Source organism: Microchirus variegatus, assembly GCF_963457635.1.
Source record: "Microchirus variegatus genome assembly, chromosome: 15".
NCBI classification, from domain to species: Eukaryota; Metazoa; Chordata; class Actinopteri; order Pleuronectiformes; family Soleidae; genus Microchirus; species Microchirus variegatus.
The window spans coordinates 14,796,678-14,926,555 of NC_139816.1; the positions used below are offsets into that span (position 1 = coordinate 14,796,678).

A 129,878-nucleotide genomic window follows, 5' to 3' on the forward strand; every position below is an offset into this window, starting at 1 on the left:
TGAGCCTTTAAGCAAACACATAAAATGTCCATAACTTCTCTGGTGGAGCTGCTAAATGACCAACAGATGACATTTATATTGCAGCTTCTACAGTATGTGGAAGACTTGCAGACGGACAGGTGAAGATTCTGACCTCATCAACTTTAAATAGCACGAGCGGGAAGCCTCTTTAATCAGCTGCCATTACTGCATGATGGGAAATGGTGTTCAAAACATGTAATTAAAGTGCTCCGCTGTCGTCGAAAATAGTCTTCACGAGTCCATGTGTGTGTGTGTTGAAAGTATTACTCAAGTTGCACACATCTTGCTTCAATTAAAGCTGCGGTCACTTTGCGCAACCCTATGGAACTCTGGGTAAACGGGAGCTCCGCGATGTGAATGCCATCGTTCACACTGACGCTCACTCACACACACTTAAAGGTGCACTATGTAATAAATCTCAAACAACTGGCCATAAAATCCTCCTAATATGTCACAGAGACTCAGGAATAATGTTCATATAACAAACTGAACTCACCAACAACAACAGTACAGACAAAATATTTGCATAAAAAAAAAATATTTTGCAGACTGCAAATCATGTTTATGTTTTGAAATCATTGTTTTGGCATGTGGCGCCACCTACCGCCGTCTACCAATCATTGCAGTCAGTAGAGTCTCAGCTGCCGAGCGACCACGGGTTGCCAGTTATGTCAGAAAACGAAACGTAAAAGACCTCTGTATTTTGAATTTGAATGTAGTAACCGTTTTTGGCCACATTCTTACATATGGCACCTTTAACACTGCGTGTTATAGTACGTGCGGTTCTCGTGGCTCATCAAACATACAAATGCATATTTTTATTCTTGCGGCCTGCATGTGTGTGTGGTCTCAACTCTTATATAATAATAAAAATAATATATTCTTCAAATGGGGGGGGGATCACACAGGCTTCGTATTCTTCTGCTGAAAGTGAGCCTTTGTTATGAGTAGTGTTCAGTGATACCACTTTCCCCTGATCACGCCGTCCTAATAATACCGCTTTTATAATTCACCGTAACCACTCAGTGGCCAACACATAAATACGTTTACCGCAGAGTTTGAACTGTGTGTAAAGGCCACTGTGAGAACAATGCAAGTTCATAATTGGGACTGTAAAACTTTCCATAGAAACCCCGACATTGAATATCGCTCTGTTATTCTTGGTGGCTCGTCCCTCCTACTTCGGGAACACTGCAGAAGAACTGCATCGAATCGTGTACGTGTCTGACCCTGTGGTGACAGAGCGACGACTGCCTACACAAACACGCAACGCACCAAAGAGTCCACCTGGCAAACACAACTGTGGTCCCACAGTTTATGGAACGAGCCACAATCGTGCACAACCGATGTGCGCGCCGAGCGGCTATATCGTCTTTGTAACAATTTTGGGATTATACTCATAGAGCAAAATATGAAATACTGTTATTACTTTTGTTTTTATACATATTTTGTTTCAGTTATTGAAAAAAAAAAAAGATTATCTGATCATTATGGGATCAGACTTTTTACCCCCACAGTATCAAGTACCATGCTGTAATTTTGAGATCCATCCATCCAGGGTTTTCCCGGGGGGGCCAACAATCAACTCTGACACCTACGTTCAATTTAGAGCGTCCAATTTGTCTAATCTCCAAATCTACATGTTTGGGAGGAAACCAGAGATTGTGAAAAGAAATAAGAAGGAATGGGATCTCTTTAAAAACATTTAACTTAATTTAAATCTTTTTTTAAACGATGCTATCTCTGTGTCTTATTAAGAATTGATTTTCATTGTTATAGTTTATAAAGTACAATTCCTGAAGTTAGAATGGCTCATTTCCACTTTCTTTGCATCAGATACAGGATTAAAATCAAAACCAATATGAATCTGAGATATTCTTTTATCTCTTTTTAGCATTTATCTGCTAAATAGGACATTTGCGCTGATGTATTTGTGTTTAGGGAAGCATTTATGTCATATTTAGGCCTTACAAATCATATAATTTCTTTGGAGATTTCCAATCTCATGATTTTGGCCAGCTCATCCTTGTGTTTTTTTTTAACATACCTGAGGTAAGAGTTGGTTCATCCAGCTGACTATGGAGGCTCTCGGGTGAACAGTCAAGTTCTGAATCCCCAGAAGAAAGCTTGTTTCCACTACCGTCCTCCCAGCAAAGCCCCTGGCCTTGCCCTGGTCCGGAGTCATCACACGGCTTGTCCAGGTAGAGATCTCCAACTGACGAGGAGGTCATCAAGGGACTGACAGAGGACATCACAGACGTTGAACTCGTCTCTGTTGAGTTTGTGCTTGTCAGTATGTATAATTCCTCCTGTTTTACACGTGACCTGTCAGTCTCGTGAGGTTTGAACTCTTGTGGCGCCAGAGCCTGGGACAGAGGCAGGCAGAGCTCGGGATGCGGACTGGATGTGGAGGAGGTGTGGACGAGCGGAGGAGAAAGGGAGACAAACGATGCGGCGACTGTTTCGCTCTTGCTCAAATCTACCTTCTGTTGAGTTCCATCACACTTTTTCCCACCGTCACTCTCACTCTTCTCTCCGTCTCCATCCAGCCCTCGACATGAGCAGTTTGCAAGAGTCCCAGGACTGACCGCCTGGCTGCAGTCCTCATTCTCCCCGACCTCCAGAGGCTCACGAATGGAAATCACACACACGCAGGAACCCACAAAAAGAGGAGACACGCTCACAACCTCCTCCTCCTCTTCTTCTGACACCTCTTCTGGTTCTCCAGAGCCTTCACTCTGATCCTCTGTCACCGTCTCCCTCACAGTCGCTTCCTTCTCCGTCAGATCGGCTGTAAACGGCAGCGTGACCTTGACTTCAGGCACAGGCGTGAGGAACGTGCACGGTGTGTCGTCTGTTGGGTTGTGAGGTGCTTGGCAGATGAGCTTGGTCGTCTCACACGGAGCACACTTGGGGCCTCCGCTATGGTAAAGAGGGGCCAAGGTCTCCTAGAAAGAAAAAAAGAAGAATTGTAGAGAATTTTCCTAAATCCTATGGTCACAAGGAAGTAGGACTAATAGGACTAAGTATTTTGTTTGTTTTTATAGTTCCATAGATAGAACCTGTGTCCAAATGCCAGAGGTGGAAAGTAACGAAATACATTAACTTAAGTTACTGTATTGAATACTTTTTTTTGTGTATTTTGTATTTTTTAAAGTACAATTTAAAATCAGGATCAGAACATAGAGGGCGTGCGCCAAAAGTGAGGTAATATCCTGTGTCGCGACGGGTGCGTGAGCTCCAAAATAGTTTTGGATTTCTGACCCCTTGTCATATTTCTACTACACTCACACCCCGTGTAAAGTAACTAAGTAACTTTTACTTAAAGTACATTTCAAATTTTTTACTTCTACTTGAGTACATTTTCAGATGACTACTTTTACTTCTACTTGAGTAATATTTCATCAAAGTATTGGTACTTTTACTTGAGTACAATATTTCAATACTTTTTCCACCTCTGCCAAATGCACATGAGAGGGTTGATGGGAATGTTTTTTTGACATATGATATTTCTTCCACTGGTATCAACATTTTCCAAGGTCCTAAAACTATTGTCAAAGTGACTGTAAAAAAAATAACATGGTGATTTAATCGAAGCGTTACCTGCTGTATTCTTGTCCGCTTCAGATTCTGAACACAGGATCGCAGATTCACTGAAGCAAGGAAGCAACACGTTGCACATCAGTACCGGAAGAGCAAGAATGAAACATCAAGTGTGTTGGATGAACTTTGAGAGCGACACACAGGGCTGTAAACTCACCAGAGAGTAATTTCAGCTTGTCCTTGTAGCAGAAGAGCAGCAGGATGAGGAGACACAGGACAGTGATGACCGACAGGACCGAAACTATGACCCACGAGGACGCTGCGCAATGCGAGAAAGAAAAAAAAAACTTCAGAACTCTCGTTCGTACGTGAAATCTGACCAGTGGAATGACGCCGTCGTGACAAGTCAGTTTGTGGAGTAGCCGGACTGGTTTATTTGATTGCTTTGATTGATTTTTGCAGATGTGAAACCTTGAAAAACCGTGGCACATGTTTCACGTTACTTACCAGACACATGTGGTCCACACACTGCATCAGCATGAGCGCTGCCTGGATGAGTCTCAGTCCTGCCCTCAGCCTTACAACTGGAAGAAAAAGAAATCGGATTAAATAGGAAAACCTACATGGAAATGTGTTATCGATTGAGCCTTTTTATACAGTGTATCACCAAGCTTCCAACGTCTCACTCAAGATAGATTTGTCTCTGTCTGTCTGTCTATCATCATCACCATCATCATCATTGTCAACAGATCTGGACAGCGGTGGAAGCTGGTGTGTGTGGCTTGTGGTCTGCGTGTTTGTGTGTACTCATTTTTGTTACTTATTTAGGGAACCTTTCTGTTACGAAACACTGACTTTTTCAGGTCCAGGGAGCCTCGCGGGGACCGAAACCTGGTCCTAATAAGGCAGGACCCCCACACTCTGAGGCTCCGGTGACACATTTTGAATGTAATATACATGTCAAGTATTCCAAAAGGACAGGAAATCAAAACAGCACTTCTGGTGGTTTTTTTTTTTATCATTAATCCACTGCAGCAAATGTAAGAATACAGTACTGTCTCTGATTTGTTTCATTGTTGTGGTTGTCCTCACTAAAAATGCTGCACAAAAATGTGTGTGTGTGTGTGTGTGTCCGCACTTACCTCGTCCACGGTCTGCACTGTTCGCCGATGTTGTCGGCAGAGAAAAAGCCTTTCTTACATGCAACACAGATCTTCCTTCCATTGGTGAACTCTGAAACAAACACGGTTGTTACAGTACGTCTTTGTACGTTATGTCACTGCACTGTGACATAACCTCTCTTTAAGTTACTGGACATGACTTCACTGGACGCGTGTCTCACCAGGATCGACCTCGAGTCCATACCCAGCACTGCAGGTGGGAATCCTCTCACAGAACTCACAGTTGATGGGGTGGCATTGCCGGTGAGGGGGGCAGCGACACGGTTCCTCCGCAAAGTGATTCTCAGGCGACTCCATAAATCCCTTAACTAGGAGTGGAAGAGTATTTTAGAGCAAAGTTTCGGTCCTAGATCAACTGAATCTGCATTTCTGATGCTGCTTATGTTTAGTTTGGAACTGTCGTTTTGAGATAAACAACTCCGAAAGAAATTACAGATAATTCGTTTTTTTTTTTTATTCCAGTTTTAGTTTCCTTCACAGAGATGTTATTCTTTTCCTTGGCCAATATAAAACAAATATACAGTATATATATAAAGAAATCTAATGGGTCTAATTGAAGCCATTTACTTTTCACGTGTTCAGCCCATGTGACACTTTCCTGGATAATTATTTATTAACATCCTGGATCAACATTCATGGACTGGAACATTCTCTGTGGCGATCGGAGAACTCAACTCTCACATTTCACTGCAACAATAAATACTTAAGGCCGCTTTCATATTTTTTTTTGGTTTTTTTTAAACCCACAAAGAAGAAGAAGAAGAAGTCAGTACTGACTCTGGTCGCAGAACTTCTGCCGAAGACAGCGATCCTCTTCAGTCCAGCCGGGTTGGTATTCGCCACGATTACATTTAATACATTTCGTCTGGTGGAAATCAGTGCAGTGGGTGAGCACATGTAAGCCTGAGAGGAAAAAGGAGAGAATGAAAGGTTAAGGAGGGAAAATACAGACAATTTTATCAACTAGAGAAACTTATAAAGTCATAAAAATGTATTAAACTGCAGCTGTTTTTTCTCTTTTTGACTAAAGTAGTCCATCAGCTGGCTATAATTTCATTAAATGGCTGGATACAACTCATTTATTTGCTTATTTTCATGGGTTTTAAGGTTCAGGTTAGTATTTGAGTGAAGTTTAGGTCAGGGTCGGTGTGGTAAATGTAGTTTTCTTACCTGGGCCACACTTCTTGCAGCACCTGGAGTCTTTAATGTAATGATTGTCATCACACTTGACGGGTTTGGAGATCACATCCGTCCATTCCACATCTGTATTCCTGATCCTCTGATGGTCGCGGGGAGAACGGGAGCCAGGCTTCGAGATCACATCCTTAAAAAAAACCATATAAATATTAAACAGCTTTTCTTGTTGTTTTGTAAGTTTAGCTTTTTAATACGACAGTAAAAAAAAAAAAGTAACCCAGTTTGAGTTTACTGAAGCATTATTTTCCCTTGATAAATGCCACGCTTCACTGATTCTCCTTCTCGACTCTTTATTCACATGAGATATTTTGAGATGTCAGTGAGTAATGAGAGGAAGAGGACGATGGTTAGAACATTTCCAAGACACGGCCAGGAATTCTTTCCACAATGTCAGAAGCACTTGACCGCAGCACCGTTCAGCCTCCAAACCAACAAACTTGAAACCCTATGACACCCAGATTCACAAAGAGAACCAAACACAATCACCTCTAATTGGACTTTGAATTAATAAACAATGGACTGCAGATGCTTTCCTGTTCCACATTAGTGAGATATTAAAATGTAATTAATATAACTATCAGCTTAGTCAACTGGGCCGTTACATAAATAAAAATAAAGAGAATGAAATGTGGGATTTAAACAGGATCTAGTGGGTGTGACACTTCAGAAAATTCACTATATATTCGCCATAAATGATGCTATAAAGTCTTTTTTTTCGCTGTGATTCATCATTGAAATCCACAGCATTAGCACGGAGCTCTTGCTGCAGTAAAACATCTGGGAACTCTAGTAAAAAAAAAAGTCCACAAAGGTAAAACCAAGCAGTCTCTTGCTCTCTCACACACACACACACAGTGTACCCACCCACCAGCCGCCCTCACCACACTGCTGAATTAGAGAATCTGGCTGTTGTGACAGAAACTATGCCAAAGCCACAGTGTCTATATAAAATGTAGAAAAACACAACCTATAGACCAGACTGTGCTCTGACCTCAGATCTACCCCTTTCTTTTTCACATTCAGCACTTCTCGACGTTTATTTTTCCCATGAAATTATACACCTTTCCCTTCTCTTTTACTCTCTCCAACAGTAATTTGTACACTGTAGAAAAGTTGGTGCTGCAGCAACGTTCAGCAGAAACAACTGCCCGTCTGTCATCATAACAACTGTAACTTTCTTTCCTAGGAGGCATCTGTGTGTCTGTAACTTAGTTTCATAAAGATGCATGTAGAAACGCCCTGTCCTTCTCGCTTTTGCCCACCTCCAGGGTACAAAACTCTCGCACGGACGTCATTCTGCTCAGCCTCGGGCACAAACAGCACAACATACAACACAAGCAAGCGTTTAATTACCTCCCACTCAGTGTCTCACACATCAGCCAGTCTTTGTTTTCTAATCTTACCAGAGGAATAATGAAGCTCATGGCTCCGACCACAGCTCTAATGAGAACCATGTGCTGCAGTAAACAGACGTGACAGAGGTAGGGAAAGGTTCCCATGTGAATGTTCACGTCTCGCAGTGGATGAGATGGATTAAGATGGATTAAGATTAGATCGATCGATGGGGACGCATCTCACAGAGGCATCGTTGGTCGGTCAACAGAACCGAGCCAGAGCACACACAAGAAACCCTCAAAAAGAACACCGCGAGCTGTGTTTTTGCTCCGGGCCACATCTAAACATTATGGTCTCAGTTAACATGAGGCAAGATGTTTTCACACACTAAATACACAGTGTATGGAAGAAGAAAGGAGCTGATCCACCCTATATGATTATAGGTTATCATAATGCTAAAGATAGAACGTTCCACCTCAAAGCTGACACTGTATGTGCAGGGATATACAGTTAGGTTTGAATGTCAGTGAACCAAAAATTAGGGGCAGGGGGGGAAAGGTTATATTTGCTTTGAATGGAAAAATACACGAGCATTGCTAAGTGCTGCACTGCCCCCGTGGTGAGGATTTACTTATTACCCTTTCCTATCTTTCTTTTTATCTTCTTTAAAAAGCCTTCACCATGCGTGTGATCCTATCAAACAGAGTGCATTCCTTCTGCCGTCAGCGCACAGAAGAATTTGCATAACTGCCACAGCAGCCACTGGCAACGAGCCTAAAGAAGCACACAGTGCGACTTTTTAGGCCTCTCAGCGTTTCAGGCAGTCATCATAAGGTGCTGTAAAAAAAAAAAGAAAAAAAGAAAAAAAAAGCATATTGCACAAGAGCCTGAATCTTTGTGTGGTGTTGACACGTCTTTGTAAGCCATAAAATACATCCCTTTGAAGTTCCACCTGCTCAAATACAATTATATTTTGATCTCAAATCTTATGGACTAGATATGCATTGCACAATTTTGCACAATTACAACTGAATTAATAGTAATGAAATTAATCCTCAGGCGTTCCTGGGCAAACTCAACCTGCGGTAATTGATAAGAGGGAATTCGACAGCGCTTAACCCAAGTGAGTCAAAGCAAAGTTCTCTCCTCTCTTCAAACAAAGGTCTATTGTTTTTACAAGGACAAACACTTAATAAATCACTTGAACTCCAGCTCCAATCAAGTTCGGAGCTGCAGGCCTGAGGCGATGTAGTGTTACCGCTCAGGCCACAGTAGACATAACACGACCACTGATGGAAGTTTGAAGGTAAATATTGAAAACGGGAAAGAGGTAGAGAGGGATTGTTGATGGGTGGATGACAGAAGAATGAGCGGATGATGGCGAGTCTCAGGTACAGGAGCCACTTGGGTATAGAATGTCTTATTATCAGATATTGACTTTTAAGCTCTGGCATCTTGAAATAATCCAGTATTGCTCAATCAGACAGTTTGAAATGAATTTGATCTGGTTTGGATGAAACCAAAGAAATGAAGGGGAATTCATTGGGGATATGGTGAGTCAGTAATGGCAAGACCATGGTGAGAACAAACCAAAGCCAAGGGTTTGCAGTGTCACCTTATAAACGAACACGGAATCATCCTGTGCTTCGTTCTGCACACTGACTCATTTTTCCGTGCATAATGTCTCTGTGTTTGCTCACTCTCCTTACCACTGCTTTTAAGTGAAAAACATGCTTTTTTCCCCCCGTGCCTATACCTCTCTGCATCACACACACACACTGGTGAAACAGAGGGAGAAAAACTGGGAAGAAGGAGGATCTGTTCCAGTCAAAGTCGTAAGCCTGGCTGACAGTAAAACACAAACACACACACATTTTTTTGTACAGCTATCACAGTGAGTACACTCATCTCATGCAACCTTAAACAGCACAACTAAATACAACACTCTAATCCTTAGACTAAACCTAATTCTAACCCTAAAACCAGGTCTTAATCCATAAAAAGGCAACGGAATGTCCTCACAATGATATTTTAGTCCACTAAAGATATAAACATTCCATCTATTTGGACAGTTAAACCTCCTATGATGTTCTGCCTCATTGAAGACTACTGTGTGAATGCCAGACGAGGTCCTAAAGAGGCAACCAATGCAAGTACACAAACATTAACACACACACACACACACAGATCTGGTGCCCAGCAGTCCCACCACTCCAACCACATCTTGTAAACTTCTCCACCTGGACGAAGTTAGCCGGTTGGACAAAACAACAACATGGATATCATCTTGTCAGTGGACATTCACTGTTTTTTTTTTTGTGCGTGTGTGTGTAGAAATTGTGGCATTGGATCAGCTCAGACACTGAGCAGTCTTGTTGTTATTTCAATTATCCATGCCTTTGAGCAATACGGCACTGGCACACTCCTGCCCTAGATCACTGCCAAAAGCAGCACAGTGAAATGACTTGCAGGCACAAAGTTACAGTTCTATCTTTTGGGAAATAAAGTCAGTGGCTTTCATCTCTGGGTCCCTTATTGGTGCGAGCTCCTCATGAGCCATTTGGCACGAGCGCAGGTCCCCCCCCCCCCCTCTGTGCCGGGACTGTGTTTGGTGGTGAGGGGAGAAGAGCGTCCTGATGCCAGCGGCGTTTTTGCGGTGAGTGCAGGAGACGTGGACGCGACCCAAACCCAACAGTTTCCAGTCAATGTCCCGGCATAAAAATGCAACCATCCTCCACACTTCCCTTCATTCCACCTCAGAGCAGATGATACAAATCATCTCATGTTTTTTTGCTTTACATTGTTCATGTCCATCTACTCGAGGAAAACACACCATCATGTAAAGTAAAACTCACATTATTTGCTTTGCCATTACATTCTAAAAACAAACAAAAACAACCTATTGGAAGTGCAGTTATGGTGCATAAATATGTATTTGTTCTTTTTTGTGTTAAAATAACATTTTCTTTTTGATTTTAGGGAAAGAAAAATAAGTTTCAGTCGCAAAAAGTGTGCGTTTTACCTGTGCGTAAAAGGTGACCAGCGCACACGTTATCCAGCCTCGGAATATCCAGCTTGTAGAAAAGTTCAGTCTCATTTCTGCTGGATGGTGGTGATGATGACCAGCTCCTGCTGAGGAAAACTTGACAAACTTTCTCAGGCAAGAAAATAACTGAAAGCTAAGATCAGGAGAAGAAGAAGAAAAAAAAAAAACAGTTTTGTGGCGCACTTAATCACTTCTCCTTGCGCGTAAAGTCGTAGCGGAGCCTCCAGAGCGTCTCATGGGGCATTCTTGCGCCCTCATTCCCGGTTAGTTCAGCAACAGTTCCCACCTCTGCTCTGCTCTCATCTTCCCTCTGCTTTCACCCACGCTTTGTGAGGGAGGCTGGATGCATGCAGCAGCTTGTAAAAGTAGAGTGAGAGGCCGAGGGAGGGTGGGAACTCCTCCCACCACCTTGTCATACTTTATGTCAAGAAAAAAAAAATCAACAGTTCACCCCTCTCAACACTTCAGGATAAGCACTGAAGTCTATTTGTGAATGAATGAATGAATGAATGAATGAATGAATGAGTGAGTGTGACAGTTTTAGTTTGTCAGATGGCTTTAGGATGTTGTTGTGACATAATCTGCATTTTTCACTTGTCCTGTTGCAACTGTTTGGTGTGTTTATGTCGTTATTTGTTATTTGACTTATCAGAAGCATATTGGGGCCGTTATGTGCAACTGCGACACTAAATATTCTTTTCAGCGTAGCCAATGTGCAGATTCTGTTTTAAATGTTTGTCATGTGATAACGAGAGGATTGCTTTACTTTACAAACGGTGCCATGACCTCACACCACCAGATAATTCATAATGTGACCTTACTCACTGGAGGCAAAGCATGTGGTCACTTTATGAAACATTTCACTTCCTACATGAGCCATTCATCCTGGAACTATGTGGGACTGGTCTGAGTGCAGTTCCTGGAGCTCGACTCCAGAGGAAAAGAGTAACTGCAAATATAAAATACTGCAGGTCTTTCATGCAGGTAGAGAGAGGGGGGAAAAACAACAGCTTATTTCCCTGTAAATTTGCATCGCACACTGAACCCAGCCCACTTTGGCGAGGGAAGAAAGGGGAGGTTTGAGAAAATGGAGAATTTGTTCTTTTCAAGGTGACAGTTATGCAAATATTGAATTGCATGTTTAGGCCCAGCATAAAAGATGGTGTGGGTTGGCACAGGAAAGGAAAAGTGATCATGGAAAAAAAAAGAATGAAGCAATACTCACTTATTGTAGCAAAGGAGGGGGGGGGGCACACCAAGAATGGGGGTGAGGCTTCTGTGGAGAGACCAAAACCTGGTCCTAATGAGGGATAACCTCATTTGTGAGGAACTGGTTAAGGTAAATATTTGAATTGTGGGTTAGGTTAAGGTTAACTGGTAATTAAGTTAGAGATAATGACTTGTTTAGGGTGTTCAGTTCAATGGAAGTTACTGCAGGGTACTAAAAAGAACAGCTGTGCAAACGTGTGTGTGTGTGTTTGAGCGACAAAGGTGCGAGTGAAGGGTTTTTGTACGTTTTACTTTGGCATGAGAGGGTTTATTTTTGTTGATGTATTGTGAGAGAAAACTTGTTGTGTACTTTTGAGTGTTACAAGTGTTTATGTTGTAAAATAAATCAATGGTGGAAAGCGCACGCACACACACACACACAAAAACAATTATGAAAAACATGCTAAAAAGCAGCCGATCCTTGCATTATTAAAACAAACGATGAAATTGTACAATAAAAATCTTAACAACAGAAAGTGGGGGGGGAAAATTAAAGCTTTGACCTGAGCCTGTCAAGGTAATGGGTTCTGTCCTCCCTCTCTTCCCTTTTTTTTTCTTTTTTCTTATAGAAACATGCTGATGGAAGCCATTCTGTGGTGAGGCCCCTGTAGCTGTTGCACAGTAGCAATTAAGAGCCAGATGTGACTGTTTTAGCAATGAGAAACCTCAGCTTAACTCTGAACGCACCCAACTACATTCACACCGAGGTTGTTCCTGAGAACTAAATCAAACCAGCAGCGCAGGGAAGCTCCCGTTTTAGCCCAACAAAGTCACTTTGCAGCTGATTACTGATGCATAAAGATATAGATCCAGTACGGGTAGATGGCATGCTGGTTTACAAGCATCAAGTGACCGGGGTCAGACTTCAGACTGAGCAGCCATGTATGTTTGTGGGTTGTGTTGCTAAGCATCAATTACAACAATCCCAATATCATGGTCTATTCCAGAGAGCTCATGTACGCACAAATTCACGCACACGTGCACGATAAGCCGCTGAATGGTTCACATTAATGTAACGGACTCATTACTTGTTCCACAGAAGAAAGCAGCCACAGTCTGTTTTTGGTATTAAGAATTTGGAGGAAGCTTCAAGGGTTAGACAGGGTCTCCCTTCAGAACACACTGAAAAGCGCACAGGGCAGATAAACATGCACATGGTCCCCAGCTCCACAGAGAGCAAGCAGTGGAATAAAAAACATTAAAGGCCAGCCACTGTGTTCCGGTGGTTTAGCAGACTGGAACTGCAGTGCTTCTGCTTGCTTTGGAAACAGATGTGATGTGTGAATCACACCAAGTCACCGATGTGAGTAAGAACTGCCAACTGATGCCATTTAAAACACACACAAACAAAATGTCAGGAAAATCTTTTTTTGTTTTTTTTGACAAACACTGTTCGTGTAGATTCTCATTCAGCCGCGTCAAAGTTTTTAAAAAAAAGGTGAGATTTGTGCGTGAGTGCTACAAGAAGTCCAGTTGCCACTGATTATACTATTTGGAAAACATAATGCTGTTCATCCCACACCCAGATTTGCAGTTGAATCCTCAGGGTTTGAGTCACAAAAAAATTAATGTCGAGTCTGATTTGGGTTCTAAGTTGGGCTCCAGTGTTCCACTCTGGCTCCATTACGGAGTTCACATTCAAACAGAAAACCTCCACAAAGCAGAAACGACACAAGTTGGCACAAACAACCTTTTGGCCCGTCTTTATCAACTAAAAAGGCTCGAGTCCTTGTCTCCAACTGTAGAGTCAGTGCTCAAGTCTAAGTCCAGGACTCGAGGACACTACAACAAAGCTCACTCCCACGCTGAAAAACAAAGCAAGTGGGCCTTATGGTGCACACATGGGCGCTATGACGAACAGAAAACGTCAAAACTAACCCTAAAATCAATAAACAAGGACAAAATTATGAATGATTTGTTTCCCCTGAATAGTTATTATTTACAAATTACACTTCAATCTAGTCTGAAAAAGAATGGGGAAAGAGTGAAAATTGGTTGCATATAAAAATGGGTTACATTAGAATCAAAGATCTGTTGGAACAATAGAAAATGTAACATGATGTCACACTCAAAAAAAACGGTACCATGACACGTATGAGTAATCTGCTGCAGCACACACACACACATACACATATCTATACAGACACACCCACACACAACAGAGACAACACACACTTCCAGCTCCACCCCTGACACGGATCACTTATTTGTCCACCTGGCGAGTTATCAGCCATGATGGTTGAATATTAGCCTAAATATGCAAATACTGTTCCATTACCAGTGGGCGTTAACCAACTCATGTAATGTTCAACCATGGAGCGCAAATCTGCATGACCTATTAGATTTCTTTTTTAAGTGTATTCCACTAAATTTCATCAGGATGGTGATAAATGCAAACACATATCGTGTTTTTCGACTGATGTCAGTTGTCACAATTTTAAAGATTCAGACCAGAAGTTGACCAAGTCATATTTTATGAAAGGCCAGATAGCAGACACTAAGATAGTGTAATCTCCACAGTAGATCGGGGCTTTTATTTCCGTAACTATAAGGCTGAACCTGTTGGGAATGTCCCATAAAATGGACTTTGGTTGGTCGTAATGAGCGGACAATAGACCACATCAAAGGTTGAGGGGAAGAGGAGTCTGCCAAATCGCTTCATTTTTTACTGCCACAAAACACCTGCCGACACTTTGACGGCACGAGTCGCAACCACAGCTCCGCTGCAGACGTTCAATGAAGCCGCCACGAGTGCATTTAAATTCAACTCATCTCTCGTCTTTTATTACAACCATGACACCAATTTCGAATATACACAAGAGTACCGTCCTCCTCAGTTCAGTGTATGACAGTTATTTACTGTTTCTCTTTGAGCATATCCAACAAAAAAAGAAAAATAGAACCAAAGACCCACTTTAGAAAAAAAAACCAAAAGACTGCAACACAGAGAGACATGAAGCTACGGACAGAGAGAGGGAATCATGATCAGTGTTCTCGTCATCCATTAACAGTAGTGATGTTGTTCATTATGCATAAGCCTCTCAATTAAAACAATATCTACATGTGTATATATATATATATATATGTATATACATGTGTATATATATATATATATATGTATATATATATATATATATATATATATATATGTATATATATATATATATAATAAAGAACAAAATACTCAAGTGAAGTGCAAATTTCTTTGGAAGTTGGAATAAAGTATGGATTCTCCTTCATTAAGATATAAATAAGTTATAAAATAGAAACTTTTAAACAAAAACAAAAAGAGACAAAGACGAAGAAATAAGAATAAAGGCAAGACGTTTTTTGTGTTTTTTTTTTTTTTTGAAACTTCAAGTAGACGTTACTTCTGAGCCGTACAGAGGCATCCATAGCAGACCGAGAGCCATTCCGTGGTTCCATCCTTCAGTACGATTTTGAACTCAACCTGTCGTACGACCCTTCGCTCCAAACTGACAGTTAATATTCTAAATGACATCCAGCAGAGGAACTCTTCTCTGACGAGGAAGTGCTGGACTGAAAAACGTGATTTAATCCGGTGATGCATTTATGTCCAAAGAGGTCAGAGAAACAAGTCCCTTTAAAAAAAAAAATAATAATAATAATTTTAAGTTGGATGTCAAATTCAGTTTCTCCCTCTTGCTCGCATTATCCTGAAATGTCAATGTCAACAACACTGATTCGAAAAAATCTTCGACAGCACCTCCGCCATGATAAGGAATGAAGACATGATGAATGGGGGGGGAAACCTCAGCCTTTCACTGCAAAAACACTGCTCTTTACCTTTAAATCGCAGGTCATCCTACCGCGCCGAACACAAGTTTCTGCAAACCTTCGTTTCTTGAAAGAGAACAAGCAAGATACTCGACCGTTAAGTTCTTTTAGCTGAACCAGCGCTTTGTTCAGTGAAATGTTCCCGTAGACAGCAGGGCTTCGTCGGTTTAGTGTGCTGGTCGATCGCTGAGCCTTTCGCGATCACTTTTTTCTCTGGAAGACATTGGCCAGCATGGCGCCCGAGGTGGTCAGCTGACCCATCTTACTTAGGAACTTGGTCTTGGCGTCCTCACCCACCAAACTGGAGGCAATAGACATGGACCTTTGGAGGGAAAACACATTATAAACGTTGAATTGGTGATGGAAAAAGTGAGGGTAATCTCTGCTTTATCAGTGCCGACTGAAAGACAAACAGAATCACAATAGTGTAGAGGGGGGGAAAAAAAGACACATATGCACTATCTGTTGATGAGCTTAGATAATCCTTTACTCCGTTGGAGAGTAAAAGCCGTTTGCCAATTCAACTTTTACAATCTAACGGCTCGGCAAGTTCCTCTTTTCAATTCAACGGGATTCAGAGCTGTTACAGCAGAGCAGTTACAGCGTTCTGTTAAACAGTTTTAAAAAAACAGCCTTGTGTTTTGTGGTGTAGAGGCAAACTAGTCCTTTAAGTCAAGCACAACATTCTCATTGTGTTGATGTGTTGTTCTGTGTAGGTAGAAAAACTCCACTCTGAATAGTTTTCAATAGAAGAATGAACCTGTCCGTTCACAGGAACGTGAACACAGGACATGGATCCACTGTATGTTTGCATGGGAAACGCCATTATTTTGTTGTAACCAAACAATCTAATCCTAGTTTAAAAGTGCATACAAGTGTTTAAAAACTAAATATTTCAATGATCTAATATCAAGATGTAAAACGATGCAATTAGCAAATCACAACCGCAAATAGTGCCAGAAGTGCTTCACCAAAACTACTTCTAATAGACAGTTTTTGATCTTATTATTAGTCGGATCTTTAATTTATTTAACACATTCACAGGTTTTGTACCATTTGCAGCTGTTTTATGTTTGATACCAATGTCGCAGTAGTTTTAATGGGCTATGGTGATATTTCATCATATTTTAATCTGTTTACATAGTGAATGTTGACATGAAACTTGATATAGATTAGAATAAAATCAGAATCGTAAGAGAACAACAACATTTACGTATTTTCCACCAAATTGTTAAGCCATACCCAGGACTACTGTATCAGCGAAATAGCAACATACAAATTATATTATATACACTACTGTTTAATAGTTTGGGGTCACTTAGAAATGTCCTTATTTTTGAAGGAAAAGCTCTTTTCTAATGAAATATAACAGGTAAAACATCTTCAATGAAAACAAAGTGATCATCGCAGGAATCCAAAAAGGATTTCAAGACACCAAAAATTGAACATATGTACTTAAACACATGCAGACGTACTGTTCTGTGAACTCATTTCTGACATCCATAGACACTCCCCCGCCTTTTTTTTTTTAATGTGCCCTTAACACATGTTAACAAGATGGCTGAAGTCCCAGCTCTTACAGCTTCACCAAATCAGCTCTTCACATCTTCTCTCCTCTCGGTCTGTTAAGATTCCCACATAATGAATGTGGTTCCAACACTAATATGCTCTCCTCTCCTCTCCCCTGAGGAATGAGCCCACAATAGGGGCCCAGTTCCAACACTGTGTAGTGATCGCTCTCTTTTCACAGTTGGACTCTTCTTCTCAACTACCACATGAAAGCCATCACTTATTAATGTCACAGTTCGTCTTATACAATTAAGAAAAAAACATAACAATAGTTTGCAAATGATTCCAGACATGACATGTGTGAATGGAACCGTTTGTTCTCACCCCTGTGCGTCCGCCATGCCCCTGTTTTCCACCTTGATTTCACACTCTTTGACCATAGAGCTCAGAATCACCTGTGGAGAACATGACAGACAGATGAAGCTTGAATGCTAATTTTACAAGACACAAAAAAAACTTTTAAAAAATAATAATAAAAAGTTCCAGATTGGAAAATAATTCCAGTCTCAGAATGTAGCGTGTAGACCTAACAGACAGTCAGCTGATTGCGAGTCACCATGGGAAAATGCTCACATGAAATGGACCGCGTGGAATTCAGAGACGCAAATAAATATGGAGGTAGGTGTGTGTGTGTGTGTATGAGTGTGTCAGACAGTCTTGACCATTAGGGAGTGAGAAAGACGTGAAGCTGTGCTGGTAATTAACATGTAAACGCATGTCTGTGTGTCAGCTGACCTCGTGCTCGGGAGAGAGTTGCTCCATGTCAGTGTGGAGACATCTGAGGCCAGGGAGGAAGTGGTTGCTCATCACCTCCTCAGAAATGACTGTATGGGATGTTAAGGGGCTACTTGACCCAAAGAACCTCACAAGACAACAGAAAGGTGTAACGCCATCATCGTCATTCAGGTCAAAGGAGGCTAAATGTGGATTCCTATTTTAAAGCTCCCATAGAGTGGTCCTATCACACATGCGAGTTACATTGACTTGTTTTTATAGTCAAAAACCTCCTAGTTGCTGGAAATGAGCCGATAGAAATATATCCTCACTGAAGCTCTCTGAAATCACACCTCCAGAAGACAGACTGTGTTGTGATTGGCCAGCCAATGAGAGCTTTCCCAACTGTCTTGTGATTGGCCAATACCTGGAAGTGACGTAATTAATTTAGCACATCAGCTCTCAGAAGCTCAGCTCCCCCCTCTGGAACGGTGGATGCACTGCTACTCATTATCAAAACATTGTTTTAACAATGTTTAAAAATGGCTTCGTCACAACTCCCCGCCACAGTCCCTTTTATGACTTTGACCTGGAGTCAGACCCAGAGTCAGAAGACACTGTCGCTCGTGAAACACCTCCACAACGGACGTTATTCTTCTTCTGCGGTTCAATGCATTCAACCGGATGTGCCCGGAATAGTGCCCGGACCAGGAGGATCCGCTGTTCAGGAGAAATGCCGTTTGTGTAACCAGACTGGGTTTTTTCAGAGATCTCGCTTAGCCCAAGATTACAATACAACACAGCGTTCTCAGCAGTGGCTGAACTGTTTGTTTTCTGGCTTCATAATCGAGGTAATGACGCAGATACACACCAACAAAAACAGCGTTAATTGGAACTTCCGTTCTAGGTCCTTTAAATACATCTGGGAAATAAGAATGCATGGAGGATGAAAAACGATTGTTTTGTTTTTTTCATTATTTTGACAAGCGTTTCTGATTTTTATGCTTCTTAAACGTAAACATCTTCCTGTTTCGTTGCTCCTTATAACAAAGAAATCATTAAAAGAAAAACATTTTGGTTGGTGGACATAACACGATCATTGAGAACATCTTCATTTCGATGTGTGAAAAATATTATTCAACATTTTATTACACGACTAATGGACAGGATTATTGACAGATTAATCCATTATGAAAAAGGCCAATCCCAGCTGACATAGGGTAAACACTCACACCCAGACCTACACTCAATTCAGAATGTCCAATTTGACTAAACCCCACAGTTTTTGGACTGTGAGAGGAACCCAGAGAAAACCCACGCACACACAGGGAGAACGACTCCATGCAGAAAAGCCTCGTGAACCCGGGTCTTCTTGCTACAATAACGGAAAATAACGAGTCACAAAAATATTGTGATGTTTCATTGTGTGCCATTATATCAACTATAATCATTGAAGCACTGTTGTGATATGGAAATATACTTGACAGTGATTTTCTATCAACAACTCATGGCGTATTTAAGCCTCCGATCATTTGCTGGCAGCAGACATTTGACTCACTAGTGAAAGAAAACTGTATATTGTTGATGCATTTAACATATTTTTGAGATCAGTGTATTTCTTATAATAGACTATTTTTGGTGAAAAAAAAAAAGATCTACAATATATTCCAGTATATGATATCGTAATCCCTGTATTATATCGCCAGATTCTTCCCAGAACACAGGATTTTATCTGAATTGAGTGGAAGAAAAATACTGATATTTTCAGTAAATTTTCTAGATTTGTTTTTTTTTTTTTTTAATTTGTTAAGACTTTCAGTATAAACTTAGAAGCAGCCGTTTTCATGGGCAAGCAGTTACAAGTTTGGACATTGCTTCTGGAAGATGGGTGGAGCTTACTTGAGAGAAATTCCAAAAATTATTGAACAACAATGATCCGTCAGTACAACTTAACTTATTTTAAAACATTTGTCCTTTGACGTCTACATTACTCTGACGTTAAAGTTGACAATCACTCATTTTAAGCACAGTGGCTCCCTTGCCTTTCACGCTACTGCATGAGCTCAGTAGCCGATCACAGCCAGTGGAGCTTTAAGGGGACGGGCACCGGCTTGAATCTATATTTTTAGCGATGGGAATGTACAATTTCAGAGCTTGTCACACTGATTACAAGAAAAAAAAAGAGAAGAGACATGCAGAGGGAGGAACAACCTCTGAGGTTACGGCTTTACCTACTGGACACGACTGCACTGTGAAATAACAGCCTGACAAAAACCCACAGGAATGAACCCCAGACCAGCTGCCTTCTGAACATGTGTGTGTGTGTTGGAAGTGGGTGGGGTGGGGTTGACAGCAGAGACAAGTGGAGAGAGAGAGAGGGAGAGAGAGGGAGAGAGAGAGAGAGAGAGAGAGAGAGAGAGAGAGAGAGAGAGAGAGAGAGAGAGAGAGAGAGAGAGAGAGGGGAAAAGTGTGAGAAAAATAGAAATAGTAAAAGTGGAAAGAATCACAGAGTGACAAAATAGAAGGACGACAGAGCCAGGGGTAGTGCAAAACCTGAGTCCTTTCCCGGGAACACGTTACTAACGAATGAAGCTCATGTTGAGTCCTTTTCCTCCTCTCACGCTCCTTCTCCCTCTCTCATCCTTTCCTTTGCTAAAGCAACCCTATAATTACCCTCTACCCCGAAAAAGGAGGGAGCTTATTTTCCCTTTCTCCTTCTGCCAAATGACAGGCAAACTCTGCCAACGCGCACACACACACACACACACACACACACACACACACACACTAAACCACACACTCGAACACCAGGGGCTACGCTGATGTGCACCATCACTCAGTTACAGAGACACGCTCCAAAAAAGCGCACAACCAGAGCCGCTGCCGCTTCAGCAGTTACTGTAACAACCTTCCAATTGACTCACTGTTACGACAGTTAATGCGGAGCCTCGGCCAACGATAACACGGACTTCTGGTAAATTCTAAATTCATACAGTCCCATAGTGATTAAAGTGTGAGTGAGCTGACCTGTCACAAGGTTCTCTTTCTGTGTCACAGTAAACTATATAAAAGAGCTCTAAATAAAGTCCCTCTCATTAAAAAAGTAGATCCGTTATAACTGATATATATATATATATATATGCTCATTCATACTCCTTGTGGAAGGATACAGCAGCAGGAGAGCGCACTGTAGGCCTCAAACAGCTGTGTGGCAATGTCGATTCTCTTGATCTCCACTTGCTGGCTGTTGTTGGCTAGTGCCAGTTTGTGAAGATGTGGCAGAACAACTAGAGGGAAAAGACAAAAGGCAGCCACATGAGAAGCGTATTAGAAAAACAAAACTGAGCATAGTATTGACATGATTTTATCTTACAGTCATCTCTAAAGCGTGGCTCAGCGTTGGGCCCGACTCTTCCAAACGTCCTGATGATTTCCATATGCAGGGAGTGCTGATCCTGGTACTGCGGGTCCTCGAGGAACGATGCCAGCTGCATCTTTACACGCTCCAACAGCTGTACGTACAAACAAGACATTTCAAATATTTGTAAAGTGCTAGATTTAATGTCTTCATTTCTTTGTTTGACATTGAATGTTTCCTACCTCTTTTTGTGTGACAGTCTCCATGATGGTACCAAAGGCAGGAATAGTGGATATCCTCACTGAGCTAAATAAAAAAAAAAATAAAAAAAAATCAGCAGTAGAGCGAGACGTTTGTTTCAACACTCATAGTCAGATGGAACCTGTCTTTCGGGTTTCTAATCAGACTTGGTCAAATATTGTCTGCAAAGATTAACTCTTCGATGTTTGGATCGCCAGATTGCTGGGATTTAACCACGTTTAAACATGTCAGATTGCCTGAGGTTATGTCACCGATCAGCTTTCCCCTCCAGATTTATTTAAAGAATACTCAAACAATGCATTTATGTGACACACTTTCCATTACACTGTCACATCTAGCTCCCGTTCAGCCGTCGCACTAAAAACTGCAAAGAAGTAGTATGTGCTTGTAACGTGATTATGACATGGACTAACCACAATGATGACAAAGTGGTGACTAATGCTGTGCTGCCATCTAGTATTATAAGACTTGAGGCGGTATTTAAAATGCTTGACATTGTTATCAATATTTTACTGATGGCTGCAAATTGAAAGACTATATGTGCCCAGTTTCTGTTTAGATTTGTTATTGATAATTCTCAATTCAGTTCACTTGGTTGGTGCATTCTGACCCACTAAAGACATCGATTCTGTTTTTCACAAGTGTTAAATTGTTACATGAAAATAGTAAGGTTAGGTTTGCAGGTAATGTTTAACCCAGGTATAAAATGAAGATGTTTAACGTAGGTCAGGTGTAAATACTTTAAATTGTTTAAATATGTTGCCCAAATCATTATCAAGCCCTCATCTAAATATAAATGAATGAATCTCAGTTTGTATTGAGAGATTCTTCCATTTATTGAATTTTGATTTGCTTTTTTTTCTTAAAATACAAAATATGCCATACTGCACAATAAATAAAAAAACCCCCAATAATAAATGGTTAAAAGACTTGCAATAAGCAGGGTTAATGAGGGTGATGGTTTATAATCATTCAGCTGTCAGTAGGAGCAGGAACAGATTAAAGAGAAATCATCTTCCCTGTGATAAACTGGCCACCTGTCCAGGGTTTACTCCCCACAACCCTCATGTGGAGGATAAAGCGGTAGACAATGACTGACTGTATGAATGAATGAATGAGTAAGTCATCTTGAGAGTACTGGAGTAAAAATTCACTTCTCATTATGTCTCTATGCATTATAGAGTTTTTCTTTCATTGTCTGCTGATCGTGGACACATCAAAATGTCATTAAAATGCCATAAATCTAACAATCTAACAGTAATGTGTCCATCAACATGTGAAATTAAATTCAAGGCATAAAATGATGAGATGAAAAGGGCTGCATTCCAACAGTGTAACCACTGACGTCATAATTGTGTCAAATTTTAATCTAATGCACCAAAACGTGTTTCCCAGAAGATTAAACAAGGGGAGAGTAACAGTTTATCAGCCACTCACTGGGGCTACAGAGCAGTGTGTACTGATGACAGGATATGGGAAGAGAAACAACTGTCTCCAGGCTTTTACTTCCTCTTCCAGTGGATTAGGCGTTAGTTACAGAAGCTGCCACATGAGTTAAATTCAGCCTGAAGGCTTTTAGTGGCAATTGGTCACAAGGGTTTTTATTTTTCATTTTTTGTGCCCATTCAAGCTCAGCAAGACCAATTCTTGTTTCCCTGTGCTTCACACTGTAAGATTGCAGCCCTCGGAACGACAATGTGAAAGAGAGAGGTTTTTTTCTTGTGTGGATTGACTCACAATTCAGGGCCACTGCACAGAGTTATAAGGGCCGGAGCCGCCCGGCGATCTACTAATGCTTCACTCATGCCTCGGAGAACCAACTGCAAACCCACCACACAGCAGGATGAGAGAGAGGGAGAGAGGCCGGGTGGGAGGAAACAGAGGCAGAAAAAGGAGGAAGGGTAATACAGAGGGAGGTAGGAGAGAGAGGTAAAGGTCGAAAGGGAGGACAGAGAATAGATGGAGAGACAAACAGAGTGATAGGAGAATATAACCAACCACTAGCTGATGGGTTGGTCAGGAGGAGGGGCCCTGCCTCAAAGGGGTGGGGAGGAGGAGGAGGATGTGGATGGGTTACAGAGGAGCATGCTGGACTTGTGCTGTTGCTGCGTGCTGGCAACATGATGAGGCAACAAGAGCTGGCATGGATTAGTGTTGCGGATTGATGCTGACGTGCAGTGTTAGTGTTAACAGTGGTTGTGCTGATGAGCCTGAACCCAATTCGGAGCAATTCTATAGAAACAATTAAAATCTGCGCCAGAGGAGAAACAAATATTCAGGTCGTTGATAGTAGAAAGTAGATCAATTGTAAACATCGCATATTTTATGATCGTTTCATATGGAATTTGCTCCTTGAAGGTAGAGACTTGCTCCAGCGTGATAGTTCTCAGGCGGCAAAGAGAAGGGGGGAGAGAGAGACGCGGCGCGGTTGATTGTTGTCGTTGATGTTGCACTTACATTTCAGGGTCGGAGGACAGTGTGATGAGAGCCGGCACCACTCTCTGAGCGACCAGCGTCTCATTCACCCCCTTCACCAGCAGCTGATCGGATTTGGACAGAGCCAGCCGTGATGTCACAGAAGTGGGCGGGGCATTGGGACAAGAGCGAGCAACACCGCCAATAGATAGATAGAGAGAGAGAGAAGAAAGGGAGAGAGAGAAAAAAAGAAAAAGCAAAACAGAAAGGGGAGGAGAAAGAAATAAACAAAACACAAAAAGATAGAAAGTGATATACAATGACAAGAACCATAGACGCAAGGCACGGAACGGCACTGCATGTACCAAGCAAGTGTGTGTGTACACACTCTCATTCACACACACACCAACACATGTGAGAATGCAGACTGCACAAATACTTTTACAGTACAGTGAGAATAAAGCTGTTGGCTCTTTCCACAGACTCCAGGTCAGATTATAATTTCATACATTTTAATTCATCTAATCTGGGGTCTGTGCTAGAGCTTCACCTTCCAACCCACAGTTTTGACAATGGTGTACAACTTTTCACTATGGAATGGTGACAGTGAGATGAGTTGGGAGGGGGGCAAGTACTTCACAAAAACAAGGGAGGGGGGATATGAATCCAGCCTACCACTCCTCCTTCCCCTCATTTATATCAATGAATGCCCCGTTCTACAGTAATGCCTGGAGCCTAATCCCAACATTTGACCTTTAAATGTGCACAGATCTCAAAGATACAGGGAGACGTACAGTAATGCACTCTGGCTGTTTCCAGAGGCTGAGGCCAGCACTTTTTGCTTTGGGAACGTGGCTCCAAAATGGCTACAATCAGTGGAATTGAAGTGTACGGAAGAAAACAACTGAAACAGTATTCTCCCTTTAAAAATAATAGTCGTGTTATATTTCCAACAGACCTGAAATACCCCAATAAAGTAGAACATATTCCCATGAAAACATTTCGGAATAAATCACATTTTCCGACAACACTGAGAAGGAACAGGCCTTGAACTCTTTTGAAACTGCTGACTGTTACCCTTTCCCTGACACGCAGCAGATATTTACGCAGTCACTTCTGAGACCAGTGCACAGTGAAAGGTGTAATGTGAAGGGTCTGGGCATTCAGTTGAAACCAGGTTGCTGATAAAGGTACAGAAGTCTTTTCCTCACACCAGCAAAACAACAGCAATAGCAAGCAGCACTAGCGTGTGTATAGCACACAGTTAAACATGGAAACAATAGATAGGAATTTAATTGTAGAACAATGCAAAAAGACAATTTTAGCTCACAACATATCATATATAATTTAGTGTGCCTTATTATTCTGTTGCAAACCTTAAAAAACACATTTTATTAATAACTGCACAGCCATAATATTCTCATTTTAACTTTAGCAGAGTAGCACCACATGGTAGCATAATCAGTTATTCTTGATATAAAGAGCTAATGTGTAATTTCTCATGTTATATGTTAAAATAAAATCTAGTCAAACAACTATTTATGTGGGATTGATTCAATGCATCATCTGTATGTATGTGCGTGTGTACCTCAAACATCCGCGCTGCTGTACACCGGACCAGTGCCGAGGTATGGACCACCCCATACCACAGAACAGTCAGCAGCAATTCGTGGTACACTGGGTTGGCACTGAAACAGAGCAAAACATTGTGACCTTTCATTAGACTGTACAGGCGAGCATTTGCCTCAAAACGTGGGGTACAGTGAGCCAAATTCAGTTAAGGTTATGTGTGCAAGTGTGTGTCTAACCCAAGCTCTACAAAGGAGGCCTTCAGGCTGTCGAGGGGAGCATGGGACAGCGACAGGGTTGTCATAACATCCTCTAGGAAACCCACCAACAACTTACGATCTTCCTCCTTTAATGAAATGAGGGCAAGTTTATGCAGTTTACAAACGCACTCACACTGGCATTTCAACATACACAAGTTTTCCCATGGACCAGTTATCTTCTTTTTTTTTTTTTCTCGCTTCCACTTTCAACTTGAATCAAATGGGGGCAGAAAACAACACTCCCACCCACACTCCACTTTGTTTTGCAAGTGCTAAATCTAAATTCAAAAACAAAAGCATGTGGTAAGCTGATGTGTTTTGGAGCGGATTTTCCCTCGTGACAAAGAACAATAACTCTAAAGTGTAATGTGGTAAACACTGGTCCAAATAACGGTCCAAAATCAGCACAAGTAATTCAACGAAATACTGTAAGCAGAGGAAATCAGTCAAATGATCTATGGACACTTTATTTTTATCTTGCAAGTAAGACACAAAAAACCTTACCTGGTTATAGCATGTCAATACTCCAGTGGCATAAATGGGGACTGTGGCTTTGGTGAGGATACCATTCCCCACCGAGGCATCTTATAGAGAAAGAATTCAAAAACAGCATCAAATACTTTGTCATGTTTCAATATTCTTTAATCAGTAAATGAATTATCTGTTTCTGCCTGATTAATCAGGAAAACTGAAGGATCATGGCATGATGAGGTCAGTTCTACAGCACACATTAAAATTTTGCTGTTTATACCGCAAACTACAACTGCAAAATAAGGTCATAACGTCCTAAACACAGACTGGGCCTCAACACAAAACACATTTCACCAGCGGCCACAACACCAATCCGAAATCACGAGGCTGCAAGACAAGACCAAGCACCTCTACCGACAACAGAAATATATCCACAATTTCACACACAAAAAAAAAAGAGGGGAACACCCATAACTGACTCCAAATAGCCTGTTTACATCGACAGAGTCCGATGTCCACCAGCCAACATTCTGTCGACGGCAGCCGAGTAAATCTCACAGAACATGCACATGAGTGTGTATGTGACTGAGCTGTTCTTACCGACATTTTCTTCAGATAGCCGGAGAATCTCCTGGAACTGTGGTTTAACCTAAAAGGAAGTCATTATGGAGATATAATTGATGAACTCATTCTCTTGTCATTACTCAATTTGTAAAAGAAACACAAAATAATCGTTAGTTGCAGCTCTAGTATTAATAATAATAAAATAAACAATAAACACTTGATAGTGCACAGATTTTTGTTTGGAATCTTCTTAAGGTCAGAAAATGGCACAGTGGGCATCACTGACTGTGGACAGATGAATACACAGTCTATCCTGTGAGTCACGACAGGAAATGTACCCACCAGACACTTATTCATAAATTCTCAAAGGGTAAACACACGTTAAGATACAAAGAAAATCCACACATTTCCACTTACATGTGTGATGTTAAAATGAGGCACAATGAGGTGTTTTTTTAAAACCAAATATCAGAATGCATGATGAGTCACTGAATTTTTTTCCAGTGAGCAAAAACAGCTCTTAAATTTGACAGAGGCTTAAGAAATAATGCTTTTTGGAAAATGAAAATTTGTGGGCACTCTGTTTGAATGTTCAAAATGAATATATTTTAGCTAAAGGAATACAATGCCATCACCTAAGAGCTGTGGTAGCCTCAGCATATTTCAATTTGAGAATTTACATGGCTTTACCTTAGTGTTGGTAAAGATCTTGCCGAAGGTGCGACACAACCTCCAGAAGAAGCGAGAGAATTCGTGAACGCAGGTCGACGATGTGACGTTGATCCGACCCACAATATCTATGAGTGTTGGAAGGCTGGAGACAGAGCACACGGACTAAAATCAGTATGTTTATTTATAGGAGTTTGATTTTAACATGCTGTGCAAACATTTGTCTTAATAGACTTTATTTATGAATCGTACAGCTGATTGACCACCCATAACAGGCTCTCCCAGCCAGTGGTGCCTTCATGTTCCAGCTGATGATCATAGAGTAGCAGGAGCGCACTCAGGATTTCTCTGCTGCCGATGATGGTGGCTACATCCTGCAGGGGAGAAGCTGGTCTGGGAAACCTTGTGACTGAAAGAAACAGGATTACAAAGAAAACTCAGGTGAAGAAAAGTAGGAAAATGTAGGAATAAGTAAAACTCTTCTATTTGACTGAACATGATTTTTGTGTGCATTTGTTCTACCCTCTATTGCAGGAATGTCTCCATGGGCTTTGGCTCTGCTGGTGAACGGTGCATTCTGCAGCACCACGGCAAACAGAGGAGGGATGAGAGACTGCAGGGCCGAAAGGAACACGTGCAATTTGTGTTCATCTAGACTGTGTTCTCCTTGCTAGAGAAAGAGGGAGGGAAGTCGTAACAAGAAGGGGCAGAAAGGATTAGAGTAAAGGTGGGCAGTGCAGTTCACTGTATCAAAAAAGAAACATTTTGTAGCCTGGATGTAACGAAGAGTATGTCAGCACACAGAAACTTACCTTAAGTAGTTTCTCTATACGTGCCAAAAGAGAAGGTATGAGTGAAGTTTGCAGGGTGCCAAGCTCCGTGGTCCATGCAGCAAAGGCAGGAATAAAGACCTGATGGACTGCACTGACCACACGCTCTGATGGATCCGCAAGGGACATCAGCATCAGCTCAAATCCCTGCAGGGAACACACATGTACACAAAAGTCAGGCATGGATATTCACACCAGGAACTGTATCCCTCAAGGTCATTTTACTTTCAACAACAAGAAGAACTATTACACAAATGACAGTTACCTGGGAGTACTTGTCAGGGTCATCTATATAACCCATAATAATACCCAGGCTCTTGACCACAGCTTCTCTGACCATATCCGCCTTATCTTCAGTAAGCATTTGCTGCAACATGGACAACACTAGGGAGCTACGGATCTCTTTCTGTAGAGACAGAAGTAAGGAGCATATACTGTCAATCATTCTCTTTACTTCGTTTATATACAGTGTATTCCAGTGTTAAGCTATCAACATATTCTTACAGGCAGGTATGGTGCTAAGGCTCCACAGGACTCCGCCACCAACAATCTCCTCTCTGGATATTTGTGGTTAATCTGCAGTGAGAGAGCAAAATGTAGAGGAATGAGTGTCCAAAGCAATCGTTTAAAAGAAGTTGAAAGGAGGACAGGAGCAGACAGGAGAGCAGCCACTGTGGAATGGAAACAACTCAAGTATCATCAACATGCTGACCCTCTGGAAACCGCTATTTATCTTTCGAGGCAAATTCTCAGCCTCCAAACTGCTGGCAGCTGTTGTTGTCATGGTAGCAGATTTTGTTAATCATAAATATCTACATGAGGTGACACAGGTGGCAATGAAAACAAAACTGATATCACATTTAATTCAGGGACACTATGGAGTTTCACAAAAAGTCCGATTTAGTTTTTCATAATACACTGTATGAACAACGTGTTGTTTTAACTAGAGATTTGTACAGATTTTGTGCTCTATAAAGATGAAAAAAAGCATAAACAAACACTGATACAACACGTGTGATGAGTGAAATGAGTGAAAATGTCTCATGCTCACTGAACCACTCTTTCAAAATTTAAGCCCAATGAATCATGGCATTGTCATCTTGTTATTCAGTATATTTAGGAAGGTCAGCTGACCTCAAACTTTTGGGCAAATAACATTGCTGAAAGTGGACCTGACCAAAGTGAAGCAACCCCAAATCATAACACAACCAACAGTTTTGGCGGAATGTGAACCTTTTTTCTCTGGTCAGTCAGTGTGTCCTGCTTCAAAGTGATCAGTGATGTTTGCATGAGGTCGATGAAATACTTGTTGCCTCTCTGTGTTTGGTAAACTTCTTGGACAGGTGTGAAAATTACAGCGTATGCGATAACTGCGTGTGTCTCAACGATACCTGTTCCCAGCACTGAGGAAGGAGTTCGGCCTCGACACGGGTTGGACCTACGTGCCGCGCGAATGCGACACATCCCGTCAAGATCATTTGTCTTCATAGAGACACAAACAAGACATACATATGATATCAAACTATTGAATAAACCCTTTGTTTATTGTGCAATAATGAAGTAAAAAGTCAATCAGCATGAGTAAAAATATCTGCATATTATCCCGTCTCGACAAACCTTTGCTCGTCATCTGGTCTCTTGATTAAGTTAAAGAGGATGTGAAGGAGTTGGTCTCTTTCCTTAGGTTCTGGGTGAAGGCAGGCGGTACATAAGATGAGTGGAATCAACTCCTGAATGAGAGAAAGACAGAGGGGGGAAAAAAGAGAGGGAGCGGTGGCACCAGATTAGAGTCTTTCGTAAAAGCAGAGCAAGGTTAAAACACAGAGAGGGAAGGATGCTTGGCTGCAGACAAACAGGCCTGGATATCTATGGAGCAGGGGGGAAACCAGAAGGGCAAAAAGGTGTTAAACTAGGAGAGTCACAGTAAAAAGGAAACACACACAGGGTGACACCAACAGGAGTCTGCCCACGCCAGTGAAAACATACTTACCTTTCAAAACTATCTTGGTGTTTAGACCTTTTGGCTTCACACCAATATATACAAATACACACACAAACTGGAGAAATGTAAATAGTGCATGCACATACCCATAATGCAGCTGCAAAGAGACAGACACACACACACACACACATACATATCTAATCCGCGTTTCCTGCTATAACTCTATTCCATAGTTCAGACCAAGTTCATGAGCCTTCCAGTCAGGGAGGAAGGCTCAGCTGCCCTCGATACAAGGCCTCTACAGCCAAAGTGTGGTCAGTGCTACATTCTTGCCACACACACACCCAAATTAAAGAGTGCACATGGAGTAAAAAATATGTTGTGTTTTTTTTTTTCAAAGTTTTAATTTTTCTACTTCCAAGAAGATGTTATAGTTCCCTGCCAAGTGGTGGAAGAATGAGCAAAACCCCAGCACTGAAAGGACAGATCCGACATTGACACTCAGGCAAAGTCACTCATTTAATCCTGGACAAACGCTTTGAATAGAAACATTCTGGCAATTAAGTGTCAGTATTTTGAAATTGGAGAAATTCGTTTAAGCAACAAAACCCTGCAAAATAATTAAATTGAGCCAAATATGTGTCACATTCAATACATTTCTGTCTGCATTTCTCTTAAAATACCATACACTGTGCATCTTCATAAGATAAGCACACATATATGAACTAAACAGCATAGATTTAATCACATAAAGAACTGACTTTATAAGAAGCACATACTTGTGCTTATGTGGAGACTATTTCAAGAGCTTAAACATCTAACCAGTGCAGGATAAACATTGTGGGCAGGTAGAGTGGTCAGTGTGACGCCGGGAGGCCCAGAGGGAAGGGGGGGCAATGCCGATGCTTAACTGTAAAGAGCAGCACAACTGCACATTTCAGTCAAAGGCCCACATCCAACAGGAGCCTATAGATATCATTAGATGTGTCGCTGAACAAGAAAACAACAGGTGCCAAAGTCTGAGGTGAAGTCGGCTTATGGCTAAGTCTTTGCTCCCGAGTTAGATTGTATTTTATCTCCCAATGTTTTGTCTTATAACAGCCATAAACCAGAATCCTTGGTGAAGTCAATCAGGTAGTAAGCATATTATGAACACCCACCAGGTGGCAACTCTATTTGAACTCTATTGACTTTATGGGAAAATTTGCTCCCATTTGAAAGTCAGTTAACTTTTTTCTTGAGGACTTGAATGATTTGTTATACTCGCCAATATAAAAAAGGAAGTCCACCAAATATAAGAAGACATTTGAGAACATCCTCATTTCCAGGTTTGAAAAAGACTGATCAACATTTTCTGGCAGATTAACCGATAATGAAAATTTGAATGAATTTGCAGCCCAAGTCTGAAGAGTGTTTCAGCAAGGAAGTGGCCAAAAACAGTCACTACACTCAAATTCAAAATACCAAATATTTTGGCTGTACTGTGAGTTCAGTATGCGATATGCAATATTATTCCTGAGTCTCTGTGACATATTAGGAGGTTTATGGCCAATTGCTTAACATTTATTACATAATGCACCTTTAAGTAAGAAAATGTTGAATATATGCAGAAATTATGAAATATTTCAATTATTTAAAAAAATTAAATAAAATATAAACAACAATGTCCCTGAATTGAGCTGAATATTTTGAAGTTTGAATGAAGTTTCTATATTGAAGTATGTGAAACTAACTAACGGCAAAATAAGATGGAATTTTAAAAAAATAGCCACAGAAAAACATAGTGGGATTGTTTGCAGCAATTCCCCTAATGATTTACAGTGTCTGATAACATAGCCAGGTGGCAGGCACAGTTTCAGCGCATCATTCTACCGTTTCAAGTCAAACACCTTTTGTTCTTAAGTGGGTGTCACATTTAAACAGCTTAAGGAGTGTCTCCAGGCTCACGGTAGATTGGCAGCTTCGAATTGCAAGATGGAAGTGTGAGCAGCTGCATGTGCGTGCATGCAATGTCATGGTTGACGAATCTAACGGACAGAGTGCAAAGTCCACGCTGCTCAAGTGGCCCTCCGAGGCCCACGAGCGCTGCCGTGTTTTAATTTTCTGCCATCCTCAGTTTGTTTGTCTTGATTTTGCAGCGAGATTAAGTTCCCCATAACTGTCTGCGTTTGACTAAATCCCCATAACCATGGTGATATGCAAAGCAGCCTGACCAAGAACTACTCCAACCAGATTTATCTCCTGTAGCTTGTGTCATGTTTCGACACACAGCGTGTGAAACTCAAGCACATGTGTATACCCGTGGACACACACAGGTACAAATTGCACGCAAGCGGTTCTGCACAGACGACACACATGTACCACGACTTTCAAAGAAAAAAAAGCCTGATCTGTTTTAAAATCCCCTTCCTCCTCATTCGTCAGAAAAGAGAGAACATCCAGCTTGAAGTAACAAAAACAAACCTGTCCTTCGCCACTTATAGGGAGGCAGCAGAGTCATTAATTAAACCGACATCAAGGCGAATATTTTTCACTTAGGTTTGCTACGTATAAATGGGTCAGTAGGTACAAGATTTATCAGATGAATCAAAACAATTAAAATCTCGAGAGACATTCAGACACTTCAAATGATTAGAGATGCAGAAAATAAAACAGACAATGGACAAAAAAAGAAACATTAGATAGAGATACACAGGGTTAAAGAGAGACACAGTAAATGACCCACCTCAGGCTAAAACTGTGCACATGAGGCCATAATTGCATGCAAGTTCACATTTAGTCTACAAGGCAAATTTTAATAACAAACGGCACAATTACTAACTATTGACTATGATTATATATAATTATCTATTGCCAATTAAATAAGAAAACTACAAGCAAGTCGGACCTTTAGTGACAGCAGTTGAAACCAAAAGGAACTGGGCGTTAGTTACATCAGGTCATGTGAGAACCATGCAGATGAGTGCGTGAAAGACTCACCTGGCAAAGATGTGCAACCATTCTCTATAGAGAGAGGCATGCATGAGAGTGAGAGAATGAGTGAGACGAAAAGAGAAAAATAAAAACCAGTGAAGGCCAAGAGGGACAAACATGAGTGTGTGGGGGGTGGGGGGGACAAAAATAGCAGAGGAGACATGATGCTGATGCTTCTAAAACAAACACCATCTTAAACGACGGGAGGCAAAATTCCCAGTCAATAGATAGACACAAATCAGCTAGATATACATGGGTTATTACAATCTACATTAAAATGTTTGCAGAGACACAGTCAAATCAGAAAATGACAAAATGACAAAAGGGGATAAGTGCACAATCAGTAAATTAGGGTTGAGACATTAGTATGATTATGATACACAAAACAGCAATCACACTAATTACAGCAGGACAAAGAAGACGGGAAGCAGCTACACCGTGTATAACACTTCATTACATGTTCGTTGAATTATGGGATTGCCTCATGGCACAAACCTAAAAGAGGGCGGTGCTCTTTCAGTGCAAACAGAATTAAATCTTTATAGGACATGCTGAAGTGAGTGAATCACCAGCAGAAAAGACGATCACCCCCTTAAGCAAATATACCAAGACAAAAATCCTGACCGGAGGTTTAATACTCACTTTTATAAGGATGAGCAAAAACATGAACTGGTACTGATGCCAAGATATAAATTTGCTGACATCACAATTATTAATGCAGACAATTTATGCAGCAAATAGGGCTTTTAAACCATGACGCATTTCGGCTGGTTGTTTGGTTCAAATAGGAATTTACATGTTGAAGATGACTGTGCTCTCTGCAAATCTGCCTTTATTTTCACCACACTTAGCTTTTGCTGCTGTGTGTGTATCTACTGGACACTTAAAGCAGAAGCCTGTGATGATGACAGTAATGTAAGCAATACAGGGAGCAAGGGGAGCAGCAGAAGTGAGTTTACCTCTCGTTTAGCAAGGAGGACGTTGGGGACGATGTGAGGGAGACAGCGGCCTAGCATTAGCATCACACTCTCCTCACTGTCTGCTATACGGGACACCTGGAAATGGAAAAAAAAAGAACATTTCAGAAGCGGGTTTTCATGAATGTACACTTTGTATGTATCCATGAGAGAGTCTGTGTGTGCTGACCTCTGCTCCCAGGCGGCTGTCGGAGCACATTCTGCAGAAGGACAGTAGGGCTTGCTGGAAAACTGGAGATAAGTTCCTGTAGCACCGCAACCAAGGAAGGCGGGGGAGAAAAACAGTCACTGCAATCAGCACCACTTAATCTGTGCTCCACAAGAAATCTAGTGAGGGATACTGTATACTGCACTTAAATATAAAAATAAACAGAGATGAATGCCTTCTCAATAGAGGCTGACCACTAACTTCAGCCGGTCCTAGCCAGTTTTGGAAGTTTTCATCGAGATGAGTTAAGACATTTTCTAAAGCACAATAGTATGAATCAGAAGCACAGTATGATCAGATTCACCAGATGTTAGCTGCAACATACTGTACAGTATTGATGGAACAGTGACAAACATTTATTTCAGTGTGATCAAATGTGCTTGGGGCATTAAAGAAACAAAAAAGTGGCACAACCTAAATCTCTCCTCAAGAGGGCAGCAACTTAGCAAAGAAGAGCTGTATTGTCTGTCAGTGGCTACGTAGACTGTTAACTACCTCCACCCTGTGGTAAAAAATAGAAACTACACTGAATTACTTGGTTGACGGCTGCCTTTTTTGTATACATTTCTTCTGAACCTGAAAGGATCCATTCAGAAAATCAAATTAATAACTCATCAATTTGAAGACAAATTAATAAAATCCTGTTGAAGCAGGAACTTTCTAATGCATCTATACACATTTCTATGCAGGAAGCATATACAGATTATTTTGCTATACTTATATCACAAATGTTATGTAAATTTATTTTTACCTGTTGGGTTTGTCAAACTTGACAGGAGGCTTGCTCTTAACCTCGTTGCGGGACTGTGGACACGTCTGCGACGTGTTCTGAGTTGAGGGAGAGTTCAGACCACCTTCAGGCTCTGAAACCCCTCGAATGTCGAGATACTGGCCGTTATCTGTCGGAGGCTGAGGGTAAGACTATTTTTAGTAAAGGTTAATGGGTCAAATGTGAAAACTTCATCAGGAAGTATGCAAAGACACTCGAACCATATTTTTTATTTTTAAGGATGAGGCACTGCATATTCAAAATGACCACATACCATGGAGAGAGGGTCAGCGGAAGAAGTAGTGGTGGCGGGTTTCGATGTATTCTGGGGGATCAGGTCCAGAGTGGTTGGAGGAGGGGAGGAGACAGTTCTCTTCAGTGTTTGAATTTCACTGTGAGGTGGAGGAAAAGAAAAAGTACTTCTTATGCATGGAATAGTAAGTCTTCTTTAAAGTGGCAAAGTCAATTTGTCTACATCTCAATGGTGGTCATTTAGGAGTTCAAATGGAAGGAAAATAAGTTACAATTGTGGACCAGAGTAGGGCTTCCTCTGCAATTACATACAGTAGTGAGACTTGGGGGGTACATTTCCACAGTGATTCCACATTTATGGCCACTTTTGGTTGCAGTCAGATAATTAAGTGCATTATTTTCAGTTGTATTGTTTTTTTTCACATCATGTTTACACATTACTGCAACCTAAATACAGGAAACAATGAGCACACCATAGCAAACTAATAGCCAGACACATGATTAAATACATAGCACAAAATGACAGGCAGTGTCACAGCCAGCCTTCCATACAAACTCGTATATCAGTACATGGAAACAATGTGTACACACCTCTGCAGTTTCTTCATTTGCTCAGCTAGGCTCTGCTTCTCGTTGTTAAGGAGGCTGATTTGGTATTCCAACTCTTGCACTACTTCTGTCTGTTGCTAGATAAAAAAAATAAAAAACATTCAATAAAGACATTACATCGACTCAAAAGCAGATAATTCCTCGGCTGGTGATATCTTAAACACAAAGGAAAGGAGCTGCCACTTTTCTGAGCAGCCTTTTTCTGCAACAATTTGACTGCTGAAGAGGTTGCAATTATGTTTTTTTTTTTTATCATCACTGTACTTCTCGACTGTCACTACCACTCTGCTGTGAGTCAGCCTCAAGAGGAAAACTGGCCTCTCACAATGTGTGCAAATGCTCAGCTTTGTTTTCCTCAACATCTTTTCCAATAAAATACAGAACATGTCACTGAGTCCCAGAGGACACTCCAAGCATGAATGGAAAGGTCAGCTCAGTCATGTACGTATAGAACATACTTGTTGTGAGAGGTCAGGCTTCTTGTGGGGATCTTGGCTGATGCAGTTTCCTGGAAGATCACCTAAATCCACACCTACTGCCACATCAACCATGCTCCTAGGCGACGAGAGGGGGACGTTCCTGTAGAGCTGTAATAAGTCAGGGGGTTTGGGGATATTGAGGCCGACGTCATCCCACAACTCAAAATCCTGGAAACAGAAGAAGATTGCAAAATTAGCAAACAGTGCTACACAGACAATAGGCTAGTTTAGAAAAAGACAAATGATCCCAGTTGTTGAATTCAGCTACAGTCACATGACCCAACCAGAGTGGCCATTTGTAAATCCGTCTAACAAAATGAGGAAGCTGGAAAAAATCTTTACCTGGTCATCGTTTTCATCAGAGAAGGTGATGGATGACAGTTTGCATTCATTTTTTAATAAATACTCATTCACAAGGAAGTTTAAGGCTCTTTTCTCCAGTGGACGTATAGGCTCCTGAGGCAGAGAGAGAAAAGGGAAACTGTAAATCTTTGTTCTTACAGCCTGACAGTGCTTCCCTCACTGGGGTTTAAAAAGAAACATATCTATTCTTTCAATTCACAAACGGAAAGATATCTGCATGTTGTTCTTCGGTGCTTAAGGATTCCCCACCTGAATTTCAGGACTTGACTTTTTTCTCTCCTGAGAGGACACTTCACTCTCTGAGGAAATTGAAAAAAAACAAAAAAAACAAAAACGTTTGATGAGCTTGAAAGGATTGTGCACATTATTCAACCAAACGAATTCTCTTTGAAACAGAAAGAGAGACAGCTGTAACTTAAGAGGGTTCAGGTGGAGAAGAAGTTAAAATTACGCCACACCTGCTGCCTGAGTCAAGTTGGCGCGCAGAGCCTGAATGGTCTCCTTTGCTTTCCGTAGCTCAAACTCCAGCACTGGACAGGAAGTGACAACACACACACACACACACACACAGGAAGTGCATCCAACCGAAGACAGGGAACAAACAAATTAAACAAAGATGGGCATGAAAAACAAAATAATCACACAAAAGGTCTTAAGAGTCACAAAACAAAAGAAAAAAAATGGGATGCATGCAAATCATGGGTCTAAGCAACACATGCAGCAGAGGATCATGGTAAAGCCGGCTGGATGACTGTTTGTTTGACAAGAGTGTGTAATACATTGAGTCATATCTCAAACATTGGATTGCCTTCCCTTATTTTTCACCTGTGAAATACACTGAGGTGTCTGATTTAAACAAAAATGGGAGTTACTTCAGTAGCTGAGGTGAGTAAAACGATTCAAGCTACTGAAATGCACCCATGATAATTTAGGAGCTGTCTGACACCGGATTTCTTCCAGACAAATTCATTACTTCCAAGAAATTAAACAATTTGGTTTCAAGCCACTCAAACTCAGGTTTGTAATTCTTATTAGTGTTTAAGGCCATAATAATACAAACAACACAGTCTTAGCTTTAAAAATCAGAATTATTCAGAGTATGTTACAGTTTAAGTCTTATTTGATTCATTGTGGAAAAAAAACAGAGCACAATTCATTATAACACAAGCAAGCTGTTTCTGATTTCTTATGCGACCAGAAGCAGCAGACACCGTGTTCATCTTTTTGTACGTTGGAATTCAAAAAACAAAACTCTGAATAAAGAAAATGAACACACACGATCTAGGACAGGTTAGAGTAAAAAAAAAAAAAAAAAAAAGAAGAAGAAGAAAGCACGCAAAACATAAGAAGCAATGGAGCTAGAAAACTATGTTGCATAGCTGTGCACTGAAAATCTTTTTAAAAATCTAATCGTGTCCCCATATTTATCATCTAATGTGGAGGATTGTTGTAGGTGTCATGACTGAACCCACCAACAGGAGAAATGTGAAGATCAGGGTTATCCATTTTATTCTTAATGATAGGCAATATCACATTAATTTCCTCAAAATGCAATTTCAATTTCCAGTTCCTAATGGAAATGTCAGCAATACAGCAGAGGGAGTTTTTTTTTTTTTGGACACTATTCTTCTGAGTGCACAGGATGCAAGCGCAACGACATGGAAAACCAAGAACTGAATAACGGGGGGAGAGAGAGAAAGTAAAATAAAGCAAAAGCTAGTCTGGATGGAGTGACTTGTCCAGTATTGTTCACTGGGGTTTGATCAACGTCAGGAGAAAGCAAGAAAACCCAGAGTCAGACAGCTGGGGGGCAAACATCTTGGCAAGAAGAGGGGGATGAGACTGGGAGTCAGAGTGGGGGAGGAGGTGCCAATTTGGGTGAGTGGGCAGTGTGGTAATAAGAGTCTTTGTGACTGGGAACATGGAACCAACATCTCTGCTGCATGGTTTTTGCTGTGCATATGCATGTGTACTATGTGTATGTTAATCATCAACTGTAAAACACTGCAAACCTTTAAAAAGCCATTTCATTATTTACATTTTAGGTCGACTGACCTTTACCTCTACTTATGATTAAAATATTAATCCCTTTCCTCCTCTCATTACCCCATTTCTGAATGAAATCTACTGGCATACAAATCACAAATCTTAACAAAAAGACATCATGTTATATCTTTTGTAAAACCATATTAAAAAAAATACTGAATGAATACAATGCCAAAGTGTAAATGTGTACTGCAGTAATGGACTGGGCCTTAGGGCCTCACTGACCAAAAGGATGACTACATTTTTTTTTTTTACAATGGATAATGTTACCACTCTGCCATGGTGTAGAGTGTAGGGCTAAAAAATGTTTTTGTGTGGAGGAAGTATACAATACAAACATGACAACAAGAGTCAGAATACAGTTAACAAATTATGAATGGACCCTGCAAGATTTAAGTGTCCCTTCTGCATTAGAATTTAAGTCAAAGGCTTCAACATCTAAAATTGCATTACACAACACAGTTTGCAACTAAGCAGCTGCTCCTAAAATGTTTGGATGATCGTCGTCATCAGACTCAAATGTTAACGTGTTTCACCAAAGCGATCCAATGGTGCATCACGACAAAGCCACAGGTGGGAAGGCGGCGTGATTTCTAACAATGCTGAGACAGATGCTGTACCCAAAATACCACAGACCGCCTCAACAGTGGCAGCCGAGGGCATCGTGTGAACACAGAACCAAGAAAGAGCCACGTTCTAGAGATGCATATTCTGTTATGAAAGGTTGACTGTGCATATCTACAAATCTTTTTGTTATCGTGACAATGAGCAATTATACAATTAAGTGTGATATTATGATATTAAAACACGGCCATTGCTTGGTCATTCCTAAAACAACTATTAGTGCCACTGTGACACATTAATAACATGAGATTGTAATTATTGTCTTTGATGCATCATTCATTTCATTTTAAAGGAAATATCACATTCTTTAAGGCTCTCTTTCCTCCATCTTTGATATCCAAAAACTGTCTCGCCTTTCAGCCAGGACAGTGCAGGTCATCTTACCTGCTACTCGCTCGTCCGACTCTCTGTTTCCATCATCCGAGTAACGGGCAAAGTCCAACGAGTCCAAGGTGCTAATGCTGCCTGCACGATCTGAACAAAAACACAGAGAAAAAGGTGAGGCAGGAATGCAATTAGGGACAATATATTCTAACTAAAATGACAATCAAATGCTCTGCCTGGAATACTAATTCACAAGCCACAGTGTCTCTCTTTTTGTTTTGCTACTACAATGTCAACCTCTTTGAGGCCTTTCTTATCAAACACCAGCCTTACATTTGGGAACAGGTTTGCCTGATGTAGTGTTCCCTTCAAGAACAGATAAAGCTGACACATAAGCATGCCCATGATCCTGTTTCACTGAGCTAGGCAGACCTGGTAGCTTAACCAATGGTGTTTCCTTTCCTATTTGCTCTGTGATAGCAAGACGCAGTTAAAGGTCAAGCAAAGAGAATAGTGTTGCTGGCCTTAAAGTTGTGGCTTTTTTAGGATGGGCATCAGTGAGTGAGTGAGTGAGTGAATATTAGTGTAGAAATGATTTCCTGACCTGACAACACCAGTGATGTTGCAGATAATATGATTATCTATTTGCACTGAGCGCACACATTGCTGGTCACATTATTCACCTCAGAATTTCTGGCTTTTGTCAGGGAGTGATCAGATCAAACAAACTTAAATTACCAATGCTTCTTTCTTTTCTCATACTATCTTGGACTAGATTGTGACTTGGTATGGAAAAAACACAAATGCTTTAGAGGGGGAAGCCAGGAGAACCAGTGAGCATTTAGTTATATGATGGATAAAGTTAGGGTGAGATGCTGTAAGGAAATGCATTATGCCAATGCCAAGTCTCTATAATTACAACAACAACAGAGGCATTAACATGTATGTATGTGTGGGACATGCTTTAATAAGAAAGTCTCACCACACAGCTTCAAACATAGTCCGGTGACAGAAAGTGTTTCAGTGGTTGTGAATGTCTGTGGATATTCCCACTTCCTGTAGTGAATTCCTTCAACTGTCTTCGCTTCCTGATAATGTGTGACAGCATGCATTGTTATAGTTGTAATCTATTTGGTTAATCAGTGTAAAACAGTATAGCTTTATCCATGGGTGTGGGTGTGTGTGAGAAGGAAAAAAAACCACAAACCTGTAATTCCACAATAGGCAGACTGCTGTACAGAGGACTTTTGTGTATGTGACTAATTTGCAAGAAAACAAAACGAGTATTTCTTCCCAGCTGACCTTTCAGTGATGTGCCTGCGGTGTGTAGTGCATGCACTGTGATGGGTCTGGCTGTTCAGGCTGTCAATTCTTCACTCCACATTTGCAAATCGGGTTGTGCTGAACACACAAATCCATGCAAAGTCTCTTCTCCTCCCTCCCTCTCTATACTCTTGAATACAGGAGTGTCATCAACTCGCACTGAATCACTTGTTACAAGATAGCCCTTATCAGTGTGCCGAATAAAGAAAGTATCTTAATCTCTCTGCTAGTTTCTTGTTAAATCAATGAATCCAACCAAAACAACTGAATGAGAGATGGCATGTGAATAGGAAAGCTTCAATGGACATAGTATTTTCAGCCTAGTGTAGGAAAAACCAAAGCAGTTAAAGTGGAGATGGAGGGAGATGAGAGAGATGAGCGAGATGAGCTATGGTCAAAAATGAGATGGGGCAGAAACAACCAAGTATGCACATATAGGCACAAAAACACTAACCCCTAACCCATACCAGACCAGGTTCTGGTCTCCATGAGTGCTATTGGTTCAGATCAGGTTATGCCAGAAAGGGTCTCAAGCAGACAACAGTAAAAAAGTAAGTTCAAAAACAGTCAGTCAATCAGGGCGGAGCTGATCCAGAACTACATGAAACACTGCCAAGACAGCAATATCATCAATAACCTTTGCATTCAACACTAATCCCCTGCTGCAAATAGAAGGGATCATGGTCAGACCTTATTCAATGAGAAATGTAATAGAAGAGACACAGAGAGAATTTGATGCTGAGCCAGCTAATACATTCGAGACCTCATCAAATGAACTGGTGCTGTGATGGTTGACCTGGATCGCCACCATGCCAAATTTACAAATATGCAACACTGAAGATCACATGAATAAGGGACATTCAAATCAAATTAAATGTGAGAGATGTTTTACTTATATTTACATATATGGCCACTTTTGGACAATCCATATCATTACATTACATAGAAAACTACACATTGATCTTAAGATGGAGCAACTTACTGTTGACTTTGTATTGTCAATTTAAGCAACTTGCATGCTTGGGTTTTAAGCCCTTCACGTCACATGAGCAAATACCCGCATGACCAGCCAATGAAAGGTGGAGGGAGTCCTCCACGCTTCCTTGCAGTGAATTAACAAAGTGGCGAGAGATGCCTTGCTGTGTCATGTGGCTTAGACCGAAAGCTGCAGATGACTGAGTAATTATCCAGATGATGCTCAGTGTAATCAGCTGCTCTTGGCTAAGAGACTCTGGTTGTAAAACTCATAATGATCTTATCAATCACAAATCTGGCTGCTTAACTGTTAAAAGTCATTAAATAACCTCTGGAATCAGATTTTTTTCAAAGCGAAGAAAACTTCAATTTCCGAGCCTCGTAACCATGTACAATCCTTTAGAGCCACAGTCAAATATGAATGTAATGCCATTGTTTGAAGAAACGCGTGTGTCAAACCACTAATAACACTGGCACCAACAAGTAGCATCCGGTATTCTATCAATGTCTCCATCTTCATAACCTTTTTACTGTTTGTGTATTTCAATGGCGCAGTTTACTGAATTGTGTTGTATACATATACAACTTTAACAAAGGTGCCTTGATTCTTGAACAGGGCATTTTTACCCTCCATACATGGGAAGAAAAGATAATTCCACTGATCACATGAGGCCATGACTATCAGATTATGCTGAAATGTGACAAACCCTTGAACTGAGTTAATTCCTTTCTATCTCGTCAGCTGCATCATTCTTTCCCCTCTTCATATAGTAGATTTGACACTGCAACTTCCTCTGAGATGCATTTATTTTTCTCCTTCAACTATCCTCAAAAGCTAAACACACTGTGCTTACCGTTTCTCAGTGACCTTTCTTTCAGGTTCACAACAGGAGACCCGTCAAATCCTGTCAGGTTTTTCAAAGAGATCATCATGAAACATTTATTATGTTACGTTGTTGTGAATCTTTTCAAGGTTTGTATGATGATACTGCAACCCAACAGACAACTGCACCTCTTTACAGCTCATACACATACTGTAGCTCACACGTTTGCCTTTTCTGCAGTAGTCTAGTGTATATAAAAACAGTATCCCTAACCTATTCTACGGGGTGGGGTTCACACAAACAAGACAGTGGATGCAGTCAATCTGACTGGTTGCTATCTGCTTAAATTAGCTTCAGGCAAGTTGCCCACACTCGGGACAATACAGGAGCCTCATGAGACATGAAGTCACTGTCCAGAGCTACTCCAGGAAAAAATGCTCTGGTTATAGAAGCACAGCTTCTCCTACTTCAGCATAAATGCCATGCCTCTCTCAGTTGATGAACAGCCACAGTTTTGTTATACAATGAAACATCATCAGCTCAGCCTGCAAATAAGGACATTGTGGTCCTTATTTCTTCTTTTGAGATTCTAATACCTTGTTCTTAATGACATATTAGAGTATAGAGAGTATGACAATCTACTTGTTGTTGTTAGTTAAGGACAATCAGCAAGGGATGGGGGTTCAGTCACTGCTTGTGTGTCTCAGTCCGTTTATAAGATAGTATAGATCACTATCAACACAATTTGGGTCACATACACAGCTCCCTTCCATTGTCTCCTGGATGTAAGTTACATTATTAAAACAAGACAGAACCAGTTGTTGCAGTAGAGAATATTAAGATAGTCATTTGCAGTAAAACCCCAGTCAATTGATAAGATTGTTATACACTGTGCTAAATGCATTTTTTTTCTTTTTCAAGTCACATACAATCTCCTATACTTACAGACACTGACATTCATGTTTAAATGTTAATGTCAAGCCCCTGTGCTCTGCCATAATTGTTGAATATCGAGGGACTACAATTTCTGCTACTTTATTGCAGACTACATTTTTTACCTCTGCCAAGGAAGTTACGCTTTCACCAGCATTTTTGCTTGCATTGCAAGCAGCAAAAATCAAAATGTTACCCCAACTTAATTGACATTTTCTGGGGGTGTAGATTGCAGCCAAGGGACAAAATGACTAGACTTTGTTTGATATCTGGTTCACCTCGAGTGTACTAAGCAGCCTTGCTGGAGGCTTGTGCTCCCGAGGGCTTTCCCTAGTGGCTTTACATATCACCATAGTGATACTATTTGCATGGTATGTTTGTTCATGTGTGTTATGGACCCTTAACTTGCAAAAAAAAAACAAGCATTCTACACAGTGACCTAGTACAATACTTCTCTTTCTGTCCCTTTGTCATTTTCTATAATTGAGCCTCATCTCTGACCTCCATATGGGCTCACATAGAGGGGCTTTTTTCCCCAGCAGGGCTGAATAACACTATAATTATCACTACAGGCCTGTCACATCATCACCAATTAATCTAGCTTCTGTGAACTGTACTATAGCCTACACATATTTTCGTGAGCCTGTGATGCTCTGAACAGCGAACACAGCTGATCCACAAATCGTGCTTGTTGGCTGTGGGCCCGACTGGACCGAGAGAGCAGGTGCAGCAAGCAGATAGCACTGGATTGATTGGTTTGCCCATTCCAATCTATTAAGCTAACGCTAGCTAGCTAGCTACTTGAGATAAAGATATATTTACATCTAAGCAGCTACGTTTGCGTAATTTGCCCTTTGAGTAGCTACTTACTGAGCGGTCCCCCAGGTCCAAGGACCTGATCTTTGGCAGGCGGAGTACCGCTCTGTCGCTCGAAGTTGCCCGGGTTGGAGAAATAATCCCTCAGCCTCGGGAGCTCTCTGCCTGCTTCCAACAGTTCAGTGTGAAACTCCAGGGCCGTGAGAATGTATTGGTCCCGTATTAGCTGAGCAGCAATGACATCCACCGACACCCGTGTCTCGGCGCCGCTCGCCATCGCGGAGGTTGCAGCGGCCGATAACGAGATGCCCTCACCGCTGGGGCTCGTTCGGTTGCTTGACAGCAGAAGTGTCGGAGGCTCGCCGTCTGCAGGCGGGGAGAAAGGATTGCCTGGTGGCGGCCCTGGCGCTCCCTCGCTTGGGCTTCTCTCTGTGTCAACCGTTTCATTAGGACGCCGTTCAGCCTCTTCATCAGAGTCGCTGATATTAAACGGGTTAACGGACGCCATTTTTCCAATATAAAGCTTTTTAGCAGCTAAGCTAATCGGAACCGCTTCTACCTAAGTGGATATAAGGCTAGCTAAGGTTTGGTAGGTAGGTTTGACAAGGGGGACAGGATGGGAAGCGATGATTGGTTGAATTATCGAGACCATACGTCAGAGCCCGCCCATTTTGTCAGATTCTGGAAAATGATTGGATGGTAGATATGGAAGGGAAAACTGGGCAGGGCACCGTTGACAGCACATATCAAACGTTAGCTAATGTGTTGCCAAGGAATCACAAATATTTACAGTAGAACTGCACTATAACAGAGTTAATTTAAGTGTGAAAACGAAAAACAAAAACACTGTGGGAGACGTGAATTTCACAGGAACGCTCGCTGGGAAATAAATATTTCAACTACATTACCCACAATTCCGTAACGTTTCGACGCACTCTGTCCACGCAGGTCAACGTCATTCACAACAAGGAAGTGAATTCCCATTGGAACTGAATTTACTTGAAGTAATCTTCTTAAAAGCGGTACAGTAGGTGTTGTAAAAGCACGCACTTGTGTTTACGAGAACGAAGCGTTGGTATCGCGGCCTCTATGTATTTAACACTGGTCGTTCCCGAAGATAAACGAACAATTTGATTGTGAATTAGTAAAATGGAAGTAGTAGTTTGTTCTTCTCTTCCAGTAATACACACACAAGACAGTGTCTTCCTGTTCTATGGTCGGATTCACTTGACGTTACATACAGGTAAGACTTGTTTCATGTCATTCATTCCAGTTTAATGTGTCAGGCATTAGGCACAATGGACACTATTGGAATCAACCTAAAATAGCTATGAAATTAATTATTTGTGCAAACTAATGGCATGTGGTGTCAGAGGGATTTATTGTGTACTTTAACTAATCTACTTGGCATAAAACCTGTTTAAACCTGTCTGATGCTAAACATTTCTCTGGCCTCTCTCACCTTTAAATCTGTGACAGTAATAGTGTCCACCTTTACTTAGAACATTTAAAAAAAGATTTCTCTTCTTGAAACCTCCTGTCTCCAGGGTGTTCTGCAGGCCTGCCAATGTGCTGACATTCAAAATGAGGATGATCACCTTCTTCCTAATTGGACTGATAGTCCATGTAGTCTTCTTTATCTCCATCTTTGACATTTACTTCACCTCTCCCCTGGTCCATGGCATGACACCCCAAACTACACCGCTGCCACCACCTGCCTCCAGACTCGTGTTGGTCATTGCTGATGGCCTTAGAGTAGACAGCTTCTTCACCCTACTGCCCAATGGCTCATCTAGGGCTCCATACCTGAGGTTTGGAAACTAATATAAAATGGTTATTTAGGCCACTGCTATAAAGCAGAACACATACATGCATATTTGCTATAAGTCTGTCTGTTTGTGCCTTTGTCATACTGGTTCTCTTCTTGTAATGTGTCCATACATCCTACCTGTTGGTTGTGTGTGCTAATGTGTTTCCCAATATAAGGGGTATAATCGAGGACAGAGGAACCTGGGGTGTGTCACACACACGTGTGCCCACCGAGTCTCGACCTGGTCATGTTGCTCTCATTGCTGGCTTCTACGAGGATGTTAGTGCTGTTGCTAAAGGTAGGAATGAGGAATGAGTCCAATACAGAAACATCTATGGGAAAGGTTGATGAGTGGGAGTGTTTAGCTCTCACATTGTATGCTTTGTATGCTTCTGTGTGGGTGATCACCTTTGTGACGGTAAATATGTTAACCTGTGAGTGTGTGTGTGTGTTTACAGGCTGGAAGGAGAATCCTGTAGAATTTGACTCTGTGTTCAATGAGAGCAGGCACAGCTGGTGCTGGGGCAGCCCTGATATTCTGCCTATGTTTGCCAAAGGTACACAAACACACACCCAAGTGTAACAACTGTTAATGAAAGATGAAAGTTACAATTAATCAAATGACCTTATAAAATAAATGTTGTGATATTATATTATTTCATAATAACTGCTTCATAAGTACAAAAAAAAAAATCATTCTAACTAATCAAAAATTCTCTAATCTGTCCTCCAGGTGCCAGTGGAGACCATGTGCACACTAACACATACCCCGCCCAGGAGGAGGACTTTGCCTCCACTGATGCCTCCAGGCTCGACAGCTGGGTGTTCACTCAAGTCAAAGTATAGTATTTGAAATACTGAAAAACTGAATTAAAAACCCTATTCAACTTGCTACTGAAAATAAGAGTTTGGTAGCTTTTTAATGAGCAGTGTAAGTGAAAATATTTGTTACAAATGTATTGATTGCTTACTATCAGTGAGGATAAAACTAACTATCTTTATTTTATCTTTCCGTAACAGTCATTCTTTCAGTCAGCAAAGTCTAATTCAAGTCTGAGGTCTAATTTGCTCCAGGATAAGAATGTGCTCTTCCTTCATCTGCTGGGCCTCGACACAAACGGACACGCTCACAGACCAATGTCACAGTAAGAGACATGTTAAAAGACTTTCATTGTGTTCTATCTAGACCATATACAATGAAATTAACATATTCTTCAAAGCAGCTTTCAGTAAAGTAGAAGTGCAATTTCTTCACATTTTTCTATTGTGATTTGTGTTTAGGGAGTACCAAGAAAATATTGGTCTTGTGGACACTGGTGTTGCCGAGTTGGTATCTATAGTGGAAGATTTCTTTGGTCACGATGGAAGAACAGCCTATGTGTTCACCTCTGACCATGGCATGACAAACTGGGGTAAGACTCTTTCTTGTGTGTTTGTGGATGTGTCTCAATTTTTCTGCAAGAAAAAAAAGACTCTTAATAGGGTTTCTTGAAGCGTGTGGATGTTTTCTTTTATGTGTCTGTAGGTTCCCATGGTGCAGGTCTCCCCTCTGAGACACTCACCCCTTTAGTGGCGTGGGGAGCTGGAATTCAGAAAGCCGTCGGAGTCACTGAACCTCAACAGTATGATGATGGATACCAGCAAGGTGCTAAAGTCATATTTGCTTTAAATCGCTGTTGTTATAGCAGCTAATTAAGGACCCAATTTCTACAGCTCCACCACAGGCAACTAAAATATTCTATCTAATCTATATTTTTAGATTGGAATCTGGAGCATCTCCGTCGGGTTGATGTCAGTCAGGTAAGACCCATGGCCTGGCTCTACTGTAATTCATCTGTAGCACTATGTTTAGAAAGGAGTGACGTAACAGAATAAATTGTTTTTGTTACATGCAGGCTGATATTGCTCCCCTAATGGCTTCTCTCATTGGCGTGCCCTTTCCTGTTAACTCTGTTGTAAGTTCTGAAATAATCTGCGAATATTTGAGTTTACATTTGTTTTCTAAAAACAATAATATGATTGATTTTATAACTCCTGCTCATCTTTGTGTCATTTTAGGGTGTGTTACCTGTTCACTACCTCAACAACTCCGACCTGTTCAAGGCAGAGAGCATGTTCACTAATGCTATTCAAATACTAGAGCAATTTAAGGTATGGCCTGCATTAACCTGTTATTACCGATACAACGATGAGTGACTGTGGGTGACATTTTAATTATATAAAACATGTAAGTGAATCTGTAGACTTATACTGTATATGTGTGTGTGCTTTTGTAGATAAAAATGGCCCAGAAAAAGGAGACAACATTGTCTTTTCTCTTCACACCATACCAGTAAGTACAATTAGTGAATTACGGACTAAGGTAACAGGGATATTTTTAGTTGCACTGCTGCTATACTGCTATAACATTAACAGTTTTTATGTTGCAGTCTAGCAAAAACACAGAAAATGTGGTTCTATCTCCCACTGTGGAAAACAAAGTCATTGTTTACCCCTGTTGTTTTTATTCCTACGACTTCATTTTTATCTTCCGAAGTGAGAATGCTTACCAGTCATCGCAATGAAGATTACATTTCTGCAATTTGTTTTCCCAGACAACTCACTGAGTCAAAACAAACTGAGTTCATCCACAAGGCCAGGATACTGATTCAGCTGGAGAAGTTTGAGGATGCTGTAAGTATGAAGGAAAACACAATCAGCAGATTATACTGTTGGCACAAGAAGCGCATTGACAAAAATTTAGCTCAGCGGTCGTCTAGTTTAAATTAAAAAAAAGCTGGGGTTTGAATGAGCTCTTCTCTGAAAAACTTCTCACTGATTTTTTTTTTTCTTCCCTTGTCTGTTTTCTTATCAGATCACTTTGTGCCAGTCTTTGATATCCCACTCCCTGGAGGGCCTGGTTTACTACCATACCTATGACAGGTTCTTCCTGGGCTGCAGTGTGGTGCTGGGATTTGTAGGCTGGACCTCATATGTTGTCTTAGTCATACTTAAGACTCATGCTAACCTTATCAGACATCCCAGTTTGCTTAACAAGGTCAGAACATACAATTTAAACCCCCTATCTTTTTCCTTTTTTTGAATTTGTCTCAGTTAATGCCTTGTCAAATAATCTTTTTTCTGTGTGTGTGCATTTGCAGATGCCCTGCTGCTCTCTGGAGAAGCTGTGTATGTGTGTGACAGTGGTCATCACTGGGTTCCTGCTCATCCAAAGGAGCCCTTTTACCTACTATATTTATTGCCTGCTGCCTGTCCCTGTATGGTACTCTGTCCTAAAAGAGTAAGTAATAAAGACATCTGAGAAAATACTAAATAAATTAAAAACATGAAACACATGCACACATTACACTCTAGTAATCATACATTCTAATTATCTCAACACTGTGAATATAGTGCTTTAATTGACCACATTCATCCGTGCACTCTTATAGAACTTCTGAGGTGTTAATTACATCTTTTGATGTTGTATGAATTCATGTTTTTTTTTCTCATGTAAATGGATGAAAGCGCACAGTTTTCTCTCACAGGAAATTTAATCTCAATGATCTATTTAGGTCTGGTATTCTGATGGATTTGATTCAGTCTGCGCCCTCTCTTCCTCTGTGGAAATGTTTTGGCTACTTTGTGCTGGTGGCATTTGGAATTGAGCTACTGGTAGGTGCCTTTAATGCCCTGAAATAGACACATATAGGCCCCATGCATTTGTCCATTTGCACACCGTGTATCAGGCTCAGAATGTAGAGTATACAAATTCACCTTTGCTGCCCCCAGGTGGTGAGTTTCTTCCATCGCGCCATCCTGACTGTGGGCTTGGCTCTCCTGTCTCTCTGGCCCTTTCTCTCAGGACTTTTTGGCAAGGCTAAGGTAACGATGCCACTGGTCATGGCTTCCTATGTCGACATATGATTAATACACAAGTACATGTTAAATATAAAACTGTTGCTTTCCATTAATACTTACAAGAAACCAGGAGACGGATATGGAGTTTTCTTTTATATTCTGGTCAACATGTCTGAGTTTATACACATGTTTTAAACTTAATTAATAGGCAACAGAACAAGTCCAAACTGATTGAATGTTTTTTTTTTTTTTTTTCAATTTCTATATTAGCTTTTAAAATGTTTACACATAATGTAGCACTTCCTGAATCTAAAGGTGGTTCAGTGATGGCTTTGAAACAAATATGGAAACCTATGAGCAAGACAGTAAAAGAATAATCACTCTCGTATGTGAATAAATACATTGTTGAAGTGAAGGGTCAGATTAGTACCTGGTTTATTAAATTATGAATCTACATACAGCCTCTTAGCATCTGAACCAATTGTCTCTGTCCCCATGCAGTTCCGCTCAGTGAGTTGGCTTCTCGCCTGTCTGTTTTTGGCTCTATTCCCCCTGATGCCTGTTGTGGGCAGAGAGCCGAACATACAGCTGGTGTGAGTGTTTCCACTATTTGCTTACATTTATCAGAAATGAGACCAATACACAGAAACCACATTCAGGTTATTACTTCAGAAAAAAGTGTTTTTTTCCCCCTGAGTACTGTGTTTTGTCAGCTTTAATACATTGTTTGTTTCTAAGGATTATCTCATTTTTGAAACAATATGACCTAAATTAAAAATGTGTGATAATAAAATTTGATTTCGGTTGTTTGCTCAGTACTTGCGCAGGTCTACTCGCCGTCTTCACATCGACGTGTTACCTCTGGTCATCACGACAGAGGACACCGCTGCACTCCAGTGACAGACAGCAGTTCATTACGCAGGTAGCTACAGCACATATCATTCTGTCTGTGTGTGTGTGTGTGTGTGTGTGTGTGTGTGTGTGTGTGTGTGTGTGTGTGTGTGTGTGTGTGTGTGTGTGTGATTGTGTTAGTACGAAATAAATGATTACCTGTCAAACTCAACAGATGCTCCATGTGGCAGTGTGTGCATACGTGCCATCCTTCACTCACTCCAGTCTGCAGCAAAAACAGGGCCTGCCACTTTTTAATCAGGTCATCAGCTGGATCACATTAGGTAGGTGGCTGTGCATGAGTGGGTATCTGAGAACACACAGTACAGGAGACTCATCCGCATTATAAATATGTCCACAAATACTCACATATTTATGGTCTATTTTTAAATGGTGATTAAATATTATATGATTTTTAGTTTAGTCATTTAACAGTAACTTTATTAGTTACACCTGTGGCTGCTTTTTTAATGCAAATACCTGATCGACAAATCATCTGTCAGCAACTTGCTGCATTTTGGCATGTGGACATGGTCAAAACAGTCTGCTGAATGTAAAAATGGAGAAGACAAGTGATTTAAGTGACTGTGAATGGTTGTTGGTACAAGAACAACAAGGTCTGAGTATTTCAGAAAGTGCTAATTTACTTAAGTTTTCATACACAAGGAACATTTTGGGAATGTTCAAAAAAAGAAAATCCAGTTAGCAGCCATGAAATGCCTTGTTGATGTCAGAAGTCAGCGAATAGTAACTAAGACAACCGCTTGTTGCAACCAAGGTATGCAGATGGCCATCTCTGAAAGCACAATAGGTTGAACCTTAAAGCAGATGGGTGTCATCTGTAGCTAATAAAGCGAGCAGTAGATATATTATATATATATATCTATATGACCTAACATGCATTTTCTTTCTCTGGTCTCCGCGTAGGATCTTCAATGTTGCTTCCGTTGTTGAGCTCTACTCGTCTTTTCCATCGCCTCCTCAGCATATTCCTCTCTTTCACAGCCACATACCTGCTGTTGAGCACTGGGTAAGTCAGACGATCATATAGACACTCTACACTAACACTGTGGATTTAATAGAGTGGAGTTTTGTCAGCACCAAATAAGAAGAACAAATTCATATTTTTAATGTGTGTTTTATCCCACCTAGGTCAGAGGCCTTGTTCCTGCCTGTGCTATCTTGGCTGATGTTTGTGTGGATCAACATTGAACAGGAAGCTATGCTTGCACAGTGTGTCTCTGGCAGAGAAGAGGTAAAGACATTGTGTGTATGTTTTTGACTTTGGAAGATTTAGTCGAGCAGTGTGAACTGCTGTACATGACAGAATGGATCAAATATCAGTAGTCAGAGGATCTAGTCGTGTGTTTTTTATCATATTTAAATCACACCTATTTCATTTTTAAACCACACTGGGTCCTCATAGATGAGTTTAGTTAATGTTGATAAGTGTTATTTTCTGTAGTAGTCTGTATTATCTTTTGTAAGCATACTGTCATGTATTTAGTCTCACTAAAGACTGCAGTTATAAAACTACTCGCTAAAAAAAAGAGAAACCTGGATGCTTCTATGCTCGCCAATTACAGCCCTATTTCAAATCAGCCATTCTTAGGCAAGGTTATTAAAAAAAACTTTAAAAAAAAATCAATAACCACTTGATCATAAATGCCTTTTCCAATCAGGTTTTTCGCCAACACCATAGTACTGAGATTGCACTCACTAACGTGCTGAATGAGAGTTTTCCTAAATGTAGATTAAATTAACAGTTCTGGTACTTCTAGATCTCACAGCAGTTTATACATTATTGATCATAAAATATTACTGGACTGTGTGAAACAGTCTGTTCATTGTTCAGGTCCTACTTACAAGGCAGATACTGTCTCTACTGGCTCACATGAGTCAGAGGAACGTACAGAACCAATCAGGGTCCTACAGTACAAGGTTGTGTTTTTAGCCCCTTCTTTTCAACTTCTGCATAAAATAATTTCCTTCATTTGAAAGTTGCAATTGAGTTAGTGCTCACCTGGAGTCCAGTTGTTTAAAGACTTCAAGTTAAACCCAAAACCTGTGGTATTATATATTCTTTTTTTTAAGGCAATTAGACAGCTACAGTTACACAGCTACACTCCAATCCTCAGGTTCCTACACCGGCTTCCATTTACAAGAACAGGACAGATTTTTGCATACATTTGTCTCAAATCGCCTCAGTTGTCATTATCTCAGTTATACATCAGATGAGCTCCCAGTGCATCAGCCCACAGAGCAATCTGATCTGCCAACAGTGCTCCGAGTCCACAGCAGTCAGCCGTTATGCTGCCCTCTGCTGGAATCAACCTCCAGTGGCTGTTTTAAAAATGAAAACCTGCACCGTTCTTTGCTGCTTTGACTTCATCTAAACCCTGTACTTTACTTAATGTATTTATAGTCTTATCTGTTGGCCTGCTTGAAATGTTATGGGGGTTTTCTTTTACACATTTTGATGGCTTTTTAATATGGCTTTACTTTGCGACATGTCATTTTTTAAATAACATTTTTGTGTGTGTGTGCTGCTTTGTGCTCACTTTTTCTTTTCCTGTCATGCACATTGAATAACGTCTGTGCCTCCTTCTAAATTTAAATTTGTATGTGTCTGTCTTTTGTGCTATTTTTATTTAGGTAAAGCACATTGAATAACCCCTGTGGGTGGTAATGTGTCATACAGATCCATTAACATTTGCCTATTTTGTCTTTATGTTATAATGGAAACTACCTCTGGTCTAAAGCAAAGCAGTATTCAAATGTATTTACTCTCCACTCCAAGTGAAATTATTATTAGTGATAACAAACTATAATCTGTGAAGCAGGTTTACATAAAGATCTATGAAATGTTCTTGGATCATTCTCATGTGTTTGAGTGTATAATGGGTTTGCTTTTTGTCTTTCAGCTCTCCATTATTGATTTCTCTGCAAACATCGACATTGCCAAGATCCGACAGCTGAAGTTGGATGACATCAGAAGATCTTATTTTTTTGTATCCTCATCAGAGCAAACAAACAAACTCAAAAAAACCTTGTTTGACACTTGTTTATATTACAGTTATGTGATTTATTGCTCTTTAAAAATATGATAAATGTATTCGATGTTTTAAGATTATTGCAGCTCTTTTCTTTAACTGTCGGTTTTCTTCAGGTATTTTTTATAATAACTGCATTTTTTGGGACAGGAAACATTGCTTCAATTAACAGGTACTGAGTGTGTGTGTGTGTGTGTGTGTGTGGTAAATCGCAGGAAGTTGTGTGGGGGGAGGCAGTGTGTGGCTATACATGGTTTCAGTGTGGGTAAAATAAACGTCTGTTAGCGGTGAATACAATAAGATTCATGCATGTTAGTCAAGGAGGTTATCACAATGTCTGTCCTCAAGTTATAATGTGTTTTGGATAATTTACCGATTTTTGAGAACTCTTACTTTACTCTTAATACTCAACTTAAGTCGCTTCCTCTGTCTTCTTCTTTTCAATCTAGCTTTGACCCAGCATCAGTTTATTGTTTCCTGACTGTTTTTAACCCCTTCATCATGGGAGGGCTGATGATGTGGAAGGTACCATATTACACACGCACACTTCATATTTTTTACATGATATGCTGTGTAAATGAACATTTCTCATGACTGGGTTTTCATTCAATGTCTCTAGGACATATTATGTTAGCCTTCCTCTTTTGTGGTTTGTTATTTGTAATAGATTGAAATGGTATAGCATGATTCTCAATCAATGAAATATCCTAATGATTAAGTCTTATGCCTTATGCTCCGTCCTCACAGGTTCTCATTCCATTCATAATAGTAATGTGCACATTTGAGACCATCCAAGTCGTAACACAGCTGTCATCCAGAAGGTAACCTCTTTAAAAAAGACACTTGCATTTTTACTACACACGTTAGACGTTTACTATTGTTTCATTCATTCTCTCCCTCTCCCTCCATCTTTCCTTCTCTTTTTTCCAGTTTGTTCCTCATCGTGCTGGTCATCTCAGACTTAATGGCTCTGGTAAGGCTAACTTTTTTTTTTCTTTTTTTTCAGATTACGGATGCAATATGATATTGTTTCTTCTACCTAAAAAAATGCATATTTAAATATGAACAAATATGCATTACATTGACAGATAGATTAAGTCTATCAGCTCTACACAAGTCTCTCAGCACAGTGGTGTTCCGATTTACATTTACACATTTAAGTATTTAGAAGAAGCTTTTATCCAAAGTGACTTACAAAAGAGGAATAAGCTACATACTGTATAAGTAGTCTTGGAAAATACTCCACTAGATAGGGACAGTGGACTGCTAGAGGGTGGGCGAGAGTGTCGAGGTGGATCCAAGTGCAGAAGGAGGGGGTAGGGGAGGGGTAAGTGCGAGGACTGAAGATGCTCTTGGAAGAGCTGGGTTTTTTCAACAGCTTCTTGAAGATAGACAGGGAAGTGCTCTGTTCTGGTAGCGCTTGGTAGGTCATTCCACCAGCGTGGAACGACACACAAAAAGAGAGAATCGATTTGTTTTAAGTCGCGACAGATGGCGGCAACAGCAACACTGAAAAAGATAGACAATTCTACCCTTACATTGTTTCTGTTCAGACCAAACAGAGGCAGAATAATGACGTCAACAACGAAAGTCCAGAAAATTTACACACTGGATGTGAAAATGAGATGGTAATAAACTTGAACTCACGTTTCCTTTCTTCAGCATTTCTTCTTCCTGGTGCAGGACTACGGCAGCTGGTTGGACATTGGTACAAGGTAAATTCTCTGAGAAAAAAAAAAAACATTGTGTGAAAATCTTAATTTATTTTAATTAACTTGGCTCATATTGTAGACATACACACTGTCCCTAAACGTGTTTGTGATGTCTCTTTGTCTCTTCTCTTGCAGCATTAGCCACTACGTTATAGTGATGTCGATGACCATTTTTTTGATGCTGCTCAGTGTCGTCACCCACATTCTCACTTCGAAAAGACTTATCCTGTGGAGGAAACCCAAGTCGCACTTCCCCTAAATGAACATGCTTGACTGCATTTGTACCTATATGTCTCATATGAGTATCATTGTCTCTTTTTTCTAACACTATTTCCTGTAATTTTGTTTTAATATCATGGGTTTACATATAAGGGATACGGTTATAGGAGTTTTTTGGAAAGCCCCTCTATAGGTAACACATGATTACATGAGACCACAGATTGTAAGTTTGACTTTCCTGTGTCAGTGTTTGTGTTTACTACAATGTTTCAAAGTGATCTGAAGTAACAAATAACTCTAAAGAAACCAACTCTTACTGTTTAAATTGGTAATTATGATGTGAGATTTTCCAGAGTAGCCAAAGATATTTGCTCAGTGCTGTTTGCTCTGTATTCTTTTGTACACCCAGTCTGTGTCTCCAGCACATTGTTTCTGCATTAATCATTGATGAACTCACTGAGGCCACTTGAATATTTGACTATGAATTATGTCTTTGCCAGGAGTGCTGATTTATGATCCACCAGGGCAGGATAACTTGATACTTGATAACACTAAGTGTGTAACTATTTCCTGCAAAGCTGCTTAAGTATATCCTTGTGTGTAAGAAAATGGGATGTTATTTTTAAATATTTTTGTGACCATGTACTGTAGAACACTGGAGGACTAAGAAGTTAATAAAGAGATATTTAGCATAAAACAAGACTGACCTTGTCTAGTATCATTAAAATGTTCCATTCAATCAATTCAGACGAACTTAGACACATAAAGCTAAATAAACAAATTGCATACGTCTAACCACCAATGTGTGTTTAAGTTCAAGACCTCCTTCCATCTTGATGAAATGAAACTCATGTTTAGTGTATTTATTATATTGACTTCAACCACTTTAAGGCAATGTTTCCTGTTCTCTAGAAAATCTAGGCAGGAGAGAAATTAATGCACTCGGAAAAAGTCCTTAAACACCACATATAGAGAGATTTAGTTGAGAAAAAAAAAAGAGCTAACTTAAATGTGTGTGACCATTTCTCAGAAGCCCATGAGTGTTTGAACATGTCTGTTCACTGTGTCATCACATCCCCTTTCACTTCCCATCCTTTGAAGAGTGTAACTTGTGTATAATTGCATTTAAGATCAGGATTTCAATAAATGCTACCTAATTTAAGTTAAAACCTTTGACCTGCTGATCCTTTAAGTGTCATATGAACAATTAATTATTGCGCCTGTTTAAATTGTGCATCCGTCACATGATCATTTTTCTTTCTGCCTTGGATTGCTGTTGCAATATAGCAAAGACATGATTGCAATTGTAAATCTCAAAGATCCCTAAAGATGCTCTTAATGTGCCTGATCTCATGCGACCAAAAAAACCCTTCAGGCATTTGCAGAATGTCAATCATAAGCCAGTATAACGGCTAATAATTGTCAGACGTAAAGTAACGGCCGTGAGAGGAGAGGTGACCTGAAAGAGGGAAGCTGGTGGGTCTGTGGTTGTGCTAGTGTGTGTGTGTGTGTGTGTGTGCTGACAGAACACACACATATCAATACATTTGCACACATGCAAAGCTGAACTGTGGTTTCTGACAACACGCACACCGACACACACATTTTATTTTCATAACAGACATTTGCACACCGGTGACACAAAAACAGACAGACAGGCAGAGACGGACTCACACGTCAAGACCCGCTCTCGTCTGACAACCCAGGCTTTTCCAACCTACACATCGATAACTCTGCCCTGCCTGTTGATAATGGATATAATTTGACGTAGAAGTCACACAAACCTAATTCACTATTTTCACCCACAGGAGCACTCGGCAAACACTTCTTCTAAAAACTAAAAGGTATGTAGTTTTGATTTAGTGTTCATTCATTTTCAGTTTTACAAGCAAAGTTGCTATTTTGGAAACGGTGTAATTACTTAAAAAATAAATAATTATAACAAGCTCTAGCTCTAGTCCAATGTACGTATGCGTTTGCTTGTTTTTTCTTCATTTTTCTGGCACTATTTATTGAAAGCAGTGTAAAATTTGCAATGGAACATGGCACCAGCTTTATTGTAGTATTTATTAGGATTCCACTCCTATGGAATCGTTTTATTCTTTTAAAACTGCATACGTGTTTCCCTGTTGTCTGAATATGTTTCAATAAAGGGATTTATAAATAATTAATATTATAATACTGTATAATCACAATAGCATTGGCCAAAAAATAATAATTACTACACACTACATTAAATATAATGTATTGTGTGTAAGAATAAAACAATGTGAATCAGATCTACAATTTCCTCTATCGCTTACTTTCTTGATTCAAGATGGATTCCATGGTCAACACGAGTTCCATACTGAACAGCGATTCCTCCCCCAAACCCTCAAACAACGACGCCGCTGCATACCGCACGACCCTCCTGACCATCTACTCTGTGGTTCTGGTTATCGGAACCATCAGCCTGAGCCTGATGATGCACATTCTGAAGTCCAGCTCTACATCCATCACCTCCATTGCTGTACTCAACCTCATCTTTGCTCACTTCATCTTTCTGGTCACTGTGCCCTTCAGGATTTACTACTACGTGGCTCAGCACTGGAGCCTGGGGCTCGGGTGGTGCAAAGTGGTCAGCAGCATGATTCACATCCACATGTACATGTCTTTTCTCTTCTACGTCATCATCCTCATCACTCGCCTCATGAAGTTCCACAAGAAAGACGACAATATGGCCTCGCTGCGGAGCATTCACGCGCTCTTCGTCAGTGCGCTGGTGTGGATCGTGGTGCTCGTCCTGGTTCCGTGCGTCATCCGCTTTTCCTATGGCAAAAACATAGAGAGCAATGGCACCGTGGTGAATGACACAGCCTGCTTTAACTTTGGAAGACAAACACAGTCGCTTCCCGCCAAGGTGTTCAATTACATCACAAGCACGCTGATTATAGTGGCGGCCACTGTGCTGACGGTGCTCCAAGCCAATGTGGTGAGGGTCCTATACAGGAAGCATCAACAGGGATGCACCTTTCAGCAGGAATTTGGGACTCAGGTGAAGAGCCTGTGCTTTGCTCTCATCATGGTGGTCTGCTTCATTCCCTACCACATGTTTCGACTCTACTACTTGGAAAACATTGAGCTGCAGAGTATCAATGAGGTGTTTTTGAGTCTGACCACGTTGAACTGTCTGGACATGCTCACTTTCTTGGGGAGGAGAACCTGCTTAAAGTGCTTCTCGCGAATAGCCGCTTGATTGCAAAGAGATTAAGAGAAAATATTACGTGGATTTTGTGCGCTTTATTGGTAGTCAAGGATTTTGGTACACATCCATTAATGCAGACAAAAGGATGTCACTTTTACATAACAGCCTCTAAAACTAAATCCACTGATGCTACTAACTTCCTGTGCACATTAAAAAAAGAAACCAAACAGTCCATTATTTATAACGCATACACAGTGAGGTTTGCAGATGGAGCCAATCCCAGCTGACATTAAGCAATAGGCGCTGTACACCCTCACCAGGCGATCACATGACCAACACACTGGCATTCACACCTACAATTCATCTCCAAATAACCTCACCCCACCCAGGGAAGCAGGGAAGAAAACCCACACATAAATGAAAACCACAACCACAACCAAGAACTATCTGGCAATGAAGCTACAGAGCTCATCACCGCAGCACCATGCTGCACCTTAAAATATTTTTTAATAACTGTGTTAGAAACTGTGATGCTGGGAAACGCATTGGTGTGGGCGAGTGTGTGTTTAAGGAGGTGAGGTACCTTTTTCCTCTGTCACATGATTTCATATTAAAGGCATGCAAGTGGAGAAGATAATACATACATACTCGTGCATGATTACATGTATATTTGTATGTTTGAGTGGATTTTGCATAATTCACCTCCTCCTTTTGTACACAGCTGAGAGGAGAAATAAATGTCCAAAATCATTACTTTCTCACCATTATTCTGTGAAACATTACCTCACACCTCTTGGATCTCGTACCTTCTGCCCTCAGAGGTGTTGTTTCGAAGCTCTCTCTCTCTCTCACACACACACACACACACACACACACCTGGTGATTCTTTTCCTTTTGGTTTTTATGGGGCTGGGTTACTGTTTAACATCCCCACCCTAGTTTGCGTTTGTTTAGTAAATCGATCTAATGACTGTTCTATGGTGGCGCCATCCAATGTGTTGCTCCATGAATTATAGGCTGCTCAGCACTCCAACCTTCCCTTTTAATATTGTCCAACAACTTTACCATTTTCCCCCCGCCGACCTCAGTGTCACCGAGATTAATGTCGCACCGACTTGCTGCTCGGCCACCGAAAGCACAGCAACACAACTGGATAAATGCACATCCCACATAGACACAGAAACACAGGTAAGTCCAAATTCTCCTATATGATGTTTAATGCACACGGTGCCTGTAAGAAGGATTCAAAGTTATGCAGCGACTACTTTTATGGAGGAAGTGAAGTTTTACCTTTGACAGTTCTTCAAGGAAGTTTGGCAACATGTTTCGTTAAATCATGTGGCTTTGTAGTTTTGTGGTAACTGTTCCTGTTCACATACATTTCAGTCGCTATAGCTGCCATCTACAGCTGGTGTACCTTTAACTGTACGTACTGTGCTACAGCACAGTGTGTGTGTGTGTGTGAGAGAGAGACTGAGATAGTGTTCTCTCTGGTGTATCCGCCGACAGTATTTTGTAAAAAAAACAAAACAGATAAGACTCGCCTTGTCATGAACGAGGTGCTGTTAAGATCACGCGATAACCCATTTCACATATTGTACAAGTAATTGCTGTAATCTGTCATAAGAGATTGAAATTGCTAAGTAATATGAATGAGACTTGCTGGGGCTGTCGTGTATTGGACACACATTCAGCCATGCATGCATATTAATGTTATTTTTGTTATATTATTTCAAATTTGAGGAAGCCATCTGCTGTTCAGTGTTGCTCACAAGTTCAATAAAGATATTTTTTAATTCTCATTTACATTGATTTACTCATAATCTGTGTTGTTGTTGTTGTTGCATTGGTGGTTTAAGAATTGAAAAAGCGTCTTCACAGGAGTCAGTTGGGAGGCTGCTCATCATCTGCAACTATTAAAACCTCTAATCTAAATAGAGGGCGACAGAATTATGGCCAGTTCTCGCACAGCGATAGCCTCTTAGCACTGAGTTTTATGGCCTGCAAAGAGGTTTCGGTTGCTAGGTGGACACAAGGTTATGTCCTGCTTTTGTTTTCAACCAGAGAAGTCATAATACCTCTTAATACTTAAGTGTTTCATAGGACGTATAATTGATCTTTTGTATCCGTTTTTAAAACAGTGTAATTTTTGGGTTGCTGGACAAGCGGAAAAAAAAAGGTGCAATCTGACTAAATATAATATAAAGTGATAAAAGGCACTCGACATAACAGTAACAATGTCTTGAATTGAATGCTGTTATCAGTGAAAGCTGATGTGAAAATAAAATGCTTTTTGGAGCCCTTATTCTATGTAAAGGTGCCATACGTAAGAATGTGGCCAAAAACGGTTACTACATTCAAATTCAAAATACTAAGGTCTTTTAGGTTTCGTTTTCTGACGTAACTGGCAACCCGTGGTTGCTCGACAGCTGAGACACTACTGACTGCAATGACTGGTAGATGGCGGGAGGTGGCGCCACACGCCAAAACATGATTTCAAAACATAAACACGATTTGCAGTCTGCAAAATATATATTTTTTTTTAATGCCAATATTTTGGCTGTACTGTTGTTGTTGGTGAGTTCAGTTTGTTATATGAACATTATTCCTGAGTCTCTGTGACATATTAGGAGGATTTTATGGCCAGTTGCTTTAGATTTATTACATAATGCACCTTTAACAATAGCAATTTGGTTCATACAGATTTTTTTCTTTTATGAAACTAAGACTTAAAGCACAAATGATGCAACTTAAACCCAGCTGTTACAGCACAAAATCCACATTATATATTTCATCATGTATGACTCTATCCCATTCTAATCGGGATACAGAAACATACTTTTAATACGACTATAAATTGAATCCAGAACACCTCAAGTGCTTCTCGTCAGAGCTTTTGCGGTTGACAGTTCTTCACTCATCTCAAACTTGATGAGTCAGGAGGCCAGATCTTACTGCCGAGTTAAAATATAAAGTCTATCACTTCTCTCTCTCTTATTTCTATCCCTTTATTTAATTCTCCCTCTTTAATTAATGTGTATGCGATTGGACCGTCATTTTAATCAGATAATAACCATTAAATAATCCATTACTATGCACATTCTGATACACTGTGTTTAAAGTGGCCTTATACTGTACGATTATCCTCATGCCAGCTCATATACCATAGGTGCTTTCTAGTCATTACTGATATAGGGCATCAAATCTCCCATTATACTGCCTCTTATCATTTATAGCCCTCTCCGACAATGCACCGAATGGATTACCTTTAAGTCACAAGGTAAGATTTAGTGCAGTGAAACTCCCTAAGTAAAATGGGCGGGTTGGGGACATTTTAACTGGTTTATGGTAGTAAATTTGCGAATGTTTACAGCATTCCTGAAAAAGGAGGCAGCTCCCTGACAACTGTTTGACTTCTCTTTTGATTTTAAACCTTCGGTGTGGTCTGATTCTCTGAGACGTACGCTGTGTGTTTCTGTGGGAACGTGAGCGGAGTTGAAACAGGTTGAAAAAAAAATATTACAATACCGCATTGCATGTTGCTTCACTGTGCCGGTATACTTCCCTTATTTATTTTTTTTACAAAGTGGTACTCTCTTAAAGTGAAAGAACAGAGGCGGCCTCAATGCAGAATTCTTATTATTCAAATTCTTATTTAGCATTAGCGGTGGTGCAAGGATTAACACAATGACACGGTCATATCTTCATTGTTTTCATAGAAATATATAGCATGTGAATCTATTTAATCCCACATACATATGGACAATATACTTATTAAAAGTGCAGTACAGTGCAAAGTTTTAAGTGGAGGAAGTTAACAGCAGTTAACGTCATTTGAGGTATTTGTTTTTACAGTGTATGGGTAGTTAATTTAGAAATTCTGTGAGTAGAGTAAAGTTTTATGAACGAAGGATGGGCTGTAAACTCAGGAAGTGTGTTTGTCTATGGAAGAGCTGATGGGAGTTATCAGTGTTTTCCACTTCAGTTTGTGTCTTTTATAGATTATATCTGCTGAGGTGGTGGTGCTATCACTGAGCCATTGATTAGATTAGAAGACTGGGAAGGACACGCACGCACAAACACACACACACAAATACTGTAAAAACACCACCGACCCACCCATCCATGTCACACACACGCAGACCCACTTGTACAGAAGCCCCATGCGCCTCAAACACATGCCATTCAAAGAAGTGAGAGAAAAAAGAGGGCGTGAAATCACTCTTTCACCTCTATCTGTCCATCCCAGATAAGTGTGTGAGAGAAGGACAGATAAGTAATGTGTACCAAAGTGAGAAGTCTTAGTCACAGCTCCTCCCACGTCTCCTTGTTCCAGACCCAATCAGGTGGGATTATTGATCCTTTATTCCAGGGATCTCCCTTGTCATGTCTTTAAGAATTAGATGACGTGGAGTCGGGAAGATCTGTGAGCTGGTAAACAAGAAAAAAGAGAGGGGGGGAGGAAAGAGAAGAAGAGTGTAAGGAACCAGGTTGAAACAGGAATGAAGTATCTCGCTGCTACTCAGAGTAAAACTCTGTTAGATATGGACGTAGCCAACTACTGCGAAGGCCTCGATCCCTCATACAGCACGCTGGGCTTTGAGAATGCAGAGGTGCTGTGTGGAAGAGGAGGTAAGTGTGAAGACACTCATACACACGTGCATCTTATGGTGCATTGGGGGTTTGCACAATTGCAGCATCTCACTTGACACATAACTATATATATATCCCAGGTTATGATAGTGGTGCGGTTTGTATTTTCTAAAATAAACTGTAATCAGCGATACCTGCCTGCTGAGTGACTGCACACTGACATTAAGGTCATCGTAATAGTTGTAGTTAACTGGTAACTTCAACAAGGTTTTGGTTCAATGTTTGGTTCCTGTCAAACATTTACCACAATTAAAATAAAAAAGTGTGGGCAGAGAATATAGAGTATATAACCTTGTATTGCATGTCTCTCGAATGTGACACAGTTTGTTAGACTAAACATTTACTGAGACCAGCAAATTGGTTGCTGTTTTTTTACAGGAAAGAAAATCTGTAAGTACATGCATATCTAAATGAAGTGGTCTGGGAAGTGCTGGTGGAAATAACGTGGATCCTGCTGTCTGTTACACACTGACTGTGGGAGACACACGTAAAACAACAACTGCCTCGTTTATGTGTGTAAATGAAAATCTGCAGCTGTGAGGGAAATACAAGGGCTGGGTCCAGGTTGTAAATGCATGACACCAGCGCTCTATTGAGACTGTTTAGGCCATAACTGCAAGTACTGTTTGTGTCATAAAGAGCATTTTACTGAAGAGCAAGCATGCTTCCAGCGATGTCACCTCAGCATGGGAATACGAAGTTTGTCCAACACTGGCTCGTTTTATTTATTTGGTGTGGGATCGGCAGATTCTATACATGTTGTGATGGTGTCTGTTGAAGCAGACGGAGTTGTTGTTTTTTTATATGCAGGTGCTCTGTTCATGATGGGGCTTTGACTGAGTAATAAATATGCAGGCATTGATGATAATTATGGTTTTTATTGTGGTGGCAGTGCAGCCGATAATGATTACAATCGTGATGACTATAATAACGATGAGCACGGCGAGGGGGCGATGACTGTAACAACGATGACACAGACAGTAATGTTTAAGATGGCGGACAGCTGAACTACCACATATTATTTATCCTGATTTATGTTTATGCTCGATTCACAGGCGCACCGCGATGTCGTATGCAAATCAAACACAAATGATTTGGAGGCTATATCGACAATGCACTGCACGTATGGAATAATACATAATTCATTTTCATGACGTCAATAACAGAATTGTAGAACAGAACTGTAGGAAGTAATAGAAAGTGTACTTTCTACTAAAATAGTCCATTTTATTCTTGGTATCTTTGACCACCGGTTAGAAAACAAAGCTATTCATTCAAAAATTGGCAATAAGTAAAAGGTCAAAATTATACTCCTGCTATTAATATTATACTCCTGCCATTATCATTATCTTTAAATTGGATGAGATTTTTTTCTCCAAATGCATATGTACAGTCACACTAATTTGAAATAATACAAATAATATGGAAACACAGTGTTCTGTTGGATGTATACTGCATTAAAATGCTACTGTTTGAGCATTTATGTGTCGATCAGTGAATGATGTGATATAAAGAGTGTCTTTGCACTTCAAAATCACATATCCCATAAATAGTGTACATAGTTATCTGTGCTGTACGAGTGCATTTACCTGTGCGGGGCTGTGTTTTTGTGCGTTTCAGAGAGCATGCCAACAGAACCGAGCCTGGCCGGTCCGGACGGAGTCAGCAGCAACTGCGCGATCTGTGGAGACAAAGCCACAGGGAAACACTACGGAGCCTCCAGCTGTGACGGCTGTAAAGGCTTCTTCAGGCGCTCCATACGCAAGAGCCATGTTTACACGTGCAGGTACGTTTAAAAATAAATAAAAAAATAAATACTTTGTTTCTATGAATTTGTGCATAATATATGTGTATCGACAGCTCACTCCAGTCTGGACAGTACATATATATATATATATATATATATATATCGTGAGATTATACAGTACTGTGTGCCATCATGTGTCATCTTGCTCTGTAAAGCTGCTTATATGATTATATGTTCATCACATACAGGTTCAGCCGGCAGTGCGTTGTGGATAAAGATAAGAGGAATCAGTGTCGTTTCTGCAGACTCAACAAATGTTTCAGGGCTGGAATGAAAAAAGAAGGTATGGAAACTATCATCTTCCCCCCCCCATGTCGCCGCCCAGGTTGAGACAGGAAGTAGAAGACACTGAATTGAATCATCTGATGATCAATAGTTTCATGTTTTCTCCGATACTGAAAGTGTTTACATGCAGATATGAAACTAGACGGAATGACTCCACCGGGGGACAAAAATAAAATATAATGTGATTTATGTTTATTTTATGACTCATGAACTCAGATTTAAAGCTCATGGCACTGAAAAAGGGCTGCGGTCAGAGAATCAGAATCAAGATGGTTGGAGTCCTAAAATAGGTGATTACTTAGTGTGTGTGTGTGTGTGTGAGTGTGTATTTATGAGGGGTATAACCTTGGCACAGAGTTTTACGACACCTAATCATGTGTTATTCAAACATGTTGTTCTGGATTGCAACGAGTTAACGTTTGACTCCTCGTGCTGATGCCAGCCTGTATGGCTATTTTCCCTAAATATTAACTGCCCGAGTGTCTGCTGTCAGAGTTTGCGTTCTGCATTCATTTCTCTTCACTTTCAACAGCCTTGACTGTCAGCTGAAAGAAAAACAGAAAACCAGGATTGAAAGTGATGCTCCCCTTTCATACTCATACACACAGTAACTTTTGATTTATCGGTTTATTTTAGCCGTGCAGAACGAGAGAGATCGGATCAGCTCGCGAAGAAATATCCCAGACTCCCAAGACCTGCCACCCATTACGATTCTGGCCCAAGCAGAGTCACTGTCTCAACAAGTAAGACACGAACACGGAGATGCATTTGAGCTGATATAAGCATCTGATCTCAGCACATTGTTCATGTGGACTAAAGTGAAACTATTTTTTTTCCTCTAGATCACTGCTCCAGTTGTCATGTCAGACATATCAGAGCAGAAGTCGGCAACTGTCGGTGACATCTGCGAATCAATGAGACAGCAGTTGCTGGTGCTGGTTGAATGGGCCAAATATATTCCTGCTTTTGGAGAGCTGCCACTGGATGACCAGGTAAAGTGGAGTTTTGTTTTCAAAACAGACTTGTGCAGTGCCCACTGTGGATCCAGCCAATTGATTAATTTGCCAAGATGTTCTTAAAACAAAGACATGGGATATGAAGGTGGTCTGTAAATCACAGCTACCAATATCTGATAACTAGTAAATTTAAAGATTAAACATTCTAAATTTACATCAGACATTTGGAGTCTTGGCGTAGCCAGTGATGTATTATGTTAGCCCTACGCTAATGCTAATCAGAGCCTCGCTAGCTTACCTTTGGAAACAGGTTTGCCAAGTTAGCCCAGCCTCCTCACTCTCACCTCCCTATTCCAGACAGCGCAGCTGCTACTGATGAGCCGCTGCCTGCCTGGTCACAACAGCTAGCTAGGCTAATGCTAATCGGAAAAAAAATAAAAAAAATAGTGTTTTGCCTAATGAGGTTGCACAGAGTTTGTATTATGTTAACCCTATTCTAATGCTTATCGTAGCCTCGCTAGCTTACGTTTGGAAACAGGTTCGCCATGTTAGCCACAAAATAGTAATTTCACTAATGTGAAAATCAAGGATGCACACCATCGGGCCATGCTCAACCCACATCCAAAATCTTAGGGCGATCGGCCTAACGGTCAGCGAGATATGCCCGTCACAGACACACAGACACAACTTGCTTCATAGATAGATACCTCTTAAACGTCTAGTGTGTAACATTTAGTCGGGTTTAATGTTAGTTAGTCATGATTAAATGCATTTTCATCACTTAAGAAATTGCACAATGTACATTGTGCAATTTTTTAAAGTAAACCAAAAATTACTTTGGTTAACTTTGGGTAGTGGTCGAATACATTTTATTCAACCACTACCCAAAGTTAACCAAAGTAATTTTTCTGTAAGGGTTAATACACCAGCATGTAGAAGCTCTTTAAAGGTCCCATATTATGCAAAATCAACTTTTTAATCATTTAAATCCTTATATTTGGGACTCAGGAGGTCCTATCAGTCGGCAAAAAAAGATGACTCACTCATGTTTGTGTGCTTCTGTGGGTGTCATTTCCTGTCCCTTAAATTTCGTTTTTACTTTTCCACACTTTACAAGAGCTGCCAAAATCTGAGGAAACACAGCAACTACCTCACAAATGTTATGTAACAGTTTGTTGCAACTTGCAATCTCGCCTTTAGACGTCACTGATTCTTACATACTGGACCTTCAAAATTATAATGGATGTGTTTGTCTTTTGTTTACCTTTTATTATTCTCACTTAAGCCTGTTCACTTAAAGATGAAAGAATATGTGAAGTCATGAGAGTGTGCTGTTAGTTTTTACATACGACACAACAAGCATGACCCTCAGTGTGATGTATGCAAGGGCTGAAGGGGAGGCATTGTTGCATTGTTTGTGCTCTTTGTTTAACTGTGGGTGTGTGCCTTTGTCTCCAGGTGAGCTTGCTGAGGGCTCACGCAGGCGAACACCTCTTGCTCGGGGTCGCTAAAAGGTCAATGCCATTCCAGGACTTCTTGCTTTTAGGTACAGACTGACCGTGTTATTTAGATGTGGTGCAATCAGGTGGCTCAGCACTGATGTGTGAAGACTGATCAAATGTTGTGTTAGCTGAGAATGATTAACTCAAAGTTTCAGTTTCTTCCTTTATGCCTCCTCAAGTGTCTCCCGTAAACAGCATTACTCATGTACCAACATTATACTGTAGGCGGATCTGTCAACAACACACACACACGCACACTGCGGCACTCAGGCGTGCACGCACAATATGCATTGCCTCTTAAGACCTTCCCCTACACCCTGCACTCCTTTATCACAACCTTGACTGAAACCCTTAACAAAACTTATCTTTCACTCAAGGCTAAAACTCTCCCTTCCACACACCATAACACACCCAAATACCTTTATTTCCCTTTCAGCTCTCGTCGTCAACGCATGCCACTGACCAATGCTCTCTGTGCCTGCAGGTAACGGCTGTGCGATACACAGGAACAGTCCCGAAGCAGAGATATGTAGGGTAGCCAACCGAGTGCTGGATGAGCTGGTCCATCCTTTTCAGAATATCCAAATAGATGACAATGAGTATGCGGCTCTCAAGGCTATTGTCTTCTTTGATCCAGGTAATTGCAATAAATAAGTTGTATTTTGTGTCTACGACTCTCTGGGAAATTCAGGAACCATTTTCTGTACATGTCAATAAATTGTCATCTGTTTGTTAGAGTGACAGAAAAGCTAGGTATGGAATTTTAAAGGGAAAACGTGTTTTTTTTTTCATGTATTATACTTTCATACATTTTATTTTTTCCTTTCTTTAAAAGAATAAACATCCAGTTTTTCCTTTATACTGGACAGTGAATTAACAGTGTATAGAAAAAATAGAAAACATACTAACAGAAGTCAAATAACAAGGCAAAATATGGGGGAGGTAAGAAATAAAAACAAATTGTTAAATTATATTTTTTCCTTCCTTTTTCACATCTCCTTGGCTCAGTCTGCCCCCTCCCCCCTTTTCCTCCACTAAATCCCCTCATTTTGCCTTCATGCCCCAGTTTGACCATAATCATTCCACCAATTCCAGTCATATCCCCAATTCCATGCTTGATATTTCTTTTTTTCCCCCTCACCCACATGTCCCTCAATCCTTCTCTCCACCTCTCATTCCCTTAATCTGATCCTCACTTCCATTCTTTGCCTCCCAATCTGCAGATGCTAAATCCTTGCGGGACCCTTCGAAGATCAAGGCCATCCGTCTGCAGGTAGGTCAAGCATTTCAAGGTCTTTTCTGATATCGTCTCTCCTAATTGCTAAGGAGCAACCAAGCGGAATTATTGGTTTGTGTGATTATATACGTTTTACTGTTATTGTTTTAATACTTACGCACTTTGCCGCGTGTGTCTCCAGGTCCAGATGAGTCTGGAAGATTACATTAACGACCGCCAGTACGACTCCAGGGGTCGTTTTGGAGAGCTGCTGCTCCTGTTGCCCACCCTCCAGAGCATCACCTGGCAAATGATAGAACAGCTCCAGTTCATTAAGCTCTGCGGCCTGGCCAAGATAGACAACCTGCTGCACGAGATGCTGCTGGGAGGTGAGACTGGGGCCCCCGTGTCTGTGCTTGTAAACCTGCAGAGAGAAAAAATAGAATGACCTCAGCAACACCCCGTCATGTGCTCCAGTGGAACTCTTCCACTGTATGTGGGAGGAATGGAGCACAGTGCTCTGCAACGTTTACTGCAAGAGAGATTTAGGAAAAAAAACAACAACAATTTGACTATTTAATGCAGCTGATGGTTGATGGTTAATGAGTTGCCGTTCTGCGTTCAGGCTTAACATCAGAGCCCACACACCTGCACCACCCAGCACACACCCAGCTGGCCCAGGATCCCATGACTGGACACACGCTTCTCATCAGTGCCATGCCTGTGACACACAATCCACAGATAGGTAAGGACCACATACTTGACACCTGTGTGTATGCATGTATGTAATTTCTACATCCATTTTCTACCACTTTATCCTCCACATGGGGGCACTGGTGCCAATCCCAGCTGACATACTGTAGGGCAAAAGGCAGGGTCACACCCTAGATAGCTTGCCAGTCCATCACAGGGCCACATAGAGACAAACAACCATCCACTCACACACACTCATACCCAAGGTCAATTTAGAGTGTTCTAATTTGCCTAATTCCTAAATGTGCATGTTTTTGGACTGTGGGAGGAAACCATTAACAGTTGAAACATAAAAGTGCTCACAAACAGGCCTTCAGAAAAATGATATTTCCATTTTAAAATATAAATAAAAAAAAGCATGTGGCAATATTACATCAACTAATGGCTACACCAGATTGATGGGAACTGTGCCTCTAAATGTGCAGATATAGATTTCTCATGGGCTACAGTAAATGCATTTTTACAGACTATCAATAGATTCCTTGTTTTATTTTTAAACCAAAGCGTTTTATTGGCAAAAAGTTAAATTCATTTTCTGACTGTCTCTGCCTCTCTTCCAGCAGCTTCTCCTGACACTCCAATCCCATCGCCCCCACAGGGTCCGGGCCCAGATATGTATAAACTCTTCCCCCAGTCTCTTTGTCCTCCAGCCAGCCCCTCGTCTTCCTCACAGACAGACCCGTGACTTCTCCCTTGCACTCTTCCACAGCAGCTGACATAAAGGATCGGCTTCCTTGCCCTCTATTCATCATCTCCTCCGTGGATACTTAAAAAAACTTATGAAAGCAATCTCTGCTCAGTGTCTGAGGTTAGACTTTACCCCACGTCTTCCACCTGTGACTGTGAGGGCAGTGATGCAACAATAAGTCAGATATGATTAAAGTCGCCGTGTGCAGCAATTTAAAACTTCAATATGTCACTTTCAAATTAAGGGACCTTATAAAAAAAAAAAAAGCAGTTAACAAGCCAGCACATGTTCTGTAGTTACGTTACCACTGTAAACTTAGATATTATTTTATTTTTCAATGCAGGTTTAAGACATCATCGTATCAGTAAGATACAGACCCCGAAGAGAACATGGTGGCAATTCAACTTATCTAATCTAAACTTAACCAGTCATATATTCTAAGTAATAATTTCAGACATGGCCATGGTGTGGAAATGACTCAACGGCACGTGCAGGACAAAGTCATATCATGCACTTGTTCAGCAGCTAAAAAAAATAAAATAAAAAGGGGCATAGTAGTCTGTGGTCAAGGTCAATACAACAGTGATAGGAATGTAATTTATAAATAACGTGTTAAGAAGCTAAGGTAAATGCAAACACAGACTGTACATATTCCACAATGATGAAGTGCTATAAGTGAATATAGCTATTTGGATAATCAATTTTTAACTGCCAATGATGAATGATTCATTTTTATATGTTTGTGTGTACATTTCTTAATATATACATTGATTAAATTGAGATTTAAAAACAACATGTGTTTTTTTTCCATCACATACTGCTTTATGAGGGTCGCAGTACGCTGGCTGACATAGGGTGAAAGGCGGGTTACGCTCCGGTCAGGTTCATGGATAGTATTATGTTGTATATACACCCAGTGAAATGACTATACATTCATTTTTTAGCTTTTATAAAAACAAGCAATGTATTTCCTATCGCGACAGCCACAAAAACAATATAATTTCATGTTTTTTTTGACCTTTTTTCACATTTGATCCTGAAAACAATATAGACAGATAGATGACACTAAACTGGCAGGAATGCATTCCAATATGAATTCCACATATACAATACTGGGTGTGATTTGTCCATTTACTTGCTTCATGGAAGTCATCATGTGCCCTCGCAGTTGCATCGGTCAGGGATGTAAAATCTGTATCCAAAGCTTTATTGGCAAGCTATAGAGACCGCACCATCGGCTGATGCTGCTCATCTAAAATCAAACTAGTTTCCGGCCACCGTCCATCTGAGGAATCACACTCCGAGACAAAGCCCTAAAGCCAAAGTAGAAATGTAAAATGGAAATTTAAGATGAAACCGAGCCGCGACCGAAGCCAGCTGTGCTGTTTTAAATCTGTGATTTTGTTTATGTCCGTCTTTGCACACAATCATTCTTCTTCGGGGTTTTATAATACGTGTGTGAGCGTTTGTGTGTAGTGGATGAAACCCGGTGGATAAAAGCGGAGAGCTCTTATTCTCAGGCCCGAGGATGTGCCGTCTAGAACCAAATCCTCCGATCAACTTCATAATGTACAGGCAGAGGTGCTTAGGTCAGAACAATACCTACAATGGGGAGGATGTGTGGATGCGTATATATAAACTGAAATATATGTGTGTGTGTGTATGCTCTCCCGTGTGTCATTTATTTATAATCTCCACACGTGCATGTGTTTACACTTCTATGGGTGTGTTTCTTTTTGGAAGTGTGTGCATGTGTGTGTGTGTGTGTGTGTGTACTCATCCAGCTTTAATCACAGGCCTGTAGTGAGGAGATGTGGGGTCCCTCCGTCTCTCTCCCGCGTTTTCCCCCTCAGATAAAACTGCGTGTTAGCATGCCAGTCACATATCTCATCTGAGACGCACCGCTCTCCTCCCCACACCTCACCACAGCCAACACTGACAGCATGCTATTACACACCAGTATGATGCTTGCTCTACCTGAGAAGAACAACAAGGGGGGGAGAAATGAAGGAATGAGGAGTTTGAGGAGCAAAGGATGGACAGGAATATGATTCTTTCGCCTCTTTATTTATTTATTAACTTTGTTTCAACCTTGTTTTACCTCTTATCTTGGCTGTCAATTTCAAAAAAAGATGACCTGACTTTCTTCTGAGGTTCGGTGTATTTTTTTTTTCATATAGTTGGTGAAAAAGATTGGAAAAAACAGGATTAAAACTTAATTGTTTAAAAAGCAAATCAGAAAAATGTCACCTGTTACATTTAAACACATCATGTGAAATACAATAGATTTATTTAATGCAATAACAGTGGCTTGCCAAAATTGCATAAACACATTTTTTTTTTTTACAGTTTACAGTTTATGCAATTATTATTGGATTTGTTCAAAAGTTCCAAACATGAGATCTCAGAGTGCCTCCATTATCTCTGGTTATTTGTTTATTAAATCAAGGATAAATCAATCCCTCTATGACCAATCAACCATTGATCCTCTTTCTCGTGCCACCACTAGATGGCAGTACAAGGCTGTGCCTTTGCAACAGACAAGTGCCCTTTACTAATTTACTTTGTCCTTTCTCTGTCCTTCTCCGTGAAATATAATAAGACCTGTATGTATACATTCAACGCAACTAAAAATCTCTTTAAATTATGTGACAACTTAAGGTTTTTTTGTTTTTGTTTTTAATTAGTTAGATCATTTACAATGGCACACTTAATCATTTCATTTCAAACCAGTTCAATTATTTTAAAGTGACGGACATACTGACGTATTTCTCAGTGCTTAGATTGAATTTTTTTTTTACAATATGGCTTATTGCATTTACAGTTAAACGCTCCTATTTAAAAAAGCCCAATTAAGATTATTATAAAAAAATAAATAAATCAAAGGTTTATACAATTTAGACAATAGTGTTTAATTTAATTTATGTTAATGTTAAAGTTAGCGTTTTCTTTGTTGTTGAAAAACCTGTCAAAAGTGACTGCAAAGTCACATACTTCAGCTCTACATCATGCCGGGGAATATCATCTGAAATGAATGGCATGTGTCAAAGATCCCAGATTAGAGCCACAGATTGCAGACTATCATTCCTCTCCACTGCATTTACCCATAATTCCCCCTCTGTCTCCGACATATACGATGATTCCTCCTCTTGGAGACAAGGTGAGGCTCTATGAATCTCTGCCTCCCAACTCTGGAATGAATTTAAAACCTCTCCTGAGTGATTTTCTGTGTCTCCGTTATGCGATTGTGTGTGTGTGTGTGTGTGTGTTGCATGCATGTGTGGTTTCTGATTCAACCACAGCGTGGGTAAAAAGGAAGGAAAATACAGTGACAGCTTCATTTCCAAAGCTGAGTTCACATAAATGAGGGATTAAAGCGAGCAAGAGGGTTAGGGCTCACCTCGGCCTTCTATGACAGCTTTCCCTCCTTAAAAAATTGCTCTTTTCCTCTCTCCCCCTGTCTGTGTCTCACCCCTCTTTTCGGTTTCCATCTTTATTTTCATCTCACTTTTTCTTCCGTATGTGTTCTGCCATTCCTTGTTTAGGTTACCTGATTTGTCTCGCTCTCTGGGTAAATGCACGCTCATTTTACCCAAAAGATATTCACAGAGATAAAATAACTTGCGTGGACACATACTACACACACACACACGCCACACAGTTGCAGGGTACTGGGGTTTGCTCTACATCACAATGGTCAGGGCAATGAAATTACGAGTTAGGGCCAGTATATGGTGTGTGTTTATGTGCGTTTGCTGTGGGCACATTAGGGAAATGAAAAGGGGTTGGGACAACTGATGGCTCCTGAGATGAAGACTTGTTAGAATAGAGGAATATAAAGAAGACAGGAGACAGAGGATGGACGATATGATGAGGAGCGCAGTAATGAGTACCGTCCTGTGTACCCCGAGATTACAGGAGGGGAATGAGATTGAAGAGAGGAGTGACGGCGGGGGGAAAAAGAGGGGGAAGGGGGAAAACTATAAAGGGCAAAATGGGGGAGATGAGAGTGTGAGAGAGAGAATAACAAAATGAGGTGAGAATGAGAGTCATTAATAATGAGCCTGTTGTTGGAAGAGCAGAGAAGGGAAGAGAAGGGAAGAGAAGAGAAGCTACAAGAGGTATTACAACTCACAATGAAGCAGCCCCACTCTGAATGATAAGTGTCTCACGCACTGCGGGTTATGGGAAGTTCACACAAACAAATGACTCCCATTTGCCAGAGGCGAGGGACACAACCGAGAAAGAAGGGATGGGAGAGAAAAAGAGTAGAAGAGGAGAGAGGGAGGGAGGGAGAGGAGTGAATAGAACAGCCATAATTTAAGATAACTCCATCTGCATTGAGAAAATATTTACCTTTTTTTTTTTTTTTAACCCTCTAATGTTTTTGTGCATTTGTGGCGTAAACTAAAGCACCTTCAATCCAAAGAATATTAGGAGCCCTGTAGTGAAGTGCAGTTAAACTCTGCTCTTGGTATCTGAAATTACAGGGCGCCTTTGGATCTTGGTCAATAACACTAAACGCATTGCAAATTGTGGCTTGTAGGTGGGCTATGTTTTGCGCCGTAAGAGTTGACATTAAACAGTAATAAAGGTGCATGAATACGACACAAATACACTAAACAGCATGGCATCAAAGCTAAGTGTGGCTGGATACCCCCCTCTTCCAAAGTGCCTTCGCTGTAGTTGCAGTCTTAAAGGCCTGAAATTCTGCAGGTTTTCATTCAAACAGAACGAGCAGCTGGTTTTGCTTCTTATTCCATTAAATTAGATGCTTTAGTGTTTGGTTCAAATGACAACCTCCAGAAGAACCCCTGCTGAAGAGCAATGCAGACCAGGCAGCTTCAGTTTACCAGGTCTGGGTCGCATACGTTGGCTAATGGTTCAATACTTGACCCTCAGAACGTGATTGTTATTATTAAATACAATGAACCAACTATAAAATAGAGCTGGAAAAGTCTTCAACTGCACCTCAAACCCTAATTATGTTCAGCAGTGATCTATCATAATGGCAATTCATGCAAAAAAAAACAGTCCATAATACCATTATGTGGTCACAAGACATATTTTGAAGAATCACAGTGATGCAGTGAGAGAGTAAAGACAGAGCAAGCAAGTGAGAAAGTGAGGAACAGCGACATTACTGCTGCAATCACATGATAAGTGAGGTTAACAGCAGCAGCAGAACTAACAGCGGAGCGACGAAAGATACTGTTATTATGGATTGAAACTTATCGGCTCATTATTAAACTGAGTCTGGACAGTTTAAACGTCAAGCTCGCCACAATCTCTGGCAGAAAAGAGAATTCAAAACATCTGAACTATTGTGTTTTTAATAATGCGGGTTGCAGCATAAGACCCGGGTTCTCGGAACAAGGGCCTTTCAGCATGGAGTTTGCATGTTCTCCTTGTGTGTGTGGGGGGGTTTTCAGTATGCAGTATGGGGGATTAGGTACTGTAACTCTAAATTGACCATAGGTGTGAGTGTGACAGCGTATGGTTGTTTGTCTCTATGTGACCCTGTGATGTCCAGAGTCCATGTCAGCTGACATTGAGGATAAAGCGGTAGAAGATGGATGGATGGATGGATGGATAATGTGGGTTGTGGGATTTTATACTAGGTATGCTCAGTGCTACAAGCTTCCACCCTGAAGGTTCCTGAACTATCACAAAGTTCTAACTGTGAAGCAGGGACAATTTTGGGGGGATAAATATCTACCTGGTACTTGCATTTAGCCCCTGGTTCCTACACATAGTTCCAAGTAATATCCTGATACTATTTCCTGTCGTGAAAATGCACCTTGCACCTTGGAGATGCAACAAGTGCAAGTGCAAAAAGACATGAATAAACACATGGAAAAGTGTGTAAACCCAAAAAAACATAATTCTAAACAAAAATAACAGCTAAAAAGACTGAATTTAAATGCATTTACCTTGAGTTGGTCTTGAATGGAGGTGGATGCTGTTCACCTTTAGCACGCTGACAAAGTAAGGCCTGAATGCACCTGAGGAAGATCAGCAGAATTAGACAATACACATAATATTTTATCTCCAGTTCACAGTACTGCTGCTTGGGTCTCCATTTTGAATTTTTATCACCAAGAAACAAACCAAGTGTAAATAATTTGCCTTTCATCGCTGCGGCTAGGCATTACATTTCCAAAACAGCTCAGGATCTAATTATTTTAGCACAAAATTAAAAGCGAGCTCACTCTAAAAGGTACAAAGGAATTCACTGTAAGCGTGTAATTAATTTTATATTACTATTTACCTTTATGTCAGTTAATTATGATCTCTACAGATGTGTGCAAACCCACACAGTCTGACACAAGCTACCTTCACTACATGCAGAGAGATGGGGGTAAAAAAAGAGAAAAAGTGAATTTTACACACATGACTTCCTGTCCTAATCAAGGGCTTTCTCAACCCCTATCTGAAAGATACACATGGCTGACTCCTTCAGCGGGATACCTACACACCGTGGATGTGTGTGATGAGACAGTGAGTGTATGTGTGTACGTGTGCGCACAATCCCAGCAGTGGAGTGGTAAAGGATATTAGGCTGCAATTGCAAAAAGATTGCAAAAAGTGACACCCTTAATAGAGAAAGATTACTGTGTGCAACATCACTTTGATTTGAGCCTGCATACATTTTCCTCACGCAGACAAGGCAGCCGCCGGACAGCACTGCACTCAGAGGTCCGCCGTGTCTCTGTGCGTGAATGCAAATGTACGTTAACGTTTGCATTGTGAGAGGAAGACAGTGAGACGCAGATGTCCTTTTCAGCAATCACTGTTGGCAGACACACATTTGTTTGTTGGTTCATTTTTAGAGAGGAGGCCTTTTTCCAGCTTTGGTCTGAACAGAACTGATAAAACCAAACAGGTAAATTATGTTTTTTTTTTTAGGTTTGTTGGTCAAACAGCATGTGCAGTGAGGGAAGCAGTGAAATCTGCAGCGATAAATGTGTCAGCAGTGTTACTTATTATACAAATCTTGCATCATTTAAATCCATATATTTGGGACTCTGGGGGCCCTACCAGTCGCAAAAGTGCGAAAAAAGATGACTCACTCATGTTTTTGTGGTCCTCCTCAGTCTAAGTACAGGAGATAAAACACGCAATGTTGACTTCCACGCTCACTGGGACGTCACAATGCGCTAAATTCCGGGAATTGTTGTCTCACGGAGCTCCGCTTTGTCCGTAAAACACGCGAGAGTGCTGGCGAGGGCAACGGCATCCGAAAACTGGAAGTCTGCAAAAAGTTCTACTGTTGGCTCCACAGTGCAGCACAGAGTTCTACACAAACTTCCAGCCTCAGAGGATTTATCTGTCCAGTGGATACATGTTATATATGACAGCAATGTGTCTGCCACAGCCTGATGATCACTTTTCCGAATGCTAACTGCTATTATCTCCCAGTAGCCTCTGTGGCTGATGTCATTTCCTGTCCCTTAAGTTTCGTGTTACTTTTTTTTAAGGTGGACCTTTAAGGTGGACCTAAAAAGATACTACTAAACTGAGCGTTCTGAACAGGGCTGTTTTGGCAGGGTGATTGAACTGCTGTGGTGCTTCATCCTTATGGTATTTTAACCAAAGCATGTCATAGACATGTTCATTCGGACACAAGGGAACTAGTTTCACTTTGAGAAATAGGGTATAATATGGGACCTTTAATGTTTGCTGGTCAAACAGCACGTGCAGTGAGGGAAGGGGTGAAATCTGCAGCGATAAATGTGTCAACAATGTTATTTATTAAGCAAATCTTGCTTTAAGTTGCTGCCTTAACAAGATGATCCCCTCTGCGTGAGGAAAAATATCAGTTGTTATTCAAAATGAATCATTAACTAATGAATACCCACTGTTTTCCCCGCAACAAATAAAACCCCAGCTGTAATTATTTTCTCTGTAAGAGCCAATCAAAAGTTTGTGCAACCACCCAAATTGCTTTGATGCCCTACCATGTTATCAATCTCGCGTGGTACACAATGTATAATTTGTCAGTCGCCAACCCTGTGGGCCAAATCATTTGGTTAATTAGAAAACACTTCCTACAAGGTTTACCTCTCTTTTCCACCTCATTAAAATACCTCCGTCTCCATCACTGGAGTCTTCAGTGACGCTGGTGTCAAGCACAGTATCAAATCTTGGATTGTGCCAGGGGAGAAGATGTCAAAATAAAAGTCCCCCGCCTCAGGTCAAAATATTCTCAAATCCCCGTGGTGGACTATCATTATCAATCAGAACTAAAGTTTGTGAGTGCAGTGCCTGGAATATGAGCAGGACAAAAGCACCAGGGAGGTCCTTTATTTAGCTAATTCCCCTCTATTTGAGATGTACATATTTCTACCGTGCTTTGATAAGGCCTTGGGGACATGCATGTTTTAATTAGACCTGAGCAGCCTTAGCAGCCTGGTTGAACAGTTCATAGAAGGCTCTGAACATTTTCGCTGAAAGCCCCCACTCTCTCTCTCTCTCTTTGTGACAGGCAATGTGTAATTAGCGGCATATGTGCATTTGCATATATGCACCCTGTGACATGTTGCATCTTATTTGAATAAGTAGACATGTCTCAATGTGATATCCCTGAAGTGAATACATGAATATGAACCGCTAATTATACTTATTTTGCAAATGATCTATTTAAATATTAATATCTTTTCACTTTTCATTGTTTGCTGGGAGTTTTTTTTTTTTAATATTACTTCTTCTTCTTCCTCAGTCAGCGAGCTGTTTGTTTGTGTCACTTCCACCTGGGCTGCTGTGGCCGTGGTCCTCTGTGTGCAGTCGCGTGTCGTTTCATGTGTGGAATGCGTGTACTGTCTGAACGCGTGTACACGGTCTCCAGCGTAGACGAACACGATTGTGCGAGTCTCATTTTTCGACACAGACAATAAAAGCCGGTTGTTGAGGCCACACGTGTACAACAAGAGCAAAACCATGTTGCGTCTCGAGCTCCAACCCTGACGGAAACGCGCAGCGTCCACCTGACAAACAAGAGACGCCACGTGGAAAAGAGATAATGAGATTTCGTCTCGTTTCTCGATCTGTACTCGTTATTTTCCATTAATTATTATTCTACATGTAATAATGAAGTAAGAGTTTTCCTTGAAAGTTGTCAGCATAATTTAACACACTTAGATTTGCTGTCCATTTACTAACATTCAGATCCGGACTGTCTCGTTGGTTTGGTTGACATGACTTCAGTAAATAATTTATTCTTTTTTCTTTTTTTCCCCCCCAAGTTGCTAATTTTCTCAATTTTACAAGTCATTTTCTCGAGATAACAAGTTGGCAAATTGATTTCAATTATTGCAATGTTCCCCTGAGCACTTACTGTGATTCTCAAAAGAAAAAAAGCAGCTCATTTGAAATTACATATGCAACCAGTTTTTTTTTACCGATAGTTTAAAACAAACACACTCGATATCCAAAGTCAACTGAAAGACTACATTTTAGACGAGCCACATAATCCGCATAACCTGCAATATACTTGTACAAAGACACAATAACTCGCAGACGTCCAGGTCTAACAGACTTGACTTGGCTTTTTGTTGTCGCAGTATACATTAATGTTCTTTCACAATGTTTAATGTCTTTGAGGGTAAGAGTGTATAGTAAGTCTTTTTTATTTAGAAGGCACAGGTTGATTATTTTTAATTTGATTTTTTCTTTTTCAAAGGCACACTGGCGATATGTAATTGCACTCATCTTTTGATTCTCCACACTGATGATTTCAACTAAGTGTGCTATAGACAATGAAAAGCCTCTGGACAAAGCGAGGCTCGGCTGATGAACACTACTCAGACTTAATTGCGCGCCAGATTTGATGTACGGCAATCATGGGGTCATCTGTTTGAAGTGGCTAGGGTTTGTTTGATCCGTCTTTGTGTGAGTCCATGCATATGGGTGCTTGAATGTCTTATCATAAGCTACCCGGTGTGATCAAGTCAGGCATAAGAAACCGGGGGGGGGGGGGGGTGTTTTTGTGTGTGCGCGCACGTGTAAACAGGCGTGTGCCGGGCCTACGCACACACACTGTTTAAGTCGGCACGACAGGACACCGCTGCCTTCAAACTCATTAAAATGAGCATGGCGTAACAGAGCAGCATACTCTTCGCAAATTAAGTTGTGCGCCCTAATTGTTTTCGTGTTTGTGGGCCTTTCGACAACTTCAGAAAGCATTTGTTGTCGGTTGATGTATGCTTGCTGCGCCCCAGGCAATGTTTTTTATGACCATTATTATTCAAATGAACTCGAAATGTGTTTTGAAAGTCCTAAATCATTGAGCATGAATGGCTACCCTTGGCGTTTATAAATGACTTTCCACACAAGCAAACCTCCATCTGCATGGCTTACTCCACTGAGCTCATTTAGGTATTTGAGTTCTGTCAACAGAATTCGTGTCACATGTACACTGGCATGACAAGTTGCATTAGAAAGTTTGACGAGATTTTTCAGAGCTATTTTCAACTTTCTGAGTAATAAACAGTTTCCAGTGGTAAACAGAAAACGGGGGTGAAGGTGATGGAAACAAAGAGGGGTCAATATGGGATCATGATAATACAGTATTTTGTTTTTCTATTATAGATGCTAAACTTTATCACGATTTAATAAACCCATCTTTACTTTGCACAAGATGAAACATTATTGTGGGGAAAAAAATGGTTTAAAAACTTACACATTCTACAGTCAAGAGCAGGGGTGTTAAACGCAAATGACTTGAGGGCCAATGAGGATCTAGTCTGGTCATGAGGGGGGGATCTGGAGAAAAAAAGTGGGTAAAAAAAAATATTTATTTCACAGAAATCCAAAGTAAAAGTGGTCATTTTTATTTGATATGAAATAGTTTAGTAATACTAACAGAACAAAAACATATTTATGATGCAAAATAAATCTTTTAACATCAAAAACAGAGGAATAAATATAGTCAGAGGCGCAGCTTGTGAACAGGCAAGGCAGGCAACTGCTTGGGGCCCCGAGCTGATAGGGGGCCCCCGACACTCAGAGCCTGAGGGCTGTTTTTACTGAAATGTGCAGTGACCAGCCGCATCCCAGTCCCCCTTAAAAAACAATGGGCGATTTGCAATGACATCTCAGTAGGAAACCTCCCTAAAGGGGCCCCACCCCACGTTAACCTGTGTGAAGTTATCGTTCTGGAAGTTAGAAAATGAAGGGGATTATTTACAGTGTAACGCATATCTTTTTTACTCAGTTTATATATGTTTTTTTCAGTCATTTACAGTATTTTATTGTTCTATATACTTATATTGTTTTATAATGTGGGTTTTTTACAGTGTAATGTATTTTTTATATAGTTTTTTTTAAAGCTATTTACAGTAGTTTATTGTTCTTTACATTTATATTTTCACATACTTTTTAATTACAAGGTTTTTTCGTTATTTCATTCATTTGGAAAAAAAGATATCAGATTATTTGTAACATAATGGTGATAAACACTGGTTGGAAGGGCCCCCTGGGAAATTTTTCCTGAGGGCCCCTACAGACTCTAGAATCACCTCTGAATATAGTGTGAAGTAAATAACATGGACAACAACTGCAATTGTGCTGTGTTTAAAGAAAAAGGAGGTGTCCAGTTTGACAAGAGGACATTCATCCACCCACAAACACACAGTCCTGTGCAAAAGTCTTAAGCCACCACCAGCTTTGCTGTCGGCCTTGCTGATGCAAAACGATGACTTTACGTCCGTCAAATTATGTTTTTTTTTGGCATCTTGATTGTAATAATGTGACTGAAAGTTGCTCTTAATGACTTAAACGCACACATATGTAAGGCTCAAGCGTGTCTTTTGACATGGAATAGCCGGACATGCGCGTGCAGGTGTTACCAATTACATCAATTGGGCTTCCACTCCAGATTTTAAAGAGTCTGGGTCCTGCTATTGTCACACTAAACACTTGACACTTTAGCCTGTAGATTTTTCAGTTTTTTTTCACTGGTGCATACATATTTCCTGTGACTTTTTTGTATTATAGTAAAGAGACATTGCCGAAAAATAAATCTAATGGCGACCTAAGACTTTTTTCACAGCACTGTAGGTGAAAATCTCCTTCCTGCGTTCCACAAATACACAGACAACCTTCAACCACACCCGCAGTCTTACTGCAAAGTATATGTCGAGAAACATTGACTGTAATCCACAATCAGGCATTGTTTTTTTCGAGGTTTTGATGAAGGCATGTCGAGTCTTACAGGTCTAAAACGTGACGTCAGTCAGTTCATCAGTAAGTTCTCTGTACAAATCAGAGGGATAATCCTCGGGAAGCATGTTTACTTTGTCGGCTAGGTCACGGCCTGATGCTGTCTCGAACACGAACAATGTCCTAAACAGATGACAGGATGAAGTGAATTATAATAGCCGCATGAAGTCTTGGAGCAAATAAGATCTTGTTTATACATCTGGCACATTCAGTACCTTGTAATGCAGGTAATGCATCGCTTTTAAAGTCTGCAAAACAGTCTGCACTGCTGTCATGAGGTCAGTGTCAACTTTTTTTTGTGCTGGAAAGTGGTCAGCTGGAGTAGGACTAAAGCTTATCTACTCTTACTCCAAGTGCTGGCTTCATATTGTGAAGGCTCAGACCTCATTTTCTTCTGCAGAAATGTTCTGTAAGGTCTCTTTTACTTTCCAAAAAAAAAATCAGACGATTGTCTGACCTTACCTTACTAACAAATCTGCAGAAGTTGAATCTATGACAGAAATATTTAGGTATCAGAAAGCTGTACGGCAATTACCTGTCTGTTTTCCCCCTATTAACGCAATGACTGTATGTTATAATGTGTTCTGCCAGAAGTGGGTCATATTGGGATATTGACTCCATAATCCACCTAAATAATACGGTTATGTGGCAGTTCCAGGAACTTGAAGTTTCTTCTAAATCTCAGTGCTTTGTGGAACCATTCCCTTTTCTTGGTTGAATACAAACAAATAAAAAATAGACTGAATTTGCCGTCTTAAAGCAGCACACTTAGCCTCTTTTTCTTTTTTAACTTTATGCTTTGCTGACCCAGTTGGGGAGTTGATGACGGGATTGACAACTGCTGTTTGACCAAGGCTATACTCATAATATTATGATGCTTCATAATCATTTAGTGCAGTTTCTTCAATATTTTAATAAATAATTAAAAAAAATTTCCCATTCCACACTGTGATGTACAATTATGTTGTGTGATTGCATATTAAATGATATCATGGCAATTCAATACTACTGTTATACTTATTCAGACAGCTGTAGTTAATTCAGAATGCTGCTGCTAGAGTCCTCACTGAGACCAAAAAAGTAGCTCATATCACTCCAGTTGTGAAGTCTTTACACTGGCTTCCTGTGTATCAAAGAATTGACTTCAAAATACTATTGTTGGTCTACAAAGCGCTGAATGGTTAAGGGACAAAACAAATGTCTGATCTTCTGTTTAGCTACCAACCATCCAGAACTCTCAGATCATCTGGGACAGGTCCTGCTCGGTGTACCCAGAGTCAGAACTAAACATGGAGAGGCAGCGTTCAGTTTCTATGCACCACATAAACTCCCAGAAAACTGTAGGTCTGCTGAAACTCTCACCTCTTTTAAATCAAGAGTGAAGACTTTCTAGTACTGCACTGTAACCTCTAATTCATTTAATACTCTTGATTGTTATTATTTTTATTTGATTTTATTTGTCAATCTTCAACTTAATGTTTTTCATATATTTTTTACCTGCTTGTTTTTCTTTTTTTTTTTCTTTTGATTTTATATCTGATTTTGTAAACGTCTCTTTTCTATGCTTTTTAATGTTTTACGTAAAGCACTTTGACTGACCTTGTTGTTGAACTGTGCTATACAAAAAAACTTGCCTTGCGTCGAGGGTTCTTCGCTAAGTCATCCTTACACCTTTTGTCGATGCCACATTTGAATGTACAAATGTACAAATACTGGCATTTTAGCCACATCTAAATACCCAAACTAAAGCAGCATGACCAGAAAACAGCTCAAGTGGCACTTTGAAATATTACTGTGTATAACCGCCCCCTCTCTGTCACAGTGGCAAATATGGAACAAGCTTTTTTTCTCAGTTGATAAGATTTGGTCTGGAGATATTTTTACATCAGCGTAACGGCCCAGAATCAGCGTAAAACATCCCACTTACACTAAGACAGAAGCTACAGACACACCCATGCACGCACACGCACACGCTCGCCACATCTTGATTAGGTTTTCATAAAGTCTGGGACTATGCTGAGTCTGTAATTGACTCTGACAGCAGAAGACTCAATGTCCTATGGCTATGTTAAACGAACAATTTACATCTTCATTTCAAATTCTACATGGATAAAAAGCTATTAATTACATTTGTCTGTGAAGAGTCATTCCAGCTGTGTAGAACACATGTGTGTATCTCTGTCTGAGTGTATCCCCCCCGCCCCCCCATCCCCATCCTTACACATATACACTTTTGCTCATTTGTATATTAATTCTGTCCTGCGGCCAAACAATGCCTGGTAAGTGCTTCTCTGGAGATGAGCGTGGAAAGGACTTTTACTCACATGTATTGCTTTGCAAAGCAAACACACAGGGCTAACCGGCCACTCCTATTATGAGCATTTTATGGACAGGGGAACATTTATTAAATCTATTGACTTGGCACTGGTTGTAGAGGCGTTGACCCTTACACTATTTTCCAGTCATTGCTTGTAATGCTTAAGAGTTTCAGAATATTTTACAGGGTCTAGTAAAATATGATCGCCATAAAAAGTCATTTCACCTGCTGCCAGTATTTCACTTTAAGAGCTGTCACGTAAAATGGCAGATAGGCAGGCAGACAGACAGACAGACAGACAGAGAGAGAGACAGATCATTCATGACCAAAAAGGGGGTGGACAAAGATGCTTTTGCATGACGGTCAAGGAACTTTTCCTCTCTCGGAGCACTTCCTGTCAGCTTCAAAGGGCATTTTAAGAGGAACGGTAAAGTGGCTCTCGGAACAGCAGTGTGCCGAAAAATTATTATTATAAGAAGAAGAAGAGAACAGAAGCATCATCTCGGCCCATCATCTCCGAGCCATCTGCGTGATGGGGGAACAACACAGACCACTGTGTTTGCTTTGGAGATAGAACGATCAAAGAACAACACTAACCATATAATGAAGGGACAGATGGACCTCATATCAAGTAGAGAGGGGAAGGCAGGCGGTGGTGGTGGGGGGGGGAATCAAACTGCAAATGCAACAATTTTTTTGGAGGGGAGTGTGAGAGAGAGAAAGTAGGAGAGAGAGAGAGAGGTGTGCGGGGGGATATGATGTGGTAAAAAAAAAAAAAAAAAAGTGCAAGCCATCTCGTCGCATGCAGACTGCCTGCACTGAATGAGAAAGCTAAAAGGTAATTTCACGGATAAAGAGGAGGCCTAATGCATAGAGGTAATGTAGCAGGGGATGGAACAAAGGCAAACTTTCATCTCTTTAAGCTTGGATGGAGAGAGAGTGAGAGAAAGCGAGAGAGAAAGCTTTGATGCTTTGAAAATGATAATAACAATCTCAAAGTCAGCCTCAGAAGAGAATGTGCCCCCCCCTCGCTGTGCCCCCATCCCCTCATCTTTTGCCCCCTACCACTTAATACAACTGCACAATGACCGTCTAGGACAAGGTGGGCTGTGGATGTGGGTGTGTAATGAGGGGGAGTAGAGGGGGGGGCTCCCAAATTACTCATAGAACAAATACAAAGATAATGAAAATAGAGCAAAATTATATTTTTTTTTTTTTGTGGACACCACTAAGGGACTTCACATAGTGACAAATGAATGCTGATAAAAGATTCATGGATTGTGTTTCGCTTTCCTTTTCCTGCTCTACATTAAAATGAAGAACTGAGGCACAATTATTTTATGTCGCTCACGGAGAAAGCCCATATTGTTTTCAGAGCTTCCTTAATGCACATCACCGATGGAAATGATGGGCATTACATCCCATCCGCCTTCAAATTGATGTACAGCAGGTGGATGAGACGCGGAGGTGGGAGGATCTACTGTCTTTCAAGTTGGAGAAACGTCAATGTGTAATGGGGCTTAGACATTTGAAAATGCGCGTTCCAAGTGCACAACAACAGTTTGCATGGGTTGTCTACGCTGGCTTTAGATAACAATAAAAAATGGTGGATAGTGGTTTTTTGTTTTTTTTTAATTATTCAGGGATGACCCCCAGAGGGTAAATACAAGAACTGAGTAAATCTACATCTTTTATAATGGTGTTTCCTGGCAGCATAATCACAGATTATACAACTGGAATATACACTTTATCCAGCTCTTACTGACAGACTAAAGACTTTCACAAACCAATAATGACTACTAAATCAACCGGAATACTTTCAGAAGCTGTTAAAATGATGGGTATCGCTCGAAAAAAAGAATCCTACAGCCATTTTGCATCATTATGCCCCAAATTCTCTCTGAGACAGAGGCCGTTTTGATTGACTTTTATTGTTTTTAAATTGAACAGATGATGCATTTCACTGCCTCAAACCGTCTGAGTGCTTGAGCTCATGATCTTTGACCCTCTGTTGATGGGGGGATAAACCATTAGCCGACTCCGTCCAGCCAGTTTGTGTGTTTAATGTGTGTGTGTGTGTGTGTGTGTTGATGTGCGTGTCCATCAAGTGGATCACCTCCCCCCACGTTTCTTTCACGGAAAACACAATGCAACGCCCTTAAAATAAAATCTGTTCCAATTAATTCAACCGTTTTTGCTTAATAAAATATAAGCTGACTTTCTCAAGTGCGGATGTTGATTTAATACAGTCGAGTGAATACTAAATAAGTACACACGCTATTTTCTTAAAGCAAGGATTCTATGAGAAGATTCGAGTGCATGACCCGAAATTATCAAAACATTCGTTTCCATCTCATCCTGAAATTGTCTTTGGTATTTCTGCTATATTCCAAGTGTGGCCTCCTGTTGATTGAGAGAATTTGAGCTCTGATCACAGATTGAATTCCAGCATGAAATGTCCTTGTGTCTTACCTCATTGGTTATTCTGTCCTGGTTAGTGCCAATTGTGCACAGAGAAAAGACCTATTTTTTTTTTTATATCCTTTCTCCCTCATTTCGCTTTTTTCCCCTGACCCCTCAGAGTATCACCAGACCTCAAAATTGCATTGAATATATAAATGCTAATGCTAATAACTGCTAGCAGGAGCAGATAATGTCCTTGACTGGTACAAGAAAAGATCCTTTTCTCTTACATGACTCACTGCCTCTGAATAACATTAAGCGAGTTGACATCCCAAGCTCTTATTTCTCTCCCATTCTTCCTCATTCTCTTTTCTTTCTCTTAATTTACTTGACTCCCTCCTCAACCTTAGCCTTCTTGTAACAGGGGGGGAAAAAAAAAATCCAGCTCAAGAATAAAATATTTATTCATTTATCTGTGCGATAAGATCTTGCTGCCTCGCTGAAAATTCCAATGACATCAATTTGCCATTAAGTCAATGCAACGCGCAAGCAATGAGGCCTCTGGAGCTTGTCTGTCTTTTCGCGCTGCTCCGAATCGCGGCTCCTCTTTTTATGCCTCTGGAAGCTTTTCATGGTAGGAATTAAACTATAATACTTGTTTCAGCGGTATGCATGTTAATGGCTGCAGCAAAGCTGTCATTTAAGAGACACTGGGAAACAGCTGCAGTGAACAAAATGGCCTCTCGTGGAAACACCCAGGATGTCTTGGGGACTTTTCATTGTCTCTCTAAAGACGGCGATCGTCCCATTACTAAAATCCCTGCAGTTCTGGAATGAATGTTCAGTGTTGTTATTGTGTATTGGGATTGGTCTATGGTTAAGAATGTCCACTGGGGTCCAAAAAGCCTCTTAGGACTGCCCAGTAGGGCCTGCCAATAACAATAGAGGAATTAAAGGACCGGCACAGGAAAAAAAAAAAAAAAGCACCATGCCATGAATAAGAAGCCAAATATTCCATTGTTTCATATAGGAACTTGGTTCTCTTTGAAGATGGATGTGAAGAGAGCTGTGCGGCAGGATTTGCCCAAACCTCAGTTTCTTAAAAATGAATTATTTCTTGTCTGGCAGGCAGCTCTCCGGAGGTGAGAGGCTGCCTCTTAGCATGAGCAGGTATCAGTCTTAAAACTGCTCAAAGTAATTGTAGCTTTGAAGTCACACAAATCACAGATGGCACAGTCAATATTGCACCAACTTGTCTGAGCACTTTCCTCCCAACTCCGCTGTGCTTGTGCTCCTTTTCCTTGTGACGAAAAATACATTATTTGTCACAAACTTTTTATTAAAGGAGGCCAACCATCAATCAATCCCGCAATCACTCATGCAATCACATTAATCATTCCTCTCTGCCTTATTTGCGTCATTTGATGTAAGACTCTTTAGACACTGAGTGAAATGTACTTTTCAGCTGCAGTCGGCTTCTGCAAATTCTTTCAACAGCATGTTCCTCAAATCACATCAGCAACAATCAGTAATAGTCACTTATGACTGCCGTTACATTTCTCAGAGTTTCAAACAAAACAACTTTTCAAAGCTATTATTCCCTTTATTCCATCTGCTTCACTCGGGCTGGAGATGGAGTTTCTTTTGTGAATAAAGGAGTAGATGAGGATCGAGAACTTAAGTAGCAGGTCTAAAACTTAAGTTCAGAGCTTCCGTTTGTGATACTACTATTTTATATGAATAATAATCCATCCATCCATCTTCTACCACTTTATCCTCCACATGAGGGTTGCGGGGAGCGCTGGTGCCAATCCCAGCTGACATAGGACAAAAGGCGGGGTACAACATGGACAGGCCCTCCAGTCCATCACAGGGCCACGAAGACACAAACATACATCCACTCACACACAGTGTCCAATTTGCCTGATGCCCAAATCTGCATGTATTTGGACTGTGGGAGGAAACCGGAGAACACAGAGAACATGCAAACTCCATGCTTCATGCCGGTAACCGCTACAACACTGTATTTTAACAAACATCTATCTATCTATAAAACAAGTTGCATCTGTGTGTCTGTCTGTCTGTGACAGGCAAATCTCGCTGACCGTTAGTCAGATTGCCCTAAGACTTTGGATATACCTTGAGCATGGCCCGATGTATTTTTTATTTTTTTTTAATTATCGTATATATCGATAACGCCAAAAAGACGTTGATTATCGTCGTAAATTTCGATAACGATAAATTTTCGATATATCGGCCAGCCCTACTTTCGCTGATTTATCAAGCTACAACAGGCTCATCAGCAGCAGCTGCGCTGTCTGGAGCAGGGAGGTGGGAGTGAAGAGACTGTCCTCACCGTCGGTGAGACATTTTCACACGGGTCAACTCAGAACATGGCGTGATACTGAAACGACGAAGTCGGTGTCCATTCACCAACACGCGAGCACACATTTATTTTGCATTAGCATGCTACTACTTTGCAGCTAACTTGGCAAACCTGTTTCCAAAGGTAAGCTAGCGAGGCTACGATTAGCATTAGCGTAGGGCTAACATAATACAAACACTGTGCAACCTCGTAAGGCACGACGCAAATGTTTTCCTTTTACCATTAGCATTAGCATAGCTAGATGTTGTGACTGTCAGCCACGGCAGTGTTTGTTAGCCTTTACATTCATTATCATGTATTACCATAACTGAAAAATCTTCTTCAGCTCCCACTATAGTAATACATACATCCTACGGGCACTGCACTTGTATTTATCAATAACTACATTATTTCAAGAATCATGATATAAAATGATAAAATCCTGATCTGAGTCTATGTGGCCGTAGCTCGAGTTTATGGACAATCTATAAGAAAAGCAATGATCAGCTTTGACGACCTCCTTTTAAGTCACCGCAAACAAACAAAGCAATGTCGGGATGAGGGAGTTTTTACAGTAGTTACAGGATTCAGTTTATGGAGAAAATGGAAACCGCGCACAGCAACACAAGCGATACAACACTAAACAACCACAGCCGATTTTTAAAATACCACAAGGAGAGGCCAATAAGCACCAAGTAGTAAAATAGCCACAGGAAGCCACAAACACTTAATCACACCCAACCACAAAATACTGCAAATGAACAGAGCCCAAGCTAAAATACCACAGAAAACAGGGTTTTAGTGGAAACAGTACCATGTATCAATCCATCTGTGGCCTTCAATGAGAAGATGAAACGGATTAATCATTACAAGACATAAGTTCACCACAGGTAGAATGTTGTGAATCATTACCACCCTTTACAGTTGCTGCTTAAAGACATATTGTTTTGATCCTCTCAGACAAAATCTATCAACGCAGTGTGTGAGACAGAGACAGTAGGCATTGCAGAGAGAATCAAGCAAACCCCCCCCCCCCCAAAAAAAAGGGCTGACAATACAACCCAAAGAGCGTTGAGGCAGAGAAGAAGACATAACAGGAAGACAACGAGCAAAGTCTCGAGGCCAAGCTTGTGAGGTTGCGCTCGTTTCCTGGCTTGATTAATAAAGTCTGGCTGGGACTCAGGTCAGCTCACTGCTCATCTAACGCGGCTACAGGCTCGCTCACGCCTGGTGCAGCCTGCTATAGCATTCCTGTGTTGACTGACATGGCCTAACGCTTTTAATTGTCCTCGAGCCAAAGCTGTGCCAAAGGCTGAATCTGTTAAAATACAGAACCACTATTTATCCATCTGTGAGCAGTTTGGTGTCTGTATACAGGAAGTGCACTGCAAAATTAAAAAACATTTGATATGTTTGCATGCAGCATTTCTCTATGTAAGACTGGGCGTGTGTGTGAGTCTGCTCACCATGCAGCCCCAACCCGTATAATACACGATAACACAATAATGAGGTCATATCAGTATTCATCTCACAGGCCGGAACAGGGTGGAGTGTTGATAGAAATTATATTAGGCCATCCAAGATTAAGCACATTTACTCAAACATATACTCAGGTACTTTAAGCCTAACCCGTCAAAATGGGTCCATTCGTCTTCCACAGAATGGGGCTCCGGTTACAAACTGCATTTAAAAGAATCAAATAAAACATGTAATTTTGATCAAAAAGTAAGAAACACTCACCAAAATGCATCATTAGGACAGCCCTTGCCCACAGTTTAAGACATTAAGGGCATTTAGCCACAAGGAGTGGTGAACATAATGGGCTGGGTGTGGGTTCATCGGGTTGTCTGCTAACATTTTTATTGCTTTTTTGCTCCATACTTTACCCATTAAAGAGTTGGAAATGTACAAAAATTGCGTGCCAATTTGTCAGTTATTTGCCCTCTAAATGTCGAAGCACTTTGCTGTCATTTGGAGTGATCAATGCTTAATGAATTAGTCTGTTTTTCACCTCCGTTAAAGGCAGACATGCTTAGCACCTTCCCAATCCCTTTGAGACCATGTCTGATGGAAGCCTTCCACCCCTAATTTATGAAAAGTGAGGAGCTAAGCAGTTCATGCATCTAGAAGTGCTAGCTTTTTGGTAAATTGCTTTTGTGAATTCACTTGAGTCCAAAACGGAACTCAACCTCAGCTTTCATTAAACTGAGGATGAAAGAATGTCTTGAGAAGTGGTGGAAATAAAGAGGAAAACAGAGACAGAGAGACCAGGAGATAAATGGCAAGAGCCTCGGAGCAATGTTTACATGATGGGCATGAGCGTCCTAATGCAGTGATGATTGCAGAGAGTTTCCACTGATTCCATTTAGCCTATTGAATTAGGCAGAGCTGGAATCACTGGCCCTGGCGCTACAGGAACAGACACCCAGGCATCAAAATCCAATTAAATACATTTGTTAAGTAATGTAATGATTGCCTTCGCATACTTTTCAGTTGGACTCCATTCATTTTAAACCATAATAATGCTATTGTTTTCTGGGCTTTGGGAAAGGTTATGCAGATTAATAGAATTAATTGTCTGGCAGGCGAAAAATGTCATTAAAACACTTAGATGGCCATGATGGCCCATTTATATCCCCACTATGTTAGCGGCCGGGCATTTTAATTTGGAACTTGACATGATAATGTGGCTGGTCCCCAGCTCACAGACACAAATATTACTCACATTGATTAAAAGGGACCATTCTTTCCTCCCGCTCTATTGCTGGACACGCAGAATCCATACACTGTTAACTTTATCTGGCTAACATTTAGCCTGCCATGACTTTTATTGCTTCTATTCCGATGTAAAATGTAACATGAATCTGTAATTTGCAGATTTAAAGTCACGCATTGACGCGCTATTGGACATTCGTATTAATGGTGATGATGAAATTGGCTTTGTTCTCAAACATATGAATCAAAATCTGAGTGTATCGCGCACAAAGTACATTTCTGAATAATAAATGTATACAATAGAACAGAAATGGCTCACTTTAGCCTCTATAATTATAGTATAAAGTCTTAAATATACGACAAGATAAATAATAACTTACCTAGGAGACAAAAATATTAATCATGAAATGCAAATGTTAAGCATGAGATATTTTTTTTTTTTGCAGAGGTCACTGTCAATTATATTAACTGCAGTATTTAACCTGAAGAAATACTAACATCAGCTTCAGGGAGACAAACAGTGCGTCCGTGGATATACTGACCAGACTGCAAACATCTCCTCAGAGGTCACCGACTTGGCTTGAGACTGAATTAGACACGGATGGAGAACTCTCCTGCATTATGAGTGGGGGGAAAAAGGCTATGTTTCCACGGTAACATATTCCAGGGTGTGAGGAGATTGGATCATTAAACCTGACTGGAGATTTCATGGTCAAAGGTCAGAGTCGCTGCGCTCCAACGGGAGCAGCTTGTGAATCTATCATTACACTGCGCTCATAAACATACAGCGCACAACAGACATGTGGTGGAGTAAATATATATATATGTGTATATATATATATATATATATACAGTATATATATAAATATATATAAACACTGTAAAGCGCTTTCGGTGTCTAGAAAAGCGCTCTAGAAATGTAATAAATAATATTAAAAAACATACATATATGTTTGTATATATATATATACACATAAACATACATATATACACATATGTATATATATCTATATGTATATAGATATATATATATATATAAACAGATGCACACACACAGTCACACTACTTTATTCCTGAGAAATAAATAAAAAATTGACATTCATATTTCTCTCCCCTTGAGCATCTCAGCTTGTTCTCCCTTCTCTCCCTTTTCCTTTTCCTCATTTCCATAGCTCACAAATCAACCTGTAATGAATACATTACAGTTAAGCACATTATAGAACATTTGCACAACCAATGGCTGCACATCAGTTTAAGTGATGGTCATAATGTGTAATGAGGAGGACTGGTCACATTTTGATTTTTTTCCGAGAACATCACACACAGCTCACCAATCTGCCTGCTCCTCACAAACCATTAGCGTCTCCCTTACCAATTGTTTTAAAGCAATAATTTTCAATATTAATGTGCACGCACTTTGTGAAAATACACCAAAACTGTCAGCAAGTCCTATTTCACATTCTTACTGCTCAAAAACACATTTTTTTTGGGAGTGTTTAATTGGTACCGCCTCTCAGGTCAAACACAATCGCGCTGTCCACGCTGATTTCAAACTTACACCAGGGTCAGCGCTGGCATGAGATTTGATCGCACACTACGCCAACGTGGATAACCTTAATTTAACCAGGATAAAACTCTATAAGAGTGTCCTGACCAAGACAGGCAGCAGCACAATTTATACAGTCACAGACATTATCGACAACATTGAAATAGCACCATAATCATCACACATAAGAAATAAATAGGCACTAAATAAAAAGTGCAACTGCTCAACAAATGAAGGCATAGTGAAATTAACACATCTACAGCCAGAAGTTTGCTCCTTCTTTTATACGGTTAACATAATGTATGCATTTTTTATTATTTTACATTATTGTCTTGCTCGAAATTCTGTAAAATTATTTCCATTTTGTTGATGCATTCGTATTAACATGGAGGTTATGAATTGTATCCAAAGTGCAATATTCACAATAGACTTAGTCCACTTATGTAGTCCTCTGTGACCTTATTAGCCTTATTTCTATTTAAATTAGCCTCAGTTTACACTCACCATCAATTTGCTGGTCCACCAGCTAAACCAACATCAAAACCAGCATAAACCTGCATTGGTCAGCATGGAAATGATGCTGTTGTAAGCTGTTTTTTTTTCCAGCAGGGTTTGCAATGTTTGAAGAATTTAATCAGCATTAATGGGAATGACCTGATTGAACACAAATAGCTCCTTCATCCGAGTCATTTTGGGCCAGTGACGCAAATTGCAGCATCATTAGCCTGTCCATTAGTGATGAATGTTTGTTGTGAACCTTACTTTTTACAACTTGAAACAGAGATGACCTTGTGTTTTTCATCAAATGGATCGATTGAAATATTGAATAAAAGAGGAACTGAAGTTAAAGATGCAAAACAGCGATTGCCACTGAAAGAGTCATGAGCGCAACATCCGACACAGGAATCAAGTCGTACAATATTCAACTATTTATTAGTTAAAAAGACTTAAAGGTCTCATATTATACCCTATTTCTCCAAGTTAACCTAGTTCCCTGGTGTCCTAATGAACATGTCTGTGACATGCTTTGGTCAAAGTACCATAAGGATGAAGCACCACAGCAGTTCAATCACCCTGCCAAAACAGCTCTGTTCAGAAAGCTCTGTTTAGTAGTATCTCTTATAAAAAAAATTAAATAAATAATAATAAAAAGTAAAACAAAACTTAAGGGACAGGAAATGACATCAGCCACAGAGTCTACTGGGAGCTAACAGCATTTAGCATTTGGAAAAGTGATCATTTGCAGGCTCTAACAGGCACATTGCCGTCATATATAACATGTATCCACTGGACAGATAAATCTTCTGAGGCTGGAAGTTTGTGTAGAACTCTGTGCTGCACAGTGGAGACAAGAATAGAACTTTTTCGCAGACTTCTGGTTTTCGGATACCGTTCAAATTTATGACGTCATCATTCAAGCACAAAATACATCACGGTGGAGACCAACCACTGATAATAGGAGTTAATTACCTTATTTTATAGGTTAACATGGGTTCATGGGTTATTTTTAATGTGAACGAGACTATAGACAACTGCAACAATTCTTTTGCAACCATAAAAAAGCCATTACTTGTGTGGTGTGAATTTGCATAGCTGCATCTCAAATATATTTTCCCCTCCTCACTTTGCGAAGGCGCACATAAGTGACAGAAGTCAACATTAACAAATTGCCTTCACCTACTTAAAGCAATAGACCAGCAAGAATAAGGCAAACAGCAAAAGCCCAGAATCAGAACACAAACAGACTCGTTTGGTGTTTAACAACAATGAACGCTTTCATCGGAAGCTCTATATTTCCCTCTCCCAAGCGTCACAATCGCCGAGCTCCAGTGACACATTTTCTTTTCTTATTTTTTTTGCAATATTGTCTTTGAAAGTGATAAAGCAGGATGATCAAAAATGTTTGGAGACAAATGGAGAGCCTCTGGTTTGGAGTTTTGATTTGTGAGACTGCAAGGTGCTACACAAAGTACAAATGATGACAGCTTTCACTGTAGATCTCTGTATCATTATCAACCCTTATCACCTTTTTCTTCAAAGCAACCAGATGTGTTACATGTCCCCACTTTGTACCGGGTGCCTTACACCAAAAGGAAAACGGAGCGCATGTCTTATCATATGATGCACACGTGGAGACAGTTAAAATTAGGACCTCAGCTTCCCTAATAAACACCAAGTGTACACATATTAGGAATGACATTTTAATAACGAATTCCGTCCTATTTCTCACAATCCATGTGTCAATTTGCAAAATCCTTTTTTTTAACCTCATAACCTCATAATCTGAATCTAATCCCTCAGGAGAGACAATCAATAAAGGATCGAAGCTTTCATGTGAAATCCCTTGTTCCGAAAGTTTTTGCACATTTAGTTGTTGTTTTTTTTATCTGAATTTTCACAGTGCCAAGTGTAGGATATTCTGTAAAAAAATAGAGTTGAAAAATGACTATGAATGGCACAAAAATCGTTTCATACACTCAGGCAGGTCGAGATATATTGTGCGTGACTATGCATTGGCTTCTTCTGGGTTGTTTTTGACCTCCACACACTCTCTGTGCGAGAACATGATGTACAACAGAGTAATGAGGCACAAAGTCCAAACTCTATAGTGTATATAATGTCTGAACTGATCAATGCTGTAATGAACCATGTTGTGGTTGTGTTGTTAACTAACAGGTGCAACACGTTTGAGGGGGAGGAAGGGAAGGGAAGGGAAGGTGGAGGTGTATGTGAGAGGAAGAAATGCTTGAAGTGTGAAATTGAGTGACTGTTGCTGGATGTGTAAACTAAGTGAGAATGTCGTGCTTGTTACCTCAATATTCTTGTACTTGTTACAACAGATTACATTTAGGTTGAATAACAACGACGGTCGTGAAAGGGACGGTTCTGACTTTTTTTTTTTTTTTTAAGTGAGGTATTATTGACGTATTATAAATACTCACTGAGGGCATCGTTGCGTGAGCTCCCATTACCGTGGATCCACCTGGGACCGGGGGAACATGGCTGCCATCTGGGACACAAAGAAAACCAGATATTAATATGATATACGACTCACCTAATAAAATCTCACTATTCAACAGCTTTTCTAGTCCACAGACAAAAATCCGTCACATCAGTTGCCGTCGGAGGCAGTAGTGGATAATTATTGTATTGCAAAACGACTTTATTTAGCACTGACGACCAGGTAGTGAGGAGGATCTCAACAGGTTACAGTTACGGTTATAGCTTTAATCTTGCGAGTGTGAGAGTGGATGATTGTTTGTCTCTATGTGGCCCCTGTGATGGACTGGCGACATGTACCCAGCCTTTCGCCCCATTGTCAGCTGGGATTGGCACCAGCGTCCCCCCCTGCAATCCTCATGCGGAGGATAACGTGGTAGAAGATGAGTGAGTGAGCGAGCGCAATTTAATCTTGTTATTTTGAAATGAGAAGTTACTGCCGAAGAGAAATAAAACTGGTAAAAAATCTTGGAAGAAGTATTAAGTTAACTTTAAACATCTGTGGCTACAGATACAAAACAAATGCCCATTTTGAAGTGGTGTAAAATGTAGCCAATACTATACAGCAATCATATATCATTCAATAAAAATTGAAATGTGTTGCATTTGCACAAAAGTCAATTAAGAAATTCTTAAAGGTTCCATGTTATACCCTATTTCTCCAAGTTAAACTAGTTCCCTGGTGTCCTAATGAACATGTCTGTGACACGCTTTGGTCAAAATACCATAAGGATGAAGCACCACAGCAGTTCAATCACCCTGCCTAAACAGCCAAAAAAATGTAAAACAACACTTAAGGGACAGGAAATGACATCAGCCATAGAGGCTACTGGGAGCTAACAGCAGTTAGCATCCTCTGAGGCTGGAAGTTTGTGTAGGACTCTGTGCTGCACTGTTGAGCCAAGAATAGAACTTTTCGTGGACTTCCAGTTTTCGGATACTGTTGCTGTCGAGTGTTTTACGGACAAAGCAGAGCTTCGCCAGACAACAATTCCAGTAATTTAGCGTCTTGTGGTGTCCCAGTGAGTGCGCAAACCAACATTGTGTGTTTTATCTCCTGTTACTTAGAATGAAGAGGAACACAAACACATGAGTGAGTCATCTTTTTTCACACTTTGGCAACTGATAGGGGCTCCGAATATTAGGATTTAAAATAAAAAGTTGATTTTGCATAATATGGGACCTTTAATTTTAGTTCATCTTCAAGAACATCTATAAAATGAGAAATATATCTAAGGGTATTGCAGACAACACTGTCATCACTGCCAGTGATGGAAGAAAATCGAGCAAATGGAGACAAATTTAAATCGAGGCAGGTCGCTACAAGAAAAAACTGATTGGTCCTGCGCTGTCGGACAAATACATTTACACGTGTAGTAATGTGTGCGCAACCGAAAGGAAAAGGCGTTGACACTCATTTGTCTTTTGCAGGTGCTGTTAGCGACACAGGCTTTATTTGCCTTGCCTTAACTAACAGTCAAACGAAAGGCTGCCACAAAGGCTTCGGCGAGCATCTGTGTTTCTGCTAACCGGTAGAGACAAGGACACTCCGGGAGGTTTGTGTGGAATGACAAAAAATAAATCTCAGGTAGACGATTAAAAGTAACATGAAGCTGAAAAGCTGAGCTTTTGAGGCCTGTGATGCTGGGGGGGGATCTAGTGTGTTATCAAAAATAATATATAAAAACTGTGTTAATCCAAGTAATGTGTACATCTTTGTCCAACTGAAACCAACTACAACTACACCACCTTAAAAAAAATGCTTGTATACTGGGACAAGGACAGTAATCACATTAAATGGTTATAAACATAGCTCACTGTGCATGGAAAGATGCACTGAATGAAGCAGGACTACAGCATGGATTAAAAGCACATCATTGGGGAAGTCAAATTTGATTGAACAATGTGAACAGTTAAAAAAATAAAACAATAACAGCAGCAATCTTGCAAAAACAAGTACAAAACTCTGTTATGTACTGTCTCGATTGTTGTTCTACAGTCGAACAATGTACGCACAAACCCATAGCGTTCCAAAGAGCGGTCTGCAAAAGCAAATACAAAAAATATAGATGACTGTATGAAAAATCCTCATCAGAAAACACAGAAGTTGAGGGAAAAAAAGAAAAAAGAAAAAGTAATCACTGCTCCTTGTTCTTTACTTACACTTCTGGTGGCACCTGCATATGGTGGCTGTGCTGAACCTCATACACAGAAAAGGGTGTAGAATGAACCCCCACCACTGCAGAGAATGACTGGATAACAAGTGTGAGGGCGAGGTGGAGAAAATAACCTCAATTTACACTCATTTTCACTTTTCTTTGGCAAATGGTGCAACATATTGGGTTTTGCTGTGGCTGAGCCTGCTTTCTGTCCAGCGTGTGTGCGTGCGTGTTTGTGTGTGGTATGTGTGGACAATGGGCAGACTCTCCTGGTCTCCTAGTTGTCCTAACCCCCTATGGCGAAGCTGAATAACACACCTCAGCTTCTTTTCTCTCGCTTACTCGTTTTCACACACCCCCTTTTCTCCACTTCCAAAAGCCTGAGACAAAAGCAGGCCTGCGTTATTGCCATTTTGTGTGTGTGTTGGTGTGTGTGTGTGTGTGGGTCAAGATTGCTTCTTCAGGAAAAAGTGCATCTTTGGGCATTATGTAGATGTTTGAATAGCTGCCACCCAGGGTCTGTCTGTATATAGGTGTCTCCATAAAGTCTGTTTGTCTGCTTTAAATTTGGAATAAAAAAAAAAAAATAGCCAAAGTAAATGTGTGGTATATGCTGCCGTAAAATGGTCTTAAAAGTAGGTAATGTTTTCTGCAGTGACTTTACTGATCCATAACAGATTATGAATTCATTAATAAGCTGATTTTTGCTGAACAAATTTAATTCTTCTTCTTCTGGAACAAATGTCACATGTCCTTTCAAAAGCCATTTGTTCATATTCAAGCCTGAACCTGCAGACATACACTGCCACATGTTTTCTTCTGTTTTTCCTCATTTTCTTGACCTAATTGTTTCTCCTGTGTGAAATACAAGGATCATGGTTCAAATATGACTCGAAATGACGACAGTGAGCAGCGTTACCTCGTGTGGACAAAGCTTATCTTCCTCAGAGGCAAGATAAAAGATAAAAGATAAAATGTTCTTTTCAAATCATACTAATGAACGTCATTGTTAAACGATAGTAAGAAAACTATAGATCTTTTTAAACCATTTGACACCGAGCGTATACTGCAGTTTCTGAAAAGCTGAGAAGTTGTACCTCAAAGCCAACATTGTGGTTATTATGGTAATTTCACTTGCGTTCTGCCAGAAAAGGAACTACACATTTTACACATTTTAAATGTTACACTGTTCAAATTTCTAATTTAACTAAAGTCCTTTTTGTTTTTCTTCATTTTAAATTGTTAATGCACTATTTTAACATGCAGTAAATTGTAAATAGCGCCCCTTTATCGTTAAAATAATAATGAAAAAAAAAAAGTTCCAGACGAACATTTTAAGGCTTACAGTAGGTGTTAAAGGGTTAAATGAAGCTATGCAATGTTGTCACATATCACTGATAGCAAAAATATCAGCGATCAAAGATCATGTCGACAGATCTCTTTTTCTAGCCCCTGATCTCATTACATGTGATTACTTGTCAATAAAAGGGAAATCATCATTAACTGAGTTGAATTTGCCTCCGCGCGCCACTATTAATCCTTCACATCCACCAATCTTTCCAATCTTGATGCCTGTCTGCCCGTGCCATTCTGTGTCCGTTTCAATTTTCCACCGGACTCTGTGATGAACGACAATATTAAACCAGGTAGAATGCTCATTTTCTACTCATCAACAGGCTCAGCGTGTGAGTGCGAGTTTCCTGTGGAGTCGTGGAGGAAAACGGATCACTGAGTCTCCCTAAGGTCCAGCGGAGTGATTAGGCTTTAGATAGGAGATCATCAATTCATACTGGGATCCATACCTGCTGTAATGACGGGGGAGTGCGTGTGTGTGTGTATGTGTGTATGTACAGTGTGTGTGCGTGTGTGTCTCGGGTGAGGTAGGGTGAAGGAGGGTGTGGGAGATAGTCAATTAAAATGTGAGTCAGGCTAAAGAGAGTGATTATGTGCTGACCTTTCCAGCAGTTTTAGACACCCTGACCGTGAAAGGGTTATGAGGGAGTCTAAATGGAAACAGACACGCACACACACACACAAAAACACACACACGCACACAGATACTCAGACTTTCCATACACGGCGTGCCCTATGAATTGAAATTAATTAAACTTCTAGGTGATGTAGCGGAGGCTGATTGGAAGCTAATGTCCTTCTGACTGTTTACCTGCCCACAGCTGAAACAACACACACCATATCTAATTGTCAGAGGAGAGCGCAGACACACACACATATATACACACACACATACGCACAGCCAAACTCCCACACCCTAATCAGCGAATGTATGCCTAATTTCGAAGCTGACACTGGGAATGTTGCAACAGCTTGCTCATTCTGAGTGAGTGAGAGAGTGAAAAAGCAGCAGAGGATCTCGCTATTTATCAAAATAAACATCTATCTTTCAACGGTTTCTCGTTGTTGTTCTTAACCAGCGGGGTTCTGAAAGTTTCACAATTCTTGTGTAAAAGAAGCATAATCACAGACGATGCACAGTGGTTAAATATCTTGTCTCTTATACTCGGGATGGACGATATTATAGGTACGATATCAGTATGTATTACACTGGTCAACACCAAATTTATTGTTTATGTTTTTTTAGCTGATTTAGGATCATTTTGATGTTCTGAATCCAAAAATCACATTGGTTTTGCTCAATCAGGTCAACTTTCTGAACAAAGCTACATATTCCTTTTTTGTTTACATGTATGGGTATTTTCACGTCATATGATGCAAAAATCTTTTATATTTCTCGCAATAAATGAATTCAGAAGATTTTGCATGTGCCAACTTATGACTAATTGTTTTTGTTTTATATTACAATTAAATGAGATGAATGTCTTGCAAAAATAACAAGTAAATCCAGGGGGCGCTGGTGCCAATCCCAACTGACATAGGGCGAAAGGTGGGATGCATCCACAAACATCCGTTCACACTCACAGTCAATTTAGAGCGTTCAATTTCCTTAATCCCAAAATCTGCATGTTTTTGGACTGTGGAGCACCCGGAGAAAACCTCTACCAATATTATTAATGTTTAAAAAAAAGTAGGCTGCAAAAAAGTGCTACCTCCTTGACTTCTATACTAGCACCACTTCCACCATTATCTATTGATACCCATTTATTTTAGCACAATCTTATATCCACATCCGCTGCAATATGAGAATGAAAAATATTATGTTAATGTAACTACAGAAGAGACTGATGTATATAAAACAAATATCTGTTACTGGCCAAAGCACTCCAGATATGTGCAAAAAGTCAAATATCATGCATACCTATCAAACAAGGTGTCAAGAATACTAACTAGTTTCCAAACTAGTGCCATTGAAGCAGCAGTCGTGCGATGCAGTTCAATTTGCTCAAACCTGCAGAGCACTTCTAATTTAAAATTTAGTTTCCAGACACAGGTTGTGGAGTTACAGGAAAAGAAATGAAGAACAAAAAAAAAGAAACAAGAAGAAGAGATATTTAACTAGCTAATATTAATTTAAACACATTTTTTTTTCCCCACACGCTTGGTATTAACTTTTCACATCAGTGCAGTATGTGCACACAGCATCTAGGTTCCTGTAAGCAATCAAGCACATTAGACGGAGAAATATTTGCTTTTCATGATTGGATTCGTCAAGATGTAAAAAAAAAAAAAAAAATGCATTGAATAGTTCAATTGTATCTAAGGTTGGATTTGTCTCTCAAAGCTCACAGCTCCTGCTACAGAGTTCATCCATGTAATGAATGAGTAACAAAACCATGTGAGATTTATTTTTCTTTTTTAAAACATTTATTTTGACTCCTTTTAACATTTTAATTCTTCTTAAGGTTTAAATGTCTTCTTCTTCTCCAATTCTGTGTCTGTGTTGTCTCTGTGCAGCACCTTGAATCTGCAGTGTGTGTATTAAAAGTGCTTTCAAAATAAAATTGCACTTCCTGGCCTTGCCTCCTGATCCCAGGCTCCATATCAATATTCATTTCCAAAAAGAAAAGATCATTATTACCATTATTAAATGTGCATTATGTAATAAATCTAAAGCAAATGGCCATAAAATCCTCCTAATGTCACAGAGACTCAGGAATAATGTTCATATAACAAACTGAACTCACCAACAGCAACAGTACAGCCAAAATATTTGCATTAGAAAAAATCTTTTGCGAACTGCAAATCATGTTTATGTTTTGAAATCTTGTTTTGGCATGTGGCGCCACCTACCGCAATCTACCAATCATTACACTCAGCAGAGTCTCAGCTGCTGAGTAACCACGAGTTGCCAGTTACGTCTGAGCTACAATGGGGGAGAAAACAAAACCTAAAAGACCTTGGCCGGATTCTTACATATGGCACCTTTAATACATTTTGTATCGTGTTGTCAAATGTTACGCGTCAACATCGTTTAACCGTGTCAACGTTAATTGCGACTGACCGGAAAAAGACACGTGTGACGTCATGTTTACGAGACTCCGGATTGTTAAATTGAGTCTGTAAAGTAAAGCTAAACTTTAAAAACAGAGGCACACGGACGCAGTACACAGGTACACTGGTTATTTGTAGCGCTGCTCTTTTCGTTTAATAAACAGACCGCTCCAGTTCGACTATAGACGCGCTAACGGCGCTAAAATGAACTAATGCAGCTAACGGAGCTAACTGGTAAAGGGTGCCTGGACTCCGGTGTCGCGGCACGTAAACATGACATCATACGCGTCTATTTCCGGTTAGTCATCATGGAAACGGTAAACTTTTGCACAGCACTAATTTTGTATTATTATTAAGTCCTTCAGCCACCAGTCATCTTAAGTGTGGTGACGATTCAATGAGCATTTTAAGGAAAGTGATTTGAAAGTAATTATTCCAGGGAAAATAAAAGGCATAGACAAAGATAGAGGGACAGAGAGAGATGAAGGACAGTGAAAAGAGAGGTGTATGACAGTGACGAGTGAAGCTGGACATCCTGTGCAACCGCAGTGGAGGTTGGCCGTCCTTTACGCCTCTCAAAGCTCATAATAACCCAGCTAAATGTTTATATTAGCACCGCATATCAACCTCGCCATCAGAGCAGTCAATGATGGAAAAAAAGGAAAAAAAAAAAGCACACATAATTATACCTGGGCCTCCAAATGAACTGTCATTAGCTTCACACACATACAGACGGAGAGAGGGATGGGAAACACGAGAGAAAGAGACAGAGAAGCAAAATCTAATTTACCCCTTCAAATCACATTCATAGGCTGGGACTGTCAGGTACCTCCTGAGAGTAAGAGATGACTGAGAGAGGAAGAGAGAGACTGAGAGAGCGGGGGAGACTTAGGAGGCTAAAAAGGTCAAGGGACCTCAGCTTAGAGGAGATAGCCAAATATTATGTTAATATGGACTCCATTTTACATTCAGAGCTAATCAGCATGGCATAGAATTAAAGGGGCAGATAATTAATTCCAGAGTAAGGGGTTATCCTGCCCGCCTATTGTCTTGGCAGGAGAAGGAGAAGGGAGAAAAGAGAAGGAGGACACAGAAAGGAAGACGAGTCCCTCGGCCTATGTTCAACATGCAATGATAAGGGACGAGCCGGGACATGGAGAGAAGTGCGAAATGACAGAAAAAGAACAGAGGAGAGATTCAAGTGCAAAAAGTATGCTGGATGGAAGTCACACACACAAAGGCAAATCATAAAACAGGTCCGAGTGTGGGAATGAAGTCTGCAAGGGTGATTTTTCTTCTTTTTTTTTTTACACCTTCTCATTGGCTCTCGGTTCTATCATTGAGAATTAAAAAAAAAAAAAAAACGTGTGGCGATGTAGTGAAAGATGGACTAGCTGGTTTGGACAGGTTGGGCCACCATCAATGCATCCAAAGGTGTGATAATAGTGTTTGATAAGTGCACTTGATATATCTCCTGCCAATGACACTGGAGAGTACAGGGTAAAGGTGTCGGGCTTGGAGGTTTGATGTCTCAACAGATAATCTAAGTCAATGGATCATTTGAGCTTTAAATCTAATTTTCTCTGAGAAAAAGTGTGGAGAAAAAAAAAAGGGGGGGATGAGATCATTAGATTTGTCTCTGATCCGGTTTCACTTGATTACGTCTCTCTCGTCTCGAGCGGCTTTCACACTTCTATCTGATCACGACCCTGTCCGTAAGTTTACGTAGCTATAATTAATTTGCAAGAGTTCAATGTTTGGTTATGCCACCGTGTTCTACTTTTCATAAGGGTTAATGAAAAAGATCTCTTAAAAAAAAAAGTGAGATTGTATTGAACGTGTCATTACCGAAGCATGATAAACATGTCGCGGTTGTGTTCGTGGCATATGAACGTACGTGGTTAAGGTTTTAGGGAAGATCGTGGTCTTGGTTAAATATTGACAAAGCCACCGTAGACCCAGAGATTCGCTAATGACCTGACTTTTTCAATATTTAACTGAAACCACACTCTTCCCCCTAACCTTTACTGAGTCATTGAGTTGCCCAAATATAACAAAAATGATGAAAATACCGTTCTCCAGTGTCAACGGCTGATTTCTGTTGGCAGTCGAGAGCACTAATAATGGACAGTTGTCCCACATTACATTCACTCAAAGGGGTTTTACTTTAATGTTCGGTGTCAGTGCGTTTACAGTTCACACATTATTTGTGCACAGCGACCATGATATCATTTAGTTACCTCAATTGCTGGGTCTGCGCTGGGAAGCAAACTCCAGACTCCTGCAATGACATCCTCACATTCCTCATTACTTCCTGACCTGGACAAGGATTTGGATGGAATCCGTGCGGTCCTGAATCATCCGAAACTGGAAAACCCCTTCTGCTTTCACTGCGTTAACGTCCAAACTCTCCATTTTGGCCTTTTATTTATTCTGTGCAGTCACACCACCTTATTTGGAGAGGGAAAAAAAAAAACATTTAATTTGTGATTTCCTCAAAACTGTACTTGACAAAGCAATTAATTCAGCAGTATATCAGTCTACTTTATAAGTAGACAGGGTTGCATATGAAATTTAAAGGTGCCATATGTAAGAATGTGGCCAAAAACAGTTACTAAATTCAAATTCAAAATACTGAGGTTTGACGTAACTGGCAACCCGTGGTTGCTCGGCAGCTGAGACTCTACTGACTGCAATGATTGGTAGATGGCGGTAGGTGGCGCCACATGCCAAAACATGATTTCGAAAAATAAACATGATTTGCAGTCTGCAAAATGTTTTTTTTAATGCAAATATTTTGGCTGTACTGTTGTTGTTGGTGAGTTCAGTTTGTTATATGAACATTATTCCTGAGTCTCTGTGACATATTAGGAGGATTTTATGGCCAGTTGCTTTAGATTTATTACATAATGCATATTTAAGATACAATAACAAATTCTCTGAGGGATGATCAGCCCCAGTATTGGTCAAAAATCACTAGATAAGAAAATTTTATTATAATAATAATAATATTATCCAAAATCCCTAAATGTCACATAAACACCAAGCCGGCTGTAAAAAATGTGGTCTTCATCATGGAAAGTCGAAAGCGCTATGTTTCTGAAATGGTGCTTTTATAGGTAGGCGGTAAATGCATCACTACAAATATGTTTTTAACAGCATGGCAGTTGTAAAAATTAATTTGATATCAGTATCGGTAGATACTTGAGGTTACGATGTCGCCGTCGATATTGGACTTTTAAGATTTCCGTGTGTTTTTCCACGCCTCATTTGAGCAAAGGCGTAAAAAAAACCGGCATCTTTGGTGTTTTACTCGCAGTAAAAAGGTGGAGGAACATCACAGCAGCTAAAGGTTCAGTCCTGCTTTATTTCTCTGTCTCAAGGAAGTAAATTAATGTGCTCGATCAGTGTGTGTGTGTGTGTGTGTGTGTGTGTCTCTTCATCTTTCCATGCTCATGTTTAAACCATAAGGGAGACACAGCCTCATTACATTTGACTCTCTCACCTGCCACTGCAGAGGCAATATGACATGCAAACAGACCTGTGTGTGTGTGTGTGTGTGTGTGTGTGTGTGTGTGTAAATGTTGAATTGGCCAGCAACAGCATGACATAATTTTACAACTGCACACACAGACATAAAACTGCAGCACACGACAGTGTATAATTACATTAATATGCCATTCCACCTACACACACGCACACATAAACAAGATATACAGTATGTGCAAACACACAAACACACTGTGACATGGCACTACACACACCGGGCTTAGATAGAGCATGCCCTGTTTACATGGACTAATGTCTGTTAGCAGGTACTTACTTTGAAGTATCATCCCACCCTGCCTGTAGAGCAAGCTCAGATTATGTTGAGGTTGTCACTAAAGGGTATAACAACACACACACACACACACACACACACACATACACACACACACACACACACACTCACTCACTCAGTCATGCACAGTGGCAAACCACACACTCAACACAGACACACTGAGAGCTTACATTGTATCAGTCTCTCTAAGCAGTCTAAACACATCGTCTAGCCGGCCTCAGAAAGTGTGCGCATCACCGTTCTGATTTACATACGTGAAGTGCAGCAAATGCATCCTGATGTTTTCGCCCTCTACATAAAAAAAAAGATAACACCGGCAGACGCTTTTTTTTTTTTTTTTTTGCAACACAAAACGTTCTGGCTAAAATGTAATTTTCACCGCCATTGTTACGGGATGAAACCAAGCAAAGCAAACAAAAGATGGGATATGACAGGAAACCCGTGGTGGAAGAGTGGAAGGGGATAAAAAAAAAAAAAAGACTGGGAGGACGGGTGAAAGAAGGAAGATGCAAGACTTTGATATTCCAGGGACTGAATCTCAACATGAGAGAGGACACACGAGTTTGAAAAATGCAATTATGCAAACAGGACCTGTGACAGACGGGAAAAGAAACGGCACAACAAAAACAAAGACTTTCTTGTCTGACTTCTTCTTTTTCCTCCCCTTCCCTTTTGCTTTATTCAAACTTCATCCTTAAACACTCTATTTAACACTGTTAATCAATTGACCTCCATTGTGGGCTAATCCCTAACTGTGCCTAATTCATTGAGCTGAAAGTGTCATTCGACTTAGCTCCCTTCACTATCTTTTCAATGACATTTACCCAAATGGGACTAATATGGCCTCAGTAGATTCACTTAATTTCCATCTGCTCAATTTGGCAGAGTATGAGAATTAATATAAGGGGCAAAAAAAATGGACTTGCCTTGTCTTTCTCATGTCATTCAACCTGCAAAAAAGAAAAAAAAGTTGAGTTTTATTAAAATTGTCTAGGAAGGTTAACATTTTTTGTATGATTTTCAAGTGTAAGAAAAATAATTTCAACCTGAAAGGAATTGTTTCGAAAAAACATTGATTTTCTTTTTGCTTAGGTGCGCTGTGTTGATGTCTTCATGCATTTCAGGCAACATATTTCATGGAAGCAGTGTTTTTCTCTGGTTGAAACTGAGCCTGGTTCAATGGTAATGCAATCATCCAAGTTTCACTCCATTTTCTGTCTCTTCTTGCTGAAAGAGCCGAGCGTACACATCAGACAGCAGCACATGCATGTAAGAGCACTTACAGACGCACATAAGCGCGCGCACATACACACACACACACATGGGTATTCATATAAATGTAGTAAAGCCTTCCTTTGTCTCACTATCAATCCTTCCCTTCCTGGACTGTCTTATTGAAACATGTTTTTTATCCTGTCAACCACAACTCCAGAGGGAGGGGAACTGTTTGAGAGAAGGACTGGCACAAAGAGGAAAAAGACAGAGAGGTAAAGGTGATATCAGGAGGCGTTGTGGTGCGATGTGGGTTAGAAAGCAGCGAGATAAAGATGGAGAAAGAGCAATAGGCAGTCATGCAGCCAATATCCTGGCGTCATTACCATGAGCGCCGGCCAAAACCACCTATATATGAATCCTGACACTTCATCTGCTTTTATGGTTACTCTGGAATCTAATGAACATAATAGAGTTCATAACAACACAAAACGACGCCTTTACTTTGCTCTCTAGCCCGTTCCTGGGAATCACATCGACATAATTAAATCTCAATATCTGCAAATGACAGACAGATAGTGGAACATTTTCACTTTTAGCGGCGTGAAGATCATTTGAGCGTTTGGAATGATCATGCCGTCATTAAGCGTGTGAGTTCGATTGTCATTTAGGAGGGCACGTGAGCAGTGTAAACAATTCGCGAAAAGCATATAGCAGAGTTTTCACCTGAACATTATCTGCAATTCGCTCTCACGTTGCATAGCTCTTCAAATTAACGAGGTATTGGAGGTTTTCGCTGATTCCGATGAATCAGACCTGGAGAAACATTTAGTCGGAAACATAGCTTTGGTTGTTGGCAATAACAAAGTTCTGGCCTAAATGAACTCCAGCTATGTAATTGCAAGGGATTTTTTTGTTGTTGTTACCGAGAAGCGTTTTTGTACAATTATTCCCATTTCCACTGTCAGATACATAAGCCATTGGAGGGAGCAGACTCCGCGATGGTTATCATAACTCAGAAATGCATTAAAAAATAACTACGCTGCAGCTGTCAAAGACAATTGCGTTTACATACGCGCACACGTTCACACATGAGCGAGCACTTAAGCGCACACGTAAGCGCAGCTGCAAATGCGCTGCAGCAAACATGCGCACACATTTAAGCGCATACACACACACACACACACACACGCGGGGAGGGAAGGTGTTCCCACAGATAGTGGAGTCGATGTTCTTAATCCGAAGCAGACCCCATCTGTCTCCCATTATAAAGACTCTGCTTTAGCCCCAAGAATGTCTACATTTCATAAATATTATCTGGGCCTGGCAAAGCTGGCCGGACAAAAGCCAGAGCGCTGAGCATTTCTCAGGGCCACATCAGAGCATAATTAGCAATCATAACATCATCCCTACATGCCATACTGCCTTATTTTCTGGAAGCCACTTAATTGCCTTGAGGTACAACAGCAGAAAAAAAAGAAAGAAGAGAGAGTAAGAGAGAGAGAGAGAAAAAACAGAAATACACGCTTTTTCACCCTAGAAAACATAATTAGATAGAAATAATAAGAGCTTAAAAGTGGACCAAAAAAAACCCCAATAAAAAGAAAAAGTTTAATGAAGTTACTGGACTGGACATGAAGACAAGCTCCTCTACGCCTGAAACACTGAGTTGGTGCAGACGCTGTTCTGACGGCAGCAAAAGCCCCTTGGGGAAATAAGGTCCTGGGTCACACACACACACACTCCACCACGTATCAACGTGGACCTTAAAAACCAGTGAAAAAGCAAATAAACTCTCACCTTTTATTTTTTTTTATTTCCACAGATTGAAACATCCCATAATACCTGCAGGAGAGAGACAGAGAGAGAGGAAACAGCAGATGACATATACTGTATATGATGGGGAAGCAGGGGGGGGGGGGAAGAAGATGTAAGCTCATTACTGAGACAACTTTAAAAACCAGAGACTCAGAGAGAAGAAAAGTAAAAGTTAAGCACTTCCTGAAACTTCGACTTCCTTTCTATCTATCTTTCTCCAAGAGTTTACCCCCTCCCTGCCATCACCATCACCACTACTACCTAACCCCCCCCCCCCCATCCCTCCATCCCTCCCCCCTTTACTCATTCTCTCTCTTCACTCTCTTTGAGTTAAGGAGGGTAAGGTAATCGTAATGAAATGACCCCGCGAGGCACGATGGCAGCCCTCGCCTGATAAGTTATTCCTGACTGGCTTTTAAGCTGCTGTCAAGCAATTTCCCTTGAAACCTTGCTTTGTTTTTAAGGGATGATGTGTGTAGTTGCGGCGGTGGTGGTGGTGTTGGTGATGATGTGTGTGCGTGTATCATGGTGGTGGCGGCGGCGGCAGCGGTGGTGGTGGAGGGGGATTGCTTTGACACCCTTGCTTCACTCCCATGAGGGGTACAGATGACAACCTCAAGGTATAGGTATGAGTAGTATGAGAGTGTGTGTGTGTGTGGGTGTGCCTATGTGTGGGTGCAGCAGGAGACATCTCACAGATGACAATCCCGCTAATTGAAATGACAGATTATTCTAATGTGCAGAAAGTCATTAAAAAATCCCAGCCGCCGTTTTTCCTTCCTTCCCCCCCCCCCCCTCGCTGCGGATATTTCTGCCTCTAAGTCAGAGTTGGAGAATCTGCACTTAAAGGAGATGTTAGCTTTCCTTCCTTCAAGCTCATGATTATTATCGGGATCACCTGCCACACAGTGAAGATCCACGAGGTACTTTTTTTTTTTTGGGAAACTTTTCACATTTAAATGAACACTGCTGCTAAATGATAAAGTTTGTGGGGTTGGACGGCGGCTTTCCAGTTCAAACTCGGACAGATAATTCGCAGTATTAGTAAATATTATATGTACAGCAGGATTACTTCAGTGGCTCCGAAGGCTAAGACACATACATACACTTTCTGTTTCATGTCACCGAATACGAGACGTGTTGTATATGATGTTTTTATCAGTTCTTTACATGTGACAGCACTGAAGAAAGCCAGAGTCTAAGCTAGAACAAGGCATACACAGAGAGATCGCTGACATCCAACATGTCTGCCAGTACCTTGGAAATTAAGGTCAAACGTCTATTTTTGTACCTCATCACAGTTAAGTGCTGAACACTTCGCTCTCCAGATGATTCTTACCTGAAAAAAAAAAAAAAAAACACAGCTCAGGGTATATGTGGATGAAAGAAGTGACAACAAAACATCTGCAAGACGAGGCGTGAGTAGCAGTGAAATCACGCAATACATGGCTTGATCCCAGCCCACATTCTTTCTAGTCTTTCTTGGTTAGCGTTGATAAGTTTTCCCAGGCTCTCTGCAGGGGGGTGGGGGACGGGGGGGGGACGGGGGGGGGACGGGGGGGGGACCGGCTGCTCATTTCTGACTCGAAATCTTGTCAATTCTCAGTACATTGAGGCAAGACGCAACGCATGAGGCGTGCAGATCGTGAACACAAGGCAGAAATATGCGGTTGAATTTCACTGCATCCAAATACTTCCTCTTTCTGCCTGAGTCACAATATTTTTCCGTTTCAAAATTTCTTTCTTTTTTTTTTTTTTCCCCAGTCAAGCAAGCAGACTACATTGATATGGCATCAAGATATCCTAAAACATTCTGCTGGCTGATATGGAATTTCTCCCAGACTGCCTTGCAACAAATCCAGACAGCTAAAACACCAACCAGGGACACATTTTTTCCATTTCTCCCCTCTGTCCCCTCTCCTCATACTCCTCCTCCACTGACATTCAGCGGAGGTAAATATTTAACAGCATGCTATTGAGTGCCGTGTGCAGTGTGGCACAGGCCAGGCTGCGGTAGAGATATGTATATAGACAAGACTGTTTTATTAAGAGTCGCTGCAGACATATTAAGGTAAAGTATGCCTGACACCTAGGGAGGAAATTGCCAGTATATGACACTATTCCTCAATACTGTGGCAGCTCGCCTCAGTGCAATTTTGCACGAGGCGAGTGACAGAGAATGACATGCAGAGAGGGAGGGAGAGGGAATGAGAGAGATGAAATAGTGAGAAAGTGTGCAGGGTGATTCAAGACTGAGGGGTGTGTCTCCACTGTGTGTGTGTGTGTGTGTGTTGGTGGTATACGGGGGGGGGGTGAAAAGCAGTTTGTAATTGCCTCACCCCATGTGAAGGATTGGCCTAGAGATAGTGCTGTTTACCTGTTGGCCTGCTATGTTTGCAGTTTGTGGGTGTGACGGAGGGACTGAATGGTTAAGTTGGTGGGCGAAATGTGGAAGTTGAAGGTGAACACACACACACACACACACAAACGGTGAGTACAGTGGACAGACAAAGACACAAAGTAGTGTCCACATGTGCACCAGTCACGTGAAGAGCCCCGACCTTCTTCACATCAACGTGCTTTAACTCAGGTTTTTTTTTTTCTTTTTTGAAATACTGTGATCATGAGCAGCCAGCACATGCCTGCTAAACATTGCACTGAATTGTGGGTATTAAAAAGACACACACACAAACAAACTAATAAAATGTATCCATTCATCTCATAGTTATACATCTCCCTTCGCCGCAGCTATAGCCACTTGAGTAGCAGAGCTCAAGGCTTGCCCTGCACAATGAAATACACAGTGTTCCGTGCAGAATAATGTATGTTATTACATGTTGAACAAATACAATAACGCACAACTAAGTGGTTTTACATTTTTGAAAGAGGACATTATTGTAGCCGTGTGCATTCAGAGGCTCCGTGTTTTTTTGTTGCGTGGACTGAATGACCTCCAAATGTTTACACGGACATCTTACATCAGGGAGAGATAAGTTGCGACTGAAGTACGTATGGAACATGTGACCGCCTGTGCTTTAGTGAGTGAATTCTGAAAGGTATGATTTTGTTCTGGTGAATACTAAAACACTTTCAGATTACTTCAGTTGTATCGCCCTAAAAAAAAAAAAAGGCAACACGTTTAACAATAATTGCAGATTTCTTTCCGTTAATAATGTGACCAAGAACAACATAGTGTTGAATTTAAGGAAATTACAATCCTCTAATGCTTGATTCACTTGGATTTTTGTTTGTTTGTTGGAGAAACTGATTATTATGGATCATCTGAACTAAGAAAAAACACCAGAATGTGATACAAATACACCAAATACTTGTTCAAAATGAAGAAAGGCCACTTTCAGCACAGAGAATGAATACTGTGGTACCTTTTTGAACATCTAGAGGGCACTGTTGCCTACAGTCTCAGCCACGTTTGACAGTCTGAACCTCCTGTAATGTCTGATGGCCTGCATTTCCCCTTGAAAAGGCACCAATTCGCACAATTACATTCTAATTAAAAAGAACAACCTAATTAACCCAGGGAATGTATTCCATAATTTGGTAATATGAACATGATCAGCCGTGTGCTTGTAAATGATACGCGATAAAAGCAAAAGCAGAAATTAAAGCCACTTACTAATTAAAACGGGGAGATAAACATGGACTTATGGAAATGGAGGAATGTGAAGAGACTTTACAGTTTTTAAGTAGTTTTATTATTACCGTGTCAAATACGAATTTGAGTCGTTTTCTTTGAAGACTCAAAGCTGTGATTGAGATGAGTGGAGCATCACATGGCGTGCTTTGCTCCCCTGCCAACTCCCTGAAGAGACAGACGCCCGAGTGCGACACTATATCTTAAACATGCAAAACAGTCGCCGAGCTGAAGGTGATACACCAGATCAAATTGTTATCGTAAATTCTTCATCATTCAATAAAAAAATAAACACAGCCCCAGCCTCAGTGTAACGAATACATTTCCACGCACTTCTTTAAGCATTCCGAGCGTTGCTGTCGTGTGGCGGAATGGCAGCACTTGACTCCTCCTGACTTGTGATTTGAAAAGTGAACCAGAGGACAAAGAGGTGAAGTGACGACGAGGCGGGGGAGAGACACAAGGAGTGACTGCTGGAAGCGTAGAATAGTCGGAAACACACTCGTGCGGCTCATCATCGACCACCTATTCCTGCCTCCTGACTATAATATATCTGTCACAGCCCTCATCACCATCATAAGGTAGACTCTTCCAATGATAATGACCCATTTAAAGTAAATAGGTTTGATCGTCAGAGTAGTAACCATTATCACGGATGTATATCCAAGCACGGAACTGCTGAGGTGTCAGTGGTAGACTGAATGTTTGTAGTGTATACATTGGGTGAAGCTGTGGTGTGTGTGTGTGTGTGTGTGTGTGTGTGTGTGTGTGTGTGTGTGTGTGTGTGTGTGTGTGTGTGTGTGTGTGTGTGTGTGTGTGTGTGTGTGTGTGTGTGTGTGTGTGTGTGTGTGTGTGTACTGCAAAACATCTAGTCGAGTAGCAACTGGTGTTATAATAAACAAAAAAATCCTGAATATTAATTTCAGTGAATAGAAATACTAAAATGTGCTACAGTAGGTGTCCATAAGGATTTGGAAACCACAAGTAACAGGTTTGGACAAGGAGCTAAACTTAATCTTTAATTATAGGACATTTCCGACTAATGCTGAATATCACTAAATATTAAGATTACCTCACTGAAACAAATGAATCATACAGATATATTCAAAACAGGTCAATCAAATTCATTCTAAAGGGCTCCAAATGCACAGTTTTCCAAGTAGGAATGTTTCCATCTTAAACCGCGCACTAACATATATACATGTATAATTCAGTAATGTAATGACGCCGTTTCAATGTGTCTTTTATTCTCGTCTTTCATTTTTATTGTATATTAAGTGTATTCAAGCAAAGGCCAAGGTTCTAAGGCTGCATTTATATATCAATATATTCTTGAAACACCCAATGCCAGTCTATTATTGTCAGATTTAAGTAATACAATTACACATATGACCACATCTAGACATATATGAACGAACGCAAGGGTTGCGCATTAGCATAATTTCATGCATATTGCACGGCCATGTATTGCATCTTTTAGTGCTGGTCACATTCAATTGAGGGACAGAATAAAATGTAGCATTTGTTTTGATAAATTATTCTGTTGCTACATCGCCAGAGAGCGTTATGTCCAGGAATTAGCCGGAAACGTGATGTGGGGAATATGAATATTTTCCCTGTCCTTCATTAGAAAAGCAATAAATTATGCCACTGTAGCACTCTGCAACATTTACTACTTAATAAAACAGCAAATTAAAATCAACTTTTAATGACGTGTATTGTGCCGATGTGTATGTATATGTGACGTGCATCAGCGAAATCATACACACACGCGCGCGCACGTGCATGCACTGCAGGGTGACACGGTGTCAGTGCAGACGGTGTGTGACACAGCCTGAGGCTATCTGTCGACCGAAGTGACTCTTGCCGCACTCCCACTTCCATCAGACCGTCAGTCACAATGAAACCGTTTCTTTTTTTTTTTCTCCCTCCCCTTTTCAAAATATGTCTCAAGTCAAAAAAAAAAAAGAAAAAAATGTCAGGGACTCATTTCATGTGGGTCCCCAGCTGAGAAGGCTTCCAGTTTATTTTAGTGACACAGGCTCCCGGGGTGAGAATAAATGTCCTCTTGTCCACGGTGACAGAAGTCACAAGAAACCCCTTTTTTTTTTTCGACAAAAACCCATATGATAACGGCGATTTTCTAAAATGGCTGCAATCAGAGTCGATGTCGAAACGTCGCGCAGCTACAGTTTTGACCGCATGCGGCGTGCACGCTTACGTGTGGTAATAAATGAATGCTTTATTTGCATTTTTTATTATTTTATTTTATTTACTTATGATAACAATAACGAAAATCAATATATATATATATCTAATTATTATTTTTTTAATTAGACCCTAATATATTTCAGATACAGGCCTCTTCCAAACAGTTGACATGTCTGTTCATAATAAACCTTGTTTGCATAATTCATAAAGTACAACATCCAGAACAAGTCACATTAAGTGAGTTCAGCTTGATGCATGAGATATAGTGACTTAAAAGTGTGGTCGACCAAATGGTTGAGTAGTACCTTAAAGGGTTAATTACAGTTAACGTATGAGTGAAAGTACATACAAAATGGCCGCTCTATCTCACACGCACACAAATTAACTGCACACCAGCGTATATGTATGCCATAAATCCAATGCCAGCACTTACTCGACCCTTCCCTTAAACTTTTCATGCATTCTTTTGTCTACTATCTCCACCAGGACTAGTTTTTTATATCAAGCTAACATAATTTTATTGCTCCAAGATGCAAAATCCCAGGTAGCTTCATTATTAATGTACAAAATTACCAGACTATAACTTTGAATTGCAGTGCACATTCTCTTCATTAATGTTGTTCCTTCAACCATTCAGTCTGTAAGGGCTTCCTGAGGTTTGGGTAATGAAGATTTACTGTATATTATGCAGATAGGGACCCACTTTCCTTCAAAACAGCCAATATAAACTTGCTTTAACTCATTCTGTGTCAGAATACGCTCAGTGAACTAATGCAATAAAAACACACATATGTCTTTGTAAAGGTTAATGAATATAAATATAAACAGCAGGACGCCGGCATCATTTCATGTATATTATGAATGAGGCTCAGGTAGTTTGTCTGGCCTGCACCGGCAGCAGCGAGCGCTGGAGAGGAGGTAGTTAGGGCCTGGTGTTCTGCCAAGCCAAACTCCTGAAGCATACAGAGAGCTAATGCTCTGCCTCTGATGTGTGGCACTGAGAAACCACAGGACCGCTCGCAGGGTCCACTAAAACTCCATCACTCACTCACGACCCAGAAGAGATGAAGAGATGGAGTGAGGGGAGGAGGAGCGAGACAGACAGAGGTGAAGAGAGCAGAAGAGGAAGAAAAGGTGGCGGCGGAGGCACAGTCACAGCCCTACAGCCACATGATTGAGGAAAGGCGGCCACATTATAGTGGCTGCATGAAAAAGGGTGTGTAGGGGTGGGGGGGGGGGTGGCAAAGGAAAGGCAGAAAAATAGAGCGACTGCATAGTCAAGGTGTCTAAATGCATATTCCATTCATCTTTTCGCCTCTAAAATTTCTCATTCCTCACAGGCATGGGCAAATCAGATAGCCGGTATCAGATGGAAAGCAGTGGGAGATTCAGAAGTAGATCAAAGGTGTGGCTGCGGTTTAGATAAGTCTAGCCACCATCGAGACACAGTTCATCTGTCTTAAATGGCTGCTCATTTCTCTTGTCAGATAGAGGAAGAGACTATATATAGTCGTGATTAAAACGTCTCCCGCAAACCCTCTCAGTCCTTAGTCAATACCAGACTTCCAAGGCTTCTGCTGACGTTGTCACGCTACCTATTAAGGCTATATTTGTTTTAAAATTAGCTGTTGTATAAAAGTGCACGTTGTTGACACTGTGATATCACAGTCATGCGCCAGGATTGCTATTTGGCACACGTCCACTAATATGAGCTCATAGAAGTGCAACAACTGGCTGGCTGTGGTGTCTGGACTGATTTCACTGTGGGCATTGTTACAAAAACAAATGGAGCCAAGAAAAGTAAAAGATCCGATTCTCTGCGTAGCTCGGTTGAGATTATGTTTGTATACGCATGTTTTTAGCATGACGTTACGATCAAAGGTTAATGGGGACATTATGCATAATCAACTTTTTAATCATTTAAATACTTATATTTGGGACTCTCGAGGTCCTATCAGTGTGAAAAAAGATGACTCACTCATGTTTGTGTGGTCCTCCTCAGTCTAAGTACAGGAGATAAAACATGCAATGTTGACTTCCGCACTCATTGGGACGTCACAATGCGCTAAATTGTTGTCCTGGAATTGTTGTCTTGCAGGGCTGCACTTTGTCCGTAAAACACGCGAGAGTGCAGGCGAGAGCAATATTATCCGAATAAACGGAAGTTTGTGAAAAAGTTCTATTCTTGGCTCCACACTGCAGCACAGAGTCCTACACAAACTTCCAGCCTCAGAGGATTTATCTGTCCAGTGGATACATGTTATATATGACGGCAATGTGCCTGCTAGAGCCTGCAAATGATCCCCTTACAAATGCTAACTGCTCTTAGCTCCCAGTAGCCTCTGTGATTGATGTCATTTGCTGTCCCTTTTATAAGGTGGACCTAAATAGATACTACTAAACAGAGCGTTCTGAACAGGGCTGTTTTGGCAGGGTGATTGAACTGCTGTGGGGCTTCATCCTTATGGTATTTTGACCAAAGCATGTCACAGAAATGTTCATTAGGACACAAGGGAACTAGTTTAACTTGAAGAAATATGGTATAATATGACTCCTTTAAGGAATCCTCACAACAATATAGTGTCAAATACATGAAAGACTCATCTTAGGAACAAGGTTGTGTTTTCTTAAAAAGTGACAAACGTACTGTATGTGGAGTGGATAAGAATCCCCTTATCCTTACATGTTTAATCTGAGCACACTTACAAGTTGCTTTTCATAGAACCTCTTATCCGTTATCAACACTTTATATTATGCTATTTGAATTTGTTATATACATGGACTTCTCTTTTGATACGACCACTGGAGGAAAAGAACATGCAAAAAAAAAAAAGGAATTCCTCTGGAGGATTTTTGTTACATTTCACACCCACGTCTCTCCCCTCTTATCACGTTTATTTCTACACTGTTTGCTCTTTAATACATGCAAAAAGAAAAAAAAAAGTGGTGGAGTTTAAGAAAATAAAGATTTTTTTTAAAGAAACGGTTGCACTTCAGAGTAAATTTCCAGCTTCATAGTGACAATTGGAATAGTATGATAATAAGGAACATCCAGGTTATGGTAATGAGAATCTATGCTTCAAACAGTGGGGAAAAAAGGTGATAATTAACTACAATATATAAATTATCACATTCTTTGTTTCTGCAACTTCTGTGTGTTACCAAACCAATAATATTCACTAATCAATGTTTGTTTCAATGCGGATACTTACAAGCCTGCTTTATATTTTGGTTTTAACAGCAATGGGCAGTGTGGAAAACCAAAACCATGTCCCACAGAATGACTGGGCTTCACCCAAAAGGACCTTCTTTCATCACTCGGCCTCTTTTCTGGCCTTCTGGATTAAGTTTCGCAGAAGGAAGTGGGCGAGGAAGCCATTGCTTTTCCCCCTGTTTAGTATCACTTTAGGAAAGCCCACAGAGTGCTCTTACAATCCCCATTGCTCCTACACCAGTTTAATAGGGCACAAATGGGAGTCTCACACACACACATGCATGCATACACACCACAGGCACTGGGATCTCTTGCTGCTGCTGAATGATGTCACTGGCAAACACTCAATGTGGGGAACACACAGCCAAACAGCAAAACAATTTGTTTAATCATAAAGTGCATTTACATAAGGCAACGGCTGCATAAATGAATGCATAATTGAACAGGTTAATGCATAATGTAGTGCTCCCCCGGGACAATAAATAAAGTGCCTTTTGAAAACGTGTGAGACAGAAAAAGATAGACAGTGACACATGGAGGGAGAGAGAGAGAGAGAGAGAGAGAGAGAGAGAGAGAGAGAGACAACGCTACTTGCCAAGTGTCAAGACAAAACATGAAACGCGTTCAATGAGACAATGCCAAGGCCACCGACATAGAGGGAAAGAAAGAGGAGATGATAGTCGGAAATAAATAAATAAGAAGGTGAAGTCTTGCTAAGAGGATTTCAGGACATGCTTCGTTTCTTTCCATAATCTGTCTATTAGCACCAAAGTATTCCCAGCTCTCATAACCATGACAGGGACACTATTAATGACAAGCTCGCACACCAACACAACTTAACACTGCCTCCTGGGAAACCATATTTCACTCCGTTTGTCTCCCTCTGCAATTCTTTCCTCCTTTTTCTCACTTTCCATTCCTTCCCGTCTTTACCATATCCCTCTCTTTTACGCTTTCCTGTCTTATCTGCCACCCTCTTTACGCAAACACCCCCCCCCCCTTTATTTTTCAAGCTCATGATTTGCTTTGAGACTCATTTTTTTTTACGTGTCAAGCAAGCAAAGATATTAGTAAGTGCACACATTCTAATCAAGAACAGAGAGGGAGGTCATCAAGTGATCAACAGAAAACCACGACTGCAGTCGTGCTACGCTGTCATTGCAGTTTTTTTTTTTTTACCTTGATGAAGAGGAAAAGATTTGTAAACGACAGTTTCCGCGAAGGGCACAGAGGTGAATGTCGCTACTTCTAGACTTTCTTTAATGTTCCGACGGCTTTGATCAGTTAAAATGATCCGTAGTGAAGGTACAGTTACCTTGTAGAGTCGATCTGGCTGTCAGCTGTCAATTATTTGTGCTTAAAAAATCATACGGCACATTTTTAAGAGTTGAAACTCAAAGCGGTCTCTTCTTGTTTAACTGTTGTTTTACTGAGTTCCTATGGCAGACAATTTGACAGGTCGTGGTAGGAAAAGCGCAGGTGTAAAAAGGAATGAAAGTAATGACGGCTGAGTTCCATTTAGCTTACTCGGTATAGGCCCATTGCCACACTGTCCTGACATGCATGGACTGAATGGATGGAGCCGAACTGAAACACGCTGCTGTGCAAAAGACCCATCACATACTTTAGAGAGGCATTTTATTACTGACTGATATTATTTAGTGTCATTTGTGGACACAATAGATGCCATTGTGCAATTTCTTACGTTATTTTTGCTAACCATAATGTTTCTCTGTCATCAAGTGCAATTTAATGCTATAGTGACATTTAAAGGTGCATAAAATCTGGCCATAAAATCCCAATATGTCACAGAGACTCAGGAATAATGTTCATATAATAAACTGAACTCACCAACAACAACGGTACAGCCAAAATATTTGCATTAAAAAAATATTTTGCAGACTGCAAATCATGTTTATGTTTTGAAATCATGTTCTGGCATGTGGCGCCACCTACCGCCGTCTACCAATCATTGCAGTCAGTAGTGTCTCAGCTGTCGAGCAACCACGGATTGCCAGCTACGTCAGAACTGAATTTGAACGTAGTAACCGTTTTTTTGGACACATTCTTACATACGGCACCTTTAAAAACATTCAGCGAAATGACCTTCCGACAATAATATAATGTATTGTGTATAATATTGTAAAAGAAATCCGTAATCTTACACTACTAAAGTCCTGAAATCATGTTTTGTGTCAGGGACAGCACTGATGCAAACGATGTCAGTGTAATGATTAGAGGCTTCTTTTTTTTTTTTAATCAAAAGTCTACTCAACTGATTATCAGTGCCACATGAAGATGAACAAACAAACTTCCCGACAGTGGGGATGAGGTATGAGAGTCATCAAAGTCTCAGTGTGAACAGCTGCCGCAGCCACATCCGTTAGTTATAAGGCCCCCCAGGTGAATTCAACAACCGAAAAACAAAACAACCGACTGTTTTCATTAAAGCCGCTGTTAAGTGTATCTTGGAATATACTCAGATACCTGTCAATGTCCGTTTCCGTCGCCCGCGGTCCACTTCGCGAGACACGAGCGCGCGTGTGTACACGGCTGTCAGGTGAGATTGCAGCATTTACGCTGTGATGTGTCACACCTGATTAAGGATACATGTTCCATTCTTTCACTCCCCCCACCCCCCTACCCCCCTCCCGTACTCTGCAAATGTGTACGGTGCATGCATGAGCGCGCGCCGCGTGACAGGCAGACATCAGTGGAGGAGTTTGTGTCGCTTGATGACAGCGCCGCGACCTCTGATGACGCCCTCCATTTTGTCACCGGCGACTCGCCGCAGATTACCCCCAGCGCCATCTTCTTACTCTGTATGCTAATGAAACAGAGAGGAGGAGTAATGAGAAAAGAGTGACAGATAAGACAAGAAGAGAAGAGAAACAGAAGGAAAGAGCAAAGAGAAGTGTACACACAAAAAAATACATACGTATGTGAGGCGAGTGTTTGGAATTTACGCGGAAACAAGAGAACAAAAACGGAGAAAGATGGCGCATCTGTGAACAAACACAGTGTGAGAGAGATGAGAAATGAATGCAGTGGGGAGACTGTGGAGGAGAAAGAAATGGGGAGACTAATGAAGGTCATCAGCAGCCATATTGGGGCTACCTTGGGTAGAAATTTAGGCAAAGATGTAGGGGTAGTCTCCTGTGAGTATGATGAATATGATTATAGATGTGTGACAGTAATGAATTCAGGGTGCAGAATAGAAAGGGGATATAGGTCTCGGAGAGTGTTGAATTTCAAACACCAAACGGTCACTGCTGTGCCACTGATCGCTCTGGATGTGCGTGTGTTTTTTTTTTTTCGCACACAGTCGTGTGTGTGTGTGTGTGTGTGTGTGTGTGTGTGTGTGTGTGTGTGTGTGTGTGTGGACGGCTTTGAACCGAGTTATTAAGCCGAAGACACAGTCTGGCCTGCTGTAATTTGGGTGAAAACTAACAGAGCTGTCTCGAGATGTCATTAGCTAAAAGGCAAATTTCATTATTTGACTAATATGGAACATGATGACTCTTTTTGATGTCTCCCTTCCTTGTTCCCTTCCTCGCCCCTGCTCCCTCCCCTTTCCACCGTATCCACGCCTACCACCGCCTTTTTGTCTCGTGACCCCTCCTCCTCCTCCTCCCCCTCCTCCTCCCCCATCGCCCCCGTACCCCCATTCAGACGATCACCTTATTCAGAGCAGCTTTCCCTTTCAAGGTTGAAGAAAATGGCCATGTGTCGGTGTATATATGTGTGTGTGTGCGCGCGTAAAGCGAGAGTGATTTTCATTCGTGGTCCCACTGAAGGAGGTGAAGGTGACTCATCTTCTACCCACCAGCACACACACACACACGCATGCACCTTGCACTCCTTCCCCTCCCTTCATACCTTTGATGTGTATTTGAGTCAATGGCTAATCAGGTAGCATCAGGCCTAGTCCTCATTTCCCCTTCACACTGGCCCCATTAGGGAGCAGGCTTTCTGGAGCAGGCCGATAAGGACAATATGCTTCTCTTTGGCACTCTCTCTTCCACATATACCCCAAATCTCCCACTACGCTCTCATTCTTTCTTTCTCTCATTCCGCCTTTCTCCCATCTCTAGCCTTGCCAAATCTCCAGCGTCTCCCTCATTCCTCCATTGCTCACTCTTTCCGTCTCAGGCATCTCTCACCTTTCACTTTTTTTCTCTCCTCTTTTTTTTTTTTTATCTCACCACCTTTCCCTAAATGTCCCATCACTCTCTTCTTCCTCCTCCTTTCGCTCATCCTTAACCGCTCTAAATCAGACACACTGCACACTCCTCCGTGTCATTTTTTTTTTTTTTTTGGTTTCACTCTGCATCTGTTCATCACTTTGCTATTTCCCCTTCATTTCTAAAAGTATTCCCCAAATACCCAACAACGTTCTTTCAGTCTCTTCCCCGTGTAGCTCTCCTTTACCAAGTCCTTTCCTCTTTCCCTGTAGGCTTCAACTCTACCATTACAACTTTCTCTTTTCCTCTCCCTCAAATTGTCTTGTAATCTCTTCTTCCCTCTGGGCTTCCTACTTTCTTAAACTGTACATTTTTTTCCCACACTCCTTTTTCTTACCTCTAGCTTCCTTGAGGGAACACAACTTTTTGAGACATTGGCCTGATGGTCAACTTCCCATTAGGAGACGGGAACACAAATACAGAGATCTGTCATATGTCACCTATTTTGTCCTGAAACTCACATTCAGGCATTATAATACAGCCTACTGAGGATGAGGTATGTAGTGCCTTTATCCTGAGACAACTGATATTTACTAAAGAGAGTTGCTAGTATGGTATGATGCTGTATTTATGGTTTATTTTCAGGTATTACAATGGGAACATTTCACAAAATAGCTGTATACATTCCAAAAAAGTATTGATTCTTCTCATAAAATGGAGTAGGATTGTTTTTTTAGTGACCCTGTCCTTTTATGAGCAAAATGTATAGTTTAAAGGTCCACATCTGAAGACAAAGCTACGCTCCGTCTTCATGACATGGGGGAAAATAACTATTTTTAAAGCACCCATAGAGTGGTCCCTATCGCAACATATATGTGAGTTATGGAGGTCTACTTACATACATTAACTTGTTTTTATGGTCAAAAACCTCCTAGTCGCTGTAAATGAAGAAATCTCTCCTCACTGAAGCTCTTGTCAGTCGTGCTTGTTTCAGACTGAAATCTCACACCCAGAAGACAAACTGTGTTGTGATTGGCCCAATACCTGGAAGTGACGTAATCAGCACACCAGCTCTCAGAAGCGCGGCTCCCCCCTCTGGAACGGTGGATGCACTGCTACTGATTATCAAAACATTGTTTTAACAATGTTTAAAAATGGCTTATCTGTGGTAAATTAGAAGTCCAAAGCAATTGGACTGAGATAGTAAGAGTAAAAGTAAGCGAGAGAGAGATTACAACAGGGCTAGCAGTATTCTTTTTGTTCTTTGTGAGGCAGATCTTTGCTTCCATTGTTATTTCCAAATCTACATTATTAGGACTAAGTTACAACCAGATGTTACAGCAGGGTTTAGAGGTGTGAGCAAGTTGAAGGTCTGACAACCAGGTAACCATGGAAACAGCATACAGATAAACCCTTTTTGGCTTTATTTATTCCATTTTACAAACCGGGTGACATGATGCGTCTTATTAAACTTATCAAACTGAACTGCAAATTGTTCTATGACGAGTGTAGATTTGGTGCTGCTATTTCCTGTGGTGGTAGCGGACTAATTTAAGATCTTAGGAGGCCACGGAGAACTTTCCCGTTGCAGTAAATGACCACACAGGACTTTTCCTTTTCCAACACAGTAGAGCAAATGCTATTTTCTTAATTGTTTTGGATTCAAATTGCTAAATCGAGTCATAATTTTTCCCATGTAAAAACCATCCCAGTGGCAAATAAGAACCTGGTGAATGGAGGACTTATAAGGAACCACTAAAATGCAGATGGTGTCATTTTTCCGTCTCCATTACAATCAGTTCGAACAACTCGTCTATTACAGCTTTAAGCTCAGTCAAGCATTTTCTTTAAACCTTGTTTTAGTTCAAAGTATCCAGTTCTTCTGGGTGTTGTAGTCAGTGCTTTCTATCTGTATCGCCTCCATTTCTACGTCTCACAACCACTGTCTGCTTTGCCATTTGGCCAAATATTAAGAGAAATGATCAACTCGATGAAGAGAAAATCATTATTCTGACAACAACAAAGTTCAGTCAGCCAGACTCTGCCTAATGAAGGGCCACTGTATTCTCAATTCTCAGCCATTCAGAGTTGTACCTGGAAGTGTGAAATATTATGCATGTATTCCACCAGATAAGACCATATAACGTATTGTTAAACACTTGTACTGTCTTTACGTTTATCTAATTCTAACTGCAGTTTAGCAACACTCAATAGTAATGGGTAACCCTAATGGGTTTTATGTAGAAGTTTATGCATTTTTGCATTATTATGTATGTGGCCGAACTGGGATGTTTATGTGAATATTATTTTTTCAAATACAATGAATTCAAAATGAATAATGATGACTTACTGCGGTGTTTGAATTTGAAGCAGCTGAAAGTGAACAGAAAAACGTAAAAAATATGTATGGGTTCGTATGGAGAAGTATGCTTGTGCTGAATCTATGCTACAGCTTCGATTCAATGGCACCAACTAAACAGCATTTTGCTCTAGCGCTAGTGCACAGTCTATAAAAAGTAACCACATAACAAAAAAAAAAAAAAAACACCTTTGAAAAAATGAAACGTGTGAATGGCTGTTTTTCCTTTCCTTTTTCTCTTTTTCTCTTTTTTTGAGTGACCTAACTTTCACAGCAGACACGTTGCCAGCACTCCTGTCACTTTTATTCCTTTCTCACCCTCTCTTGCTGCTCTGTCATTTTTCTCTGTGTGGTGTGACAGAACTGCCTCTTCCACTAAAAGTTATGTTATTTCAACAGTGGCAACAATGCCCGCGCTGTTCACAGCTAAAACATTTTTCACAAGACACAAGGACTTTTTCCAGGTGTTTTCAGAGACGTACGTTGTCACGAATTGATGTGATCGATTGTTATTAAAAAAAATATGGCTCTCGTTACTGAAAAAATAGTTTATTTTAATAATCCAGGAATTTGTGTGGTTCATATTAAATATAAGGAGGTAGTAGTTATTTTTACTGCTTTTAGATCAGGTTTCTACACAGGGAGCTAATGTCAAAGCAGTTATAATTTATCAGTAGCATTGCCAGTCACACAAAAAAAATTGACAGGTCAAGCAAGAAACCCTTATTATTAAAGGGCCCATATGTAAGAATGTGGCCAAAAAAGTGAGTACACTCAAATTCAAAATATCAAAGTCTGCCATTGTCGCTCAGACATAAGTTTTTTTTTTTTTTTAAATGTGAATATTTTGGCTGTTGTTGTTGGTGAGTTCAGTTTGTTATATGAACATTATTCCTGAGTCTCTGTGACATATTAGGAGGATTTTATAGCCAGATGCTTTAGATTTATTACATAATGCACCTTTAATTCTAATGACGTATCTGTAATTTAAAAAAAAAAAAAAAAGTAGTGAGTAGACATGTCTTTCAAAGCTCCCGCAGAAACCTGTTAAATTTCTACATTTTGGACCATTTTGTAACGGTCCAAACTTCATTGAAAACACAAATTAAGTGGTTAGCGTTAGCAACGAAATGGGTACGAATGCTAACAATATGGAGGCGCTGGCTAATGCAGCTTCTGCTGTGTAAACCTCTATCAACTCATTTCGGGAGGAGAACCGGACGTCTATTGCCTCTCTACATTCGATTCTGAGTGTATGTGGCCAGTGAATTACTGCTGTAGAGGACGATATGAAAGAGTTTGATCAGAGACTGAGCAGCACCCAACTTTCACTGGCTCAAGAAAACAATGACTTAGGCTGAAACCAACAAAATATTTGATCAGATGTGCCTTTTTAGACAGCGACAGCGTTTTTGGGGCTTCAAATTGCAAAAAAATGAACGCACCCTCCAGAGTGGAAATCTTAAAAAACGATCCACCGTCGTGTCCCCGTCTAAAGGGTTGAAAACGCAAAAGGGTGCTCTGAGCTGCTCACGCTGGCTATCCTCCCGTACGCGTTGACGTCAGATCCATGTGCAGTACAGCCAAACAACAACAAACATGTCGGATTATATCCATCAGTCGGACATTCAAGTTGCCTTAGCTGCTCTGATACCTATCCAGGAGTCTAGCCTTAAAGGAGAAGGTAGCATACTTGAGGGAAAAAAACATAAATAACTTTTCGCGGTAAGATTAATTTTATTGCAAAAGCCCTTTGTGAATGGCCCAGTGTGGTCCATCTATGACAGCTTTCTTTATCTAAGTTAGTCAAAACAAACACTAGGAATATAAACATAGACAAGCTTTTTATGTGATTATTAGCACGGGCAAACCACACAGAGACCTACAGAGAGGCCCAGACTGGAGCTGATAACACACACCCATACAACCCCAGCCATTTGCATTATGAAATAAGAATCAAATAATACCTTGTAAACACTGTAATGAGTGCCATGATGATCAACAGCTCTACTCGGTCGCTCTTTCTCAGCGTCTCTCGTGGTTGAGGGCCCACACTGTTCACCAACAGCCAGACACTAATTTGGGATAAAAAGAAAATACTGACTTGCAATATTTCACTGGTTTACCACACATTTCCAGGGACCACACATACAGCAGTGAAGTACCACACACACTCATTTGATGAAATTAGGTTAGGAAGGAGCCCGTTCTGTCTGTGAGAGAAAGTGGTGTTGAAATTAAGAGTCGGTATGTGTGTGTGAACGTGTGCATTTTGTGTTTATGTGTGTGTGTAAGAGGCTGACTAATCCCTCCACAGAGCTGAAACGAGTTAAAAACACATCAAAGGGAAGCTTAACCTCTGTGAAACCTCACTGGGTTTTCAAGAACAACAAATGATCATTCTCCTCATTGTTTCCAGGGGGACTTTTTTCACCGCTGCGCTGCTGACTTTTTCCCTCAGTCCTGGGAGTTTTCAAAAAAGCCTGTGGTTTCATTTTTAATGACTGTGCCGTTTGTGCAAGTGTGTTCGTGTTCGTGTGTGTGTGTGTGAGAGGGAGTTTTGAGAAGGAATATGAATGCGCGTGGATGTGTGAGTGTGCGTTTGCACATAAAAGAGGGGAATTTTTGAGTGTGACATGGCAGATGAGTAAAAACCGAGCTAACAAGGACACGCAGCTCAGTGGGAAATCATTAAAATGTACGACATCCTAAACAGCTAAACAACGGCTATGTATATACAGAACTGATGAGCGATAAAAATAAAGAAATAAAAACAAGAAGTTGAGATGGGGGAGAGTGCGAGGGACAATGGTGGGACAACGAGCGTGAACGGCCAATTGTTTCCCCCCCCCCAGGATTCTCATTATCAGAGGATGTCTGAGTTCACATATTTGCATACTTCTTTACTTACTTGGCTTTGTTTGCGTAAATGAGCAGTGCTTCTCGTTCAACCATTGCAAGCCTTTAAAAAGCAGCATGAGTCACCTGAAGATACACATGGAAAGAGCAGATAAACACAGTATGTGTGTTCCATTACACTTGCTTTAAAAAGACATTGTTGATCGTTTATTTAATGTTTTTTTTGTGCAGCCGAGCAATCGTCTTACCTGTGTCCACATCTTTGTGTATCTTAACAGTCATGTAAAGGTTTAAGAATTATGCAGCACTAAAGACTCC

The 129,878-nt window shown here is 40.7% G+C and overlaps 5 protein-coding genes across 8 annotated transcripts in view; 3 read left to right on the forward strand and 2 right to left on the reverse strand.

Moving 5' to 3' along the window:
* tnfrsf11a (tumor necrosis factor receptor superfamily, member 11a, NFKB activator) overlaps nt 1-10,374 on the reverse strand; it is a gene marked incomplete at both ends in the record, with an annotated part of 11,979 nt that extends 1,605 nt beyond the window's left edge. The window contains 9 exons of the mRNA XM_083901557.1: nt 2,069-2,969; nt 3,625-3,674; nt 3,782-3,883; nt 4,072-4,148; nt 4,707-4,797; nt 4,907-5,053; nt 5,523-5,648; nt 5,916-6,024; nt 10,300-10,374. Of these exons, the coding sequence (XP_083757683.1) occupies nt 2,069-2,969; nt 3,625-3,674; nt 3,782-3,883; nt 4,072-4,148; nt 4,707-4,797; nt 4,907-5,053; nt 5,523-5,648; nt 5,916-6,024; nt 10,300-10,374 (1,678 nt within the window). The remainder of the gene's footprint in view (nt 1-2,068; nt 2,970-3,624; nt 3,675-3,781; nt 3,884-4,071; nt 4,149-4,706; nt 4,798-4,906; nt 5,054-5,522; nt 5,649-5,915; nt 6,025-10,299) is intronic.
* Nucleotides 10,375-15,120: 4,746 nt separating this feature from the next.
* relch (RAB11 binding and LisH domain, coiled-coil and HEAT repeat containing) lies at nt 15,121-45,015 on the reverse strand (the record flags this gene model as incomplete). Of its 4 annotated transcripts, none has more annotated exons than XM_083901969.1 (31): nt 15,121-15,712; nt 17,284-17,354; nt 17,695-17,783; nt 20,844-20,960; nt 21,047-21,185; nt 21,274-21,337; nt 23,750-23,832; nt 25,296-25,395; nt 25,516-25,622; nt 26,041-26,120; nt 26,608-26,656; nt 27,262-27,385; nt 27,493-27,649; nt 27,763-27,910; nt 28,053-28,217; nt 28,336-28,476; nt 28,575-28,646; nt 29,462-29,552; nt 29,688-29,800; nt 32,992-33,015; nt 33,945-34,040; nt 34,132-34,207; nt 34,922-35,079; nt 35,220-35,331; nt 35,783-35,877; nt 36,259-36,447; nt 36,622-36,735; nt 36,892-36,941; nt 37,101-37,172; nt 39,697-39,786; nt 44,562-45,015. In XM_083901969.1, the coding sequence occupies 31 exons, from the start codon at nt 45,013-45,015 to the stop codon at nt 15,592-15,594; spliced, it is 3,561 nt and encodes a 1,186-aa protein (XP_083758095.1). In that variant the 3' UTR covers nt 15,121-15,591. The 4 variants fall into 4 exon arrangements, with proteins under 4 accessions (XP_083758095.1, XP_083758093.1, XP_083758096.1 ...); XM_083901967.1 differs by having other exon boundaries at nt 35,214-35,331; XM_083901970.1 differs by having other exon boundaries at nt 34,922-35,091; nt 35,214-35,331.
* A 1,076-nt stretch (nt 45,016-46,091) lies between these two features.
* Nucleotides 46,092-56,204, forward strand: pign (phosphatidylinositol glycan anchor biosynthesis, class N; the record flags this gene model as incomplete). Its single annotated transcript, XM_083901395.1, has 28 exons — nt 46,092-46,318; nt 46,494-46,615; nt 46,776-46,874; nt 47,051-47,157; nt 47,338-47,462; nt 47,599-47,729; nt 47,843-47,962; nt 48,077-48,117; nt 48,213-48,272; nt 48,376-48,468; nt 48,594-48,649; nt 48,912-48,990; nt 49,172-49,354; nt 49,458-49,597; nt 49,872-49,971; nt 50,089-50,181; nt 50,659-50,750; nt 50,974-51,079; nt 51,224-51,332; nt 51,976-52,078; nt 52,201-52,303; nt 53,973-54,059; nt 54,218-54,273; nt 54,551-54,626; nt 54,849-54,922; nt 55,032-55,074; nt 55,764-55,816; nt 55,949-56,204. 28 exons carry the CDS (start codon nt 46,092-46,094, stop codon nt 56,070-56,072), a joined length of 2,802 nt encoding a protein of 933 aa, XP_083757521.1. The 3' UTR covers nt 56,073-56,204.
* A 2,145-nt stretch (nt 56,205-58,349) lies between these two features.
* Nucleotides 58,350-59,267, forward strand: gpr141 (G protein-coupled receptor 141; the record flags this gene model as incomplete). Its single annotated transcript, XM_083901558.1, has 1 exon — nt 58,350-59,267. One exon carries the CDS (start codon nt 58,350-58,352, stop codon nt 59,265-59,267), a length of 918 nt encoding a protein of 305 aa, XP_083757684.1.
* Nucleotides 59,268-63,718: 4,451 nt separating this feature from the next.
* hnf4g (hepatocyte nuclear factor 4, gamma) lies at nt 63,719-71,073 on the forward strand (the record flags this gene model as incomplete). Its single annotated transcript, XM_083901274.1, has 11 exons — nt 63,719-63,848; nt 65,490-65,655; nt 65,865-65,959; nt 66,598-66,704; nt 66,804-66,953; nt 68,376-68,463; nt 68,904-69,056; nt 69,643-69,692; nt 69,838-70,024; nt 70,261-70,380; nt 70,952-71,073. 11 exons carry the CDS (start codon nt 63,719-63,721, stop codon nt 71,071-71,073), a joined length of 1,368 nt encoding a protein of 455 aa, XP_083757400.1.
* Nucleotides 71,074-129,878: the final 58,805 nt, after the last annotated feature.